The sequence below is a fragment of the Nilaparvata lugens genome, chromosome 9, assembly GCF_014356525.2.
Source record: "Nilaparvata lugens isolate BPH chromosome 9, ASM1435652v1, whole genome shotgun sequence".
In the NCBI taxonomy this organism is placed as follows: domain Eukaryota; kingdom Metazoa; phylum Arthropoda; class Insecta; order Hemiptera; family Delphacidae; genus Nilaparvata; species Nilaparvata lugens.
In genome coordinates, this window is record NC_052512.1 from 33938655 (window position 1) to 34045061 (window position 106407).

At 34.8% G+C, this 106407-nt stretch overlaps 4 protein-coding genes across 8 annotated transcripts; 2 read left to right on the forward strand and 2 right to left on the reverse strand.

Annotated features, from left to right (window-relative positions):
• Positions 1 to 13795: 13795 nt before the first annotated feature.
• LOC120352955 lies at positions 13796 to 20689 on the forward strand. Its single transcript, XM_039435312.1, has 3 exons — positions 13796 to 13945; positions 14824 to 15170; positions 20686 to 20689. The coding sequence occupies exons 1-3, from the start codon at positions 13841 to 13843 to the stop codon at positions 20687 to 20689; spliced, it is 456 nt and encodes a 151-aa protein (XP_039291246.1). The 5' UTR covers positions 13796 to 13840.
• A 9139-nt stretch (positions 20690 to 29828) lies between these two features.
• Positions 29829 to 56859, reverse strand: LOC111051402. Of its 4 annotated transcripts, none has more exons than XM_039435786.1 (5): positions 56726 to 56826; positions 40560 to 40583; positions 36850 to 36979; positions 32351 to 32536; positions 29845 to 30082 (listed from the first exon to the last, which is right to left on the reverse strand). In XM_039435786.1, exons 1-5 carry the CDS (start codon positions 56771 to 56773, stop codon positions 29895 to 29897), a joined length of 576 nt encoding a protein of 191 aa, XP_039291720.1. In that variant the 5' UTR covers positions 56774 to 56826; the 3' UTR covers positions 29845 to 29894. The 4 variants fall into 4 exon arrangements, with proteins under 4 accessions (XP_039291721.1, XP_022193607.2, XP_039291720.1 ...); XM_039435785.1 differs by lacking the exon at positions 56726 to 56826 and adding an exon at positions 52435 to 52572; XM_039435787.1 differs by lacking the exon at positions 40560 to 40583 and having other exon boundaries at positions 29829 to 30082; positions 56726 to 56859.
• A 5341-nt stretch (positions 56860 to 62200) lies between these two features.
• Positions 62201 to 79212, forward strand: LOC111051404. 2 transcript variants are annotated; one of them, XM_022337917.2, is made up of 4 exons: positions 62201 to 62273; positions 62783 to 62963; positions 75328 to 75462; positions 79072 to 79212. In XM_022337917.2, the coding sequence occupies exons 2-4, from the start codon at positions 62873 to 62875 to the stop codon at positions 79203 to 79205; spliced, it is 360 nt and encodes a 119-aa protein (XP_022193609.2). In that variant the 5' UTR covers positions 62201 to 62273; positions 62783 to 62872; the 3' UTR covers positions 79206 to 79212. The 2 variants fall into 2 exon arrangements, with proteins under 2 accessions (XP_022193609.2, XP_039291722.1); XM_039435788.1 differs by having other exon boundaries at positions 79075 to 79212.
• Positions 79213 to 81457: 2245 nt separating this feature from the next.
• LOC111051400 (ejaculatory bulb-specific protein 3) lies at positions 81458 to 95375 on the reverse strand. The gene is made up of 3 exons (XM_022337912.2): positions 95045 to 95375; positions 85557 to 85773; positions 81458 to 83139 (listed from the first exon to the last, which is right to left on the reverse strand). Exons 1-3 carry the CDS (start codon positions 95096 to 95098, stop codon positions 82997 to 82999), a joined length of 414 nt encoding a protein of 137 aa, XP_022193604.1. The 5' UTR covers positions 95099 to 95375; the 3' UTR covers positions 81458 to 82996.
• Positions 95376 to 106407: the final 11032 nt, after the last annotated feature.

Genomic DNA, 106407 nt, shown 5'->3' on the forward strand with positions numbered 1-106407 from the left:
CAACGGTAAGTTGGCTTTTAACATTAGAAGTTATTTATTCTCTTGCTTCATTAGTGAGGATGATATTAAAGGGTGGTTTCTAAATTTTTTATTTCTTTATTTTCAGGTGTTGTTATTCGAAGTGGATACTCGTCTGCTAATTAAGTATATTGTTGGCGTTCGTCTGGTACGTATATCTTGTCAGGTAGGCCAATGATGTTTCATCAAAATATTATTGTTTATATCCTTATCGCTTAGTGTCTCGAAAATACGGTTTGAGATTAGAAATATTTTCCCACCAAGTTAAATTTGGTTTGCTTTCTTCATACAACTGAACTGTATTACGTTCAGTTACGGCTGCAATTTTGTATGGTCCAGTATAAATATGAAAGAATTTTCTGGTAGTTTTTTCAAGCGCATTGGATAACCTATGGCTTCTTAAAAGTATTTCATCTCCGACACTGTATTTAAACTGTTTGGATTCATTATCATGATAATGTTTTCGTGAGGTCGCTGACCTTTCTAATCTCTGTTGTACAATGTGACAGATGTCTAGGTTAGGATGAGTTAAAGCATTCGACGGTGGGAAATCTATTAACCTTTCAATAAACATTTTATTTCTTTCTCCGAAAATAACCTCTACTGGTGTATACCCTGTATTCTCATTGATACAATTGTTGAAACATTCTTCTAGGAATGGTAGATATCTAACCCAACTTTGATGTTTTTCAGCGCAGTACGCCCTCATGAATTGTGAGATTTCTGCCATGCGGCGCTCCACGGGGTTCGAGCTAGGAGAATATGTGGAAGTTCGAGATATTTTTATATCAGCCAGGTCAAGTATTCTTTTCCATGGTTTGCTTCAAAAATATGATGCATTATCTGATAGAATGCGCTTAGGCTTTCCTACTTGCGGAGTCCACTTATTCACTATGCAATTTGCTAGGACTTCTCCTGTTAGCTTACCGATGGGAAAGAACATGGTGTATTTAGAGAATGTGCATGTTAATACGAATATATATTTTTTTCCATGTTGTGCTAGGGGTAGAGGACCATAAATGTCGGCTGATACTAACTCCAATGGGGCGGTCGGTAATATAGGTATCATTGCTCCCCTGACTTGATATTTTAAATGTTTTGTTTTCTGACATAAGTCGCATGCTCTTAACACTTTGACTACCTTTTTGTGCATACCTTTCAGATAACAGGCTTCTTTTAGTGTACATATCGTTTTTCTTACTCCAAAGTGGCCAATTCTCTCGTGTATCTCCTTAATCACTTCTTCCGCTATTTCCTTAGGTATTATGATTCTCCAGTTATAACCTTGTGGTGTGGTGCGGTGAAATAGGAATCCACGGTATCGTGTGTACTGTCGCAGGTAGTTGGGCAGTTCAGACGGTCCTTCCTCCAATGCTTCTAGAATTTGGGATAGCTTGGGGTCTTCTTTTTGCGCGTCCTGAATCCTTCTGGGTGTTAGTGTATTCTTGTGGACTTTTGGTTTGATATTTTCGGGATATGGTATGCTTTCGTCCATTTCCATTGCGTAGCATTTCAGGTTTGTGTCATTACAGTATGTAGCATCTAGTTCTCGGGATAGAAAATCGGCTGTTTGATTTTGTTTTCCTGGTAAGTGTGTGAGATCGAGGTCAAACTCTTGAAGAGCGAGAAACCATCTTGACAGTCTGTTGTGGTTTAATTTAGCTGTTTTAAAAAATGTGAGGGCTTTATGGTCGGTATTGATATAAATTTTATTTCCCAACAGTAGCGTGCGGTATTTTTTACAGACTTCTACTATACTTAATAACTCTTTTTCTGTAATCGAATAGCGTCTTTGTGCGGGATTTAGTGTTTTACTGAAAAAAGCTAGTACTCCTTTGTCTCCTTCGGCACTTTTCTGAAATATTTCTGCTCCTATGGCGTAATCTGAGGCGTCTACGTTTATGTAAAATGGCTGGCTCATATCGGGATGACTTAGTACAACTATTTCAAGGAAAGCTTCTTTTAATTCTCGAAATATCTTCTCTTCTGCTTCTGTCCACTTCCATGCTTTGTTGGTAGATAGTACGTGACTTAATTGGGCAGTGTAGTGTGACATACGGCTGTTGAAACGTCTATAGAATTGAAGAAATCCAATGAATTTCTGTAGTTGCTTTCGGTTGGTTGGTGAAGGGAATTTTCTGATGGCTTCTAATTTACTGCTATCTTGGGAGATGCCGTCCGGGGTGATGATATGTCCCAAATATTTGACTTGTTGTGCAAAAAATTCGCATTTTGATAATTTCAATTTGAGTCCACATCTGATGAGGCGACGAAATACTATATCTAGGTGTTGACAATGGTCCTGAATATCTGTTGAAGAAATAATTCCATCATCCACGTAGAGTGTACAGAAATCCGTGACATCTTCTCCTACGGCTTGACGAAGGCAACGAATAAATATGGCCATGGCGTTCCTCAATCCAAAAGCTAGACGAGTGAAGCGGTAATTTCTTCCGTTGAATAAGAATGATAGATAATCTCTTGATTCTGCTGCTATCTGGATCTGCCAATAACCGGCGCTTAGGTCAACTGTAGAGTATACATTCTTCCCACTAAAGGTTTGAAGTACTTGTTCTATCTGGTCTGGGCTCTCACGGTCATCTTCCAAAATGCTGTTAAGCGCTCACGTGTCCAGACATAATCTCACGGTACCGTCCTTCTTAGCAACACAAACAATTGGTAAGCTATATTGAGAGCTTGATGGTTCAATAATCCCCAATTCTAACATTCTGTCTATCTCTGCTATAGCTGCCGGGTGGTATGTAAATGGTATTGGATAAGATTTTCGGTAATAGGCTTCATGAGGTTTGACTTTGAGTCGGCATTCAAAATCTTTAGCTAGTCCTGGCTGTTCTGAGAAGACATCTCTATTTTCAATGAAAACCTTCGCGACACTGTTTTTTGTATCTAAATCCCATTCAGCACAACAGTTTATCTTATCCAATAATTTTTCAAACATTTCTTAAGAGGAAACCTCTTTATCAATCACGCTGTCATCCTTTGTCGTTAAACTCAACACTTCAAAATGCTCCATGGTTTCTTCCATTTCATGAATACCCCAAGTCCTAGGAACGCCTTCCATATGATATGCAAATTGTACTATCCGATTTTCTCCAGGATGTCTTTTTAAACTAAGAGGTGTAATAATTTCGGTGGTGGTGGTTTCATGGCTTGCATGGAATTTCAATGTACGGAAATTCAAAGAGGTTCGGAAATACTGTAGGAAATCAGCGCCTATTATCATTGCTGGACCTTTGACTGGTAACACCAGGAAAGTATATTCAAATATAACTCCTTCTATTTCCACTTCTAAGAGACATTGAGTGGTTACTCTTATTCTTCTGCCAGGATTAATACCGGAAATGTATACATTAGTGAGGGGTAGCGTAGCTATTGCATGTTTATCTTTGATGTTCGAAAACATATCCTCTTGTAATAAACAGCATTGTGAACCACTGTCAATCAGCGTTTGTAGTCTTGTCCCATATAACTTGCATTCGATGTAAGCTTGTAGCTGGCTGTCTGATGTCACATCGGTATCGTCAGGGTTTTCTAAGAGTGTTTCACGCTGATCGTCCCGGAAAGTGGTGTCTATGTGGAGAGGTTGGGCATGTTCCTCTAATTTGGTAGATGTATAATATTATCCTTTGCTTTGGGGGTATCATATAGTCATGTAGTTTTAGAAGTGCTTATTTCTTGATTTGGTGGTGGGTTATTTGCATGTTGATTTTGGGTTGCTTTTGTTGTATGTGCTACTGTGTAAGATGTATTTGTCCGGTTATGATTTTGATGTGTTTCACCTTGATTCTTGCAATCTCCATCTCGTTTGTAATTGTTCCCATTTAAGCGATCTCTGCCATCATAATATGCTCCTCTATCTTGTTGTTTACTATTGTAATATTGAGATCTATTTCTAGGACTATTTTCAAACGATTGACCTCTGCTAGTATTTTCAGGGTATTTTTGATATCGAGTGTTTGCTCCGGCATTTGACATTTGATTCTCACCATTATAATTTTTTCTGAAACTATTGCTATTATGTTGAAGAGAATGGTTGAAGTCTCCTGTGCGATCGTTTACCTGACTTGATTCAGAAGTGACGGATTGGATACAGTGTGAATGTTCCATCAGTTCCTTACAATTGGAAACCGAAGATACTGCCAGTGTCATGCGAACATTGTAAGGAAGCTTTTTTGATAATATATTTGCTAGTGATGCATCCGCCAAAGATTCGTCTAGTTGCGAATTCTTGCACATCATCTTAGCTACGAATTCAGTATATGACTGTCTGCCTCTATTATCATATGTGCATGATATAATCTCTGATAGTGCGTCCATCTGCTTACGTTCGCTCCAATACTGCTGCAGGAATTGGGAGATGAAGTCCTCCAGGCTATTGATATCTCGCATCCGGCTCTGGAAAAACATCAGTGGCTCGCCGAGTAATAGACTGGACAGTTGGAAACGCCATACTAACCAAGAGGTGGGTATCAATTCCTGAATGGCTTTTTTTTGATCTATGAATGGTCGGGGTTGCATATGACGGTAGGAATTATCAAATTTTCCAAGACTTTGAAAAAGCTGAGTGCCGTTTACCACTTCATTCGGTGTATACTGCATTCGACTGACTGGGATATTTTCCATACGTGTTTCTATTCTGGAGACTCGTTCTTCATTTGCGATCCATTTATCATTCATAATTTTCTTATGTGTATTCACTTCATCATACAATCCGGTTAGCTTCAACTGCTGTCCGCCTATAGCATTCTCCAACATGCCGTATCTCTCACTTGATTTTGCCCCCTCCTCCGCTAAATTTGCCATACATGCCTGCACGTTACTTTGTTCCTTGACTATTTCTGCTATTTTATTATTGTTTTCCTCCACTTTTGCCTCTATCTCGCCCTTATTTCCTAACACCTTTTCCATGACAGTTCCCATGATGGCAGTGCCTAGCTCCTTACCCAATACGTCCACCTGTTTTTTTACTTCCCTGGGCACCTCGTCCAACCGCTCGTTCAATCGGCATGTGACATCATCTATATGGGTTTCCAATTTTTTTATGACGGTAGATTGCATATCTATTTTAATATCTATCATACTCTTCACTTCCTCTTTGAAATTAGAAAATTTTTCATCCATGGTTTTAATACCCTCTTGTACAGTCTTGGTAATATTTTCATTGACAATTTTTTTCTCTTTTTGGAGGATTTTGGTATTTGCTTCCATTATTTCTGCGCTTTTATCTTGGCTTGCTAATATTTGACTGAGTATGAGTTTGAGTTTGTTTGTAGAATCATTTGCTATAAGATTGGTAAGGTAACCGACTGAAGAGTCTAATGTTGTATTGCGTTTTTCCAGGTTGGTGGCGGATGGCGGTTGACTGGTCACGTCGGATGGCGACTGGGTGGCGGCACTCTCCGTTCCCTCGGCGACGTTTGGAGCAATCTGCGGAGACGCCGGTACCGGGTTGGACGCCCTCACTCCCTCATCTCCCTCAGCCGGACTCTCATCGGAATTAATCGCATCAACGACGTTATCGATCTTCGTAGAAGACAATTGGGCCAAGTTTTGCGGGTCGAAATTGATGGAGCATATGCTGCCTCCCTCTCTCTCTCGTGGGGTCTCCGCTGCATTGTCCTGGGGTTGTTGATTTGCCGGTGTCGTAGCTACATAGTTTTGGGGGTGGTCGCTGAAGTAGGAAATTTGCGAGTTAGCTGGCGACTGGTTCATGGTGACGTTATTATGGATTACTTCGAGTAAATAGTCAAGTGTGTTGCCAAATTTCAAGAATGTTAAAATTGATTCAGTGATAGTGCCTATTCTGGATAAAATTGTGTGGTGTTAAAAGTTTCAAGTGTCATGTACATATATTACTAAACGGACATCAATAGACAGGTATGGCTTACAAATTACACTAATATAGTTCTAAAAATTTTAATTAGGGTCTTATCCTCCTGAATAACAACAGTATTATAATGCCTCAAATAACCTATAACCCTGGTCAGCATACAATGTCTAGATTCAAAGAATCAAAATCAAAATTTTACTATAGACTTTTATGGAAATTTCCATCCAATCTTTTCTCTATTATGAGAATTATGTTATCAAACTCGTGTGATACAGTTTGTCTGTATTTATGCAGCTTGAAAAATTTTAATTTGAAGAGCAACTCAATTATTTTAGCCAGAAACTTACAATAGATCATCAGATATATCTTGTCGAATTGACTTCAGATTATACTTCTTGCAGCTTTCAGTTTTATCAATAATTTTATGAATCATTGATAGTGAGATTGATTGAGTAGGTAAGCTTTTCATCACGCTCCACTGGTTGGGTGCCATTGTGTGAAGTTGTGGATTGTAAATCCTTCACAGATAATACGATGTTTCTGATATTTATAAGAGCAGTCTCTAAATTCCCTCTTTTGCGAATAAATTCACAAAAAATTAAGGCCGTCCGGCTCGCAAAATTACTGGGTTCAAACCTCAGCTCTAGCTCAGTGGTAGATACACGAATATTCCAAATATAAGTAATTACCATAAGGTTCAATGACCAGTGATTGATAATTCTTACCGCTGCTTCTGTGAAGTTCTTGAAGAATACCAGTGAGGAAATTAAAAGAATATTTGATGACTGATTATCAGTAACCATGTACCACTAGAGAATAATCAGGACCAACTATAATTGTTTCTAGTTGATTCTTAAAACGCTCGTCGTGAATACAAGTATTCACCAATATACCCTTTCAAAATTCCTTAGAACTTACAACGCCAGTTCTTGAAGCTCTCTGGATCCTTATATGATATAACTGGAACCTTATTAATATAATTTTTAATATACTTGTTCTGGCAGTTAAAATGAATATCATCAAAGGATGATAAACATTGAGTGCTCTGAATAAGGTTAATATTACTTGATTCAATAATTTTAAGTGCTGCTAAATATTTGTTGATATTAAAACAGCTCAAACTGCATATCACGAGATGAACTAGGATAAAATAAACTTCTACGATTTGTATGCTGACATAAAATACAAAATATATTCCCATAAAAAATATGTGCATAAAATATTCAATATATCTATAATTCACTTAAATAATCTATTTCTAAAATCTGAATAATTATCACAGGCTTTGCTAATACTCACAATAATGAGTTTCAAATTCATAAATATATTATATTTAATACTGGTACTTAGACTTCCAATCAATATAAAATTCTGCAAATAAAAACCTGTTCGGTCTATAAGTTTGATATGATATACTTTGTTCAATTAACAAAATTATAATTAATAAATTAATATTCAAACATGAGATCTCAGGGATTTGTATGAATTCGGGCCGTGCGTGGAAGTAAGCTTCCTACATATATTAAATAAATTTATAAATGTTCTTATGGACTATGTGATATTATTCAACACGTGGTGACTTTTTATTTTAATTCAAATTAATTGGAATAGCGCTTTTTTATTAATTACCCCACTGAACGTAGAAAAAACGAGCTCGTTTGAAATATCACTCACTGAATTGAAGTTCTAGATGGTCTCGTGGATTGAATTAATTATTTCCAATAATTAATTAGGTAGGCTCCTTTTCGTCACTGCTGGGCTAACGCGTGATCCAGATTTTTATAAGTTTCTTTCGAATAAAAGCTATTTTTATGGGAATCTTTACAAATTATGAACTCTTTGACAGCACTGAGTTCACAGATAATTGACATTTAATACAAATACTTTACATTTAAAAAAGGGTTTGGCTTAATAGTTTTAAAATTTTTAAAAAGGAAGAAGAAAGAACCCTAAACTCCATGTGCATCCTCTCAGGTCGGGATCTTAAGCCAGAAGAAGGAGGTTTTTAGAAAAATTTGTCTCTTCCACGAATAATTCTGTAAGCTACTCTCTGATTGGCCTTCAATTTAATAGACTCAATACAATTGGTTGCCTTGGGAATCAGGGCTTCCTCGGCTTTATAATAGAAAAAATTAAATAAAAAAGAATTTTTATACAAATGTATGGAGTGTTTATCTTAAATTGATTTCATAAATAAATCCTAACATGCGATGTTAATACATTCAGTCTTTATATGAGTTTTGTATACTCTTGATTTATCATGCTTTCTTAGATTATAATAAATATTTATACAAAAATAATGGGTGTTTGTATTTCTACACATCGACTTCCTATAGTATACATAATATATCCTTTATGAGTGAATTTTATATAATTCAACCTGTCATATGGGTTGATCGAATAATCAGCTGGTTCACTCAGTATTGATTCTAATAATTATCGATTTATCCAAGATCGACTAATTCTTCTCAAAATGTAAACAAATAACTCTAACCTCAATGTTCATGCATTTTATTTTTTATAATCCGCCAATAATAAGTAGGCCACTTTATAATTTTTTGATCTTACCAATGGGTTCTCATAATTATTGAATCACAATTATACATGTTTTCTTATCATTGTTGATAATGCTATTACTCCTAATCGCTAATAATACTTGATTTGAGTTGATTTATCCTTTGACTAGGTCTAACCTTCTTTCCAATTTTATAGTTCTATTACATTCCATTGGTTCATTTCAAAATATTTGGTGGTATTAATTTACCAAGTGACACAATACACCCTCTGATTTCTGATTTAAAACGACAATTCGAGAATATAATATAATTCTATGATCCAGTTGGTTTTGGATCAGAAATCATACATGTTACAAAGTCTGTTAATAAATCTACTGAGAATTCTACCTCCTAACAATTCAACAACATATACAACAATAAATAAATTCAATTCAAATACATACGCCTTACATCGGCCAATCTCCTTCTACACACAATACACAAATAAAACTATCTCCTCCTCCATACACAATATAAACCTTTTTTCTAATCCACGCTCCGCCCTCAGGCTCGAAGCACATTTGAACGTTGGTGCAAAATCATTGCCAACCTAACAAACTGGTAATTCTCTGACTTGCAGAATATAATATTTTTTCTCCCTCAACATAGAACAGTGACTTGTACATTTTCATTTCATTCTCTTGCAGAATTTGGGCTTTGCTTTCATATAATGGATATTTTTAAGGATAATCTTTGGTAGGTTTTATCAACAAGAACTTCTTATTCATCTAATACATTGAGACTTTGGCTTAATGCTTTTGGTGGTAACTATGCGGTTTGATCATTTGGCGGATAATTTTAGTGATTTTCTCAATTAGTTTATACATAAATAATAATAATATAATATTTTTATAATATCTCTACATGCAATTCACATTTATATGACACTTGATCTTCTTATTCGGGGTATCAGCTTGGATGATTTAATAGGCATTGACTACTCTGGTTTTCGTAGTGGACAGCTGGTTTCCATTGGCTTCGGTTCATCACTTGTCGCCATCTTGATGTCTCTTCCTGCTATACAACGGTAAGTTGGCTTTTAACATTAGAAGTTATTTATTCTCTTGCTTCATTAGTGAGGATGATATTAAAGGGTGGTTTCTAAATTTTTTATTTCTTTATTTTCAGGTGTTGTTATTCGAAGTGGATACTCGTCTGCTAATTAAGTATATTGTTGGCGTTCGTCTGGTACGTATATCTTGTCAGGTAGGCCAATGACGTTTCATCAAAATATTATTGTTTATATCCTTATCGCTTAGTGTCTCGATAATACGGTTTGAGATTAGAAATATTTTCCCACCAAGTTAAATTTGGTTTGCTTTCTTCATACAACTGAACTGTATTACGTTCAGTTACGGCTGCAATTTTGTATGGTCCAGTATAAATATGAAAGAATTTTCTGGTAGTTTTTTCAAGCGCATTGGATAACCTATGGCTTCTTAAAAGTATTTCATCTCCGACACTGTATTTAAACTGTTTGGATTTATTATCATGATAATGTTTTCGTGAGGTCGCTGACCTTTCTAATCTCTGTTGTACAATGTGACAGATGTCTAGGTTAGGATGAGTTAAAGCATTCGACGGTGGGAAATCTATTAACTTTTCAATAAACATTTTATTTCTTTCTCCGAAAATAACCTCTACTGGTGTATACCCTGTATTCTCATTGATACAATTGTTGAAACATTCTTCTAGGAATGGTAGATATCTAACCCAACTTTGATGTTTTTCAGCGCAGTACGCCCTCATGAATCGTGAGATTTCTGCCATGCGGCGCTCCACGGGGTTCGAGCTAGGAGAATATGTGGAAGTTCGAGATATTTTTATATCAGCCAGGTCAAGTATTCTTTTCCATGGTTTGCTACAAAAATATGATGCATTATCTGATAGAATGCGCTTAGGTTTTCCTACTTGCGGAGTCCACTTATTCACTATGCAATTTGCTAGGACTTCTCCTGTTAGCTTACCGATGGGAAAGAACATGGTGTATTTAGAGAATGTGCATGTTAATACGAATATATATTTTTTTCCATGTTGTGCTAGGGGTAGAGGACCATAAATGTCGGCTGATACTAACTCCAATGGGGCGGTCGGCAATATAGGTATCATTGCTCCCCTGACTTGATATTTTAAATGTTTTGTTTTCTGACATAAGTCGCATGCTCTTAACACTTTGACTACCTTTTTGTGCATACCTTTCAGATAACAGGCTTCTTTTAGTGTACATATCGTTTTTCTTACTCCAAAGTGGCCAATTCTCTCGTGTGTTTCCTTAATCACTTCTTCTGCTATTTCCTTAGGTATTATGATTCTCCAGTTATAACCTTGTGGTGTGGTGCGGTGAAATAGGAATCCACGGTATCGTGTGTACTGTCGCAGGTAGTTGGGCGGTTCAGACGGTCCTTCCTCCAATGCTTCTAGAATTTGGGATAGCTTGGGGTCTTCTTTTTGCACGTCCTGAATCCTTCTGGGTGTTAGTGTATTCTTGTGGACTTTTGGTTTGATATTTTCGGGATATGGTATGCTTTCGTCCATTTCCATTGCATAGCATTTCAGGTTTGTGTCGTTACAGTATGTAGCATCTAGTTCTCGGGATAGAAAATCGGCTGTTTGATCTTGTTTTCCTGGTAAGTGTGTGAGATCGAGGTCAAACTCTTGAAGAGTGAGAAACCATCTTGACAGTCTGTTGTGGTTTAATTTAGCTGTTTTAAAAAATGTGAGGGCTTTATGGTCGGTATTGATATAAATTTTATTTCCCAACAGTAGCGTGCGGTATTTTTTACAGACTTCTACTATACTTAATAACTCTTTTTCTGTAATCGAATAGCGTCTTTGTGCTGGATTTAGTGTTTTACTGAAAAAAGCTAGTACTCCTTTGTCTCCTTCGGCACTTTTCTGAAATATTTCTGCTCCTATGGCGTAATCTGAGGCGTCTACGTTTATGTAAAATGGCTGGCTCATATCGGGATGACTTAGTACAACTATTTCAAGGAAAGCTTCTTTTAATTCTCGAAATATCTTCTCTTCTGCTTCTGTCCACTTCCATGCTTTGTTGGTAGATAGTACGTGACTTAATTGGGCAGTGTAGTGTGACATACGGCTGTTGAAACGTCTATAGAATTGAAGAAATCCAATGAATTTCTGTAGTTGCTTTCGGTTGGTTGGTGAAGGGAATTTTCTGATGGCTTCTAATTTACTGCTATCTTGGGAGATGCCGTCCGGGGTGATGATATGTCCCAAATATTTGACTTGTTGTGCAAAAAATTCGCATTTTGATAATTTCAATTTGAGTCCACATCTGATGAGGCGACGAAATACTATATCTAGGTGTTGACAATGGTCCTGAATATCTGTTGAAGAAATAATTCCATCATCCACGTAGAGTGTACAGAAATCCGTGACATCTTCTCCTACGGCTTGACGAAGGCAACGAATAAATATGGCCATGGCGTTCCTCAATCCAAAAGCTAGACGAGTGAAGCGGTAATTTCTTCCGTTGAATAAGAATGATAGATAATCTCTTGATTCTGCTGCTATCTGGATCTGCCAATAACCGGCGCTTAGGTCAACTGTAGAGTATACATTCTTCCCACTAAAGGTTTGAAGTACTTGTTCTATCTGGTCTGGGCTCTCACGGTCATCTTCCAAAATGCTGTTAAGCGCTCGCGCGTCCAGACATAATCTCACGGTACCGTCTTTCTTAGCAACACAAACAATTGGTAAGCTATATTGAGAGCTTGATGGTTCAATAATCCCCAATTCTAACATTCTGTCTATCTCTGCTATAGCTGCCGGGCGGTATGTAAATGGTATTGGATAAGATTTTCGGTAATAGGCTTCATGAGGTTTGACTTTGAGTCGGCATTCAAAATCTTTAGCTAGTCCTGGCTGTTCTGAGAAGACATCTCTATTTTCAATGAAAACCTTCACGACACTGTTTTTTGTATCTAAATCCCATTCAGCACAACAGTTTATCTTATCCAATAATTTTTCAAACATTTCTTCAGAGGAAACCTCTTTATCAATCACGCCATCATCTGTCGTCGTTAAACTCAACACTTCAAAATGCTCCATGGTTTCTTCCATTTCATGAATACCCCAAGTCCTAGGAACGCCTTCCATATGATATGCAAATTGTACTATCCGATTTTCTCCAGGATGTCTTTTTAAACTGAGAGGTGTAATAATTTCGGTGGTGGTGGTTTCAGGGCTTGCATGGAATTTCAATGTACGGAAATTCAAACAGGTTCGGAAATACTGTAGGAAATCAGCGCCTATTATCATTGCTGGACCTTTGACTGGTAACACCAGGAAAGTATATTCAAATATAACTCCTTCTATTTCCACTTCTAAGAGACATTGAGTGGTTACTCTTATTCTTCTGCCAGGATTAATACCTGAAATGTATACATTAGTGAGGGGTAGCGTAGCTATTGCATGTTTATCTTTGATGTTCGAAAACATATCCTCTTGTAATAAACAGCATTGTGAACCACTGTCAATCAGCGCTTGTAGTCTTGTCCCATATAATTTGCATTCGATGTAAGCTTGTAGCTGGCTGTCTGATGTCACATCGGTATCGTCAGGGTTTTCTAAGAGTGTTTCACGCTGATCGTCCCGGAAAGTGGTGTCTATGTGGAGAGGTTGGGCATGTTCCTCTAATTTGGTAGATGAATAATTATCCTTTGCTTTGGGGGTATCATATAGTCATGTAGTTTTAGAAGTGCTTATTTCTTGATTTGGTGGTGGGTTATTTGCATGTTGATTTTGGGTTGCTTTTGTTGTATGTGCTACTGTGTAAGATGTATTTGTCCGGTTATGATTTTGATGTGTTTCACCTTGATTCTTGCGATCTCCATCTCGTTTGTAATTGTTCCCATTTAAGCGATCTCTGCCATCATAATATGCTCCTCTATCTTGTTGTTTACTATTGTAATATTGAGATCTATTTCTAGGACTATTTTCAAACGATTGACCTCTGCTAGTATTTTCAGGGTATTTTTGATATCGAGTGTTTGCTCCGGCATTTGACATTTGATTCTCACCATTATAATTTTTTCTGAAACTATTGCTATTATGTTGAAGAGAATGGTTGAAGTCTCCTGTGCGATTGTTTACCTGACTTGATTCAGAAGTGACGGATTGGATACAGTGTAAATGTTCCATCAGTTCCTTACAATTGGAAATCAAAGATACTGCCAGTGTCATGCGAACATTGTAAGGAAGCTTTTTTGATAATATATTTGCTAGTGATGCATCCGCCAAAGATTCGTCTAGTTGCGAATTCTTGCACATCATCTTAGCTACGAATTCAGTATATGACTGTCTGCCTCTATTATCATATGTGCATGATATAATCTCTGATAGTGCGTCCATCTGCTTACGTTTGCTCCAATACTGCTGCAGGAATTGGGAGATGAAGTCCTCCAGGCTATTGATATCTCGCATCCGGCTCTGGAAAAACATCAGTGGCTCGCCGAGTAATAGACTGGACAGTTGGAAACGCCATACTAACCAAGAGGTGGGTATCAATTCCTGAATGGCTTTTATTTGATCTATGAATGGTCGGGGTTGCATATGACGGTAGGAATTATCAAATTTTCCAAGACTTTGAAAAAGCTGAGTGCCGTTTACCACTTCATTCGGTGTATACTGCATTCGACTGACTGGGATATTTTCCATACGTGTTTCTATTCTGGAGACTCGTTCTTCATTTGCGATCCATTTATCATTCATAATTTTCTTATGTGTATTCACTTCATCATACAATCCGGTTAGCTTCAACTGCTGTCCGCCTATAGCATTCTCCAACATGCCGTATCTCTCACTTGATTTTGCCCCCTCCTCCGCTAAATTTGCCATACATGCCTGCACGTTACTTTGTTCCTTGACTATTTCTGCTATTTTATTATTGTTTTCCTCCACTTTTGCCTCTATCTCGCCCTTATTTCCTAACACCTTTTCCATGACAGTTCCCATGATGGCAGTGCCTAGCTCCTTACCCAATACGTCCACCTGTTTTTTTACTTCCCTGGGCACCTCGTCCAACTGCTCGTTCAATCGGCATGTGACATCATCTATATGGGTTTCCAATTTTTTTATGACGGTAGATTGCATATCTATTTTAATATCTATCATACTCTTCACTTCCTCTTTGAAATTAGAAAATTTTTCATCCATGGTTTTAATACCCTCTTGTACAGTCTTGGTAATATTTTCATTGACAATTTTGTTCTCTTTTTGGAGGATTTTGGTATTTGCTTCCATTCTTTCTGCGCTTTTATCTTGGCTTGCTAATATTTGACTGAGTATGAGTTTGAGTTTGTTTGTAGAATCATTTGCTATAAGATTGGTAAGGTAACCGACTGAAGAGTCTAATGTTGTATTGCGTTTTTCCAGGTTGGTGGCGGATGGCGGTTGACTGGTCACGTCGGATGGCGACTGGGTGGCGGCACTCTCCGTTCCCTCGGCGACGTTTGGAGCAATCTGCGGAGACGCCGGTACCGGGTTGGACGCCCTCACTCCCTCATCTCCCTCAGCCGGACTCTCATCGGAATTAATCGCATCAACGACGTTATCGATCTTCGTAGAAGACAATTGGGCCAAGTTTTGCGGGTCGAAATTGATGGAGCATATGCTGCCTCCCTCTCTCTCTCGTGGGGTCTCCGCTGCATTGTCCTGGGGTTGTTGATTTGCCGGTGTCGTAGCTACATAGTTTTGGGGGTGGTCGCTGAAGTAGGAAATTTGCGAGTTAGCTGGCGACTGGTTCATGGTGACGTTATTATGGATTACTTCGAGTAAATAGTCAAGTGTGTTGCCAAATTTCAAGAATGTTAAAATTGATTCAGTGATAGTGCCTATTCTGGATAAAATTGTGTGGTGTTAAAAGTTTCAAGTGTCATGTACATATATTACTAAACGGACATCAATAGACAGGTATGGCTTACAAATTACACTAATATAGTTCTAAAAATTTTAATTAGGGTCTTATCCTCCTGAATAACAACAGTATTATAATGCCTCAAATAACCTATAACCCTGGTCAGCATACAATGTCTAGATTCAAAGAATCAAAATCAAAGTTTTACTATAGACTTTTATGGAAATTTCCATCCAATCTTTTCTCTATTATGAGAATTATGTTATCAAACTCGTGTGATACAGTTTGTCTGTATTTATGCTGCTTGAAAAATTTTAATTTGAAGAGCAACTCAATTATTTTAGCCAGAAACTTACAATAGATCATCAGATATATCTTGTCGAATTGACTTCAGATTATACTTCTTGCAGCTTTCAGTTTTATCAATAATTTTATGAATCATTGATAGTGAGATTGATTGAGTAGGTAAGCTTTTCATCACGCTCCACTGGTTGGGTGCCATTGTGTGAAGTTGTGGATTGTAAATCCTTCACAGATAATACGATGTTTCTGATATTTATAAGAGCAGTCTCTAAATTCCCTCTTTTGCGAATAAATTCACAAAAAATTAAGGCCGTCCGGCTCGCAAAATTACTGGGTTCAAACCTCAGCTCTAGCTCAGTGGTAGATACACGAATATTCCAAATATAAGTAATTACCATAAGGTTCAATGACCAGTGATTGATAATTCTTACCGCTGCTTCTGTGAAGTTCTTGAAGAATACCAGTGAGGAAATTAAAAGAATATTTGATGACTGATTATCAGTAACCATGTACCACTAGAGAATAATCAGGACCAACTATAATTGTTTCTAGTTGATTCTTAAAACGCTCGTCGTGAATACAAGTATTCACCAATATACCCTTTCAAAATTCCTTAGAACTTACAACGCCAGTTCTTGAAGCTCTCTGGATCCTTATATGATATAACTGGAACCTTATTAATATAATTTTTTAATATACTTGTTCTGGCAGTTAAAATGAATATCATCAAAGGATGATAAACATTGAGTGCTCTGAATAAGTTAATATTACTTGATTCAATAATTTTAAGTGCTGCTAAATATTTGTTGATATTAAAACAGCTCAAACTATATAACACAAGATGAGTTAGGATATAATAAAAAATTCTATAAGTTTGTATGCTGACATAAAACACAAAATATATTCCCATAAAAAATATGTGCATAAAATATTCAATATATCTATAATTCACTTAAATAATCTATTTCAAAAATCTGAATAATTATCACAGGCTTTGCTAATATTCACAATAGTGAGTTTCAAATTCATAAATATATTATATTTAATACTGGTACTTAGACTTCCAATCAATACAAAATTCTGCAAATAAAAACCTGTTCGGTCTATAAGTTTGATATACTATACTTGGTTCAATTAACAAATTTATAATTAATAAATTAATATTCAAACATGAGATCTCAGGGATTTGTATGAATTCGGGCCGTGCGTGGAAGTAAGCTTCCTACATATATTAAATAAATTTATAAATGTTCTTATGGACTATGTGATATTATTCAACACGTGGTGACTTTTTATTTTAATTCAAATTAATTGGAATAGCGCTTTTTTATTAATTACCCCACTGAACGTAGAAAAAACGAGCTCGTTTGAAATATCACTCACTGAATTGAAGTTCTAGATGGTCTCGTGGATTGAATTAATTATTTCCAATAATTAATTAGGTAGGCTCCTTTTCGTCACTGCTGGGCTAACGCGTGATCCAGATTTTTATAAGTTTCTTTCGAATTAAAGCTATTTTTATGGGAATCTTTACAAATTACGAACTCTTTGACAGCACTGAGTTCACAGATAATTGACATTTAATACAAATACTTTACATTTAAAAAAGGGTTTGGCTTAATAGTTTTAAAATTTTTTAAAAAGGAAGAAGAAAGAACCCTAAACTCCATGTGCATCCTCTCAGGTCGGGATCTTAAGCCAGAAGAAGGAGGTTTTTAGAAAAATTTGTCTCTTCCACGAATAATTCTGTAAGCTACTCTCTGATTGGCCTTCAATTTAATAGACTCAATACAATTGGTTGCCTTGGGAATCAGGGCTTCCTCGGCTTTATAATAGAAAAAATTAAATAAAAAAGAATTTTTATACAAATGTATGGAGTGTTTATCTTAAATTGATTTCATAAATAAATCCTAACATGCGATGTTAATACATTCAGTCTTTATATGAGTTTTGTATACTCTTGATTTATCATGCTTTCTTAGATTATAATAAATATTTATACAAAAATAATGGGTGTTCGTATTTCTACACATCGACTTCCTATAGTATACATAATATATCCTTTATGAGTAAATTTTATATAATTCAACCTGTCATATGGGTTGATCGAATAATCAGCTGGTTCGCTCAGTATTGATTCTAATAATTATCGATTTATCCAAGATCGACTAATTCTTTTCAAAATGTAAACAAATAACTCTAACCTCAATGTTCATGCATTTTATTTTTTATAATCCGCCAATAATAAGTAAGCCGCTTTATAATTTTTTGATCTTACCAATGGGTTCTCATAATTATTAAATCACAATTATACATGTTTTCTTATCATTGTTGATAATGCTATTACTCCTAATCGCTAATAATACTTGATTTGAGTTGATTTATCCTTTGACTAGGTCTAACCTTCTTTCCAATTTTATAGTTCTATTACATTCCATTGGTTCATTTCAAAATATTTGGTGGTATTAATTTACCACGTGACAATGAAGAAGAAAGTTTTTCTTTTCCATGAAATTAATATTAATGAATGCTACCATACATGAATAAACTCCTGTTTTAGCTTTTGATGAATTGTAGGAAGAGTTAGAAATTAATGCTGTAATACATTTATTTACAGCGGTTCATGTGTGTCCCCAAACCAACTTCATGTACCACCCCTTTGGTTCCGCAAATTTATGTAACACCGCTTCAAGACACCCGTTCAGACGACAGGTCTAGGGCCGTAAGAGGACGTCGCCGTCAAGCCAAATTCAACCGGTAAAAGTTCACCGCCAAAAACAAGGTACTGTAACCCTGACGATAAAGCAACGTACAGACCAACGAAAGTGCAGTGTAGTGAAACAAAGGTTCATTCGAGAATGTCAATCAAAAGTGGGGATTCAAAATTATTATGAAATGGGTTATATGGGTTACTATCGACGAAATTTGGGTTCAAGAGGCTTTTCTTTCTTGAGTAGTTTCATGTTGAAATTAATCTGTTATTTTATGACTGATATTGTTTGGTTCTGTGACGTATTGCTATCTAAATGAGGGATAGTAATGCGCCCCCAAATCAGATGAAGAATGTCAACAAAGTAACATGAAATTATTGTTTCTGTTGTTCGCTTTCAGTTGCCAATGTTTATTGAAGCTGTTTGTATTTTTCAATTATTTCAAATTGTAGTGTTATTCTATAATATAAACCTATTAAATCAGGCATGGCAAGATTAATTGAAGTTTTCTTGACTCTAGCCCGTTCAACTGCCTGAATTAGGTATAGACTCAGGTATTTTCTAGATGTGTCGGTCTATTTATAAGTTCTAAATTCTATTCTAAGTCAGGCACAGGGCTAGGGTGCACTTAGAGTTATGTTTTTCGATGTTTCAAATGTGAAAGGATAGGTTAGAGGGTTAGGATTTTGCTTTGAAATCAAAATCATTAAATGTGAAGGGGTTAGGGGTTAGTGGTTAGGTTTTTTTGGATTATATTTAAAAATGTTCCATAAGGTTAGGTTGGGTTTTTGCTTTAAAATTGCAATATGCTAAAAAGGGCTAGGGTCCAGGTAGAATTCTGCTTTTTGATATTTCAAAGGTGGAAAGATAGGTTAGGATTTTGCTTTGAAATTGCAATATGCTGGAAGGGATTAGAGGTTTTACAAATAGTTATGTTTATTGATGTTTTAAATGTAAAAGGGGAGGTTGAGGGTTCGGTTTTTGTTTTGAAATGACAATATGCTGACTTAGTTATAGTGTTTTTAACATCATATTTGCTGCTCCACTATTTTTTGACCCAAACGAGAACAAAGAGAAAAACAGGATTCACTATGAGTACCAAATTGTTCCTTGCCAGCTTACTGAATTGGGGGAAAGCTGAAAAATATGAAATCCAATTTTCTTATTTTTGTCGATAATAATAGGTTTCAGAATAAAAGGGGTGGATTGTCTTCATAATTATCCCTCTTTTGCTGACTGATGTAACTTTTTTGAACTTGAATTATTTTAGAACAATAATCTTTCTTTTCTAATGACTATTTCACGATGATAATAACCTATTGGATGATCAAGTAGTATAGACTACCTACCTGCTTATTACACTTGGGGGCCTATTAACTAACGTATACTATGTTATCAATAAAACTGAAAAAGACAGGATTATCAAATTGGTAGCATGGATGATTGGAGGAGAGGTTTGTAACTTTCACTCGAGCTGCAGAGCTCTGGAAAAGCACTTGCTTGACTAATAACAGCAATTTTGATTTTTTATTTGTCCTTTCTCATAATCTGTAGGCTTCTGTAGATTTAGATTTCCGGTAAGAGAATACAGTAAGAATATTGAATTATTATGAACCATATGACTTGCTACTGAATTTAACCTTGCAAACGTTTTCTCAATTTATAAAAAAATTTAAGTCAGTTTTCAATTTTTTGTACAATAAAATTGTAGCACCTTTGTGCCGTAGATAGTTGACCGAGCGAAGTGAGGTCTAAGATTCAAGTCGACGGTTTTGCATTTCTCTTTATGTTTTTATGTTTCGCATTTACGACGAAACGAGGTGATAGATTTTCATGAAATTTCGACGTATAGGTTTTACAAGGTTTTTTGGAAATGTTTGCGTTTCAAGGGAAAGGAGCCTCCTTCATACACCAATATTAGAGTAAAGCCGGCTCCAGACATGCATCATTCGGCAAACACCGAGCAGCCACTCGCCGAATCGCTAGTAGTGTGGATGGATGTTTGTCTATTCAGCAAGCAGCGAAAATTCGTGCTCGTTGTTTTCCCGGTCAGTGTGGGACTTTTGAACACATCAAAGTGGACGAATGTTCATGTGAAATGTACATACCATGTGTTAATATAGAACTATAATCTAGAGATAGTCTACTATCTCTCCGAAACAGATGGTTTAAATTGGTAACTAAATTAATACCCAGTCCAATTTACCAGACGTGATGATGCGTCAAACATATAGGTAGGTAGTTTTCCTATCCCTTGCCGGTATAAGCCAGTTCTTCACTTTATTATAGTATAAATTACTCTTTTTACTGACTTATACTCTACGATTACGCAGAATGAAGTCAATATATTTTTTCTTTTTTTTACAGTTGATGAAAGCAGCCTTCTCGTATGGGAATATACTCTATAGAAGAAGGCAATTAATAAATAACCAATCAAAAACGATCTACCCAACTGCTCACTCACGTATGTCAGCTTCATTAATGATGAAATTATCTCTATTCAAACATAAAGGAAGTAAATACCTATATAATCTGTGGTTCAAATAAAAAAAAAAAAAGTAAATTCGTATGGCTTTTGTTGGTGGGGAGTTCCCTTTCGGGAATGTTCCACCGCCTGAATATATAATTTAAGCCGTCAATGGGCCTTACGACTGTCATACTTCAGCCGGGACCGACAGTTTAACGTGCCCATCCGATAACACGGGAGTGATCTGGTTAAAAAACTTTTGGTTCAAATAATATGGTGTAATAATAACTCGACGTGAGGATTACCCCTACCAGGGGTAGGGGTGGGGAGTTTTGATGTGTCTACCTCCTTACTACCCTAAACAAAACTGCGGGGTCAGAAATTGTCTTCCAAACTTTTCCTTCTATATAAATACACATTAATTATCAATAAATTTTGTTCAAGGCTTTTTCTGTGATTTATTGTACAATTTTTATTTGTCTGATATTCAGATCCATCAATTTATCAAAATAAACATGAACATAACTATATCAAATCAAATCAAATCAAAATTGTTTATTGTCATTACAAAACAAATTGTATAACAAGGTCAGGTACATTCACAATATAACATTCTTCATTCATCAATACAATATAAGTATGGTAACGTTTTGCAACACTAACAATAATAATAGTAATAACAAATCAACAATATAAAAGCAGGACAAGAACAATAATATTCTATATGTCTATAGATGTGTTATCAAATGTCAAACATTCTACAAACTCATTAACACTATAGACACAAAGCTCACACAACATATCTTTCACACATTTTTTAAAACTGCTCATATTTAATTCTCTGACTTCCGTTGGCAACAAGTTATAAATTTTCTTACCAAATTCATGAAAACTGTTCAGAGTTAGTTGTAAGTTACATTGACTTCTATGCAACAATGTCTTCTGGCGTGTTCCATAATTGTGAATGTAATTATTTGTCTGCATTTATGCATGTAACTTTTTACATACAACAGACACTCAAGAATAAAAAGAGATGGAACCGTGAGTATTCTTAGCTCTCTGATCAAAGGTTTACAATGAGTTCTACAGTGGACATTAAAAATAGCTCTCACAGCTCTTTTTTGTAAAATCATGAGCTTTTTCATTTCAGACGAGTGTCCCCAAACCACTATGCCATATGACAAATGACTTTGAATGTGTGCATAGTAAATTGACAGCAATACATCAACATTGACAAAAGGTCTAAATTCCTGATGAGAAATACACCCCTAGCAACTTTTTTACTTATATTTTCAATGTGTATGCCCCATTTCATGTTTGACTCTAACGTCACACCCAGAAACTTCACCTCCCCATTTTCTGAATAATTAGCCAAGGAAAAATTCATCGTTTGGGTTTTGTTGCTGTTCAGACTAAGTGAGTTGGCTGCTGTCCAGTCTTTTATAACAGTATTTGCATCATTTATAAAACGTTCAACTGAATTTAAACATTTATTATTTACCTGAATTGCCAAGTCATCAGCATACATGTATGTATTCACTCTATCGTCTCCTATCGCTAATGGTAAGTCATTAACATATATTATAAACAATGTGGGTCCTAATATGGATCCCTGAGGTACCCCTGATTTGAGAGGCAGATATGCTGAAAAGGACCCGTTAAAATAAACCGATTGGTACCTCCCTGACAAATATTCTTTAAAAAGTTGTAAAGCAGACCGATCAAAGCCATAGTATTTCAACTTATATAACATATATCATGGGATATTGTGTCGAATGCTCTACTCATATCATACCAGCTCCCCATGACCTTTTCTCTACTATCTAAAGCATCCACACAAGCTTTCACAAAATTACGAATTGCAGTATTGGTTCCTCTTTTGGATCTGAAACCATATTGTTTATCTGAAAAAAGCTGTTCACCCTCAAAATATTTAACTAGTCGAGTATTCAGCAATATTTCAAAAACCTTCGCAATAATTGGTATGATTGACACTGGTCGATAGTTACTACAATCAGATTTAGTACCTCTCTTATACAGTGGAATAACTTTTGACAATTTCAAGCACACAGGAATTACACCCTCTTTAACACATTGATTGAATAAATATGACAATACCTCCACTATATAAGGTGCAGCAAGTTTTAAAAGAGCAGAATTCAAACAATACACATCCAAACTCATACTATTACTGAGAGAAAAAATGACGTTATAGACCTCTTCAACACTGAAATGGCCAACTGAGAAAACAGAGTTGATATTATTCTGTCTAGCATGAACAAATTTATTCAAATAATATGGCATATCATGTTTTGATTGTTGGATATTTTGTTTTGTTGACTCTACATTATCAAGGAAGCATTTATTAAATTTATCACTTGTGAGATCAGTTACCTGTGGTACCGATGTTCTATCGTTAACATTCAAATTCTCTTTTATAACTGACCAAATAGCATGTGATTTATTTTTAGTCTGCAATACTTTATTACAATAATACTCACGCTTAGCATGAAATACCATGTATTTATACCTGGATCTCAATATCTTATACAATTCACAATGGTAAGCCAGACCCGTGTACTTGTGAAGACTATACATATTCAAACATTCCTCTTTGAGAGCTGATAAATTATCAGTGTACCATCTAGACTTTGGGGTTTTCTTCAATTTGGAGGACTTGACCGTTTTTAGAGGAAAAACTGTATCAACTATACTTAGGAATTTGTTCAAAAAGTACTCAAATTTCTCACTAATATTGCCTGTTGCATATACATCCAACCAATTAACTTTGCTCAGTAGAAGAGTGAAATACTTTTTATTACAACTATTATTAATCGGACGAATGATTCGAGAAACATTATCACTCTGCTTCAAGTCATTTCCACCAGACAACGTGAATAAGCCAAGCAATGAGTGATGATCTGATACTAAGGTCGGTATAACAGACACAGACTTAATTCTATGTTTATGTATGGAAGTAGCCATATTGTCTATACATGTTCCTCTGTCAATACATATCCTGCTTGGTCTTGTCACATCAAACACAGTTAAATTAAGATTGAAGCTATTTAATAAGTTGACAAAAATAGATCTATGTACATCATTCACCAGTAAATCAACATTAAAATCTCCATTGAGAATAATGGATGCATTTGACTTATTTTTCTGTGATACAACATTCAAAACAACGTGAAGCGTCTCAATGAAATAATCAAAATTACACCTATCTGGTACTCTATACACCTCAAGACAAATCACATTCCATTTCGAAACAAGAACCCCAGAAACTTCACATATACTGGCTATTGACATTTCCTTCAAGTAAGTAAGCTCACAGTATTCTAGATCATTTCTTACATAAATAGCCGTACCACCCCTCCGTTCCATAGGTCTACTGTATGCACTAGCCAATCTATAGCCAGTCAAACCAACCTCAATTATCTCACAAGCTTTCAACAAGTGTTCACAAATACCCAAAACGCTGACATTATGCTCTCTAATCAAATCACCCAACTCATCAGTTTTGTTCATGACACCCTGCACATTCCAATGAAACATTGCAAAATCAGACTGCAAAACCTGTGATTCCGGGTCTGCCTGTTCCGCATCACTAACAATGTTTTGGGATTCAGAGCATGAAAATCCTACAGAACTCGATCCACTCCTAAAAAAGAGTTAGTGTAATAGTTGAGGGGGATTGAGTCAGATGTTTTTTCTTGTTGAGCTAGCTCACACACCACGTCCATGATCCTGTCACTCACGTATCTTTTCCCCAAAGAATTCAAATGGAAGCCCTGCGATGTGTGGAATCTCCTACCCAAGTTGCTGATATCCACAAAAGTGACATTTCTAAAATGTTTACACAAGTTCGAGTTCTCCTTATTTGCCCTCCGAATTTCCTTGTTGACTACAGACCATCGTGGAAGATCATGCCTGTGAGGCACAGAAAACACAATCACTTTGCCAGCCCTCCGGTTTTGCAGATCACGCAGTTTATTTCTCAGAGCAGAATGCAGCTCTTCTCTCTCATTGCAGGCTATGTCATTTGAGCCAGCCAAGTAGACATTGACATCATTGTCGTTCAGTTGACCAGACTCCTCCACAGCATCCCTGAAGCGAGCTCCTGGTTTGATCATGGCCGTGAAGTTATTATTGTCACCCTTGTAGCTCCTGTGAACATCCCTGCCTTGGCTGTCAGCATATAAACGAACATTACACGACATCTTTCTTCGTGATTGCTTTACAGCAGAAGGTGTTGAATTTTCTTTTTGAAAACTAGTTTGCTTCCGGACATCTTCCCTGGCAGGTTGCATGTCATGCGAATCATTACTCTCTAATATGGAAAATCTGTTCCTAGTCGGTATTGTCAGGTTAGAGTCACACTTCTTTGGTTTGGCAGTGTGTCTGGGTAAAACAAACTCGGTCCCGGAATTAAAATTTGTCGATTTATTTGTGGAAGAAAGTTTCTCACAGTCAGTTCGGAGTAGATCGATTATTGTATCCTTGTCTTGTACTTCTTTTTTCAATACAAGCAGACTCATTTTAAACTCTTCAATTTCCATCTTCAAAGATTTGATTTCACCCTCCGCTACCTCTTCACATTGCAATGACTCCTCAAAATCAATTCGTCTCTTGTTCTTCTCTGACTCAATGGATTTTACTAATAATTTATTTTCTTCAAGTATATTAGCTACAGAGACCTGTAAGTCGTTGTTCACCTTAATAGCGGAATCATACTTATTGAGTAATGATGTGACTTCAGGCACCAAATCGATTATCGCGTCACTCGAATATTTGCAACAAATCACAGAAAGGATACCGTGAATATTCACCGCAATCTCCGCTACTTCCTGGTGGATCAGGTCATTTTTAATATTATTTAGACTTTGCTGTGCTGAATAATTCGCTTTCTCAAATTCGCTTCGCGTTCTAGTCATTTTTATTTCTTATAAGCCTTAGTGAAAAATGAGAATGGGAATTTAGAAAGGGCGTGGAAATGCCTAGAGAGCTATCAAGGCAGGAAGTGATAGGGTAGCTCCTGTAATAAGGAAAATTGATTAAGAATAGGATTTTCACTAATATTAGAGCAGTCAATGATAATTATCATTATTCCGAAGTATTGCACTACGTTGTTACTAAACCAAAAGAAGAATGAAAGTGATGCACTTGAAGAGCTATGAAATTGAATTTGGCGCGGCTTATAGACTGCTCTTATGGTTTCACAGCTGTTTTCAAATAGCACAGTTAAATAGTTGTTTATAGACTGCTCTTATGGTTTCACAGCTGTTTTTAAATAGCACAGTATGTAGGCTACCTTATCCATCCAATCCATTCCTTGAATGTTGTTATTTCAGCCGCCAAACAGTCTATAGACCACCACCAAGACAAGTTATGATGATATTGTCACGGCCTAGCTCCGGGGCGGGCACACAAAAAATGGATAATTATAAACTTTGAGTCATTAAACAAAAAACCAAACTTATAATCATGAACCATGAGTACTGTTTCTCAGCGTTTAATACCCCACGTTGTGTCGGCATGTGCCACATACTGCTCCGTGGAGGGCATGAATGTGCACTAAATGAATAATAGTAATTGGAGTAATTGAATTAAAAAACCAAATAAACAGTTGGAGAATTTGAGGTTATGAATCTGTGCTTCGTAGTTATAGGTTAGGTTGATTTTCATGTGCCAAAGAATGGATGGCACTGAGTTCCGAGGATCTAGGTAGAGTGAACGGTATAATATAGACAAGATTGATTTGGAAAAGTAATTCATGTTTTTTGAAAAACAAATACAAAAAGAATCTTTAGTTACCAGAGATAGCTATTGGCCTTTTTCAAATTTTTCAAGATTCAAGGAGGCCAAGTTTTCTTGGTGATAGTTAATACTAGTAGTTCTATGAACAGTAGAGCTCGCGCAGTTATAAACCGCAGCCTCCTCTTATACTGTCCATCAGAGTAAATCCTGTCTGTATTTCGTGTCGGCGAGATATCGGTGTGAAAACGGCTAATGACAGTTGGGGTTGGTGTATCAAAAATTCTAACATCAAAAGCTAATTTCCATCAAGACATACTGGCAACAGAACAGCCCGAGTTCAAAGCATAGAAAGTTCGAGAGACAATACTATGCTATTTCAGTTATTAATTGCATGCTTTATTGCACGAAATCAATAGTTAATTTAATAGGGCATGAATCTTTCATTCAATGAGGCATGCGATGAGGCATGCAATTAATAGTCTACACACCTGCTGATTTTTTACCAAGTTACATTGAGATGTTGAATTGCATGCGCCATGGCATGCATTTTATAATCCACTCGACAGATTATTTATGATGAATAATTCTATAGTCTGATTTTTACCCTGATATTGGTGTATTTTTTTTATGATCCTTGAAATGGAAAATTTCTAAAAACCTTGTATATACGTTGTAAGAATATAAATTTGGGTATTCCCAAAAATCTTGTACTGAAAGGAAATTGATAGGTCTCAAAGCAAGAAGCTGTATTGTTATCACTAGATACGGTGTCAACGGTCTAGATTAGATGATAATGGCTCTCAAGGCTATGATTTTGAACAGCCAAATGAAAATAAAAGTATTGTTACTATTTATTTAATAATATAATATATATAGTATTTGAGGTTGGGTTCTTTGGTATTTACTAGTCAGCGACCTTACTTATTGGTCGTAATTGGTCGAGCCGTATATTTTGAGAATTAGCCAGACACCTTGTGGCAAATTAGTTGCGTATAAATAGCATTCGCTTGCACTATGATCAGAGGGTTTAGTAAGCAAGCATGCCAAATGAATGTAAACAAAAAGCAATTAAGAAAACACAAAAATATTTATTGCATCAATCGAGCATGAACAAAATATAAAAAACAAAACAAAAAGATAAAGGAAATGGGATGTAACTTTATTCAGCACAATGATACATGATGCAGTTTTGGGATGTACCAATCACAATGCAGTATTTGACTGGCGCTGAAAGCAAATCAATTTAAAATGTACATAGGTTATTTATAAAAATCATATAAATTTGTAATCTTTATAGAACGTATATATTATTGTAGCCAATGTAAAATAAGAATATTAAGACTAAAATATTCACTCAATGGATAGTAATATGTCAGTTTTGTATGGACTATTTGACAGTATTAAAAATTATGTCATAGCGGAGTAAGATCCACCAATGAGAGTGGATATTTAAATTTTATGTAAATTGAAAAGTCGGAAGTATGGTTGTAAAAGAATAGGGGAAGATCCATACTCACTTGCTTGCCAAAGGTCACCAGGGATGCCCACCAATTTTGAGAGCACAAGACCAGATCCCTTTTTAAATAATTTTTGCATTAAAAGTTAAGTTGTTTTGAATAGTTAAAAACTAAATTCCATAAGACTCAGTGAGGTCGTAGTATGACATGAGTCAATAAATTTAAATATTCCCATTGGAGAAGATGACAGTAGCCCACCAGAAAAGGTTTAGGACATCAAAACGAATCCAGATCACCATCATAATTGTGAAAAATTGACAAGTGAGTCCATTTGAAGAGTTATTAAGGAGGGCCCTCAGTGCTACGAAATAATCACAACTAAATAAAGCTAGCTCATTGAAGGGTTATTTGAAGATTGAAATTGATATTGAATTTTGTGCAAATATTCAAACGTAAAGGGAATATTATTAAGAATAATTTATGAGATTCAAATATTCAAGTATGCACATATGGAATATTTATTAATATTTGATTTATTGTATATGCTCACTCAGTTATCTTTTTATCAGTAATCTATTGGAATTTTTATGAAGATCATGTTCATAAGATAGATTGATTCATCTGAATTCCACCAGAGGCCGAACCCAAGCCCTGAGATATATTTCAATATTTATATTTTTTCATATTTATTGGATATAAGATTTATAAATTTTATTTGACAAGCAACAGCAAGTCAACAACTGAGCTGTATAAGTTGAAAGAATATATGCTGGTTAAAGAAGCACATCATGATATTAATGAATGCAAATAAGCCAAGTGAAATCTTTAGTGAGCTATCTGTGATATTTTTTCTCAAGATATATATTTTCTCATATTATTTTCATATTTGTTGCTCTATTTTTTATTATTGCTTGTTGATATTTTCATGTAATTATATATTTTTTACATGTTGAATGGTGTACCCTTTATGTATGATCCTATCTTCATGCATGACCATCTTGTTATAGTCTATTTTATTGCCAGTATTGACATAGTATTTGAATTATCAACCAACTATATCCTTCCCCAAATAGGTTGGATAAATCAGTGATATACAGCATTGATTATTGAATCTTTGGAAATATTACATTCTCAAGATTTAGTTAAATTATTCAGAACCATTGCATCCAATTTGGAAGAATTCAAGGGTCATAGTATTAAGTTGCAGCAGCGATACAAATTAATAGAACTTATAAGGTATTCTGATAGAGTATCGCCTTTGATTCTGCTCGGTATCATCTTACACTGCTGACTCCTTTGTCAGATGGTGGTGAGTGGCATTGGTGACGATACCATATTGTCTAGTACAAAAGTCAGAGCCCTTATAACTATCTACCTCTCCTGCATCTATATTTGTGGAGTCAACCGAATCAGTCATAAGAACTGTGAACTGTTAAAGCAGCCGACATTTGCAGCCATGGAAAGCAGAGAATTATTTGAGCTCCTAGAAGGGCTGGTAAGAAACTGGTGGTATTTTTCTTTCAGGAGTCACAAAAATATTGAATTTATTCAAAAATCTTTGCTCTACCGACTGCGGCCAAGCAGGGCACATGCAATGCCAAATATAACGTCACAACGTCGACGCACAATTTAAAAAGGAACATACCTGTCAAATTTCATGAAAATCTATTACCATGTTCCGCCGTAAATGCTCAACATATAAACATTTGAACATTAAGAGAAATTCCAAACCGTCGACTTGAATCTTAGACCTCACTTCGTTCGGTCAATTATTTTACAGTCTTTGATTTGATATTAGTGGAAGATCGGAGTGAATGTAAGAACCATCATTTTCAATATTTATTGATTTGTTATTTTATGTTTTTTATTTTTACTTTTGTTACAATGAGTATTTATTGCTTGGTGGCCCCTGCAGCAGGCATCCCAGGTGTCATGCTGATCATCCTATTGAGTCCATCAAATATACTATTGAGTGGACTGATGGGCATGTTAGCAAATGAGGCTCCTAAGCCGAACATCGGTGAGAAAAGCGCACCTACCATGGGCAGGCTCTGTGTTGAATCCTTCATGCCATTCATACCTGTAATTTGATAGGTCAATCATTTCATTGCCGAATCCATGAAAGCTACCATTCTAGAGCTCTAAGATTAAGGTCTATAAATACAGGTCATGACACTCGTGTTCCTTATGGAGCGGCCATTTTATGGGGTCTTTATGGCGATACATTCGAAAAATCAATCTAATTAAATTTGCTCGTAACAAAATTATGCATTTTAAAAACAATATTCCTGTTCAGATAATATGTGAAATCAGGTTTTTAATTTTTTAATAATGAAATTTCAAGAATAAATGCTTCAATTTTTCATTTATTTATTATTAAAAATTGTTCATATTTTTGTAACTTAAAGATTATGATTCATAAGGCATTGTGACAAGACAGAAATATGTGCGGTCAACTTCAAAAAGAGTTTTAAGAGAGCGTCGGACTTGGCTTTGGTGAAGAAGAAACCAAGCGGTGCTTATACATGGGGATTACTACAAAAATGTTTCCATCTGCTTAAAGAAGGCTTGTATAGAAAAAATTTAACAGTTATAATGAATAAATTAATAGAACATAGATGTATATAAGACATTCAAATCTCTCAACCAATGGATTATTCCTAGATTAATGAAATAAAATTTCAGTTTCCCATAAGGAAAAGAGCCAAATTGATTCATTTTATTTTATAAACTGTGAGTTGCTGGGTCATATGATCTCCTCCGAACAAAAAAGGAATTAGGGATCAATTCTTTGACAGTCAAAAATGTGATAGAAATAAAGTGAAATGAAGTATTCAAAGTATTAACAAAATACATACAATGTACTCCCTTTCCAAAGTTCTTTGCTTGAAGTTCACCACTTGTGCGAGAGATCGCCCCACTGGAAGATAGTCCGATACAGAGTATATTGATTGCACTCCCTAAATATATATATATATAATATATATATATATATATATATATATATATTATATATATATATATGGCTAATCGTGCCATTATAAAGTGTCAATATGAGCTATAAGGTAATAAACTAAGTTTTACTAAGGTGATGTAGGTTTACTAGGGTAATCAAGGTTTACTTTCTAATACTAATAATTCATTTTGACACTTGATTAGCTGAAAACGGTAAAAAATAAAAGTGTACTAGTGATTCAATGTAATAATTATAAAGCTATCAAGTAACTCTGTAGAAGTAATAGAAATGCCTTATAATTATATGTAGGATCATTTTTATAGTTTTGTTGATTTCTTGATCCATTCTCGAACAATAACAATTGAAATTCATTCACGGTACCTATATATATTTTTCAAAATCCAATTGGACTTAGCAATCGTAAAAGTATAATGAGGTCATTGCATTCATCTCTGACTCGCTTTTAGGTTTATTTAACATTTTGTGTTAGCAATGCAATTGGATGTTAAAATTATACTCTGATTTATATTAATTATAAGTACTTAGAAAAAAATTCTAGTTTTGTATTCAAGAATGAATATTCAAGAAATTGTTCGGTTGCAGTATCAACTTACAAAATTCACCAATTAAATCTGATCAATTAATCTAAAAATCAACAATTCAGTTCCTAGTTGGAATCTAAGTATTATTATTCTGTTCGAACAACTTATTTTACAATTCAAAGCCGAACAATATCGCTTGAACAATATAACAAAATAACAGCTGATAAAATTGAAAATTGGTGTACTAGAACACCATAATATGGCGATTTTGCAATGTATCACGGGACTGTGTCATGACCTGTATTTATAGACCTTGTTAAAGATATTCTACAGCACTGTGCCTATTATATTATAGCAAGGTCTATAAATACAGGTCATGACACAATCCCGTGATGCATTGCAAGATTGCCATTTTATGGGGTTCTAGTTCACCGATTTTGAAATTTATCAGCTGCCATCATTATAGATTGAACAACATGATGTGTTATTTTGTTATATTGTTCAAGGAATATTGCTTGGCTTTGAATTGTACAATAAATTCTTCCCACAGAATTATAATATTTGGATTTCAACTAGGAACTGAATTAATGATTTTGAGATTGGGAACTTCAAACATTTTTTGAAGTTCGCCTTTTGTTCCAATGCCTTATGAATCATAACAAGTTACAAGAATATGGAAAAGAAGGAGGAGGAGGAAGAAGGAGGAGGAGGAGTAGGATTGGGAGGAGGTGGAGGAGGAGGAGGATGAGTAGGTGGTGGAGGAGGAGGAGGAGTAGGAGGAGGAGGAGAAAAAGAAGAAGAAGAAGAAGACGAACAAGAAGAAGAAGAATAGTCTAGAGAAGCAGCTGACCTGCTTGCACAGCCTTGAGGTTTCCAACGAGCGCCATCTTGCCAGCGCCTATGCTGTTGGTGGTGAGCTCCTTTGCCATGCTGAGCAGAGGGTTGAAGGCCCCAGTTATGCCGGCCATTTTGGACATGTCCATTCCGCCCGCCAAATTGGTGAGCGCTCCCATCGGATCTGCTGCTGCCGCTCCGGCTGCCCAAAACAAAGTCATCAAATCATTTTTTCTACAACTGCTCGTAAAGTTCTTCTTTACAAACTGAAAACTCATAATAAAATAGTTGTTTTGTAAGGAGCGAGCGATAATGTACTTTTACTACAACTGCACATAAAAAAAGAATTTACATACTCAATTCTCCTCGTAAAAGAGCTTATTACTGAGTAGAATCTACTTTTTGCTTCCTAACCATCCACGAATGTGCAGTAGATTTTCTTTATGCTCACTAATCATCTGCGCATGCGCAGAAGAGTCTCTTTACGCTCGCTAATCAGCTGATGATAAGCAGCTCGCCAAAAAGTCGGATCTTAACCTAAAAAGGTGGTAATTGTAGCTCCGCTGATATAAGTAATTTAACAGGTTCGGGCAGTTGTAGAAAAAATTTTGTATGTAATTCGTGGGTAATGCTTCTTTATCACTCTTGCAAAATTATCACACTCTGCTTCACGTTGCATGATAACTGTATTGTGCGAGCAATAAAGTCGTGCATTATGCTCTTAATACATAAATAGCTATTACGGTTACCAGCTGTTCACTTTATCACTCGCTAACCACAGCGCATGTGCAGTAAGCTATATTTTAGAAAAATGAAATTCCAATAAGTTCATGTCCCTACTTTTTTGCCTCATTTCCAACAGTCGAGCAGAAAGCTTCTTTTTGTCATACTTACTCAATTGCAGCTGTTTTCCATGCATTAAATCGAGCCGGTAAACAGCTGTTTCCAGAACAAGAAAACATGTGATTCTCATTACAGCATACTATACTGTATAGAGATCATATGTTCTCTTTACAGTCGAGTATGTTGGGACTCTACTGAGTACTAATAACATCTGAGTAATTAATATACTAACTCAAATGATTAAAGAACTCATTTAAGGAGTTTCAAATTATAAGAACCCATCTGGAATCTTATAATTTGGGCCTATATTATTTTATTTGAGCTTGAAGGGTCTGTCTGTTATGAACTAGGCAATACAGGCTAGGTCATGTCTATGACCATAATGCGGTAGGTCGAGCAGCAGCAGGTAATGGTTTCTGTTTCCCAGCAATAATTATTCTTTCTCAGATAAGTATGACAAAAAATATTGTACATTACTTGTACGGTAAAGTATTTACCACATTCGAATGATAATTCTGCCCTCAACTACGTTTCGGGCAGAAACAATCATACTTATGCAGTAAATTATCATTACCGGACTTGTTACGTAAAGTACTATTATCGCTCTCGTCAAAATTACCAGCTCCGCTTTGGGCCGTGTGGTAACTGTTTTGACTCGAGCGATAAAGTCGCGTTTCATGCTCTTAATACATAAATAATTATTTTTGTCATTAACAGTATTACAGTCCGGGTCCTGTAGCTTCGCTTATCAGAAAAGGCCACCAGACTACAATAATACCCATTAGAAAACATCCCACATTCTCGAATGTCATGTACCTTTCCATAATCAACAAATGTTATTTGTATATTCTCAACTCTCACATGATATGTGATATTTCATCATTGCATTGTAATACTTAATAATGTATTAAATCAGTCAGTTTTCAGTATTCATATTCATTTATATTCCAAAATAATATTCGAGATTCTTAATATTCATATCTACTGTCTATTCACTTTTCCTGATACCTTTTTCAACTTCTTAAGGATTGAAGGTTTTTCTAGTACATGGATATCCATAGTTGCAAAAATTCTTCAATAAAAATCGGTCAAGTCTTTTGAGAAAATTGTGAGAAACATGGTTTTTTTAGTAATCATCCATCATTTTTCTTAAGAATATTACGGAGCTCCTGTAATTTTCCCAGAAATGAGACTCATTAGACCTCATATAGACTCATAGGGCCTATAAATAGCTATCCATGGTATAAATTTGAAGAAAATCGTTAGAGCAGTTTTCAAGAAACCCGTAAAAAAACATGTATTTCAGTAATTTTTAGCCATCTTTAATTGAATTCTATTGAATTTTTTACTGTCGGATCCTCGTGCTATAAGGACCTTAAGTTTGAAATTTCAAGTCAATTGGTAAGTTAGGAATGGAGTTATCGTGTTCACAGACATACACGCACACAGACAGACACCAAAAATCTTGTTTTTGGACTCAGGGGACAATGAAACGTATAGCAAACTTGAAATTTGGGGTAGGGGAATGTGGGGTTGCCCCGGTAAGGAGGTAGCCCCGGTAAGCAGTCTATATTCCACCCTATGTATTTGTACTCCTTGCTAGCCACACTAGATGTTTGGTGTGAAGAAGAACAACTAATTTTTAGCTTGGCATCAGTCAGCCATTACTCTTTGGTGTGCTAGTTTGTTGTCAAGTGTCAACTGGTTTTTGTTATAACTTTCACATGACTTCCCAGCAATGTAATAGTATATTTCGCACCTAGGGCCGAAAATTAGACTTTTCCGGCTCGAAATCGGTTTTCAAGTCCGAGGCAGTAGGCCGAGGACTAGAAAAGATTGAGAGCCAGAAAAACATTTTTGCCCATGGTGCAAACGCTATTTTTTGCCACACAGAAAAATAAACAATATATATATATATGAGAATAATTGTTTATTAAGCACTTCCGATAGCAAAAATGGAAGGTCATAGCTCTAGCAAATCTGAGGTAATCTGAATATCAGGAAATTGTCCAAGTATTTTTATTTTTTATTCGGATTTGTCTAAATAACCTAGAAGATTATGTTCAATTATGTGGGAGGTTGAGTTTATACTTTTTTATTGTTTCAAATCACAATAAGATGATATTATTATAGTTGTTTGAATTATTGAATGATAAACTTAAATAATGAAAAGTTTTTTGATCAGCTGTTTAAGCTCACTTGAAATTTAGCCAATCTGAATGTCAAAACGTCAACAATGCTTGTTGTCATCGACTTTAGAAGTTTAGGTTAGAAGTTCTATATACTACTCTGAAAAGCGAATTTGAATAGTTTATATATCTTATTTGTATTTCATTCATCCAAATTAAATGATAGTATCTTAATGCAAAATACTTCATTCAATTCTAGAAGCATAAACTGATTCCGTTTCATAAACTATTTTGTAAATGCATTAACATCAAATCAGAATCAGCTGACTTCGAGGTTATTTTACAGCCCTAGGGCTATAACAATTTTACCGGCCTGGTCAGAAAACAATCATTTTCGGCCTCCATATGATGCAAGTAAACCAGCTCATTACATCCAAGTGGGGCGAAAAAACTATTCCTATTCACACTATCATAGGTTTCATGTTGAAATCACCTAGTGTACAAATCAGGCTTCTATTCGATGTATAAACCATCGACCAAACTGATTTTACATTGGTTATCCTAAACGTTTTAGTAAAGTCATGCATTTTGGGTAGCCCCGGTAAGACACTGTGGGGTAATGGCAGTAGGTTACTGGCATTCCCCATCACTGTTTCTAATGGTTGTTTCAAGTCAATTCACTGTGAGTTTGAAACAAACTGTTAACACCTTTATTTAATATATTAATATTAGATTAAACTTAAATATATTCATTGAAATAAACAAATATATATTACAATTATTGAAAAATATCAAAATATAATCTAAATTAATAGAAATATTCAATTATTTAAATAGAATAGCTTTCATACTTGAGTCTTTTCTTCAAGTCCCTATAATATATATTATTTAGATGGAAGTTTGATTTTCACAAAAAAATCATGAATTTTTTTTTGTCAATTATTTTCAATTAGAGATACATGGGGAAAGTCCCTACTGCCATTACCCCGAGGGTTGGGGTAATACCGGTATGTGTCTTCTTCTTTAGGTGCCGTCTCCGTTTCGAAGGTTGGCAATCATCAAGGCGATTTTTACTTTTGAGACCGCAGATCGAAATAGGTCATTATTGCTGCATCCAAACCAATCCCGAAGGTTCTTCAGCCATGAGTTTTGTCTCCCTCCTACGGATCTCTTCCCTTGGACTTTCCCCTGCATAATAACTTGAAGCAATTGATATTTTTCTCCTCTCATAACATGTCCCATGTATAGCAGTGTATGGGTATGTGTAAGGGTTGAGAAAAAAAAATTTCAAGGTACTCATTTTGTCACAAAGTATAAATATACAAAAAAATTATATTGTAGCCTGTGATATGTGGAAGCCACAAAAAATGTTACCAGGAAAATTGTGAGTTTTAACAGAAACTAAAAATGATGTTGCATAACATACCGGCATTCCCCCATTCCCCCTACCTTATTTTTTTTTAGGAAAGCAATGCTTTCCTTACCTATGGTAATAGGTCAAAGGAAGTAATAAAAAATGGTTGCGTAAATTATTTCAATGGACCTGATTTGAGGGCATCCCCAGCTGCGGCTTGCGTTTGAGCAACTCCTGCGGCGGCGGTGTCCCCTGCGGCTTTGACTGTATCTGCTACTGCTTTGGTGGCGTCATCTGGCGTCAGCACTGCCGAGGTTACCTTCATGCAACATATTTCAAGAATCAAGAATCACATGACAATTTTACTACAGTATGGTCCATGTTATAATGGTAGTGTTTGATTGGAAATGGTATTGCTATCCTTGTGTACGTTCTGTGTACAGGAAATAATTGTTCCAGTTCCAATCGTAAATTGTTCCATCACGTGACTAGTGCAAAATGTACCCATGGAACGCCATTTCAAAATCGTTGGTTCAAGCTTTTGGCGCGAACTTATAAAGTTGATTTACACTAAAATGTGTCATTTACTAGCTGCATGAATGAAGAAAGGCTGTTTTACAAACCTACCATCTAGAAAAGTGTAAATTTATTTTATTCCATCACTCTCAAATTTTCTATCGAGAAAAATTAATTTTATGAATGGTTATCAAACATCATATTGTTGGTTATGTATTCTATGCTATGCTATGGTGAACAAACTATCAGCGCATGCGCAGAGAAGCAAGCAGACTACAATAATTGACCAATGAGAGCTCAGATAGTTGGAACTGTACCAGGTCGGACAATTTACCACAATTTGACTGTGGGGGAGGATTTTGGAACTGGAACAGAATCTGTCAAAATTCCTTCCATGGAATGCAGAAGTTTTTACTTGGTAAATTGTGAATCGGACAATTTAGCACATTCCATGTACACAGAACAAACGGGCCCCTTGTCTATCATTCAACAAAACGGATAGCGCTATCTCTTTCTCGCTTTGCTCTGTATACAGATCTTCTTTCAACTATGTTAATAAACAAAATATTTCATCTTAATTATGAAAATTTATATGAAATTATTGATAAATACTATTTCTTGCTTAATAAAATAATATCGGGGACCGAGCTTTGCTTGTTATTTTTAGAACTCAATTGTCTAAAATGATCATGTTTATATTTCACAGCTGGCTATATGTCATCTTATGAATTTTGGGGATGCAATATTTTGATTTTTCACATACTCACTCGCTCACTCACTTTTTTACCATCCACAGCTGTTTCAGCCAAGGATGAATTATCCTTTTAATGTTGTTCAGCGAGTTTTCCCAAGGATGAGAACTAGTGCAATCGAATCTTTATATCATAAACCTACTATGTTCCAAATTCTGTGAAAATCGTTAGAGTCGTTTTCGAGATCCGTTGAACATAAATATTCAGATATGAATATATAGAAATTGCTTGCTTGATATAATAGGATAATTTATTATTTTAAATGAGAATGAACAGTTAATATTGAATCAATAAACCTGAATCAGCTACCGTCTATAAGAGGCATTGACAAGACAGAGGATCAGCAACGTTGATCTCCTATCTTTCTCCACTGCCATCACAATGTGGACCTCACTAAAACCGTAAATTATTATCACCCATAATAATAGATACATCATTGCAATGTCTATAGAAACAGTTCACAAGACACCCGTGTTCCTTATGGAGCAGCCATTTTGTGTTCCTTTTGGCGGCAAATTCCAAAATATTATTCAATTGAACACTTATTCCTAACAAAACCATGCATTATGAATTCTAAAAACAGAATTCTGGTTCAGATAATTTGTCAATTCTGGTTTTAGATTTTTCAATAATGGAATTCTAATAATTTATTGTTCTTATCCTTCTTACATATAGATCACAGGTATAGGTTTGCCAAACTATAACGTATTCGGGACACACAATTGCTTTGGTTGAAGTGTCAAATTTTTTGAACCTTTGGATCCTTGAATTTGTCCCTTCCAAGGAGGATCGTGGAAACGAAAGAATAGGCACCCTTGGTACACTCTGACGCCACTTTTTCCCCGCGCTAGCCATTTTGGATTGACCATAATTCAAATTTATGCATTTTCTCATCATTACTTACAAATGAATGACTATTATCAATAGTTCTAGTTGAAAATACGTGATTGGACAAAACTGATAATACCAATGCTTTTATTTATTTTTATATACTTATAAAATTCGAATATCACTGACTTATCACTGATTATGATTTGTGGAAAACTACTGTAGGCTACCGTATGGATTGCAGTGATTGGAGTATAGCTTCTCCATAGGCCCTATAGGTGCTCACTAAGGAATAGTATTCTCAGGATATTTTTTACTTCACGTTAAGATAGTTCCAAAGTATTCAAAATAGACCATAAGCATTAATGCATCAATACAGTGATGTTGACAAAAGCCATATGATTTTTTCAAACTTTTTTAATAATTTATTCTTTATCTATTTATCCTTTTTCTACAATAATTAAGAACAGATTGAGAGAGAAACTAGTTGAATGCTTTGTTATGCTAATACCATTATTTATGTTTGAAGAATGATGTAGGATAAAAGAAAAAAGGAGACTCACCAAAACATAAAATATGTTTCCAACTCTGACGGAAATCTTTGAGTTTCATTAATGCTAGGATTTACCAAAGTTGGTCAAATAAAATCTGACAATGCTCAAAACATGCACAGGCTCACACTGGACTGGAGTAAATCACCCATAGGTGATTTTGTTTTGTCGATGGGATTACGAACCCATGTTTATGTCCTCAATTGATTTGAACCCGGGCCTCTGAATCATAAAGCCAGCATCAATCGACTACATCCACTCCATAAATCACGTTTAAAATTCAACATCCTTCTGTGCAACTGTGCATTGTGTTATTCAATGGGGAACATAGGTGTAATTTGTACTGTAATCTTGACTTAACTTGAATAACTCCTAACTCAAAATAATTGAACACATTTTGATTCTACATGGTACAGTATACATTCAAAATGTCTTAATATTGTCATACATGACATCAAAACCTATTCAATTTTTGAAATACAGTATTATTATGTGAATTGGAAATCTGGTCGCGGATTTAATTATTAAATATAACTGATAATGCAAGAAGATCTCCAACGTACAAAGATGATCGTGTGTTTTATCACGTTTCGTGAAGGCAATATTATGGGTTTTAGCTCCATGCTATACAAACAAGAGTGAGTTGACTCTTGGTCTGTGAATCAAGGCTGTATGTGTTTTTCACATGAATGGATTTGGAATTTTCCTTTCGAGGCCCAAGGCCCGTATACTTGAACCGTTTGTGAAGTGAGTTGTTGAGTTAAGGCATTGGTTACCTGAAGGATTCTGTCTTGAGAATTCAATTATAGGCTGTCACAGTCCGGGCAGTTTAAACCTACATAATTGTTTTTTTCAGGATTTGAATCTTGTAGGGAAAGCTGGTGTTTTTGATTCAATCAACTGGCAGAGTTTTTTTTAATATTTTTTTATTTCAAATTCGGGAGAGTTTTAACTGGACCTTTAAAAAGCAGGCCAAGGGACTTTTGTTAAGGTAAAGTAGGATCTATAATTCTAAAAAGTAATTTTTTTTATTGTTTTATTATCATAAACTGAACGACCACAGATCAGCAGAGCGAGTAGCCCCTGAAATATTCATCTGATTATTATTATTTCATAATTTCTAATTATAATTCTAATTTTGTAATAAATAATTTATTGATTTGTTTTAAATATCAGAAACCTGTACGATCTCTTTTTCTTGTTTTTCCATTTTCCCACCCTTACATATTTGGTGAAGGTATATCATGCTTACCAATTTGGAGGAGACGCCGATCCTCTGTGAACAGATCATCAAAATAAAAAAATACCACAATTATTGTGGATTCACAATGACAAATATTTGGCTGCTATGAATTGATTCATTGAAAATGTCATTCCCAACAGGAGTTGTCAAATTTGATTTAAAGACTTTACTAAAAAAAGGTTTTACAGAATAAATGAGCTCCCATATAAGAAAAAAAGTCTATTCAAAATACATTACAAATTGAAAATTTATTATGATCAAACAAGGCTTGGCCGAGCTATGATGTTGATACCTATATTTCAATTATACTTCTATAATAGCTCGGCCTTGGTTTAGGCATAGCCTACTCATTGCAAAGACAGACAGACAAATGACAGAGTCTCCACTTGAAACAAAGCTTTCACTTCTCAGTCAATTTCTGTTTATTCATCCCTTATGTTTATTATTTATTTTATGTAATATTATGTGCTATAACTAGATACTGAAGCTATCTGTAATATGAGAATGGATTCAATGATTCTATGAATAGATTATTGGTAGAATGATTGATAAACAGAAAATGGAAATTTAGTAGAAATAATATGACTATGAATGATATAGTATCAATACTGTGACACTGAACTTAATATTTGTTAATGGGAATCTAACTATATCAACTCTAGCTGATGACTTTGTCCATGCCTAAGAATTATTTTTTATTGTATTACTTTTAAATTACTTGGATTGAACTTGTATTTAATTTGTATTGTATCCTCGAACTGGACAATAAAATTATTCATCTATCGATCTAAGTGTAAATAAAAGTCATCTATCTAGGCCTATCTATCCATCTATCCACAGAATAACCTTAACAAGAGTAAAAAAATTAGTAAATTTATGAATTATTATCTGGGGAAAGTCACTCCTGGAGTCTTCTTTGAACTTCTGTTTGTATATCCAAATGCACAACAGGTTACCATTTTTATCAAAACTTTTTTTAAAAATTAAAAATCAATTGAATAAACACTTCAGCACAGATTTCAATGCTATGACTGCAGTGCAAGTGCAATGTTTTGGTCAAACCAAGATGGCCGAAAAGATGCGCAGACCAGAATGCGCGGAGACAGCCAAACTTTGTTTTGCCTACTCCACGATCCTCCTTGGTCCCTTCAGAGCAACATACAACATATATAAATGTTATGATTCATAACGCATTGGAATGAGTGGCTGACCTCAAAAACAGTTTGAAAGTTCTCAACCAATATTGAATCTGAAAATCAACAATTCAGTTTCTAGTTGGAATCTAAATACTCTTATCCTGCCGGAAGAATCTATTTTACAATTCCAAGCCGAGCAATAGGCCTATCCCATTGGAAAATTACTAGTAGACTAACACATCATGCTATGTTTAATCTAAAATGATGGAAAAATTTGAAAATTGGTGAACTAGAATAACTGGCGATTTTGCAATGCATCACGGGATCGTGTCTTGACCTGTTTCTACAGACCTATTGCAACGACTCCTAAGTTCTTCAGATGCAGTGCTATCCTCAAATTCCTATTATATTAAGCGAGCAATAGATGTATTTATATCTTATTTATATTTATGGTTATTTATTTATGTTCAACGGATCTCGAAAACGGCTCTAACGATTTTCACGAAATTTGGAACATAGTAGGTTTATGATATAAAAACTCGATTGCACTAGGTCTCATCCTTGGAAAAACTCGCTTAACAACATTAAAGGGATAATTCATCCTTGGAAAAACAGATGATAATGTCGTCGTCTGAGGATATTAAAAAGTGAGCGGGTGATTCGGTGGAAAATCAAAATAATTATCGCATCCCCGAAATTCATAAGCTGACGTATAGCCAGCTGTAAAATATAAATCGATCATTTAAGAGAATAATTGTGTTCTGTTTATCAATAAATAAAAATAACGAGCGAAGCTTGTTGTCCCGATATTAATACAGTATTACAATCAAAAACAGCTCCAACAGTTCTAAACAGCTAATTACAGTCCGGGTTCTCAACCTTTGCCTATCGGCGGAGGGCCACTAAACTACAATCTTCTTCTTCTTCATGTGCCGTCTCCATGGCGGAGGTTGGCTATCATGATGGCAATTTTCACCCTGCTTACAGCTGACTTGAAAAGTTCATTTGAGGTGCACTTGAACCAATCCCTTAAATTGCGCAACCAAGATATCCTTCTTCGCCCCACTGACCTCCTACCTGTTATTTTGCCTTGCATAATGAGGTGCAATATTCCATACTTGTGACCTCTCATTATGTGACCCAGGTACCTTAATTTGCGCTCCTTGATTTCACCAATGAGTTGCAGTTTCTTACCCATTCTCCTCAGAACCTCTTCATTTGTAACATGATCGGTGTATGAGATTCTCAGCATTCTGCGATAGGTCCACATCTCAAAGGCTTGTATTTTCTTCTCACCCCATCTATTCAATGTCCATGCTTCCACACCATATAATAGTACAGGAAACACGAAACATTTAAGGAGACGCATTCGTAATTCAAGCTTGATGTCTTTTGATGTCAGTAAATTCTTGATCCTGATAAATGTGGAACGTGCTTTCTCTATTCTTATTCTGAGTTCTGAGCAGTTATCAGCATTGGAAGTTACCCGTGTCCCAAGGTACGTGTAGGAATCCACCCGCTCCAAACGGATTCCTTCAGCGAATAGATCCCCGATAGGAGGTTGGTCTTTGGTGATTACCATGTACTACATAAACTACAATACTACCCGTTTAAAAGCATCGAGCATTTTTGAAAATGTATCTTTCAATAAGCAACACATGCTCTTTTGTATTTTCTCAACCTTGAAAAATGCCCCTATTTTGAAAATCTGTAGCTCCAAAACCAGAAATCATAGAATCCTGCGCGACCTCTCAATCTATGTCATTGTATTTGACTGTGTTCATTTTTTCGATAGTTGCTGTAAATGTTGTTATGACTAATAGAGGAATCTATCAATGAACTTTCATAGAGATATAGATATAGGCCTAGAGAACTTTTATATAGTTCCCAAATTTGATTTGATTGATATGATTGTTCTTCACACAATTATTTATTGAGAATTCAATTTCCTTTAATTTTGTAAAGGGTGCTTTTTCTCCAAAACCTCGAGGTTTTCGAAATAAAATGGAAAAATTGGAAAACCTTTCAAAATTTGGAGGTTTCAGAGGTGAAGCCGCCCACTGATGTGTCAATAATTAATCGAATTCAGCGCTCCAAGATACATATAGAACCGAAAATTCCTTTGGGGCTGTTTCCTGAAAAGATCATTTGACTGGACTAGAACAAAAATATTTTGAGATCACTGAGGTAACACATATTCAGTTCATACGCTTCGAAGCGAAACTGAATTCAGATGTGGAAAATTTATTTCTATTTATAATAGACCTATAATAAAGGAAAGAATTGACTTACACATGTCGTATTCATCAGGATTGCACAGTACTTCAAGTTTTCAGACCATCAAGTTAAAGTCTCCAATATTTGTTGGGCTACTTTGCTTAAGTGGTGAACTATAAATATGATCTATCTCTATACTTATAAAATGCTAAGACCCGACAGACTGAAATCACACCACAGCCCAAACTACTAAACCTAAAAACTTGAAATCTTGCACAATTGTTTATGGTAGCCTCAAAACATCCACTAAGAAAGGATTTTCAGAAATTTGCCCCCCTGAGGGAGCTGGACCCCCCCCCCAAATTTTGTACTTTTTAACCGCTTATTTCACAGCAAAGTCATAGGGAGCTTTTTTGTTCAGCTATGAAAAAAACTTAGATTTATGCAGAAAAATTCCGACCAGGAGCACATAGGGGTCCAGGAGAGGGTATTTTTCGAAAATTTTCATGGAAAATCACACTCCAGCCCAAACTACTTAGCATACAGACTTAAAATTTCGCGAAAATATTCTTCAAACATGCTAGATGCAAACTAAGAACGGATTTTGAGATATTTTGCCTCTAAGGGTTTTAAAGGATGAAAAAGGATCCAACTAAGTAAGCTTATGAACATGGTACGGTGAACGCCATATGGAAATGAGATAATTTATTTATTGACATGTGATATTCTAACATATGTTGTAATCATTGAAAATAACAAAATAATATGATAGAAATTCAAAAAAGAACATCTGTTCTATTATTGCTTTCTACCTGATTCCACTTAACCTCAATAATATTGTTCTGATAATTGATAAATATGTTTAATAATATTATTATCATTATTATTAATATAATAAAAGTATTGTTTTGATAATTAAGTATTATGATGAATATAATAATAGTATGGTTTTGGTAATCATGAATATTTCTATTTACACAAACTCTGTATAATATATAATGGTGAATGTGGAACAGCTGCATCAAAGAAATTATCTCAAAAACATATGTTTAGGAAAACCATAGTTTTGAACTTCGTTTTCCTGATGCAATGTATAGGCCTACACGTGGCAAGGATTATAAATTTTTCAGCTAGAACAATTTTTTGAGACTGCTAAATAAATTTGTTGATAATTCCATTCAAAATTCAAATTTTATTGGCATCAAAAATCACATTGGAAACTTTCTTATTAATAGACAACAAGATTACAAAAACAAAATGTCAAACATATACCTACGCATTTATTTGTAGCACGGCCAGAAAAAGACAAACTTGAGTACTAGCCATGAGTTTATTCAATATAACTTATATTTATATTTTTTGATAATATTTTGTGAATAGAAAGTACGAGTTGATGAGAGATGTGAGTAATTCCTTATATTTGATTGAAATGGTTATTAATATTGTAGTAGTCGGGGACACTGCTAAGCAGTCAAAAGTTTTTATTCTGTAGCTAATAAATTTCATACGTATTGATTGTCCATAATGTATCCAGTGTCCATGATGGAAGTGATTGAACTACTCAAAATTAATGGCTTACTGGTCTCTCATAGAATTCATGGTATCCATGGTAATTGAGCCTGTCTTTTTTCAGCATTGACTATTAATACCGTAATGAAGCTCTATTTACAACTATAGCTTACCCGGTGAACTTCATACCGCCAAAAAGTCAATGTATCTCATGTCACACTTGAATTTATTTGCTGAATCATGAAATTCATCTGACAATCAATATTTTCATTTACATCTCAATACGGACTTCCTATGTGCTTAGTCATGCAGCATTCATTATTCCAAAAACATATTCTTCTTAATCAATTGGTAGTAAATATATCTATCAGTAAAGTGTTGAATTAAAAAAAATATATAGATGGGTAAAATCAGATGAATTCATTGTTTTCATAGTTTTTAATTGTCAATATTCATAGAAAATATGAAATATTTATAAATAGGTCCAGGAAATACTCGATGTACGAAGAACCACACAGAATTCCATATTCTTTCCATCTTCCATTTTAGGATGAATATAAGCTAAGCTAAATTCCAAAAAAATGTAAATTATCAATTTTTCAGCTAGAACAGTTTTTTGAGACTGCTAAATAATCAATCTGCAATTTTATCGATGCTGTAATATGAAAACGCATGCAGTTAATATGTCTTTAAATAAAGGTGTTGATATTTACATGATATTTATTCTCTACTATTTTTATTTAATTACAATTTCAAAATTATTCAAGCCTTCATAGAATGATTGACTCACTGTACAGTCAGTCGAAAATATCAATATTGAAATGAGGGGTATTATTGCAAGCTGAAAGAAAGAAAAAAATAAGGTCCTATGCTCTTTTTTGATATTTCTTCAAATGAAAAATGAGTTTTGTGGGTTGTCAAAACTCCCCCTGGAAGGGAAACTATTCATTTTATCCTATCTTTTAGTAAAATAACAATGATTTCTGCGTTGAATAACATCTTTCTTTTCAACAAGAATCGAACTCTTTGTGAATTTACATATGACCTATACTTTAGATTTATATAATTCTATTGATTGAATTCATGAAAATCGAAGTACTTTTTTCAGTCAGTTTATGATTAGTTGATGAAATTGATTATCAATAGGAAAATTATTATAATTTTATCAGTAAAGAATTAGTTGAATGAATTGTCAATGTACTGAGTTTTTGGTCAACAATAATTTAATATTGGTATTTATCCAATCATTATTTTTTTCAGAAGTTATTTCATTTGAATTAGAAAATATTTATAAGCTCCTATCAATAATTTATCATTCGTAATAATGAATTTTTCAAAACATGAATTTAATCAAAAATAAAAAATGGCTCATACTTCTGTATTCATGTTCGCATGTTTTCCACTTGTGATGGATAGCCAAAATATTGTATGGTGAGCTGCACGGCGAATTGTAATCGAGGGCTGTGATTGGCTGAAAAGTTCAGCGTTCGGAATGTGGTGAGGCGAACAGTTAGAACAGAGCCAAACGGCACGGCGAACGGTTCGGAGTACGGTACGGCGAATGATTAACAGCTGATTTTTAACATTATGAAACATATGCTCATGTTCGCTGAAAGGCAAGATATTCGGAGGAATGCACGGTTTGCTGCGCGGTTCGGTTCGGCATGTTTGAACGCACCTTTAGTTGTTACAGGACATTTATACAGATCGCAGGCCAAAGCAACATAATAATCTATTTCCTCCTTCTTCTCCTACTTTTCCTTCTTCTTTTTCCTCTTCTTCTTCTTCTTCTTCTTCTTCTTCTTCTTCTTCTTCTTCTTCTTCTCTTCTTCTTCTTCTTCTTTCATGTATATCTATAAAAGGCTAAGCCCGGACGAACTGAAATCACACCACAGCCCAAAATACTGAGCCTAAAAACTTGAAATTTCACACAATTGTTTATGGTATCCTCAAAACATCCACTACGAAAGGATTTTCATAAATTTACCCCCCCCCCCCCCGAGGGAGCTGGGCCCCCCAAAAATTTTACTTTTCAACTGCTCATTGAACAGCAAAGTCACGAGGAACTTTTTCGTTCAGCTACGAAAAAAAATTAGATCTATGCAGAAAAAAAATCGGATCAGGTGCACAAGGGGGGTTCAGGAGAGGGCACTTTTCGAAAATTTTGATGTGAAATCACACTACAGCTCAAACTAATTGGCCTAAAGATATAAGAATTTGCACAAATATTCTTCAAACATACTAAACACGCACTAAGAACGGATTTTGAGATATTGCCTCAAAGGATTTCAAAGGATGAAAAAGGATCCTATTAAGTAAGCTTATGAACATGGTAAGGTGAACTCCATATGGAACTGAGATAATTGACACATGATATTCTAACATAAGTTGTGATCATTGGAAAGCTTAAAACAATTTCATCAATCGGCTGATCAAATTGATTTTGCGTTGATTGAGAGCGCGAGCTTGCCACGTGTTGGTTCCATTGTTGTATTCTTGGCCAACTCGGTTCGCGCCTTCTATCAGCTGTATATGGAGTCTCATACATTCCGATTAGAGCAGAGCACAAAGATTTTCTTCGGTTAGGAGTTTGTTGATAATTCTTTTTTCAAATTCAAATTTTATTGTCATCAAGAATCACATTGAAAACTTTCTTAATAGACAACAAGATTACAGAAACAAAATGTCAAACTTATGCATACATTTTTTTGTAGCACGGCCAGAAAAAGACAAACTCGAGTACTAGCCGTGAGTTTATTAAATATAACCTTATATATATATATATATATATATATATATATATATATATATGGTTAATATTTTGTGAATAAAAACTATGGGTTCATGAGAGATGCGAGTAATTCCTTATATTTTATCCAAATGGTTATTCATAATATAGTAGTCGGGGTCATTGCAATGAAAAGTTTTTTATTCTATATGGTAGCTAATAAATTTCACACGTATTGATTGTCCATAATGTATCCAGTGTCCATAATGGAAGTAATTGAACTACTCAAAATTGATGGCTTACTGCTCCCTCATAGAATATATAGTATTTCTGGTGATTGAGCCTGTCTTTTTCAGCTTTGACTATTAATAATAAAAAGCGTAATTTACAACTAGCTTACCCTACAAACTTCGTACCGCCAATGTATCTCATGTCACACTTGTAGTCTATTTATTTGGTGAATCATGAAATTTATCTGACAACAATATTTTCATTTACGTCTCAATACGGACTTCCTATATGCTTAGTCATGCAGCATTCATTATTCCGAAAACATATTATTCTTCTCAATCAATTGGTAGTAATATCTATCAGTAAAGTTTTGAATTGAAAAAAAGAAAGGTTAAATCAGTGTTTCAAAGATGAATTCAATGTTCTCATAGCTGTAGATAGTCGATATATGGTCCAGGAAATATGCAATGTACGATGAATCACACATATATTAATATTCAATGTATATATCTAGTCTATATATCACACATATATTAATTTTTGAATCACACATATATTCCATATTCTCCCCTTTTTAGGATGAATATAAGCTAAGCTGGATTCAGAAAAATTAAAATTATTCTTTCATTCTTCAGTAATTAATGAATACAATATGAACAACTCTCTTTCATCAGGTTAATAATTTTTTTTCAACATTTTCCAGTTTCTCAATGATAGGGGAGTGATAATTATTTGTATAGGTCTTCTAAGGAACCATTATCAATAGCTGATACCAATCAACTACACTTCAACTCCAAACTACCGTTTTAATACCAGTACGCAATTTATCATAGGGTGACGTGTTTATTATAGCTGGTAACTTTAGATGCTCAATCATATCACAATAATATGATCTTGAATCAAGATCATCTTTCCGCTCTTCGGTAGCCGCTCGGCCGAAAATCTCGAAAACATAGGTCTGTAAATGGATTAATAAATAGTTATTATTAGCCCCCTATTGAAATTTCTGTTCAGAAACCATCCCCAATATTCACACAACATATTCCCAAAGTTTCATGCCATTATTATGTCAAGTAGTTTTCAAGTCTACAGGGAAAAAACAAACACACAAACAGACATTCATTTTTTTATAAATAGATTTCCATTCGGCTCGAACAAAAGCCTCTCTCAATGAAGGTAGAATGATAAGGATCCAGTTCTGTTGTTTTAACATTTTTCCAAATCACTTTCAAAAAGTTCATGTAGTACCTACTAATGTGTTTGAGACACTTCTGGCGCTATCATAGTTTCACCACTATTCTGTTCCACAGTCCTACCTCTTGCAGTCGTTAACTATATCTATAATAATATTATATAAAGTAAAGAGCTGGCTTATGCACGTACGGGATAGGAAAATTATGTTTGACGCATCATCACGTCTGAACTACTGGACTAATTAACTTGAAATTTTGCATATAGATTCTTTATTAACCAAGGATGGTTATAGGCCTATTTTTAATTCTTCAAAATTTCATTACGTCAAGTTTTACACAGATCCTTGCGAAGCACGGGTTCCTGCTAGTCTACCTATAATAATAATTATAATATAGGAACAAGGATTGTACATGTGGCCTACGGGATAGGAAATACATGAATGACGCTTCTTCACCTATGAACTACTGAGCTGATTAACTTGGAATTTTGCATTTAGATTTTCAATCTACCGAGGAATAGGCGTATTTCGAGTTTTTCAGGTCTTCAATTTTCGTCAAGCTTCCAGTTTGTTAAGCTGCGTTTACACCGGAGTTAATAACACGATTTATTAACCAAAAGTTATCAACTTGACTGAATCGTCAAAAATTTCTCTTGACAAAAGTTATTAATAACTCATTTAACAGAAAATTCCTTGTTATTGACAAGATCCTGTTATCAATATAATTGACTTCCATATGATTTCATTCAACGAGACTATTCATATGATATAACAGCCGGGATAAAAAGCAAAAAATTGTCTTCAAATTTGAATTGAAACATGTGTGTGATCATTAAAATAATGATCTTCATCTGATCTAATGTGAATAAATTATAATGCGTTTACACCAGAGTTTAAAACAAAAGTTTTCAACATAGTTAATAACATTTTCTTTTGGCTGCTAGTTTTGTTATCAACAAAATTTAATAATTTAATCACGTGTTTTGTCTGCAGCTGTAGTTATTAGGGAACAGCTGTGGTTGTAGGGTAGGGATGCTGGGCGAGGGGTTTGCGGGGGAGATAGTAACCTGTTATTAACAAAAGTTACCGACTCTCGATGGATAACATAAATCTTGTTAATAACAAGAAATTTTCTGTTGAAAACACGAGTTATCAACTTTTTTTTGTCGATTCAGTCAAGTTGACAACTTTTTATTGATAACTCATGTTATCAACTCCGGTGTGAACCCAACTCAAATGATGTTATTAGCTTTTGTAATTAACATCAGTTGATAACAAAAATGTTAAAAACTTGTGCTATTAACTCCGGTGTAAATGCAGCTTACAGTACTTTGCTTGAGAGTGCTAGTCATGGATAAAATAGTGTATCCACTATAAGTGGTGTTATCTTCTATCTTCTTATTCTAATGCTGTCAATATCTTCCTCTTCTATATTCATACTATATGTACGGGAAACTAGATAAATGTTTGACGCGAACGCGTCTGAAACGAATTTATGCAATTTGTGATGCAACTTTTATAAAAAATAAAGGTCCGAATCGTTTTTGTTTAGTAAATTATAACCGTTGTTAATATTGTTTTTATATCAGCTTGGAACTGTAAAACTAACTTCAACCTATTAGTGGTTTGAACAGAACCTTGCGTAGCACACACACACACACACACACACACACACACACACACACACACACACACACACACACACACACACACACACACACACACACACACACACACACACACACACACACATCGATTCTTAAGGTGTGTACAGATATACGCGCCGCGAACATGAGCAATTCACTTTTAATCAGCTGACTATATCTGTATTTTTACAGAAACGGTAAGATACAGATATAAAATGCTTGGCATTAGCTGATTGGAAGTGAATTGCTCATGTTCGCGGCGCGTAAATCTGTACGCACCTTAAAATCTGTACGATTTTTGCCGTCCTTATGAATTCTATCATATTAGACGGAACTTAATGTTCCATACACATGAATTCAGGTGAAATTTTTAGTCCAAATATTTGAAAACATATTCTAATAAATTTCAGATTGTTTACATATCAAAGTGAATAACAAAATAACACTCACTAATCACCTAGAACTGTAAAATGATGATAACTTTGAATATTATGATATATACCATCTCATGTCAACAAATCAGATTATTTTGATCGAGTAAATTAAAATTTCTAGATTTCTCGCGAGATAAGGTAAGCTAATTGCAAAGACCTTAAAGAGATATAGACCCACAATGCCTATGCCTTCCCAATGATAGTTCTTACTTGAAATTGAAGGCCGCCATTGGGGTATTCTAGCACGAGATATTATATCTATAATTATAGTTGTAATATTATAGATTACAAAGGCATCAGTATGTAATAATCTTATAGGTTGCCCCCTCAATGGCCGATTTCAATTCCAAGTACGACACTGGCGCTGCATGTGAGTCTATGCATAATTATCTAAGGACTTTGGCTAATTGATTACATAGCTGATCTCTCACACAGGCACACGCATCTTCTGTTATTGACAGACGGCGAAATCATCATCTGTTTTTCCAAGGATGAATTATCCTTTTCATGTCCTTCAGCGAGTTTTCCCAGGGATGAGACCTAGTGCAATCGAATTTTGATATCATAAACCTACCATATTCCAAATTTCGTGAAAATCGTTAGAGCCGTTTTCGAGATCCGTTAAACATAAATATTCAGATAACCAGATATAAAAATTGAAAAATATAAACAGATATACAGAAATCGCTCGCTTAATATAATAGGATAGAGTTAATTGTAACGGTAAAAAATCGATGTGTGTGTAGCTAGCCTAATAAGTAAGTTTACAATGAGATGGAATTTTAACGTACCTGATGTGCTAACAATCCAGCTACCAAAGTAACTATGAAGAATTTCATTATATCAACGCTGAAACTATAGGCCTACTCCAGAAAACACGAGTCAGAACTTGACAGAGGAGTGGAAGCATTTATATGGGCCTATTCCTCACGTATTCTTTTGATAAGCCAATGGAAGCAGAAACACACAAGGTGATGAAAAAATGAGCCAATACAAAAGTGTTGACGTATATCACAACAGTCTTTTCAAGCTATCACGATTAATAGACATCTGATTAAATACAGCAACAATTGTCAAGTATCATACAAACAGCTTCTGGTTTGTGGTTATCAAATAACATGAGTAATAAAATATTTGGCCAGACATAAATCAAACGTAGCGTCATGCTCTCAACAATGTAAAAATTTAAAAATCAAGTTTCAATTGCGTATTTCATCAACTTGGAATATATTTCTATCATTGATGAAGGATAAACTCTCTGATCGAACAATTATATAAATAATCAGCCGATTGCTATTTAAGTAATCCATGATATGGGAAAAAGTTCATGTTAACTGGTTTCCAAGTTATATACAGAGTGTTTACTAAATCCCTACCAATACTCTAGGACATTGTTTCTGGGTGAAAAACATATCTAAATATCATATTTAAATTGTCCGTAATTCTTCAGTTATTTTACTTTTTTCACCTATTATTTTTTTTCTAAATAATGGTTAAACATACGAAAATGGAACTTCGCACAATCATTTACTGTATAACAACTAGACAAAGCTAGAAAAAAAATATGATAATTTTTCAAATTCATAAAACAAAATAGCGGCCATTTAAAATTTTGTTTCTCAAATAACTCAGGAACCGAATTCACAAGAGTAATTTTTTTTCAGTAAATTTGATTGCCTATCGATTGGTACCAGATTTGTAGGATTGGATCAATATTAGCTGAGATATGGCAACTTTAATGGTTGCTGACCCACCTTTAGAGGGTTATGTAACGTTATTTTATTGTTTGGAATGACCTAAAATCTCTTTCAATTAACATGAAATGCAAATAGAGATTGTTGCATCATTGAGGCGACTCTGTCAGCATGCCTTGGTTTGCACTGCAACAAACTTTAAGTGGTCACCTACAACTAAGGCTGTCATATCTCAGTTAATATTGGTCCAATCTTACAAAATCAGGTACCAATCGATAGGTAATTACATTTAATAAAAAAAGTTACTCTTGTATAGTTTTTGTAAAACCAACGGTTTCTGAGAAACAAAATTTCAAATGGCCGCTATTTTGTTTTATGAATTTGAAAAATAATCATAATTTTTTTCTAGCTTTGTCTAGTTGTTTTAAATGATTGTGCGAAGTTCCAATTTCGTATGTTTAACCATTATTTAGGAAAAAAATGAAAGGTGAAAAAAGCAAAATGGCCGCTGTGTGAGTAACTGAAGACTTCCGGACAATTTAAATATGATATTTAGATATGTTTTTCACCCAGGAACAATGCCCTAGAAAATTGGTAGGCAGTTCGTAAACACCCTGTGTAAACATTTTTGGAATACTTGGGCATTTTTTGCTAGTAGAGCGCTCATTGGTCAGCAGCTCTTGACAATCTTAGGGCTCCACACACACTTTATGACTTTGAACTTCTGAGAGGCCAAACTATGCTCTTCCGACCGATATGAAACTTGAAAATTATTAGTGATCAGCATCATAGCTTTCATCGCTATCTTTTGAACTAAAAATTTCTCATGCACGTCAAAACTTTCATGTTCTCATCTTTAAATGTCTCGAAATTGACAAGCATAATCGTTAATTTATCAGAAAATAGCTATCGATCGAATGAGAATTAATCAGCAACAAATTGAGAGGAGACATTCTTCCCTTATTTTGATAATAAAATCTTACCTTTTACTACATTCCGTCATTTTGAGAGAAAACAATTCAAAAGAGAAGTGAGTTTTCGTGATTTTCTGATTTTATGAAAACATATTAATCCCCTCTAACCCTTCAACCCTGGAACGTTTTCAGAGGGTAGCAGATACCAGTAAATGTAATATAAATGGTTTATTCTTGTTCAAAGTAATCAATTAGTTGCTCAATTAAGTTTAGTTTTTCTATGATAAACTCTATTTTCCTTTTCCTTCTAATATGTTCATCATCGTTGTTTGAAATCACTGCCGGCGCACAAGTTGTTCTATGCCGGTAGTGCCGTAATGTAATTGATAATATTTATTTTTTATCAATTAATTAATTTTTTTTCGGAGGAGACGATAAGTCGTCGGTTCCGACTACCTGAAAAGTAGTAGTCATCTCTCATCATCATTCCTCTAACTCATTACACGCACACGCACAAGCCTGAAAGCTTATGTGGGCATCAAATCAAATCAATTTATTCTCACAATTTACAAATAATACAGTATATTTACAGTACATTAATATATACCCTTACGTTGTGAGAGAATAACATGTAGGCTTAAGCCTGTGTTTGTGAGGGCCTGGCGTAATTCGCTGAATTTAAAATCGATAAACTAAATTATGAAAATTAATATTATATTAAACTAAAGTTGAGAAAAATACAGATAAAATATATGATATGAATAAATGTTGATATTATAGAAAAAAAAACAAATAATTGGCTGCAGAAACAGCCAGTTATAATTAATGACCAAAAAATTAGTAAAAATAAAAAGATACTACACTATAGCAATGCAATTAAATACTAAAGGGCCCCATACACTTTGGAACTTGGATCGGCCAACTTGGTTTGGGGAACCAAGTTCGTGTAGGATTTGGCCACACACTGTAGTGGGGAGAGCGAACAACCGTTCGTTACTTCAGTGTCTTTCGGGGTCTAGAGATGAGTGTTTACAGCTGCTGTGGGGAGGAAATATATTGAATATATATAGATAGAATATATCGCCCTGGCGGAACGAACCGAACAAAGTATTTAATCCAGATTGAAGACCAAGTTCGTCACGAATTTGGTTCGCGGTTCGCCAATTTTCCACATACACTGGGGAACTTGGTTCGCAAGAACCAAGTTCGCCGATTCAAGTTCCCTAGTGTATGGGGCCCTTTTGTTAGTTATAAAGAATTTTCAAAAATCTAAAATGAATGATGGTGATGACGATGGACGATCTAATCAAAAACATTTAATATTATAACAGTCAACTACACTGTCTACAAAAAAAAAATAATAATAATAATAAGCACTATGGGATTTGGATTCCGAAGGACCACAGACAAGTTCCACATTTCCTACCTATTTACAGAGAGAAGCACGCGTTCAGACTCCTCTTGGTCACTTATAATTAACCACTTTTCAACAAGTCGCTTATACTGGCGTGATCTGTAATTTTGAAATGTTTTGAGATAGTCAGGCATGTTTCTAAGTATTATCAACCTCGGTATAATCTGTGATTTCTTTCATGGCAAAAATAAATTTGAATTATAGTTTATTCAATGATTAAATTGTTGCTCAAATTGTTTCAAGAGTTAAATAATAATATGGGGAAAGGAAAAATTTATACAAAATTTAACTCTCTCAAGATAAAATTTCATCCTTTACAAGGGTCTAATTGAAAACTTGACCTAATGGATTCTTGAAGAGTTCAAAATAGACCCATAACCATCCTCGTTAAGTTACGAATCTATATGCTAAATTTCAAGTTAATCAGTCCAGTAGTTCAGACTTGATGATGCGTCTTTCGTGAATTTCCTATCCTCTACGTGTATAAGCCCAATTCTTTCCTTTATTATATTATAATATCGGAGACCGAGCTTCGCTCTTGAGTACAAAAGCATAAAAAATGTATTACGAAAGAAGAAATTATAATAGCATTCATACAGAAATGTTCTATCCAATCACAGTGGATTGAGATTAATTCCCAAAGGAATGCAAACATTTCCCTCACAAAGACTCAGTTGCACAAAAGCCGGCTAAATTTTAATCCTGAATATGATCACGTGAGCCAAATCAGAGAAGACCATTTCCCACTCACTTCCATCACCAACAGACGACGAAATAATTATTATCAGCTGTTTTTCCAAGGATGATTAATGATCATCCTTTTAATGTCTTTCAGCGAGTTTTCCAAGGGATGAAAACTCCTAGTTCAATCGAATCTTCATATTATAAACCTACTATGATCTGAATTTCGTGGGAATCGTTAAAGCCGTTTTCGAGATCCGGTGAAATACAAACATATAAACATCCAAACATCTAAACATATAAACAGAAATTGCTCGTTTAATAATATAGGATAGATTATATTTCTCATTATCTGTACAGCTAATAATGATTTACTCACCTGAGTGATGATTAGAAGTCCCAAAAACACGATTGGAATTGTAATCATTGTTTACAGATCAATTACGGTACTGGATGAAGCTCAGAGATTGTAATTTAGTAACAACACTCGGGTTCAACATTCTGCTTTATATAGGCATCTCATTCTGTTTTTTCATAAAGTCATCTCAAATGTCATGCTTTTGACATGCATGATATGCATGAATATTCAGTCTAGGCTGATTGCTAATGACAATGTTTCCACAGTGACATTGGATTACATCTACACATATTCCTTCAAATCAATGTCATCTGAACAGACATGAATTTTATCTAATGGATACAGTCCAGGTCTTGCAGCTCTGCCTATCGGCGGAGGGGCACAAGGCTTCAATACTACCTGTTCAAAAACATCGAACATTATTGACAATGTATCTTTCCATAAGAAACAGATGCTCTTTTGTATCTTCTCAAACGCAACGTGTTGCATCCGGAAAGATACATAAGGAGCTTCAATGTATCTCTCCAAAAGTGAGAAGCTGTTTTGTATCTTCTCATAAGCAATTTGTTGCATCTGAAAAGATAAACAATGAGCTTCAATGTATCTTCCCACAAGCAGCAGATGCCAGATGCTCTTTTGTATCTTCTCAAAAGCAACGTGTTGCATCGGAAAAGACACACGAAAAGCTCCAATGTATCTCTCCATAAGTAAGAAGCTGTCTTGTATCTTCTCAAAAGCAATTTATTGCATCTGAAAAGTTACACAATGAGCTTTGATGTATCTTTTCATAAGCAATAGATGCTAGAAACTCTTTTGTATCTTCTCAAAAGCAACGTGTTGCATCCGAGAAGATACACTCGTCCTTTTAGCACAACACAGCCTACCAGCTGAGATTCGTTCAATACGCTCTTTCCATTGTTGATGATACGTTGCAATTCTCTCATTCATGGAGAATCTTTGTGTGTGGGGTGCTTCCTCCATGGAAGCTCTGTAGGGAGATTCCCCTAACTGGGGATCTAGGGTCTCTGACTCCTGATGTTTTTGCAAAGCCGTGAATATTACCCCTCGAAACTTGCTCCTGGAAGCTTTAATCTTGCTTATGAGAAGATAATTGAAGCTTCTTGTGTATCTTTTCGGATACAACACTTTGGATTTGAGAAGATATAGAAGAGCATATTTGTAGCTTATGGAAAGATACATTAAAGCTCCTTGTGTATCTTTTCCCGTGCAACACGTTGCTTTTGAGAAGATACGAAAGAGCATCTGTTGCTTATGGAAAAAAATTAAAGTTCCTTGTGTATCCTTTTCCTTTGGAAAGTGCATGGACGCGTAAAGGGGAGAACTAAACTGATACAAGTTTACGCACCAACTTCAGCGTCATCAGACGAGGAAATTGAAGACTTCTATGGAGAACTGGAAGAAGCTCTCGAGAATGATCCATGCAAATTCAATATCATTATGGGAGATATGAATGCAAAAATTGGTAAGAAAAGAGGCGAAAGATGTGTGGGGAGGTATGGATACGGTGAAAGGAACGAGCGAGGCGGACGACTAGTCGAATTTGTAGAAGGTAAAAACATGTATTTGATGAACTCATTCTTCCTGAAACATGAGACAAGAAGATGGACTTGGCTGAGCCCCGATGGAGAGACCAGAAACGAAATCGACTACTTCGCCGTAGACAAGAAATGTATTGTTCAAGATAGGAAACGTAAGAGAAAACGAGAAAAGAAAGGTTCCAAGAGAGATTGTTAAGCTATTGGAGAAGAGAAGAAAGCTTAAAAGACTTGGCAGAGACAAAATAGAATTCATTGAAATTTCAAAACTCATCAGAAAGAAATGGAATGAATGGATAACTGAAAGAAAAACAAAGAAGTTAGAAGAGACCTTGAAATTTGGAAATAGCATTAAAGAGTTCAACAGAAAACAACTACTTGGAAAGAACACAATGATTTGTATGAAAGATGAGAGAGGAAATGAAGTGAGAGAAATAGAAGGTATACTCGAGATAATTTTCGATTTCTATGAGAATCTGTATAAGAAATATGAACCAGAAGAATGTAACTTAGAACAAGAAATTGGAGAACATGAATGTACAAATGAAGAATGTCCACCGATATTGAAGAGTGAGGTAAAGCGCGCAATCGAGCATCTCAAGGAGGGGAAAGCAACAGGCCCTGATAGAATATCAAACGAGAAGTTGAAAGCAGGTGGCGAAAGTGTTATTGAAATGATAACAAAAATATTCAATTTATGCCTTATGAGTGGAAAGATTCCTGAAATATGGCTCAAAGCTAACTTGATATTACTCTTCAAGAAAGTTAATAGGAAGGAAATCAAGAATTACCGACCAATAAGTCTCGTGTCAAATATTTACAAGATATTTATAGCAGTAATTTCCTACAGGATAGATGGATATTTGACGGCAGCAACTTCAATCAACCAGACCGGATTCAAGAAAAACTTCTCTACGCTGGATAACATCCTAGTCTTACAGGAACTGATAAGGAAATCTAATGAATACAAATTTCCACTAGTGCTGCTATTCATTGATTTCGAGAAAGCATTCGATAAAATCAACACTTCTTCCGTATTACGAACGCTTGAAGACTTGGGAATTGACAATAAATACCTGGAATTATTCAGATTAATTTACAGAAACATGAAAATTGAATTCAAATCGAGAGGAAAAGGTAGAGTGGTTAAAGTAAATAGAGGCTTAAGACAGGGAGATATACCATCAGCGAAAATATTTAATGCAGTTCTGGAAAAATCTCTAGATGAATTACAATGGCAGGAAAAAGGAATCAACATCAATGGGGCGAAATTGAATACATTGACGCCTACTTCAAACATGTATTCCACCAGCAATTCTATACGGCTGCGAAACGTGGACTCTCAATGGGAAAATAATCAAGAAACTTAGAACAAGTGTGAGATCGATGGAAAGAATAATGATAGGAGTGAAAAGAATAGATAGGAAAACCAAAATATGGATCAGAAATGAAACAAGAATTGAAGATGTAGGTAGAATGATAATGGAGAGAAAATGGAATTGGGCAGGCCATATCGCAAGGACAACGGATTGAAATGGACTAAAACAATAATCGACTGGCACTTACGCACGCTGAGCAGAAGCCGAGGAAGGCCTCCGTACCGATGGGACGAAGAATTCAGGAGAGTATGCGGCGGAGCGACGTGGCAGAGAGTAGCATGAGAAAGGACGGAATGGGAGAGAATGAAAAACGTATTCAAACAAGTCTGGCTCTACAAGGATTGAAATGAAGAAGATGAAAGAAATCTTTACTAAACGCACTCGTACAACACTTTATCCTTCTATGGAAAAAGGATAATTTTATTATACCCCAGCATCTGCTGATTATTGCCTTTTGAATTGTATATAGCTTTTGATTTTGAAATTTTTTGTAATTGTTTAAGAAAGCAATAAACGGGTTATTTATTTATTTATTTGTGTATCTTTTCCGATGCAACACGTAGCTTTTGACAAGATACAAAAGAGCATCTGTTGCTTACGAAAAAAATTAAAGTTCCTTGTGTATCTTCTCGGATACAATACGTTGCTTTTGAGAAGATACAAGAACGTATCTCATCTGTTGCTTATGAAAAAAAAACACTAAAGCTCCTTGTGTATCTTTCAGGATGAAAAACGTTGCTTTTGAGAAGATACAAAAAAGCATCTGTAGCTTATGGAAATATTCATTATAGCATCTGTGGCTTATGGAAAGATATATTGAAGCTCCTCCTGTATCTTATCGGATGCAACACGTTGCTTTTGAGAAGATACAAAAAAGCATCTGTTGCTTATGGAAATAAATAATTATCTTGTCATATTCAGAAGCCAGCTAACTGTGAATCTGAAAAGCTGCCTATAGAATTGTCTGGTTCTCAGTTCTCAATTCTCTTGTCAACCTCATCATTTACTCAACTTGAAACAAGTGTGACATGGAACCCTAGGTCTGGGAAAAGCAATATACGTTCATCACGTGTGTAATTACAAATATTGTAAAACTTAGTGGGATATATATTTGGAAAATATATTTGGAAAACTGAGTGGGATAGATACGTACTTGGCAGGAAATTGAAGATTTAACAACCTTCTGGAAGGAAATGTAGCAATTTCATGTGGAGAGAAATATGTTGAAACTGGGAAATACGAGAAGAAACAATCAGCTATTTTTTTCTCTATTCCCAATGTTGTCGAGGGAGTTCTCAGAAATTGTGCAATTATTTTTATCATAACACACACTCAACTCCTCTCATACTTACTACCTAACATTCAGTTACTCTTCGTCCACGGTTTTCTTCTTCTTTTTCTCTACTACTTCTTCTCCACTTCCTCATCAACCTCCTTCTTCTCCTCCTCCTCCTCCTCCTTCTCCTCCTCCTCCTACTACTACTCCTCCTCCTCCTCCTCCTCCTCCTCCTCCTCCTCCTCCTCCTCTTCCTCCTCCTCCACCATATCCTCTTCTTCTTCTTTTTCATCTTCTCATCCCCCTCCACCTTCTTCTTCCTCCTCATCCTCCTCCTCCTCCTCCTCCTCCTCCTCCTTCTTTCTCCCCCTCCTCGTACCCATCCTTCATCTTACTCTTTTCCTCCTCCTATTTTCCCTTCTTCCTCATTACCTTTCTCTTCTCCTTCTTCTTCTTGTTCTTCTTCTTCCTCTTTTTCTTCTTCTTCTTCTTCTTCTTCTTCTTCTCCTCCTACTCCTGCTCCTTCTTCTACTTCTCCTTTCCCTTCTTCTCCTTATCCTCCTCCTCTTCATTTTCCTCCTACTTCCTCCTATCTTCCTCCTCCTCATTCACCTCCTCCCACCATCACCTCCTCCTCCTCCTCCTCCTCCTCTTCATCCTTCTCCTACTTCCTCCTATCTTCCTCCTCCTCATTCACTTCCTCTCACCACCTCCTCCTCCTCCTCATCCTCCTCCTCCTCCTTCTCTTCCTCCTTCTCCTACTTCCTCCTATCTACCTCCTCCTCATTCACCTCCTCCCACCACCTCCTCCTCCCCTCCTTCATCTTACTCTTTTCCTCCTCCTCTTTTCTCTTCTTCATCATCACCTTTCTCTTCTCCTTCTTCTTCTTCTTCTTCTTCTCCTTCTTCTTCTTCTTCTTCTTCTTCTTCTTCTTCTTCTTCTCCTTTTCCTTCTTCTTCTTCTTCTCCTTTTCCTTCTTCTTCTTCTTCTTCTTCCTTTTCTTCTTCCCCTCCTCCTTCTCATCTATGTTTTTCTTCTTCTTCTGCCTTTTTTTCTGGAATCGCCTCAATTCCCATAAGACATTACATTATTTCATTTCTCATATTTCAACGTTGCTCATTGGTTGCTCCTTGTTCTCTTTCTAAATGTCTCTCTTACCTCTCTCCACATTTCGCTCTTTGTTCAGCATTCGTCGTCTCTGATTACAACCAACGCAAAATAAGAGTGGAATGTCGTAACGATATAAAAGAGAAGTTATTTTGTAATCACCTGCTAGTGTTCTGTGAGGTTCCAAGCTAACCGTATCGTAGCCAAGTTTCAACGCTCCGAAAATTTAGGTCTTCTATCCATTGATCTAGTTAGTAATCATCACAGAAATATTCCAATCAATTTCCAAAATTAATCTCGAAACAAATCTTACAATCTTTATCTTTAATTTAACAATTATTAATCTTACAATTTCTCAAGTTTAAATCTCACAATATTATTTCCCTCCTCTAGCTCTGTAGACTACCTTGCAAACACAATAATTATTCACAATATAATATATTTTCACATTCTACAAGCAGGTAACCTGTGCTTCACAAGGGTCTATTTAGAAACTTGACAAACTGAAAACTTGACCTACTGAAATAGTTGAGAATTCTACAGTATTATTATAATACCTTGTAACCCGTGCTCCGCAAGGATCTAATTAGAAACTTGACAAACTGAAAACTTGACCTGAATTTAAAATAGGCATAGAACAATTCTCAAATTGGGAATCTATATACAAGTTAATCAGTCCAGTAGTTCAGACTTAATTCGTGATTTGTGAATTTCCTGTACATGCATAAGCCAGTTTTTTCCTTTATTTTATTATTATAGATTAAATTATGGAGCAGTGATTGATATCTGGTTCAATCTGAAGATTCAATCACGTCTTGAAATTGAGAGGAGTTGCTTGGTAGCTGAAAGATGTCTGGGATGATGCATCAAAATGTGATCAGTGTAACATTATATTTCCTGTTTGTACTTTCGTGCCTACAGATGACTTCGGTTCTATCAGGTGAGTAGTTGGGATTGAACCAACCTCAAGTTTTCAAATTATAACAGTGGGAAAATGCAAGTATATTGGTAATGTCTCTCTGATGATAGGCTTTCAGATATTGAATATCGGGGCACCGAGCTTCGCTCGTAATTTATTTATTGACTTTTGATAAACCGAACACAATTCTTTAAAATGATTGGGGAAGTACTGAAAGGCACATCCCAAAACTGTTTCTTTCCCGAATTTTGATTCATACATTATAAATAGTCCAGAAAGATAGATAGGAAAGAAAATTGTCTAGTTGTCTGTTACTTCCTTTCCATAAGCAAATAATATCATCAACATATCGAAACCAGTAAACAATTTTATCTTTGAAATGACTATTTTCAATAATTCTACTTTCCAACTTATCCATAAATAATTCAGCTAGGAGTGGTGAGAGGGGTGACCCCATTGCCAACCCCTCCCTTTGTTCAAAAAATCTATTGTTAAATTTAAAATAATTATGCTGAGTGCATAACTTCATCAATCCTATCAGTTCTTCTCTGAGTGTATGATCATTTATAGAGGCTTCCATTATTTCCTCAGCTCTTCCAAGACTTTTTCCCACCGGAATGTTAGTGAATAAATTAGCAACATCAAATGACACAAGTTTATAAGATGATAGAACAGGAATATGCTTTATATTGTTGACCAACTCCAATGAGTTTTTAATACTAAACTTTTGTTGAAAACTTGTTAATGACCGAAAGGTGCTATTCCCTCTCACCACTCCTAGCTGAATTATTTATGGATAAGTTGGAAAGTAGAATTATTGAAAATAGTCATCTCAAAGATAAAATTGTTTACTGGTTTCGATATGTTGATGATATTATTTGCTTATGGAAAGGAAGTAACAGACAACTAGACAATTTTCTTTCCTATCTGAATGGATAACATCAGAGTATATGTATTGAATTTTCTAGATTTAAGAATAGATCATAGCACTGGTTTTCACAAGTTTTCTTAGACAAATTTCAATCAATTCTAGCTTTGTAGGGTCAAACTGTGAGGAGAAGACTTGGATAACAATCCCATATTTAGGCCTTGTATCTGATAAGATAGGTAGGGAATTGAAGAGGAATGGATTTTATGTTGCTTTCAAGACAAAACCGATTTTAAATAGTCTATTTAGCTGGAGTAAAGACAAAATTGATATATGGGATAAAAGTGGTGTGTACAAACTTAAATGTGATGATTGTAATGCTTGTTATGTGGGTCAGACTGGGAGAAGTTTCAAAAGTAGAATTAAAGAACACATCAGAGATTGGAATAAACAAATTGGGGAATCTAACTTTGCAGAACATTAATTGATAACAAATAATCACAAGTTCACAGTTAAGGAGAATGTTGAGTTTCTGCATGTTAATAACAAAGGCAGATCTTTAAATATTCTAGAGGCTTTAGAAATAACAAGAGTAATTAAGAAAAATGCCCAGTATAGTTTAAATGACCATTCAACCAATACAACACTTCGAATTTAGTTTTATCATAAAATTGTAAGCATACATTAGTCAATAGTTTTACCATTTACATATTTGTTTTATTATCTTTCACACTTGTTTTCTTGGTTCTTATTTTGTACTAAAAGTAAATTTTATTATCATGGCGATTCTGTTGCTTAAGCCGCCATTTTGTCACACCGTTGAGGTGGAGGAGACTGTCTAGCTAGGTCAATGGCAGGCGTTCATGCCCTCGACCAATAGCAGTACTCGCCTACAAGTATAAATTCTGCTGCTCTTGTATTTAGTTTTAGTTTATCAGAGATTAACAATGGTGTAATAACCGAAACCGGTCTTTCTAATTATCAATAAATCAGTGGTTTTTCGACAATTTCTTAGTCTTTTTCATTCAATATGAATAATTACCACAATATCAACTTCTCAACTACACAAAAAGACTCACTAATCACTTTTCAAATAATGATCAAAATATAATTTGAAAATTATGATTAAAGATTATGTTAATCGAATCGAATAGAAATTGTCTAGCTAGATAAAATTTCTCGCTGATTGATTATGATTATACAGCTGGAAATAATTCTGCCTCTCTCCTACACAGGCACACGCATCCTCTGTTATCGAGAGACGACGAAATTATCATCTGTTTTCAAAGTATGAATCATCCTATTAATGTCGTTCAGCGAGTTTTCCAAAGAATGAGACCTAGTGCAATCGAATCTTTATATAATAAACCTACTATGCTCCAAATTTCGTGAAAATCGTTAGAGCCGTTTTCGAGATCCGTTAAACATAAATAGCCTGATATAAAAATAGCCAGATATGAGAATAACCAGATATAAAAATAACCAGATATAGAAATAATCAGATATATAAATACAGTAATTGCTCGCTTGATATAATAGGATTACTAGCAGGTAACTCATGCTTCGCAGGGTCTATTTTGAAACTTGACAAACTGGAATCTTGAAGAGTTTGAATCAGGCCTAGAACCATCCTCGGTTAATTATGAAACTATATGCAAAATTCCAAGTTAATCAGTCCAGTAGTTTAGACGTGACGATGCGTCAAACATAATTACCCTATCCCGTACGTGTATGAGCCAATTCTTTCCTTTATCATAGTATAGATAAGTTCTCCAACTTCGTGCTAACCCAATAAAGTGACAGAGCTCAAAATCTCGTTTGGAAAACGTCTTCAACTTAATGCTAACCTGATAAAATTGGACTGGTTATTAATTTAGTTACCAATTTTTAACCATGTGTTTCGAAGAGGTAGTCTCTCTAGATATAGTTCTATGATTATAAATAAATAATAAATAAATAAATTCATCAACTCTTCCAATTTATACATTACACATAATCAGAAATTATGGATAGTAGAGTAGTTATATCACAACAACAATAATATTGCAAATTTAAAAAAATAAAGATAATAAAATCACACGTTGTACAAATAAATCACAATAACTCATTTACATCAATAGAAGAATAAATAATTTCAAGTATCCCGAGGTCTAGAATTCCTGTTTGGGGAACCATCATATTTTTAATTAAGAGAAAATTAGCAATGAATTATTCTGCCGAGTCGGATCTTGCATAATATGATGACAGGGTGAGGAATTTTGGTTTGGATAAGGGGTATTCACAATGTTGTTTTAGCCGGCTAAAGTGCTATTCGATAACTCTGGATTGTGAACGCCCCATCTAAAACCATCTGCTATTAGCTAACTGCAGTAGCGATCCAAGCGGATAATTTGTGTAACTTAAAGTTAGTTTGAAAATGTAAGATTATAAACATATGGCTGCCGTTTCAACAGAGATAGCTAGAGTTAGCGGACTCAAACCTGCGCTATCTGATACCTCGATCGTCTGTTAATTTTTTCTAACGTACCACTATAGCATTGAGTTAACACAGACTTAGCAAATAGCTGGAGATAGCAAATGGCTTGACTTAGCCAGCTAACTCCAACATAACTCCAGCTAACATTTTGAATACCCCTATAATACCGGTATATTTTAATCCACTTTCCCTCATTTGAAAATAATAACAAAAAATCAATGCACATTCCAAGCAATTAGCAGACTCACTCAACATCTATATATATAAAAGCGAAATGGCACTCACTCACTGACTGACTGACTGACTCACTCACTCACTCACTCATTCACTCACTCACTCACTCACTCGCATAACTAAAAATCTACCAGACCAAAAACGTTCAAATTTGGTAGGTATGTTCAGTTGACCCTTTAGAGGCGCACTAAGAAATCTTTTGGCAATATTTTAACTCTAAGGGTTGTTTTTAAGGGTTTAAAGTTCGTCTTTTAGCATGTATATTCTTCTTCTCCCAATCTCTTAATTATAATTGAAATTTCCATATCATATGTTACTATAGAACTATAATCTAGATAGAGTACCTCTTCGAAACAGTTGTTAACTGGCAACTAAATTAATAATTTTGTCAGGTTGGCATTAAGTTGAGTTGACTTTCTTAGGTTGGCACCAAGTTGAAGATTTAAATACATTTATCGAGGAAAAATTGATTGGGCACTGCTACTCCAATCCTGGGAATATTATATTACTAGCCGTCAGGCTCGCTTCGCTCGCCATATCCGTTTAGCCAGACGTTTAGTCTGGACCCCCGACTGGATTTTCCTAACATGATAAAAATGCAGGCGAGCGAAGCGAGCCTGCTAATCTCATTCTTGGACAATCCAGTCGGGGGTCCAGGGGGCGGAGCCCCCTAGCTAGACGGATATGGTGAGCGAAGCGAGCCTGACGGCTAGTATTGTATATATTCATGTCCCATGAATGGAATTTGAACATGAATTTTTGGACAAATCTAGAAGGAAAATGGGGCTTTGAGGTGTTCGAGATTGATATTTTTAGAATCTATGTGCAAAATTTGGAGATCTAAATCATTCCCGTTTTCCACGTATGCAATCCACAAGTTGACATGTTTTGATGCGAACAAACGAACACACGAACAAACACAACCCTAATCTCTCTTAATAAACTATTAGAATCTTATCTACAGAGTTGTATCCAGACAGTAAATGTGAACTCAGATCTTTCCAAGCCAATTACTCTACCACATGGCGTTCCTCAGGGGTCCATTCATGGGCTTCTCCTTTATCTGGTTATGATGAAAGATATTGGGTTTAGTATTCCATCCAAGGTGGTTTGCTATGCTGATGATTAGTTACTCTGATAATCAATTAGTTAGATCATTAGTTACTGCTGATTTGGATCTCAGTGCTTTTGAACAAAAGATGTCCAGATGTCAGGGCGAGGCAGAAGCCTGGTTTAGGGCAAACCGTCTATTTTTGAATACAACCAAGACCCAGACGATAATGCTGGGTTTGAGACAGATCAGTCAGAGTGCAAAAAGTGCAAAGCTTCTCGGCAATACAATAGATTTTAAACTCACATGAAAACCTCATATAGAAAGTCTCTGCTCCAAACTTAGTAGGGTTAATATCGGGGGACCGAGCTTTGCTCTAGAGTGTAAAAGCATAGGAAATTTCTAATGAAGAAAAAGTCTATAAAAATTATATCAGGTGCATGCGTATTATTTGGAGCATTGCAAGCCATTATTCATAAAAGAAAAAGTTATGAAAGTTTACAGTATATGGTAGCTTTCAAACTCCTACTTCAAGTAAAGAAGGATATAGGATCATAGATGCAGAGTGATATCCACAACAATAATACACGAAATGAGACAAAAATAGATGTACCGTACCTTACACATGACGGGAATAGTATATTTCGCACCTAGGGCCGAAAATGAGACTTTTCCGGTTCGAAATCGGTTTTCAAACCGATCAATCTTGAAAAGATTGAGAGCCGGAAAAATATTTTTGCCTGTGGTGCGAACGCTATTTTTCGCCACACAGAAAAATATACAATATTAATTATATATGAGAATAATTTCTCATTAATCACTTCTGAAAACAAAAGTGGAAGGTCATAGCACTAGTAAATCCGATGTAATCTGAATATCAGGAAATTGTCCAAGTATTTTTATTTTTTATTCTGATTTGTCTAAATAACCTAAAAGATTATGTCCAATTATGTGGGAGGTTGAGTTTATACTTTTTTATTCTCTCATATGACAATAAGATGATATTATTATAAATATTTTAATTATTGAATAATAAACACAAATAATAAAAAGTTTTTTGATCAGCTGTTTTAGCACACTTAAAATTTGGCCAATCTGAATGTCAACGTCAACAATGCTTGTTGTCATCGACTTGGGAAGTTTAGGTTAGAAGTTCTATCCTACTCTGAAAATCAAATTTGGATAGTTTATAATATATATCTCATCTGTATTTCATTCATCCAAATGAAATGATAGTATATTATTGCAGAATACTTTATTCAATTCTAGAAGCATAAACTGATTCCGTTTCTTAAATTATTTGTAAAAACGTTCAGCACCATGGATATTGCCCAAGTAGTTCCAAATTATTCACCATGTTTCGTGATAAACCAAGTACCATGAGGTTTGAGGTTCGATTCTATTATACTCTGAAAATTGAATTTGAATAGTTTATAATATTTTATTTGTATTTCATTCATCCAAATGAAATGATAGTATCTTATTGCAAAATACTTTATTCAATTCTAGAAGCATATAAACTGATTCCGTTTCATAAACTATTTTGTAAACACGTTCACATCAAATCAGAATCAGCTGACTTCAAGGTTATTTTACAGCCCTAGGGCCGTAAAAATTATACCCGCCTGGTCAGAAAACAATCATTTTCGGCCTCCATATGACGCACGTGAACCAGCTCATTACATCCAAGTAGGGCGAAAAAAATATTAACCAGTCTCAATCTTGTATCCTTGAAGCTTTTTAATATTCTGCCTGACTAAGCCAGAAACTTACCTGCCTAGTATTCCTTCAGCATTCCGACAAAGCCTTGAGAACCTTCTCTTTCAGTACACACTCTGATTTCCTCCATCTGCAAGTAGAAAATCATTTTTTGTAAACCATACGTAATAGTGAAAAATCTGGTGTGGCACACTCACACAACTTTCCTTGCCGTTAAGAAAATTGTTCAACTTATGCTAGTGTACTCGCACATCTCAAGTCTACTATTCAAAGATATGAGAGAGCTGGTGATAGGTCAATAACGCTGGAAACACACTATATCTGCTATCTCTTGTCACAAAGTGAATTTTTGTGACGGACGTAGAGCCGTCGACTAATGTATAATTTAGCGAATTTATTCTGTTTTAGAATAGGAATAGGATCGACTGCCGGATATATTTTGTTAGATTTGTAGTTGTGTATATGCATTATCACCATCGTCGCCAATCCCTATGAATCAGCAGCAGCCGTATCATCAAAACGATAAGCGGCTACCGAGTCGGGTTGGTATCGCTCTTCATGAAATTTCTGGAATAGAAATATTGTTTACCGGCCTGAATTAGTGTAGCAATTAGTATCATTGTCATCATTAGCTGCACCCTTAACATCAGGAGCAGCTGAGTCAAACCCTGTCACATGACCAGTGGCGTGATCGTCTTTTCAGACTCCCATTGGTCGGCAATCTTTTTTTCCCCCGGCCTCCTAATTTTCAGCGACCGGGGTGCTGCTTCAAGAAGACCTGGGAGAGAGGCAGTTGTTCGGTGAACGGGTTGGTGTACGGCTGCGTTCCGAGCGGCGCTCCTAATAGTGGTGTACTAGAGGTTCAATATTCTATTCTGTATTTTAGTGAATGGAATATTGTATGTCGAATTGCCGACTGTATTTGAAGATAGAACTTCCTGGGGGATTTTCTTTCTTGTCGGTTATTTTTCCTAAATTCGTATCACTGGGGGTGAACGAGTTATCCTTGGTTTTGAAACCTGTAAGGGATCTCAAGTTTGTGCTACAAATAGTTGAGTGGGAAATTTAGCTAGGCTCTTATAGCGGATTATTTTTTAGTACTTAATTTATAAGCCTCGACTCTGTCGCTTCACGACGTTTTTAATTATAATACGAGAAGTGGGAATCGGTTCGCTATTCTCATCAGTATCCACGTCGATTCAGGTAATTGTATGTCAGGACTGGTAGTCCGTATATTTTTTCTTCTCTGTAGTAAGGTGGCCTTTAGTTTAAAGAGTAATTTTTCTCCATTGAATTTTTATTCTTGTAGGGAAATCCCTGTCCTTTTTAAGAATAGTTTTTCTCAATTAATTTTTATTCTTGTGGGAAAATCCCTGTTCCTTTTGAGAAAAGTTTTCTCGATTAATTTTTATCCTTGTAGAGAGATTATTATCATTTATGGTAAATTTTCCTTGCTTAGTTTTCATATTATAGAGTGGCCCTGTATTTTAAATTCGCTTAGCAGTTTCTGACTTGCTGTAATTCCAAGTAGGAAAAGTCCAATCCTTCTCCTAGAGAACTCAGGTGCAGCTTGAGTTCGTCCTTATCGAAGTTTCTAGACTGCGACGTCCATTCTCTTTCTTTCTCTTCACTTTCCCTATTCTAAAATCCTTCTAGCTCTCAGGTACAGCTTGAGGACTTCCTCGCCGAAGTTTCTCTTTCTTTCTCTTAATTCTTCCTGTGTTAAAATCCTTCCTGATCTCAGTTCCAGATTCGAGATCGTCCTAGTCGCGGGTTTTCAGACCCGCGAATCCTTTCTGAAATTTTTAGAAACCTGTCTTCTTTGATAGCAAATATTATTTGCTAGTTTTCCCTAGGGAAAATTCACGAATTTTCCCGTGATCTCAGTTGCAAATTAGAGATCGATCTTGTGGTAGTCCTTGGACTGGCAATTACTTGGAAAAGTCTATTGAAATCTTTTCCTGAATTAGGAGTCTCTGACTCGATATTTTCCGTGTGGAAAATCCTGGGAAAAATCCTTTCCTACCCTGACAATGACAGACTGTTGTCTTCCCGAAGTTATTCTACAGACTGTGTCTGTGAAAAATCTTTTCTATCCTCTCATAATAGTCGACATACTGACTATTAATTTAAAAGCGTTTCGGACGATTGAGAGTGATTCCCATACCCTTAAGGGCAGTCACAGATTGGCCCTTAATAACCGGCGCGCAGTCATCAGATTAGCGCGGGAATCCTGTTTAGCAGTTTCAGAATTGCTGAAAATCCTTTCGCAGCTGCAGGCTCGCGATTTAGAAATCCTACACCTAAAACCTTATCCTCTAAACTTTAATTACCACATAATTGAAATTGATATACTGTATTTAGCTAGCAGGTCCAGCTTGCTGAGAGCTAGAGCGCAATTCTCAGATTGCGGATTATTGAGCAGATATTTATTTGCTGTAGAGAATAATAATCTTATTATTGATTCTCTGTTCCCTACACCCTGTACCGTATACCTCATACCCTGCACCCTATTCTCTATAGCTTACACCCTATACCGTGCCCTATTTAACTACATCTTAAATACTACTAATAACTCCATAGTCCCGTCATACCTTTATCCCATAGCTCTCACCTTAAACCCCATAGAAAAACCACATCCCGGGCTTGCAGGTACAGCTTGCTCGCCGTCAATTCGCAGTTGGTTCAGATTGCATACTACCTTTATAAATAGAATTATTGGTAGGGATCTGATAGTCAGATCCGTCTCCTTGTATAGGGTTATCTTAATCTCCCTTAACACCCACCCTGTATTCCAAAGGCCGAGGGCCGAATCGGCCAGTAACGCCACGGGTAAACACTCTTCCCCTGAAAGTAAAAATCTCGCGAAAGAAGCAGAGGGTAAAGAATCAGGATAGAGGGAGAAGTGTAGGTCCGGTATCTCCACCTGTCAGTACGGCTACTGACCCCGACCCATATCCGACTGTAGCTAGTCCGCGTTGTAGCAATACTTCACAATTATTAGGAAACCTAGAGGGTGGAATAGGAATCCTAATACTCTTCGTAGTGAATGATTTAATAGAATCAATAGCCAACAGTTTGCAATTTAATAATCACATTTCCTCCGATTTCACGCTTATTTTCAATTCTAGGTGGAAATGTTACTGGACATTAATTGCAGAGATTTTTATGCTCAATCTATTCCACTTGAAATTTTTTGTTTAAATTGTATATGAAGGCTGATAATTCAGAATCTAAAATAAAACTTTTCATAGATGGGGCAAAGCTCCTGAAATTTCACATATATATATATATATAGGACTTGTTGCACCTAGAATTATAAATAAGCTCGAAATTCGAGAAAATGTGATTATCCAATTGCAAACTGTTGGCAACTGTTGATTCTATTAAATGATTCACTATGGAGAGATAGCAGACCTCGTGTGTCTCCAGCGTTATTGCTCTGTCACCAGCTGGCTCAAATCTTTGAATAGTAGACTTGAGATGCGCGGGAACACTAGCGTCACGTGATCAATCTTCATAACGGCAAGGAAAGTTGTGTGAGTGCGCCACACCAGATTTTTATCTTTTCAACCGTGCTTGCTCAAAAGTGTAGAAGACCTTTATTCATCAGCGCTCCAAGGTGGTCTTATTTCATATAATATCACATGTTCAAAATGTTGAAAATTTAGAATTCGATAATTCCCCCCCCCTTCAAAAGTCCCAAATTTCAAGTTTCAGACTCATGAAATAATGTAGGAAACTTTTATTTTCCAGCTCTCCAAGGCGGTCTTATTTCATACATCACATGTTGACAATTTTTCATAATTCAATAATTCCTGCCCCCCCCCCCCACCAAGACCCACATTTCAACTTTCAGATTTCTATCTCTTTAACCGTGCATCCTAGCTCAAAAATGTGATGAACTTCCATTTATCAGCGTCCTCCATCGATCCTATTGCATTTATAGTCAGTAGTCATTTTAGTGAATGTAGCGAATTCTACTGTTCTCTGAACTACCAGTACGATAGCTGACAATGTATACTTCAGTGTACAAGTCGTCTTTACCGAAAAAGTGGGAATTCACTCCACCATAACCACTATCAACTCAGAAAGCGAATGTACAGTATAGTGCACAATTCAACCCAAGTATACAGGAGTAAGTGGAAGAAGAAGCCAGTTCTGGCGTGACAAAGGTCTACAAATACAGGTCATGACACTCGTGTTCCTTATGGAGCAGCCATTATGTGGGGTCTTTATGGCGGTACATTTGAAATTCCAATCTTCTCAAAACAAAATCATGCATTATGCTTTTTAAAAACATTATTCTGGTTCAGATAATAAGTAAATTCAGGTTTTCGATTTTTCAATAATGAAATTTCAATAACAAATGGTTCAATAATTCATTTTTTTATTAAAAAAAAATAGTTCTTATTCTTTCAACTATGATTCATAAGGAATTGGGACAAAACGCTAACCTCGAAAACAGTTTGAAAGTTCCCAATCAATTGAATCTAAAAATCAACAATTCAGTTCCTAGTTGGAATCTAAATATTATTATTCTGTCGGAAGAATTTATTTTACAATTCAAAACAAGCAATATTCCTTAAACAATATAACAAAATTTACACACATCATGCTGTTCAATCTTTAACTAGTAGTTCTATGAACAGTAGACCTCACGCAGTATTTTCATCCACAAGTGCCTGATTGAAACTATAGACCTCATGGAAATACAGCAATAGACTGGCTTCTCGACACATCTGTGTAATCACTTGTCAGCTGATTTATGATGAATAATTCTATGGTCTGATTTTTACTCTAATATTGGCGTATGAAGGAGGCTCCTTTTTCCTTTTATATTATCCTTGAAATACAAAATTTCCAAAAACCTTGTATATACGTCGACGCGCAATTAAAAAAGGAACATAGCAGTCAAATTTAATGAAAATCTATTACCGAGTTTCGCCTAGTGCAATCGAATACTTATATCATAAACCTACTATGTTCCAAATTTCGTGAAAATCGTTAGAGCCGTTCTCGAGGTCCGTTGAACATAAATAACCAGATATGTATAAATAACCACATATTAAAATACAGAAATTGCTCGCTTTGAATCATAGGATAACAGCTGATAAATTTGAAATTGGTGAACTAGAACCCCATAAAATGGTGATTTTGCAATGCATCACGGGTTTGTGTCATGACCTGTTTTATAAACCTTGGGCTTGACTAGAATTAGGATAAGTTAGTGCTATCTACTTTGTCGAATGATACACAAGAATATAGTGAGGTCCAAGTTATGATGGCAGTGGAGAAAGATAGGAGACAACGTTGCCAAACCTCTGTCTTGGCAATGCCTTCTATAGACGGTGGGTGATACAGGTTTATTGCTGTAATATCAACTGTTCATTTTTGTTTAGAATGAACAATTATATTTTATTAAGCAAGAAATTATATTTTGTAATAATTTCATAATTAAGATGAATATTCTATTGATTAATTATCAATATACATTGTTGAAAGAAGATCCGGCAACAGAGCAAAGCGAGAAAGAGATTGTGCTATCCGCTTTGATGAATTATAGACAAGTATAGCAATACCATTGCTAATCAAACACTGCCATTATAACGTGGACCTCACTATAGCAATAGAATATTTTGAACAATTTCAAAAACTCATTTTTGCACCTCGTTTTTCTAGTTCAAGGGCTTCGTCCTCTATTCTATTTAAAGGTAGACGCATACAGATCGTCATCGGACGGACGGCACGCATCGGATGATTAGATTTGATGCACTTCTTTCAACTGGAGTGCGCATACCTATCCGCATCTGTATAGGTATGCGCACTCCACTTGAAAACAATGCATCAAATCTTATCTTCTGATCCTTCCGATGCGTGCCGTCCGTCCGATTACGATCTGTGTGCGCCTACCTTTAGCGGGAAATTCATCATCAGAATTCTTGTCCATCAATGTTGTACCACTAGCTTGAAAAATTCTAAAAAAGTCATCAATTCTAGTATATTGTGAAAATAATTTGAGCTCTCATTTTTGCAGCACGTTATTCTGGTAGCAGGGATATGAATGTAAATCAAGGGAAGCGTAAGACTCAGCGATTACAGCCACTGATTCGCTTCAGAGGTGACACATACCATCACCCTGCTTCACATCCCGAGTTCAAATCAACACAAGGTATGAAATAGATCAAATCTAATTCAAAATCAAATCGAGTGAATTACTCACACAGCCGCCATCTTGTTTCTCCACTTACCAGTTTTTTACAGGAACAATGCCCTACAATATTAATAGGGAGTTTGGAAACATTCTGGATACTGTACCGTACATCATTTGCTCAAGTAATTTTCTGTTACCTCCACGGCCAAAAATATATACCTGAAGAAAGGCAGAACTAACTCAACACACCAAAAAACTTTTGTGTGTAGTTGAGGAGTTGATATTGTGGTAATTATTCATATTGATTGAAAAAGACTAAGAAATTGTCAATAAGCCACAGATTTATTGATACTTAGAAAGACCGGTTTCGGCTATTACACCATTGCCAATCTCTGATGAACTCCAGTTTATCAAATCTCAAAATCTCAGTTTATCAGAGATTGACAATGGTGTAATAACAGAAACCAGTCTTTCTAAGTATCAATCAACCTGTGGTTTTTTGACAATTTCTTAGTCTTTTTCATTCAACACAAGAAAACTATGGGAGTGACTATGCTAGTGTCAGCCACGCCCCAAGTTCAATGAGCAATCTCATTGGAGAATGACTCTTGCATGTGACATTCTCGCAAGCTGTTTCCTTCGTATTGTTGAGCTGTGGAGATAAAATGGCGTCTGATCATCACATTGACCAATCAGATAGCTCCTTGATTTTGGAGGCGTGGACTAGAATTTAGAGTAAAACAATATGCTCCACAATAAATTAGTAATAATACTATTATCTGTCAGTCTATGAGAGTTTCAATCACATTAATAAGCAACAGATTCCGTTTTGTATCTTCTCGAAAGCAACGTGTAGCATCCAAAAAGATACACAAGGAGCATCAATGTATCTATCCATAAGCCACAGACGTTATAATGAGTTTTTCCATAAGCAACAGATTCTTTTTTGTATCTTCTTATAACCAACGTGTTGCTACCGAAAAGATACACAAGAAGCTTTAATGTATCATTCCATGAGCAGCATCTGCCTTTTTGTATCTACGTCTTGCATCCGAAAAGATACACTGGGAGCTTTAATGTATCTTTCCATGAGCAACAGATGCTCTTTTGTATCTTCTTAAGAGCAAAGTGTTGCATCCGAGAAGATACACCGGGAGCTTTGATGTATCTTTCCATAAGCAACAGATGCTCTCCTGTATCTTCTTACAAGCAACGTCTTACATCTGAAAAGATACACTAAGAGGTTCAATGTATCTTTCCATAAGCAACAGCTGCTCTATTGTATCTTCTTAAAAGCAAAGTGTAGCATCAGAAAAGATACACAAGTAGGTCTGATGTATCTTTCCATATGCAACAGATACTCTCTTGTATCCTCTTAAAAGTGAATTGTTGCATCAAAAAAAGATACACAAGGAGTTTTAATGTATTTTTCCATAAGCAACAGATGCTCTTTTGTATCTTTTTAAAAGCGAAATGTTGCATCCAAAAAGATACACAAGGAGCTTTAATGTATCTCTCCATAAGCAACAGATGCTATTTTGTATCTCCTTAAAAGCAAAGTGTTGCGTCATAAAAGATAAACAATAAGTTTTAATGTATTTTTCCATAAGCAACAGTTGCTGTTTTGTATCTATTTGAAAGTAACATGTTGCATCCGAAAAGATACACAAGGAATTCCAATGTATTTTCCCATAAGCAACAGATGCTCTTTTGTATTCTCTCAAAAACAACGTGTTGCATCCGAAAAGATACACAAGGAGCTTGGAAGCTCCTCAATCAGCTGTGATTCATCAATCAATGTGATCACTTACATTGGGCATCATTTGATTGCAAATAGTTGTTAGAAATTTAATGAATTACTAATAACTGGGATGTTGATGAGTGGTTTACCAAAAATTATCATTATTTCGCTCAGACTTTTGAATCAAAATCTTTAATCTTTATTCTTTATTGATTCATTCAATAAGTACATGATAGAGAGAGAAAAATAAGGTAACCTTGTGCTATTCCTCTCCTAAATTTAGATAAGGTTACACATAGTCCAAAATAGGTTAAATCTTGTAGTTGTTCACTTCACTAAATTTCCAGTCTTTAGTCCTTAATTATCTTCACAAAGTAGATTTTTAAATGTTATGCTTCAAAACCAAATATAGACGAAATATTTCAAATTATTACCACATATGTTGATGTTGACTTTGTTAGGTTGGCACCAAGTTGAAGATTGAAATGCATTTATCCAGGACCTCCTAAATACCAATTTATCCAATTAGCCAAAATTAGCGTTTTCTCAGCTTTTCTGCGTTCCCTCACCTTTTTCAATAATTGATGGAAATATATTTAAAAAAATTCAGTACACAGGTTTAGCTGAGGTGGAAGAATTTTGTTCGCCAAAGATACGCCGATATAGTAAAAGGTGTTTTTCAAAATCAAATTGACATAATACGTTCAAATTCGGTACAGAGGTTCCGCTGAGGTCTACATGCAGGCGAGCGAAGCGAGCCCGCTGATCTCATTTTTTGACGATCCAGTCGGGGGTCCAGATAGACGGATATGGCGAGCGAAGCGAGCCTGACGGCTAGTAGATGTATAATATCACAAAACCTATCATCTTATATTTGCTAGCCCATTTTTCACGTAATTCATGTACCAGTTGATGAGCTATTTGGGTGTTGAAAATGTTTTATTAGGTACCCTTATTTCTCCAAAAATAACTCAAGTTTATTTAAGACTATTCATTTTCAATTCTAGAAGATGTTCTCATTCTCTCTCTCTCTAAAGGTGCGTTTACACCGGAGTTAATAACACGAGTTATTAACAAAAAGTTATTAACTTGACTGAATCGTCAAAAATTTCTCTTAACAAAAGTTAATAACTCGTGTTTTTAAACAGAAAGTTCCTTGTTATTAACAAGATCTTGTTACCAATATAATTGACTTCCATATGATTCCATTCAACGAGACTATTCATATCATATAACAGCCGGAATAAAAAGCAAAAAATTGTCTTCAATTTAACATAATGATCTTCATCTGATTTAATGTAAACAATTTATAGTACGTTTACACCAGAGTTGATAACAAAAGCTGCTAACATAGGTTAATAACATTTTCTTCTGGCTGCTAGTTTTGTTATCCACAAAAGTTAATAACTTTGTCACGTGTTTCGTCTGCAGCTGTAGTTATTGGGGAACAGCTGTAGATTAAGGTTAGGGATGCTGGGCGAGGAGATTGCGGGGAAAATAGAAAGATGTTATTAACAAAAGTTAATGCAATAAAAGACGCTTTTTTGTTATTAACATAACACATTTCCTTTGATCTTTACCGACTCTCGATGGATAACATAAATCTTTGTGATAACAAGGAATTTCCTGTTAGAAACACGAGTTATTAACTTTTGTTAAGAGACATTTTTGTCGATTCAGTCAAGTTAATAACATTTTGTTAATGAATCGTGTTATTAACTCCGGTGTAAACGCAGCTCAACATGATGTTAATGACTTTTGTAATAAACATCAGTTGATAACAGAGATGTTAAAAACTTGTGTTATCAACTCCAGTGTAAACTCAGCTTCATAGTTATATTTCTTTCTAAATAGTTTTATCTCTTATAATAATTAATCTGTTACAGAAGAAGAAGAAATAAGAACAGCAAGCGTGATCCTTCCTCTGGACGAGATCCTCTTACTTTTGAGGAAGATGAGAACTAATTCAATAGCCACTGACACCTATACCGTGAGATCAATATACTATGGAATAAAATAATAGGAATGATTCTAACCTGTAATTTCTCTCACTTGTTCCATTACAAACCATTCCATTCATTGGAGTAAGCATTTGTTGTGGAAATTATAATCCAAAGAGATAATAATACCTAAGGTCAATATTGAATGAATTATTACACCAAAGCTAATAACAACTAGTTAACTAGTAGTTCTGTGAAAAGTAGACCTCACGCAGTATTCTCATCCACAAGTACCTGATTGAAACCATAGACCTTATAGAAATACAGCTATAGACTCTCCACACATCTGTGTAATCACTTGTCAGCTAATTTATGATTGATAATTTGTCTATAGTCTGATTCTTACTCTAATATTGGCGTATGAAGAAGGCTCCTTTTTCCTTTTATATTATCCTTGAAATACAAAATTTCCAAAAACCTTGTATATACGTCGACGCGCAATTAAAAAAGGAACATACCTGTCAAATTTCATGAAAATCTATATTACCGCGTTTCCCCGTGAATGCGCATCATATAAGCATTTAAACATTTAAACATCAAGAGAAATTAATGCCAAACCATCGACTTGAATCTTAGACCTCACTTTGCTCGGTCAATTACTTAATTAACATTTTAATCCTTATAGATTCTATTAGATTGAACATATCTTATCATACACATGCTGAACATAATTATGTGTTTGTCAAGTTCCATTCAATCTAATAGAATCTATAAGGATTAAGTTATTGACATTTTGTTAATAACTTTGGTGTAAACCCAGCTTAAGGCTATAGCTATACGCACATCGAATTCAGTTCGTACGATATTTTTCCGTCCTCATAAGATTTCTATCACATTTAACGGAACTTGACAAACATATAATCTGTTTAAAGCTGGGTTTTCGTTTGTGCGTAAATGCCGTCGTCGACCACGACAGGATGAGGATCTCAGGTTGGGTAGATTTCAATTTGTCTAAATAACCTAAAAGATTATGTTCAATTATGTTTTAATGGGGGAGGTTGAGTTTGTAATCTCTTCAAATGGCAATATGTTGATATACCGGTATTGGAAATGTTTGATTCTTGAATAATTAACACAAATAATGAAAAGTTATTCGATCAGCTGTTTTAGCACACTTGAAATTTGTACAATATGAATGTCAACAATGCTTGTCGTCGTCGACTGCGGAAGTTTACGCACAAACGAAAATGCACCTTAATCTAATAGAATTTATAAGGACGGCATATATCGTACGAACAAAAATCGATGTGTGTGCACAGTGATCAAGTATTTTCCAAGCAAATGCTTAGATTTGAGTCAGCTGTATATTCTTATTTGTACAGCTCGAGCCAATGACTAATTGCTATTCACCAGATTTTTGTTTTGATCAATCAACCCAAAATTTCTACTCTTATTAATAAAGGTTGATTTCTGGTATATCTGATGTAGGCTAATCATATTAATTGTACATTCATAATTTATTTCAAATATTATTTATTTGTATTCATTATTTTCACAAAGAAAGCACTGACCGGGAGAGAAAATCCAGAGTTGAACAAAACTTAGTTTCCTTACTCTATGGAAAAACTAAGGATACTCATTGTTTTATTTCCCTCCTAAATTTAGACAACCCTAGTACGATATAGGGTTATGATTCCACTTTCTGAAATCAGCATTCTTGTTAAAACCGATTTTTTATATTCTATTCATGAGAAAAATATTCAATTATATTTATTTTATGATAAATTTTCTGAATTGAGATTAAAAATATTTCTAAATTATTAAAAACCGATCTGGGAAGGTTATGGAGCTGATGAAGGGTAAAGTAATCTACTGCCTTATGGATGACAAGGATAGCAACACCAATGCTAATCAAAAACGCCCTTATAAATGGACCAATGTTAATCAAATACCCTTATAAAGCTGCGTACACATATACGTGCTTCCAACCCACACCGAGCACGCTCCTCCCTCGTACCTCCCTCGTACCGCCCTCGTTCCTCCATCGAACCACAGTCGTTCCACAAACGCACCCATCATGAACGTTACGGAAGATGTTAGATCTTCTCGCGTTCCCCGTACGAACCACTGTTGCTACCCGGTCGATCATCAATCGCTCTGCTCAAAGGTGCGTACAGACTTTCGCTCTGCTCCGCAACCGAACGTCACTCCAGCAGAGCGATTGATGATCGACCGGGGAGCAACAGTAGTTCGACCGGGGAATGCGAGAAGATCTAACATCTTCCGTAACGTTCATGATGGGTGCGTGGGCGGAGCGACTGTGGTTCGATGGAGGAACGAGGGCGGAGCGTGCTCGATGTGGGTTGGAAGCGCGTATATGTGTACGCAGCTTTAAGGTGCGTACAGACTGTCGCTCTGCTCTGCAACCGAACGTCACTCCAGCAGATACTCTTTAGAGTATCGATCTTCTCTGATGATAATAAATGTCACATACATTTTGCTCTTATATAAATGATTGGATTAATGATAATGATTCATGATGCTTCATACAAGGAGATCAGTTGTGATGAGCAGTTCTTCACACTCGAAAAATACATTCACTCTTGTAAAGTACAAGATTATTACTATTGTAAAGTACAAGAGTATGTAAAGTTCAAGAATATCACTATTGCAAAGTAGTCTACAAGAGTACACTATTGTAAAGCAAGAGTCTCACAATATTGTAAAGTACAAGATTATTAATATTGTAAAGTACAAGAGTATGTAAAGTTCAAGAGTATCACTATTGTAAATTACAAGAGTATCACTATTGTAAAGTAGTCTACAAGAGTACACTATTGTAAAGTGCAAGAGTCTCACAATATTGTAAAGTACAAGATTATTAATATTGTAAAGTACAAGAGTATCACTATTGTAAAGTACAAGAGTATCGCTATTGTAAAGTAGTCTACAAGAGTACACTATTGTAAAGTGCAAGAGTCTCACAATTATTTGTAAAGTACAAGATTATTAATATTGTAAAGTACAAGAGTATGCAAAGTTCAAGAGTATCACTATTGTAAAGTACAATTTTGTATCACTAGTACAAGTGTATGTAAAGTACAAGAGTACAATATTGCAGGCACGATCCTAGGGACTTTGCCGCCCTGGGCGAAATCGCCCCCCCCCCCACCAACAGGCATCCCGTCTAATTGTTTACTTAAAAATTTACCCAAAGGTCATCAGTTGTTTATGTCAAAATTGACATTTAAGCAAGTATTTGACAAATATAAAATAAATTGGGGAACAGTAACACAAAATATCTCATTAAACTTTTTTTATGTTTGGAACAGATCCGGTACACAATAAGAAAACATAATTAAGACAGTAGTTTTTAATCAAGATACTGCAAAAGAGTATTAGGCCTACTTAACTTGATAAGTAATTGAAACTACAATATTGCTACAACACGAGTTTGTTTAACACATCTGTTTGATTAAGTAGAACTCGTTTGACCTTTGCATAGAAAAAATCCTTCTTCAATTCTTCAAGATCTAGGGACTGAGGTATTTTATGTTCGCCAGACCACTCAGTCGTTCCTGGGACATTGTTGATCTTGGATTATGTCTTTATTAGTTTGAGTTTGAAAAAGCTTCTTATATAATTTCACTATTCACTTTTCATATTATGAATCTATTATTTATTTAATTTTAAATTCTCCGTTCCCTAAAATTTGCCGCCCCAAAAGTCTGCCGCCCTGGGCGACCGCTCAGTCCGCTCATCCCTGGGGCCGGGCCTGCAATATTGTGAAGTACAATATTGTATTACTATTGTAAAGTACAAGGGTATCACTATTGTGAAGTAGAAGAGTGTCGTACACTCTCAATCAGAATCAGTTTCCATATTTCTTGATTAGTTTCTGCCACTTGTCCGGATAAGATCGCTGAACGTGTGACACTATTCTTTTCATCTGATCTTCCTCCCGTTGTGAACATTTGGGACATCCTAGACCTCTCACCACCAGCGGTACAGCGGCTGTAACACAAATTACAAACATTAAAAATCTGGTCTGGCGCACTCACACAAGCCTCATTCTCAACCTTCCGGCAGTCGCGCTGTTGTAAAAAGTACAACAGTGTCAGTTTTTTGCTGCACAAAACAATTGAATGGGGTGGTGTCAGTGAATGAGTCACCTATGCATTCCAAAACTCTCCCCCATCACTCCACTGAGTTGCAGTGTCAACCGAGCAATGGTTCAGTCTTTAGGTGTCATTTAGTCGCCACAGAGCATGAGTCGCACTGTGCATAAGATAGGAAAGGACTGTATACGGGGACTGTAAACGAACCAATTAAACAGAATTGATGGCTTTGCTTGATGAACCTTATTGGGCTATGAAATGGTAATCATCAAAATGTTCATAGGCGTAAAATAATCCGAGATGATGGAAAAAGTAACTATACAATTAATTAATATGTTTTGGCAGTAGAGTACAAAACAAATGGAAAATTGGATGTTGTACAAAATACAACACGCGACTGCTTGTGTAATTGAGTAGGGCTCGACTACCGGAAGGTTAGAGAAAAATAATTAAAGGGAATAACACAATGATGATTGATGGCTACATATTTAAAACTAGGATAATACTATATTGTTTGTGAGTACATTTTCCTTTGTGTAAATTGTGAAATTCGATGATTTTTCGAAATTCGTCAAAACAGCTGTTCTCCATATTAAATATCTCGTCTATGACTGTTCTTTTGAAGAACTGCTTTACCTACCTACCTCATGAACGAGAAGGAGGTTACATAGTCCATTTCTCAAGGATGGGGTGGACCCCCTGTTAGTTTCCCAGGAAGGAGACTCATGCCCATGCTAAATCTGATAAATAACTATACAGGGAATGAATTTTTAAAAAATCCATCGAGTCACTTTTCAGAAAATCATGATAGAAATTCAACAAAATCCATTTTTCTCAAGAATATTACGGAGCTCCTGCAGAAATGAGAGAAATGAGACTAATGTCAGTTGATAGGGCTTATCTATTCAGGGTATAAATTTACGAAAATAGTTAGAGCCGTTTTCGAGAAAACCGTGAAAAACATGGTTTTTGATTCAATATCCGCCATTTTCAATTGAATTTTCCATTGTTGGATCCTCATGGTGTAAGGACCTAAAGTTTGAAATTTCAAGTCAATCGGTAAAATAGGAATATGGAGTAATCGTGTTCACACACACACACACACACACACACACACACACACACACACACACACACACACACACACCACCACACTCTCAGGCACTCTGTGGTCATTTTTGGGTACCAAAAATGTCTCATTTCCTATATTAGGACTACTAGTATAATTTCGGCCATGATAATCTTCTCTGTATCGTTCCAATTTTAGTATATGTAGTGCCGAAGCAAATATAAATAATGATGATAAGTAGAAATCACAGGCAAAGTTTGGCCACCTAAATTTTCATGGTTTTGCTATATCGCTAGTATTTTGATCATAACTGTATTTCTTACAATGACTAGTATAGTCCCAATGAAGAAATAGAGACATCGTCTATGGTTGTTACCCAAAAATAAACACAGAGTGCTTCTTCTAGTACGTTTGCGCCCGGACTATTATATTTCAGAAAATTAAGTCAATCACGAAAAATTTCTCCGTCATTTCGTGGGATTAATTTTTCTCAAGGTGATACATTCTGTTTATTGATTCAAAATGTACAGTACGCGTCCCTCAGCTTTGCCACCGTGACTTTAAAATGATGTTGGCAAGGTATTGTTTACGGGGAAATTTTCACGGCTTTGCGAAAACATCAGGCTTCAGCTTCAGTGACCCTAGATACCCAGATGGAGGAAGCACCCTATACACAGAGATTCTTCATGAATGAAAGAGTTGTAACGTATCACCAACAATTGAAAGAGCATGTTGAACGAATGTCAGCTAATAGACTGTGCTATTGTGCTAAAAGGATGTAACTCCAAAAAGCTCCTTGTGTATCTTTTCAGATGCAACAGGTTGCTTTTGAGAAGATACAAAAGAGCATCTGTTACCTGTGGAAAGATACATGGAAGCTCCTTGTAAATCTTTGCAGATGCAACACGTTGCTTTTGAGAAGATACAAAAGAGCATCTGTTGCCTATAGAGAGATACATTGGAGCTCCTTGTGTATCTTTTCAGCTGTAACACATTGTTTTTGAGAAGATACAAAAGAGCATCTGTTACTTTTGAAGAGATACATGGAAGCTCCTTGTGTATCTTTTCAGATGCAACACGTTGCTTTTGAGAAGATACAAGAGAGCATATGTTGCTTAGGCCTATGGAAAGATATATTTTCGAAAATGTTGGATGTTTTTGGACGGGTAGTATTGTAGTCTAGTGGCCCTCCGCCGATAGGCAAAGCTACAGGACCCGGACGGTATAATTTTAGATAAACTCACCCTTCAATTTGCGTCCAACATGGTCGCAGGGCTTATTTCCCATAAGGCACTCGTACTGCATCAGCATGTATCTCTCGTTGTTTATGTATCTGTCGAACGTCTGGTCGGGAATCTCATCTTTGCTACTCGACTTGGCTGATGCTGATTCAGCAGTTTTCGGTGCTGACGTTGTGCTGGTAGTACTACTGCTAGCCGAGACCATTGACAAAATGGCTATCTGCGAATCAATAATATTCATAATCTCATATTATAGGCCATCGATTTATCAACAAGTAACAGAAATTCTGAAAATTAGATGATTACTTTTGGCTAGCTGATTAAAAATGGAAAAGATCAGATTTGGTAGAGCTGACAAAAAATAATTGAAGTCACAAGAAGAACATAATTGGAAACATTCAAATAATTTGAGTTTTGTGATTATTGAATGAATAAATAATTCAATAAATAAACAATTTGGAATTACATGGCAAACTAGCATATTGAAACGAAATAGAAATTTACAAGATAATCTCCATTTTGTTTTGTGATGATAGAGTTTTATAGAGATATTGGAGCATAAAAAATGTAAGAGCATAGAGCCTTCGCTGCGATAGTACATTGGTATATATATATATATATTATATATATATATATATATATATATATGTATTGAACATGCATTGATTATTAATGGTTTAGTAATAATATCGGGGGACCGAGCTTTGCTCTGGAGTGTAAAAGCATAGAAGATTTTTAACGAAAGATTGAATTTATAGTTTATATTCATTTATTCATTTTCTCAGTCGTACAATTATTTTTATTGTTATATGAGGAGGCACAACATGCTTATGTCCCTTTTCAAATTAATACTACGGTTCAAATCAAAATCTAGGCTAAACTACTATCACTCAACAAAATAACAATTTATTCACACTTCTAAAAACAAACACATCATCAATTACAAATAGATATACTATGAATTCGATTTACTATGTTTGCTACAATATTTGTTAATGTACTATTCTACATTAACAGCATCTAGTTACTATTTTGGACTTTCTGAAGTGAACATGTTCTCTAAAAGAAAAAATAAACGAAAATGAGTTTCTCTTGCTGAATTTTTCTTCTCGTGAGATCAGCTGAATGATCCCACACACATGCACTCGTTCACTCTTTCCCATTACGGTATCAACAGACAACAAAATTTCCAGCTGTTTTTTCCAAGGACGTATTTATCCTTTTAATGTCCTTCAGCGGGTTATCCCAGGGTTGAAACCTAATGCAATCGAATATTCATATCATAAACCTACTTTTTCCAAATTTCGTGACAATCGTTTGAGCCGTTTTCGAGATCCGTTGAACATAAATATATACCCATATAACCATACAACCAGATAACCACATAACCATATCATCCTATTGATACAGAAATTGATCGCTCAATATAATAGGATGAACTACAATGATATTATACAGTGATAGGACAACAGCCATTGATTCTGAGAAATTGTATCACAGAAATACAATATAAAAATCTGGTGTGGCGCACTCACACAACTTTCCTTGCCGTTATGAGAATTGATCACCTAACGCTAGTGTTTATGCGCATCTCAAGTAGTCTACTATTCAAAGATCTGAGCCAGCCGGTGACAGAACAATAACGCTGGTGATACACGAGGTCTGCTATCTCTTCATAGTGAATGATTTAATAGAATCAACAGTTTCCAACAGTTTGCAATTGGATAATCATATTTTCTCGAATTTCAAGCTTATTTTCAATTTCAAGGTGAAAATGTTACTGAACATTGATTGTAGAGATTTTATGTTCAATCTTTCCCACTACAAATTTCTTGTTCAAATTGTATCTGAAGGCAGATAATTGGGAATCTAAAATCAAACTTTGCATAGATGGGGCGGAGCTCCTGAAATTTTTAGAGATATGGGACTTGTGGCAGTTAATAGAGCCATAGTTTGCTATTAGCTTAATTTGCTTAATTGAATTAATTAGCTATCAGCATAATTTGCATAATAGCTTATGCTATTGTTTCTCTATGATAGAGCATATTGATGACTATTCTAGGTATAGATTTGATTAAAATTGTTGGAGCCGTTTTCGAGAAAATCGCGAAAACCCCTGTTTTTGACAACATTTTTGCTATTTTTGCCGCCATCTTGAATAGCATTTGATCGAAATTGTTCGTGTCGGATCCTTATAGTGTAAGGACCTTAAGTTCCAAATTTCAAGTCATTCCGTTGATTGGGAGAAGAGATATCGTGTACACAGACGCACATACACTCATACACACACACACAAACACACACACACACACACACACACACACACACACACACACACACACACACACAAACACACACACACACACACATACAGACCAATACCCAAAAACCACTTTTTTGGACTCAGGGGACCTTGAAACGTATAGAAATTTAGAAATTGGGGTACCTTAATTCTTTTCGGAAAGCAATACCTTCCTTACCAATGGTAAAAGGGCAAGGAAAGTAAAAATGATTGTATTAATCAGTACAGGAGTTGGACCGTGAGATGTAGGTGTATAGTGGATCCCACGTTATAATGGCAGTGGAGAAAGATGGGAGAAAAACGTTGCCGATCCTCTGTCTTGTCAATGCCTTCTATAGACGGTAGCTGATACAGGTTCAATGATGTAACGGTTCATTCTCGTTCAGAATAATCAATTATATTTTATTAAGCAAGAAATTATATTTTTAATAAGTTCATAATTGAGATGAATTATTTTGATTATTAATTAATAAAAGACGATCTGGCAATGCAAGAAAGAGATAGAGCTATCCGCTTTGTTGAATGATAGACAAGAATAGCAATACCATTCATTGCTAATCAAACACTGCCATTAACACTGGAGAAAAACGTTGCCGATCCCCTGTCTTGTCAATGCCTTCTATAGTCGGTAGCTGATACAGGTTCATTGATGTAACGGTTCATTCTCGTTTAAAATAATCAATTAATTTTATTAAGCAAGAAATGATATTTTCAATTATTCCATAATTGAGATGAAATATTTTGATTAATAAAAGACGATCTGGAAATGCGAGAAAGAGATAGCGCTATCCGCTTTGTTGAATGATAGACAAGGATAGCAATACCATTGCTAATCAAACTGTGCCATTATAACGTGAACCCCACTATAGTATCATCGCATATTATCTTAGATATTAGCTAAACACATCGTCCTATGAATTAAATCGTCTCTTCCACACAGTCATCTAAAATTGAAGGAGACAATATTTCTTGGAACGTCTGAAATATATTAGGTGGTTCACCTTGACCCACAGATGTTTCAACTTGAGCTACTTTTAATAAATATATATGTGTACAATGTGTGTGACACATAAACATAAATTTAATAGACGTGTCATCAGCAAATCAGCTATTAAGGTAGGATACTCTATACATTGTTACTGCTCTGACTCATACTAGTATAGTCGTTAACAACAATATATTTATTACAATTATTACTGGTTGCAGAGAGGCTTGCTAATAATATACTGAACATCATTGTAACGGTGACACAAGTCATAATCACTCTGTAACCATTTATGTGGACTCGAGAACCGTTTATTGTCAAATAGTAGAGGTGAAATAACATTGTGTGGGCCTAGATGTATGGGGGAATTGGTAGAAATAAATTGACCTCAATACAAATTCACCTCTCAAATATGGAATATCTGATGTTCCAAATTGAGGCTGTGCAAAGGTTAAAAATAAACTTTCTATTCGTGATATTTTTCAAAGTTTTTCGATTCGAATATCATCAAGCTTTCAAAATGAAAAAGTCTTCTCAAGAAAACATTTTTTTCTGATCATTAATTTTTGAGATATGAGCGCCTAAAGTATAAATTTTTGGGACAGAACATTTTAAATCCGGTAAGATATAAATCCATGAGATTTGGAGGTTGGATTCTTCATAGTATTGTTGATCTATTTTAAATAAAAATCCCTCAGAATATCAATTTTTAAGATAGTTATTCAATTTACTGAAAACAACCAAGAATAACTTTTAGTTTAGTAAGAGATTTAGAGAGATTATAGAGAAAACAAAAATTTCCTGAAAATATCAATTTTTAAGATAGTTATTCAGTTTACTGGGAATAACCAAGAATAACTTTTAGTTTAGTTATATTTAGTAAATTTAGTAAACTTTCTCAGAAATTGATAATTTCAGAAAGATTTTGTTTTACCAGATCAACAATACCATGAAGAATCCATCCTCTGAATCTCATGGATTCATATATTACTGAATTTGAAATGTTCTGTCCCAAAAATTCAAACTTCAGGCGCTCATATCTCAAAAAGTAATGATCGAAAAAAAAATGTTTTCCTAAGAAAACTTTTGCATTTCGATAACTTGATGATATACAAATCTAAAAACTTGGAAAAATATCACGAGTAGAAAGTTTATTTTTAGCCTTTGCACAACCTTAAGGATTCTAGTCTGTAATGAATATCTACATCGCTATAATGAGAACCAAGTTATAATGGCAGCATATGATTAAGGTTGGTATTGTTATCCTTGTCCATCATTCCACAAAGCAGATAGCGCTACCCTTCTATAGCTCCGCAAAATTGCGAGATCGTTCATCAACAATGTAGAGATATATAAAATTATTATAGAAAATAAATTAAATTTTATCTCAATCATGAAAATGTATTATCAAACCTTTGTAAAATGTAATTGCTTACATCAGATAATATACCGTTATCAGCTTTCTTCTATAGAGGGCAGTGACAAGGTAGAGAATCGGCTACGCTGTTATTCTATCTTCTCCACTTCCAGTATAACGTGGACAACGCTATAATATTGGTGCTCCGTATTCTCTAGAGAAATTCAATTCTGATAATTTCCAACATAAATCATTATTTTTGTGTTTCTCTCCTAGGAAAGAAATTTGTCGACAGTAGAGTTGAGATTGATTCAAATTTTGTGCTTAAATATAAAGAAGTATAGCGATTCTCTTCTCAATTATGATAACTTAATAAACATCAGCAAGATTATCAAATTGCTAATTATCAATTTATTTCATTTCATTTATTCATTGTCACAATACCTAAATCATACTATTCTGAGTTACACTAATTTGATTTTTAACTTGTAAATATTATTGCTATAGCGTCCTATGATTAAACGTTCTAAGACTGGAAAACGCATTAAAACCATCCAAATAATATTGACCGAAGCGAAGCTGAGGTCTTAGTTTCGACTCGATCGGCTTTTGTCTGTTTGTTTGTTTGTACCGCAGTTATTGTCCTATTTGGATAAAATTTGTTATATAAGTTCTTTGAAACAAGGCGCGTCGACGTATATACAAGATTTTTTAGAATTTTGTATTTTAAGGATAATACTGAAGGAAAAGGAGTCTCCTTCGAACGCCAATATTACCGTAAAATTCAGATTATAGAATTATTCATCATAAATCAGCTGTCGAGTGGATTATTAATGAAGTATGCAATTAGTAACTGAAAGTAAAATAGTATATTCTCTCGACCTTTCTCTGCTTTCAACTTGACCACTCGTTTCATCTCGCGAGGTCTACTGTTCACAGAGCTACTAGTACAAAAGTTTTATAATATTCTGAACGCACGAGTTAGATGTAGAGTTGAGACACAAGTGAGTGAAGAAACGTCTCAAGCGAAAGTCTACTTATATTTGTTCTACTTTAGTTCCTAGTGAACCACTTCCGTATTATTATATTGGTGGTGCTAGGAAAATTCACAGGCAAGAAAGAGAAAAGTCCTTGTTCATATTCATGAACTCATTCAGAGACAGAATCTATTTCCAAACTGAAATAAGCATTTTCTTTGTTTCAAGTTAGCCGAACTTTTGTAATATTATTTCAAACACTAGACACTGTATACAGTACTGAATACGAGACAATGAGTAATTCTAGGACCTACTATGGTAATTGGTAAGGTCCACGTTATGATGGAAGTATTTGTGTTGCTATCCTCGTCTATCATTCACCAAAGCGGATAGCACTATCCTCTTCTACCTCTGCAATGTTGCCAGATCGTTTTTTGACAAGAAATATAATGAATTAACAGAGAATTTTACCTGATAATTCCACCTCTGCGAAATATAATGAATTGACAAGAAATTTTACCTGATAATTCTAAATCTGCGATGTTGCCAGATCGTTTTTTGACAAGGAATATAATGGATAACCAAAATATATAACCTGAATTGTAAAATATTTTTTTAATTCATTATATTTCTTGCCTACCTATTATATGGTAAGGTGCACGTTATGATGGAAGTATTTGTGCTGCTATCCTTGTCTATTATCCGCCAAAGCGGATAGCTTTATCCTCTTCCACCTCTGCAATGCTGCCAGATCGTTTTTTGATAAGAGATATAATGAACTAAAGAAATATTTTACCTAATAATTCTACCTCTGCAATGTTGCCAGATCGTTTTTTGGCAAGAAATAAAATGAATTAACAAAAATATTATTACTATCATATTTTTATATAACTTTCGAGTGAAAAAACACTCACATTCTTTGGTGTGGCGACGACCGTTACGTGCTGGTATTGCACATCGGATGTGATAATGAGTGTTTTTTCACTTTAAAGTTATATTAAAATATGATAGTAATGATAATAGTGAAAACAAGATGGATAATCAACAACGAATTCATTCAACGACAACAATATAATTCATTATATTTTTCGCCAAAAAACGATCTGGCAACATTGCAGGGGTAGAAGAGGAGAGTGCTATCCGCTTTGGTGAATAATAGACAAGGAAAGCAGCACAAATACTTAATAATTATTACGAAAATCTATTATTCACGCTGATCATTGAAAAAAATTTTTTTTTCATAAATAAAATATATCCTATACTATTAAACGAGCAATTTCTGTTTATATGTTTATTTATCTGTATGTGACCGGATCTCGAAAACGGCTCTAACGATTCTCACGAAATTTGGAACAAAGTAGGTTTATGATATGAAAATTTGATTGCACTAGGTCTCAACCCTGGGTTAACTCGCAGAAGGACATTAGAAGGATAACTATTATTCATTCTTGGAAAAACAGCTGATAATAATTATTTCGTCGTCTGTTGGTGATGGAAGTGAGTGAGCAAGTTCATGTGTGTGCGACTGTGTCAAAATTATGACTCAGCTGTTGAACTTTCGTAATCATTCAATCAGGTACTTAGTGCCGGTTGCGAAAAAGCCGTGTTATTCTCAATCCCGATTAATTCCAGTAGTATAGTTGAAGGATAAATACGTCCTTGGAAAAACAGTTTGAAATTTTGTCGTCTGTCGATACCGTAATGAAAGAGAGTGAACGAGTGCATGTGTGGGATCATCCAGCTGATTTCACGAGAAGAAAAATTCAGCAAAACTTATTTTCGTTCATTTATCTTTTTTTAGAAAACATGTTTACTTCAGAAAGTCCAAAATAGTAACTAGATGCTATTAGTATAGAATAGTACACAGTATATTAACAAATATTGTAACAAACATAGTATATCATTCTAAATTGAATTCATAGTATTATCTATCTGTAATTGATGATTCGTTTGTTTTTGTAGTGTGAATATTGTTATTTTGATGATTAATAGTAGCTTAACCTAGACTTTGATAGACCTGGACTGTAGTATAAATTTGAAAAGGGACAGTTTTGGGCATAAGCCTGTTGTGCCTCCTCATATAACTATAGAAATAATTGTACGACTGAGAAAATGAATAAATAAATATAAATTATAAATTCAATCTTATGTTAAAAATTTTCTATGCTTTCACACTCCAGAGCGAAGCTCTTTATATATAAATATGGTGTGGCGCACTCACACTACTTTCCTTGCCGTTATGGAAATTGATCACCTGACGCTAGTGTTCACGCGCATCTCAAGTCTATTATTCCAAGATCTGAGCCAGCTGGTGACAGGGCAACAACGCTGGAGACACACAAAGTCTGCTTCCTCTTCATAGTGAATGATTTAATGGAATTAATTGTTGTCAACAGTTTGCAATTATTGAATAATCACATTTTCTCGAATTCCGAGCTTATTTTAAATTTCAGGTGAAAATTTTACTGAACATTAATTGTAGAGATTTTCATGCTCAATCTTTTCCACTTGAATTTTTTTTTTTGTTTAAATCGTATCTGAAGCCTGATAATTGAGAATCTGAAATCGAACTTTGCATGGATGGGACGGAGCTCCTGAAATTTCTACAGATATAAGACTTTTAACAGTTGACAGAGCTTATCAATGACTATTTTAGGTATAAATTTGATCAAAATCGTTCGAAGCCGTTTCCGAGAAAATCGCGAAAACCCCTGTTTTTGACAACATTTTCTTCATTCTAGCCGCCATCTTGAATTGCATTTGATCGAAATTGTTCGTGTCAGATCCTTATATTGTAAGGACCTTAAGTTCCAAATTTCAAGTCATTCTGTTAATTGGTAAATGAGATATCGTGTACACAGACACATACACCTATATACACACACACATACAGACCAATACTCGAAAACCACTTTTTTGGATTCAGGGGACCTTGAAACGAATAGAAATTTATTAATTTGGGTACCATGTTTTTTTTCGGAAAGCAATACTTTCATTACCTATGGTAATAGGTCAAGGAAAGTAAAAATTTATCGTAAGAAATCGAATTTGTGAAGAATTTTGAAAATAGGGGAACATATAACTAATTTTATTGAATTGGTTATCTCATAATCGAAATCATTGAAACTGGAAACATATAGAACTGTAAATTGAAACTAATATCCAATCTATAATAATATTATAATCAAAGAAAGAATTGGCTTATCACGTACGAGATAGGAAATTGATTCACAGAACACATATCAAAATGATGGGGAAGGCACAGCAGGCACAGCCCAAAACTGTTCCTTCCCCGAATTTATACAATATTACAAATCAATGATTCATAAATATTCATCATCACGTCTGAACAACTGAACTTGATAACTCTTGAAGAAATTTTTTTTAATATTCTTAATTTACCGATGTTGGCTATAGGCCTTTATTTAATTATTCAAAATTTCATTACGTCAAGTTTTCAGTTGTTTCGTCAAGTTTTTAATGACACCCTTGCGGAGCACGGGTTACCTGCTAGTAATCAATAAAAGTATTGTATCAATTATTGAGTGGAGTGAATTTTGAATGTGAAGAAAATATATATAGAGCTAACAGTATAAATAAAAATTGAAATATAAGTACCCTTTTTAAAATTATTCACTCACAACGACATGTTTCGGCTAAATGATGTCATTATTGTGATGATAATAACATCATATAGCTGGAACATGTTGTGACTAAATAATTTTAAAAAGGGTACTTATTTTCCAATTTTTATTTATATTCAAGAGTATCCCAAAAGAAAATATCCCTAAAGTATTTATATCACTGTAATTTAATCAGATATCCAATTATCAATAGAAGAGTATTTCTGAAAAAAACTGTTTGTCTTACCTGTATGAACAGAAGTAGTGCTATCGAAATGAATGTTTGCGTACTTTGAATCATTTTTGAAATGTTGTCTCAACTTCTCTATCAAATAGGTGAATTATTCAGAAATATCATGTGACGGAACACGAACAGGAGATGGATTCGAATTGAGTTGTAGTTAGCAGCAGAATGACTCTTCCAATACTAATTCGACTCAATGGAACTGGGTAAGAGTCTCTATTCCATAACCACTTACGTAAAGCTACGTGCATAATAGTAGGCTACCTAAACTGAGACTCAGTCAAAACTGTCAGCAATTGTTGATAGCGAATGCTCACAGTGAATCTCTCAACACCACTGACAATATTTACAGTGTGTGTCACTCATGAAGGAAGATGAGAGAGAGAGGGACCAGTGTTAGAGAGAGTGAGAGTGTTTCAGAGAAAGTGGGGGATACTAGAAGGTGGGGAGTGGAAAAGAAAGACTTTTGGATAAGTTCCTTGGAGGAGACGGTGTACTAGTAGAAAGAGAGAAGAAGAGTGAGTGAGAGGGTGAGTGTTAGAGTGAAAGAGAGAGTTTCAGCAAGATGAGAAGTGGAAAAGAAAGACTTATCGATGATAAGTTCCTTGGAGGAGAAGGTGTAGTAGAAAGAGAGACGATGAGAGAGTGAGAGGGTGAGTGTTAGAGTGAAAGAGTTTCATCATGATGAGGAGTGGAAAATAAAGACTTATCGATGATAAGTTCCTTGGCGGAGACGGTGTAGTAGAAAGAGAGGCGAAGATTGGATTAGATTAGATTTATTTATCTATGTATGTTACAATATTCACTGGCTTATACACTAATTTACATCAAATTACGATAATGCTAGTTATTCAACGAATTTTACAAAGTATAAATAATTAATCAATGAGAATAAAGATTGAATGCAATTAGAATAACGATAATATAATAATGTGATGTAACTTCATAAATCGGCGGTGTTTCAACCAATGATTGTCGATTCTCTAAGAAGGATATAAAATATCCTTCCCATTAACACACGACCGGGTTGTGATGAATTAGAGCTGTTGGGAATTATTATACGAAGTAATGTTCAAATAAGAAACTCTACTTAGTATGTTAAAAACTAGTTGATTTGAATCTTAGAATTATGGAATGAATGAATGAAATCAGAATGAGTGATATGAATACATTGATAATTAATTTTAGATAAATAGAATAAACGTTATAGGGTGAGATTTGAATTAAAATTTTTGAAATTGATTAATATTGACAATATACAATACTAAAGAACAGAAAATCTTGAGATGGGAAGATGAAGATGTATTATGTAGAATGGAGATGGGATGTGGAACATGGATGGAAAGGAAGGGAGATTAGAATATTTTTGTCATGCAGAGAGAGAAGAGAGAGAGAGAGTCAGTGGGTGAGTGTTACAGTGAGTGAGAGAGTTTCTGAGAAGGTGAGGAGTGGGAAAGAAAGACCTAATGACACGTTCCTTGGAGGAGACGGTCTAGAAATCACCTTGGCTGATACAGCGTGTATCAACTAAGTCGTTGATTAATCTAAACGCGTTGATCAACGAGTTTCGATCATCAACTATTCAACTGCTTTCTCTCCTCAGACAATCCAGTTGAGAATCCGTTTTTTTCAGAGTACCGTTGACTTCGTATTGCTACGACCACAGAGAAAATGAATAATGATTACTTATACGATTAGATAAAAATTAAAATTAGTGGGTTGAAGAAATGAGATGGGGCCGCCGAAAACAATGGATGCTCTAGTGAACCTTCAGTGGTCACCTATTGTTATTGAATCTCGAAATTTTTGTGGTTTCGATTTCAATTCCGAGCAATATATTGGTGGACCAGTGTGGTTACTTAAATGCACTTCCAGCTGTGAACCAGTGGTAGCATACAGTGATTGGATAAACACACACATTACTATCGATGACACGTACAAATTTAGTCAAACGTACGTGGTATGTGAAGCCTATATCAATTTTTGAACGTAAATAGGATGGCAAATAAATTTACGTTCAAAAATTGATATAGGCTTCACATACCACGTACGTTTGACTAAATTTGTACGTGTCATCGATAGTAATGTGTGTGTTTATCCAATCACTTATAAATTCTACGAGATTAAATGGGAGTTTCAATCTAATGTAATTTGAAAGTATCAAATTGTATGTAACTCAGGTTAGTCTGTATACAGCTTGTGAGCAAGTTGAGTTTCATCAAATGAAGCATTGGAAAATAATACAATAATTACAAGTACTTGATCACTGATTTACATTCAATAATAATAATAATAATAATAAAGTTTATTTCTTTAAGTATACAGAATATACAATTGGAAACGTCAGCCATAAATTAAATTAAGATCTAAACAAATAATCATGTCAATTCCTCAAATTCTATGTACTATAATACAATAATATTACTTTAAAGTATAATGTCAATAGGAAATATAAACATATGTTTAGAAATAATTGTTAAATATCCCTTCATCCATATTAAAATACTCAGCTAGTGAATAAAGAGGATTTTCCGTTAGAAGCATTTTTAATCTATTTTTAAAGGCATTTATTGTCATAACTCTCACATTGATGAGTAGCTTGTTGAATATTTTTAAAGAAACCAACTTTGAACTTCTCTGAACTCTATTAAGTCTGGTATAGGGCACATCAATGTGTTGCCTATTTCTTGTATAATGGTGGTGAATATTTTCCCTACATATAAACTCATTTATATTTTTCTTCACATTTACGGCCAACATGAGAACAAACAAGCTATAAACAGTCATTATCCCTTGATTGATGAAAAATGGCTTGCAGTGCTCCAAGTAGTCAGCATTGGAAATAGTTCTTATTGCCTTCTTTTGAAGCAGTAGGATTTTATGAGTATCAGGAGAACACCCCCATAGAGAGAGACCATACGAAAAAGTACTTTGAAAGAAAGCAAAGTATGTCATCCTAAAGGGGCGTACAGACTTTCGCTCTGCTCCGCAACCGAACGTCACTCCAGCAGAGCGATTGATGATCGACCGGCGAGCAACAGTGATTCGACCGGGGAACGCGAGAATATCTTCCGTAACGTTCATGATGGGTGCGTGGGCGGCGCGACTGTGGTTCGATGGAGGAACGAGGGCGGTACGAGGGCGGTACGAGGGAGGAGCGTGCTCGGTGCGGGTTGGAAGAGCGTATATGTGTACGCAGCTTAAGGTAATCTTTAGGAACACATTCCTTCAATCTTTATAGGAGATACAAAACTCGGTTCAGCTTAGAACATACATAATCAATATGAGGGCCCCATGTTAGTCTTTGGTCGAGGTGTATACCAAGAATCTTCATACTCTTCACATTCCTCTCATCCACTTGTCTCAAACCTAAGATCATTTCTTGTGTATTTCCACTATTGAGAAGCAAGTTATTTGCCCTGAACCATAGGCTCACTTGTTCTTGACAAGTAGACATCTTTTCTTCCAGAGTTGCAATGTCAGAATCGGTCGAGAGCATGGAGGTGTCATCTGCATAGCAAACTATTCTTGAATCAGTGCTGAAACCTGCATCATTCATCATAACAAGAAATAGCAATGGTCCTAATATTGAACCTTGTGGTACTCCCTGAGGTACATGGCAAGGCTTGGAAAATTCTTTATTGACATTGACAGTTTGTTTACGCTCACTCAAATACGACTTTATGAGCTTGACGGACTTTCCATGCACGCCTAGATGATGCAATTTTTTCAGCAAAATGTCATGGCTTACAACATCGTATGCTTTACTTAAGTCATAAAGCACTAGGCCTGCATAACGTTTAGAATTGAAGCAGTCCATAATATCTTCGACAATGGAGCTAACCGCGTCAATAGTTGATCTGCCAGCCCTATAACCAAACTGGGTATCTGAGAGTAGGCCATTACTCTCCAAATATTCATATAGTTGAGTCCCAATTATGTATTCAAAAATTTTGCTAAAAATTGGAGGGATAGATATTGGTCTAAAATTCTCAGGTTGATCCTTGTAACCTTTTTCATAGATGGGCACAGTTTTAGAATGTTTGAGAACTGCCGGAAAGACTGACTCATTCATACAAGCATTAAAACATGATGTTGAGGGGTCCGCAATTGAATGAATAACTTCTTTAATCAATGAGCTAGATATATTATAGATATCATTACTAGTTGTAGATTTCATTTTCGAAACAATGGCAAGAACCTGCTCAACTGATACCTCTCTGATAACTCAAATCTTGAATCAGATCTAGGGGAAAACTCCAAAAAGTTGGTTGCTGATATTTCTGATGCGGTAATACTAATGTTAATCTTCTCTATTGCTTCTAAAAAATATTTATTGAACGCATCAGGAGAGACTGATGTTTTCCATTGTTGATATGGATTTGAACTTTTTCTAATGATTTTCCAAGCAGCTGAGCATTTATTGCTTGCCGACTCAATAAACCTAACATTGGTATTCAGTTTAGATGCTTTCAATTCAGATCTATATAGATTCTCCTTGAATTCCGATAATTAAATTTTTCATTTTCCGACCCAAAATTCTTGTATTTATTGTAAGCGATGAGTAACGCATTTCTCAGACCACTTAAAGCAGGTGATAGTTTCATCTTACTAATTTTGTCATTGTTGGGCTTCCTACTTTTCAAAGGAAAAGAACACTTGAAAAACTCAAAAAATGTATTGAAAAAGGTTTGAAAATTGTCTTCAGCTGATTTGTGAATGAGAATACTAGACCAATCCCTACCATAGAGTTGAGAACGCAGATGATTGGTTCCCTCCGTAGTTATTGCTCTAAAACTGTAGGACTTACCGGCTTTCAAGCTATTACATGCATTATCCACACCCAAGTTCAAGAAGTTGAACTTTATATTGAAGCATACAGCATCATGGTCTCCTAGCATGACAGGCTCAATAGCCACCTCAAACAAATCAGGATGCAAGTCAGTTGCTACATTATCTAAACAAGAATTCATTCTTGTTGGCTCGAAGTTACTTAAATACAGGTTATAAGATTTGAGAAAATTCACCAACTCAGTTCTTCTAGAATCAACAGACAATATGTTTACATTATAATCACCTCCTATTATGAAGTGATGATCATGCACATATTTAGTTAATGATAAAATTAGTCTATCTAATGCATTAAAAAAAGAGAGCTAGATCACCTTTTGGTGATCTATATACAAATTTTTATTCCTAACAGCAACAAACTCATGGTTGATTTCATCTGTATATGTAGATACATCGATTTCTTTGAAATTATTTACACATCTGTCAGCAATAAAAATAGCTACACCACCATTTTTAGAATTCACTCGGCAGAAGGCAGAGGTAATTACAAAACCATCTATTTTGACTAGACTTAAAAGATCTTTTTTCAACCAATGCTCTGTCAAGCAAAGAATATCATGTCTATTTGTACTATTTATCACATTGATTTCTTGTTTAAGCTCTGCTTAAGCTCTGTACATTGCAAAAGAATACTGAGAGTGCAGAACAGTGATCTCCATTAATATAGAACGGTTGATGAAAGTTACTGATTTGTGTGCTTCTGTTTATAGAGTTCGGTTGAGCATGGAAATTACCTTTTAAAAAACTACTCTCTTCTCTGTGCCGGGAAAGTATTGGTGATTGAGGACATGAATTTTGTAAAATGGGAGAAAAACATGTGGGATGTTGAACGTAGTTATTTTCTACATTAACTAAGGAAAAACTGTTATTACTAAATGGTGAAGTATGATATTGTCTGTTGTTGAATTGTGAGGTATCATGCAGATTGTCATCAGAATTTATTGCATCCAGGGCAATTCCATTCTCGTCCAGTTGGTGAAGTGTCTCGTCTGCGTTTGTGAGATGTCGCACGTTTGAAGCTGCTCCTCCGTGCCAAGTCGTATGAGACTGACCAATCAACGACGCCGGTGATGAAGTCAATGAATAGTCGTCAATGGTTATCGCATCAACATCGTCATTAATCTCCATTCGTTTAGAAGGAACGTATTTTCAGCAGTCGTTCTTCTGGTCATGCAATTAGCAATAATTCCACTATCGCTAGTCACAAGGTCACATAAAATCTTTCCCATGAAACGCTTACCATTCTTCGAGTAATGTAAGCCCTTTTTTGTGAAATGGTGTCTCTGCATGTCCCTATTGACCTCTGTATAAATCACTTTTGATGCCCCACTGTAAGACGATATTCTACCCGAGATACATATGTTTGCAAAATGTATGTCATCGATGAATTGAGGTCTATCGTATCTGCTGGGTATCGCACTGACAATTATGTTAGTGTTGAAGCTCGAGGACAAAATCTTATCCATTGCTTGATGGATAGTTAGATGACCTGGCTCATTGTTTCCAAAATCATTGGATCCAGCCATCACCAACACATAATCAGATTTAGTCAAATCCTTTATAAACTGAGTTCCATTTGCAATGACATGTTTGAGTTTTGCTCCCGGCAAAGTATGGACAAAAACGTCGAAGTAGTCAGACAGGCAACCAAGGTATTTAAACACATCTCTACCTTGACTATCAGCCAGTATCACGATCTTATTCTTTGCTAAATCCGTAGATGATGAAGATGCTGATTTAGTGACACACCTACTTGATTTCCTCTTGATTCTCAGAAGTCACTTGTTAACGACCGAAGATAACACACTTAGGTGTTCAGTTCGATTGAATTTGCAGAGATGATTAAGCTCAGTTGATACACAAGATAAAGATGTGAAATGTTGCCGAAAGACCCGTGTCTCATCGATCTTCTCTGTATCATAAGCTAGCAACGACTCACAAGATGAAGCAACAAAACGAAACTAACCTTAGCAACTCAGGTAGCAACACTAGAAGAGCTTCCTATACTTTTGTTCAGGTTCTTCTGAATGAAGTGTTCAGGGATTTTATCTTCGGGAAATTTTCAATTGTCAAGTTCAGAACAAGGTGGTCAAAGTTCAAATATGACGTATTTGCCGTGAATACAGCATTATTTCTTCTTATTGCTTCTAGGTTAGTAATTGTTCGAAAACTTAAATACTATGGCACACTCATAAACAAACCTTCAATCTTCCACTACGATTGTTACAAACGTGCTAATGTACTCAGTGATTCAAAAACAATAAACCTCACTTCGATAAATCCTTGTAAAACTTGGAAAACCACGGACCATAAGAACAACTAATAATTGCAGAAAATACAACTAACAAATATAAGGTGCAAAGAAATAGAAAAGTTGGTGCTACCAGCTACCAGCTATTCAGGTCAATTTTCAGTCCAAATATTTGAAAACAGTTCTAATTTAGATAGTTTACAAACCAAATTAAATAACATCCACTAATCAATTAAAACTGTAAAATAATTATTAACTTTGAATATAATGATATACTCTAATTCAGAATAATATACCATGTCATGTCAACAAATCAGATTATTTTGATCAAGTCTATTGAAATATCTAGATAATATTTATCGCGAGATACGGTAAGCTAATTGATTACACAGCTGATCTCCCACACAGGCACACACATATTTTGTTATCGACAGACTACGGGTTTAAATGTTTAAATGTTTAGATGTTTAAATGTTTAAATGTTTAAATGTTTAAATGTTTAAATGTGTTTAAAATGTTTAAATGTTTAAATGTTTAAATGTTTAAATGTTTAAATGTTTAATGTTTAAATGTTTAAATGTTTAATGTTTAAATGTTAATGTTTAAATGTTCAAATGTTTAAATGTTAAATGTTTAAATGTTTAAATGTTTAAATGGTTAAATGTTTAAATGTTTAAATGTTTAAATGTTTAAATGTTTAAATGGTTAAATGTTTAAATGTTTAAATGTTTAAATGTTTAAATGTTTAAATGTTTAAATGTTTAAATGTTAAATGTTTAAATGGTTAAATGTTTAAATGTTTAAATGTTTAATGTTTAAATGTTTAAATGTTTAAATGTTAAATGTTTAAATGTTAAATGTTTAATGTTTAAATGTTTAATGTTTAAATGTTTAAATGTTTAAATGTTCAAATGTTTAAATGTTTAAATGTTTAAATGTTTAAATGTTTAAATGTTTAAATGTTTAAATGTTTAAATGTTTAAATGTTTAAATGTTTAAATGTTAAATGTTTAAATGTTTAAATGTTTAAATGTTTAAATGTTTAAATGTTTAAATGTTTAAATGTTTAAATGTTTAAATGTTTAAATGTTTAATGTTTAAATGTTTAAATGTTTAAATGTTTAAATGTTTAAATGTTTAAATGTTTAAATGTTTAAATGTTTAATGTTTAAATGTTAAATGTTTAAATGTTTAAATGTTTTAAATGTTTAAATGTTTAAATGTTTAAATGTTTAAATGTTTAATGTTTAAATGTTTAAATGTTTAAATGTTTAAATGTTTAAATGTTTAAATGTTTAAATGTTTAAATGTTTAAATGTTTAAATGTTAAATGTTAAATGTTTAAATGTTAAATGTTCAAATGTTTAAATGTTTAAATGTTAAATGTTCAAATGTTTAAATGTTTAAATGTTTAAATGTTCAAATGTTAAATGTTTAAATGTTTAAATGTTTAATGTTTAAATGTTTAAATGTTTAAATGTTCAAATGTTAAATGTTAAATGTTTAAATGTTAAATGTTTAAATGTTTAAATTTTAAATGTTAAATGTTTAAATGTTAAATGTTTAAATGTTTAAATGTTTAAATGTTTAAATGTTTAAATGTTTAAATGTTTAAATGTTAAATGTTTAAATGTTTAAATGTTAAATGTTTAAATGTTTAAATGTTTAAATGTTTAAATGTTTAAATGTTTAAATGTTTAAATGTTTAAATGTTTAAATGTTTAAATGTTTAAATGTTTAAATGTTTAAATGTTTAAATGTTTATGTTTAAATGTTTAAATGTTTAAATGTTTAAATGTTTAAATGTTTAAATGTTTAAATGTTTAAATGTTTAAATGTTAAATGTTTAAATGTTTAATGTTTAAATGTTTAAATGTTTAAATGTTTAAATGTTTAAATGTTAAATGTTTAAATGTTTAAATGTTTAAATGTTTAAATGTTAATGTTTAAATGTAAATGTTTAAATGTTTAAATGTTTAAATGTTTAAATGTTTAAATGTTAAATGTTTAAATGTTTAAATGTTTAAATGTTTAAATGTTTAAAGTTTAAATGTTTAAATGTTTAAATGTTTAAATGTTTAAATGTTTAAAGTTTAAATGTTAAATGTTTAAATGTTTAAATGTTTAAATGTTTAAATGTTTAAATGTTTAAATGTTTAAATGTTTAAATGTTTAAATGTTTAAATGTATAAATGTTTAAATGTTTAAATGTTTAAATGTTTAAATGTTTAAATGTTTAAATGTTTAAATGTTTAAATGTTTAAATGTTTAAATGTTTAAATGTTTAAATGTTTAAATGTTTAAATGTTTGAATGTTTAAATGTTTAAATGTTTGAATGTTTAAATGTTAAAATGTTGCGCATTCATGGCAAAACGCGGTAATTGATTTCCATGCAATTTGACAGGTATGTTCCTTTTTTAATTGCGCGTCAACGTCCATATACAAGGTTTTTGGATATTTTGCATTTCAAGGATAATATAAAAGGAAAAAGGAGCCTCCTTCATACGCCAATATGAGAGTGAAAATCAGACTATAGAATTAATCATCATAAATCAGCTGACAAGTGATTACACAGATGTGTGGAGAAGCCAGTCTTTTGTTGTATTTCCGTAAGGTCTATAGTTTCAATCAGGTAGGCTACTTGTGGATGAGAATACTGCGTGATGTCCACTGTTCACAGATCTTCTAGTATAATAGGATAACACGATCGTTACACTGTTGTGAATTGAAGGCTATTCAGTAGTCTTACTGGATTCAGATTGGATTGGAATGGATTAGATTGAGTTATATCTGATCAGATGATTGTATCCAGATTCTAGGTTTAGTATAAGACTTGCCACCTCATGTAAATCTTCACTATATTCCAGTTCTACTTTTATATTATTGTGTTGTAGTATATCACTCTTATTATAAATCGTTGTAATGCCAATTAGTAGACATTGTTTTGGGAATTATCGAATCATTGTAGTTTTACATAGATAAATTTATTCTATTCTATTCTATCGGATCAGATTAGATTTGATTACATCAAATTGAGTCAGATAAGATCAGCTTGTTTGTAATGAAAATACTTCATTGTGCAGAATACCAACTATTTAATAATAGAGTAGTATCAAATCTACGTTTTATTGTGTCGACATGTTTTGTGTTGGTGTTGTATCAGGCGTTGCGTAGTGTTAACACGAAAATGTATTTTGATTATATCTTTTCGATCAGTGAGTAGTATGGATTACTGATAGCTCCTTTATAATAAATATTATTATATTTGATGAATCGGGGTCATAGTTATGCATAATATGTCAAATGAAGAAACAAAAAACAACTTAGACTGTCTATTATCAAGGATAATTAAGGATAAAAATCTCACAGATTCACTTGAAATATATCAATGTATCCATGACTTGCAGTTTAGTTTTCGAGAACTTTGAGGTAGGAACAAGATCTCATCCCAGCCAGAAGATAACGAAACCAAGATAATTCTTATGTATTTATTTTTATTTATTCACATAAATACATACATGGAGACAACAGTTTAAGCCCTTATATGTCTCCTTGAAACATTACAACATTCTTCATTCAAAAAATTAGATTTAAAATAAACATAAAGCTGAGAATAAAACAGAGTAAAATAAAATAAGAACAAAATAAATTATATAACAAAAAAAAGCTTCTTAACAAAAGAAATATGTGTTTTTATTTTTAAAAATCCTATCTTATAGCTAGGACTCCTATCTATCCTGAATCTATCTAATCCTATCTATTGCTGGAACTACTTTCCAAGATAAAAATATGGGAGGTGGGAGAATATGCACTTAAAATATCTTGCATGGGTACAAGCCATGCAATACAGAAATAACAGAGAATCATGTGGGCACTGAGAAGAAAAAAAGTCATAAAGAAAGAGAGAAAGAAAAATGTCATACGGAAACCTGGCTACAAATATCTATCCTAAATTAAGCCGTTCAGAGTGTTGCGGATTCTGCCACAAGAGCACCCAAAGACGTCTAGGGGCCCAGAAAAAAGATTGAAAAGCCTTTGGATTCTATTAATTGGAGAGTTATAATGACTCTCTGTTCTGGAGCGTGTTACAAGAAAAGAAAATGAAGAACGACGAGCTATGGATGATATGTAGATATTAAGTTTAGAAAGTAAATAAGCAGAATCTATTTCATTGTTAAGTAAGTTTTTAAGGAAAATAAGGGATCTGACATCCCTCCTTGATTTTAATGTTTCCATTCCAAATATACACCTCAGCGTATCAGT

What these genes read in the sequence shown, in the direction of transcription:
- LOC120352955 (XM_039435312.1), top strand. Translation starts at nt 13,841, where the DNA reads ATGAAGTCCTCCAGGCTATTGATATCTCGCATCCGGCTCTGGAAAAAC. An exon ending in AACGCCATACTAACCAAGAG is followed by an intron (nt 13,946 to 14,823) that starts GTGGGTATCAAT and finishes GCGTTTTTCCAG; the next exon opens with GTTGGTGGCGGATGGCGGTT.
- LOC111051400 (XM_022337912.2), bottom strand. Translation starts at nt 95,098, where the DNA reads ATGATTCAAAGTACGCAAACATTCATTTCGATAGCACTACTTCTGTTC. An exon ending in CACTACTTCTGTTCATACAG is followed by an intron (nt 85,774 to 95,044) that starts GTAAGACAAACA and finishes ATTGATTCGCAG; the next exon opens with ATAGCCATTTTGTCAATGGT. An exon ending in TGTTGGACGCAAATTGAAGG is followed by an intron (nt 83,140 to 85,556) that starts GTGAGTTTATCT and finishes TTTGTGTTACAG; the next exon opens with CCGCTGTACCGCTGGTGGTG.
- LOC111051402 (XM_039435786.1), bottom strand. Translation starts at nt 56,773, where the DNA reads ATGATTACAATTCCAATCGTGTTTTTGGGACTTCTAATCATCACTCAG. An exon ending in GACTTCTAATCATCACTCAG is followed by an intron (nt 40,584 to 56,725) that starts GTGAGTAAATCA and finishes ATCTGTTCACAG; the next exon opens with AGGATCGGCGTCTCCTCCAA. An exon ending in TGGGGATGCCCTCAAATCAG is followed by an intron (nt 32,537 to 36,849) that starts GTCCATTGAAAT and finishes TGTTTTGGGCAG; the next exon opens with CCGGAGCGGCAGCAGCAGAT.
- LOC111051404 (XM_022337917.2), top strand. Translation starts at nt 62,873, where the DNA reads ATGTCTGGGATGATGCATCAAAATGTGATCAGTGTAACATTATATTTC. An exon ending in GATGACTTCGGTTCTATCAG is followed by an intron (nt 62,964 to 75,327) that starts GTGAGTAGTTGG and finishes TCATTTTTGCAG; the next exon opens with CACGTTATTCTGGTAGCAGG. An exon ending in CGAGTTCAAATCAACACAAG is followed by an intron (nt 75,463 to 79,071) that starts GTATGAAATAGA and finishes AATCTGTTACAG; the next exon opens with AAGAAGAAGAAATAAGAACA.